Here is a 144179-nt window from a genome sequence, read left to right as displayed (position 1 = left end):
AATTTGTATTTCTTTTCCAAGGCTTTAGTCATCGTCACATCGCCACTCATATCAAAAATTTTTGTGAGGTCCCTACCTTCGTAGGGAATCCGAGAGATCCTATGAATGAGCTCCGTCGTGATGGGGACGGGTTTGTCTATCCATAAGTACCCATCGTGTACCAGGCAGAGTAGTTGCCTGATGACCAATATTGTAATAGGGGGTCGATGAAAATGTGGAATTGATAGGAGGCAGAGTAGCCCAGCCTCTTCTACCTTTCGCAATGATTCCTGCAGCTCTAGGGTCGTAATAGCTCCCTCTGTGCTTCACTCCATTAGTTTGCTAGTTACTAAATGTGGAAAATTCTCAGTATCTACAATTTACCAGTCTTCAAATTTCATAGTAGGGATGCAGCCAGTCACTATGCCTTCGAGTGGAACCCCTTTAAGGAGAGACGGGGTGATGAGTATGTTGTCAATGATATCCAAATCTGTAGGTACCTTGGCCTTCCCTTTCCTTGGATGAACATACTGGGGTCACTTTACTAGCTAGATATCTTCTTCTATTTCTTCCTCTGGTTCTATTTCTTCAACATAGGTTGGAGGATCCTCTTCGTCTTCATCACTCTCAATAGTAATGGTTTTGAATTTTTCCTACATTGACAATTTGATGAATCGCGTATTTCCCAGAGACATCAGGACCGGTCCTGCTACCTGGGGGTTCTTCTTGGTCCGCGGCGTCCTGTGTGACTTAGGGATTTCAGTTGTAACTTCTGTGGTTGTGGATATCGACCTGAGTAGGGACTCCTGTATTGCCTTCGGTAGGTATTTAAACCATGGGCTTCCTTTTATGACTGCCTCATTCATCCTGTGCCGCTCTATTTGAACTTGGAACAACATACTATGCAAGGGGCCAAAGGGTGTGTGGTAACTAGCCACCTGTGCTTTATATACCCTTTCGACTTCAAATTCGACCATGCTCCTCGTTTGTGGCTTATTAATGTGATTTTAGCAGCAAGTCCATTCAGCCTTGTGTCTTAATGGCCTGCCACCTGCTCCTTGGTGTCTTAAATGGGACATCTTATCATGAATAGTAATTGCAACAGTCACCTTCCATCCTTCCCACGCGACAGCACAATCCCTGGTTCGTGGACACTTTCTATGCTTTTTACTGGCCTTGCACGCCATGACTGAATCGTGTAACCTTCCTACAGATTTTTCTATAGTCCTGCGCCCTCTTTCAACTATGTAGGGCACTGAGACTGGGCCTTCTACAGATATTTAGGTGGTTGTACCCCTCGAGAAAGCCTTCCTCTTCCCTACTAGCCCGGGTTGCGGGCACCCTTCATGTACTTTTGAATCAGGTAGCGCATCGTGGTCTATGCTCCCTTGTTCAGTAGGGTGCAGTCGCAACCATGATAGCAGGGTCATGGCATGGTCAAGTATCGTAGGAGGGCCAACTAGGTCTGGTCCCCTCATTCGCACATTTTCTCGGCCCGTTTGTGTTACTCCTATTTTTATTTTGTCAATTTCTTCATCGAGACTCATGCTTTTCCTCCTTAGCCTTGCCCCCACTTCTTCTAGTTTGTGAAGTCTCATGTTGCCGCGCCGAATGGCTTCCTGCAACTTTCGGATCCTTCCATCCAGGTCTTCTCATTCAGGTCAAACTACAGGGGCAGTGGTCAGGGAAATTCTCTTTACTTCCCTAGTTTCATCATGTTCGACCGTGGATAGAGTTCTCTTCACACACCCTGCTTTGTTCACGGTCTTATCGGCCCAGCGAACCCCTGTTATGTGTAGATTCAGTTGGGTTGATGGTTGTACAACATACATTCATGTCCTCCATTGTAGATGGGTGCCCAAACTGCTGCATCGTGGCTGCCCTGGCTGCGTTTGCCACAGAAGCCCTCCAATCCATACCCGCAACCACCTTCTACCTTCGCGCTTATTCCACCTCATCTTCCTATGTGCATGCCACATTGGTGTGATTGTCACGTGGAGTGCTTCTTTTGTCGCACCATGCCACTTCTGCTCTATGATTGAAGTTCCGCAGAGGCTGACAGAGTCCTCCTTATTTGTTGCGCCGTCATCTGCTAGCTGTTGTCATACCTCGGTTGTCACACGTCGTAATGATCTAATCATCATGTTACAATTGAGTGTTGTGACTTCATGCAATCGGTTCTGCCATCGTTCAATCTCCTCATCTGAATCTGATGTGTAGGAACTATCGCGCTCCCATGAGATTCTCCTATCCGCTGTGGGATTCACCCAATCCTGGTCTTGCACTGTTATCTAGTAGATGCAGTATAGTTCCTCGTCACACACCAGTTCAGTGTAGTGCACTCCTTCGGCTAGATCCAATGGAACTATAACACGGAGTGACTTTTTCTCGAATTTCATCTTTCATCTTTTTAAGTTGATGACCCCATTCATGTCCATGGCCCAATCTATTCCTAGCAACGCAGGGTATGGATTACTGTCATCAACAATTTCTATTACCTCAAAGTCTGTCTGTGTACTTATGCCTTCAATGTCCACTGTCACCCCTTGCAATCTTCCCATTGGTAAGATCTTTTGTTGGTTGGCCATTTGTAGTTGAATAGGAGACCACTGTAGTGTGGGCCTGCCCATGCATTCCCACATTTTCTTAGGCAACACATTCGCATCCGACCCCAAATCTAGGATGACCTGATCCATCTCATACTCACCGATTTGTGCCATCATTCGCATCTCTCACCCAGTGTGTGGAGCATGTTTTCCCAATTTCTGGACTATGTGCAGCTCCCCTGATCCTGCGCACCTAGTGATCAACTCTTGCAGTCCTTTAATTGCCTTATTGTCGCATAGCATCTTCATACATGTCTCTAAAAAGGTAGTAAGCATAGAGGTGTCCATTCCCGGCTCAATTGGATCCCTACTACCAGGAGTAGAGACTTCCGTGGAGCTCTTCTGAGCTTCCTTAGACATCCCCTTCACCTGTTCCATCTCAAAGTTAGGTTCCTTTGTAGGAGCATCGCGACCCTTCCCATCTTCTCTAGGTTGTTTCCTCACATCTCCCCCTATAGTTGCACCGCTCCTCAGTACCATGTTTACGCTGGGGTCCTCTTCGCGCAGTACAGACCTCATCATCTGGATATTTTGAGTTGGAGTAGGTTGTAGTACCCCATTTTCACACATTTGGGCAATCAGCGTCGAACAATCTACCATTTCATGGTCAAACTACTCACAGTATGGACACGATATTCTCGTTGGTTTAGTACAGTCACGAGCGTAGTGTCCCGGCCCTCCGCAATTATAGCGGATCAGTTGTCTGCACCCTCGTCCATGCCCCATTCCTTCTCTTCCTCGCCTGTGTCCTTCGAATCCACTGTGTGCCCCTGCGGCTGGGTTGAAACCCCATGCCTTAGTCTGCATTCGATAGGCTAGGGTCCTCTCCATCATTATCTCATAGCTTCAACATGTTCGCTCGTCGTGACCCATTGATCTACACGACTTGCAATACAGCGGCTACAGAGTCTGGGTATACTTCTGCAATAGGTGACAATTGTTTGTTACGTGCTTTCCTCCTACTTGACAAATCGCGCACCAGAGAGTGGGCACTGCACTTGGCCCTGCTTGTATCTCCAGCCTTAACGACGTCGGTCCCCCTCCTGCAAGATATTTCGCGAATATGAGGCAGTGGTCCTTGTCGTGACCTTGACTTTTGCATTTGATACACCCCACCTCTGTATGTGCCTTTGGTCGGGGCACCCTTTCTTGCTTCAAACTTTGCATTTCTAAGCATAAGTTTTGTAGTTGGGCATGGATTTGCTAAACTCCCAACCCCAGATCCTGTATTGGAGTTTCATGCAACCTCATTGTTGTTTCTAATGCTCCAGCTTTGGTTGAGATCTTTTACTGTGATAGTGTTATCCTCAGATGTGGTGTTAAAGATGCCACAAACCATGCGTAGTGTTGCGCATCTATTAGCATCATGTTAGCCTCGTGGATTGTACTCTTCAATCTCTAATCTAGATCCCACGGAGTTTCACCAGGTAGCATCGCGATCTCCTTGAACCCGATGATTGACTGCATTTCTGATTTTTGCCAGCTAAATTCTTTGTTCAATGCATCTGGGTGATCGCTCGAGTACTTTATATACCACGTCAATGCACAGTCCTGTAGCGCGCTAACCAGAGTAGCCTTTTTGATGTTATCATCCATTACGCCTTGGGCTTCCCATACATCTTTTACCACGAACTAGAACTGATCTAGTTCCTCATTTTCGACGATTCTAAATATAGGAAACTTGATCACACTAGCCATTCCAACCCTCGGTGGTGGTGGAGATGGGGTTGGTGAAGATGGGTTTGATGTAGGTGAAGTAGGTGATGGTGTGGACGATGGTGGTATCAGTGGAATGTGCTACTTTATCAATCAGACTATGCTTCTCAGAGGGAACCCTGCGAGCTCCTCCTCGCTTTCTCGTGAAAGTGAAATCAGAGGACTGTTTTCTAATCCTTTGGTCCCTCGATAGCCTCTTCCTCTCCTCGTTACCCCGAACATCAATGGATGTGCATAACCCAGTTTTCACATAACATCATATTAATCCAAGTATTCAACGATTTGATGTACTTACCCTGTGGTCCTTGGAGAAATTTCCTTTCTTCTTCGCTATAACTCATAGTTGTGCCTATCGTAAATTCGGTGATAAACCCTCCTATTATTCAATCCAACTAGTGATCTACTGCCCGTGTGATTTTATCTTCAGATGTTTCCAGCCTACGCACCAACTTTGTCATCCACATGATGGGCTGATCTAGTCTGCACCTTCCCTAACTATCAGCTAGCCTCGTGATCCACTCGTACAGTTCTGTTGAGAAGGATGCGAAGAAGATCTCCCGGATTTCTGTGTATATGTAGCGATCCAACCACCTTTCTTCATATATCTGTGGATTTCTATTTTCCTGTACCATGAACTCGTAAAGCTTCTGATCCAACCACTCTTCAAGTTCTTTTGTCATAGGGTTCCATTGTTCCGACATCAGACATCCCTTAGGCAGATCTCGGTCCCTGCAATGGAACCATTTGTTGGCTTCTTGGGGCCTGGCCTAGGTTTAGAAGTATTTTAGCTGAACAAATCCCACACTACCGACCCTTTCGGCAATAATCCGTGGAGCTCGGACTGAAGTCTCACCCGAGGTAGTATGGAAGGGTGTTGGATCCAGGTTTATGCACCCTTGGGTTGTCTTGATGTGGTCTGGAGGGGTCGCAAACCATTCTACGGCGTCGCACCACCCTGTACTACTACTGAACTTTCGCATAGATCTGTGTAGATGCACTTTCTTATTAATGAATTTATTATAGATATGATCTTCTTCTTAAAAACTTTAAGCAAACATTTAACAGGAAAACCCAATGCACGCAGTCATAACTCTTAAAGATATAAAATCATATAGCAGATGCAAAAACTAGAATACCATAGATCTGTGATATATCATAAACAACTTAACTTTATTAATATCTTCCGTCAATACAACCAGATTCGCCCTGCGCACTCATCTACAAGGGTCCATGCACACAGTTGTGGACTCTACGAGGCCTCTGTGCACATAGCTAGAAAGCCTCTATCTATCTACCAACACCCTTGACTCGGACTTACAGATGCAGAGAGAATATTGCCTTCATAAACCCATTACTTTCAATATCAAAACCCAAAAAGACTACCTTCTAACCATATTTCCTTGCTCTATTTATACATTTCCATGGTCCGTGGACCATGGGTAGGCTAACTCATTTTCTATTTTCTTACATTATTTTTGGGTGGACAGCCCTTTGACTTGACTCATTACAATTCGTGTCCCGTGCACCTCGCGGAGCCTTTACCATACTTTTAACCAAAATTGTGGGCTTTGAGCCGCAAAATTGTTACGCGGGGCCTTCGCTACCCAACATGAGAAATTCCCCCTTGTTTTATAGAATCAAAAGAAACAACAAGAACCTGAGTGGCATGATTCCCACTCTCTATGGGAAAAGTACTATTGACTAAAGGTGGAACTAGGTCAACCACTTCCTCAATCGATGGCTGGTTTGGAATAGACTCATGGGATTCACATTTAGAGAGAATAGGATTAACCAAATATGGGTTGGGATCAATCACATCATCATCTATTTGAGGATTGGGGGAAATATTTCGGTAACCAGCTGGAAGAAGCTTTTGAGAAGAAGTAAGGGTTTCCAATACTTTAGAGGCTTTATCCAAAAAATGGAAAAGGTGAATTGGATGATTCTATTCACACAAGTTACAGGTAAAATTAACTTTACCCTTTTTCTCATGGATCTTACTATCACTAGTTGATGGTTTATCACCTGCAAGATCTCCAAAGGCTGATGATGAGGGTTGATTCGAGCCTATGGACCACACTTCTAATACTAGAGGAATACCAGTACAATCTCTAATAAGGTGATAAACCTTACAAATAATGCAAGGGAAATTCACTTTATAAGGCTTGTTGGAAGGTTTCTCAACATTAGTTTCATTTATGGAAATAATTTTCAGGTTCCCCCCTACTTATTTTTCTTCTTCATCATCCTTTCGTTCTTCTAGTTAGCTTCCACGTTACTAGAATCAAGACTTTTCACTAGGTGAGGAGGAATAAAGGAATGAAGAAACAATAGGCGAAGATGGAAAAGGGTCAACTTTAGGATCAACTCGAGGTTGATGTTGTTCAGGTGGAGGGCTACTTGGTTGAGAAACAGTTTGGACATTCAGAACTAGGGAGGTCAAAAATAACCAAATTGGTAAACCAATGGTAAATCTAGGAAGGGACAACATTACCATATATGGAGCACCAATATTTCCAAAAGAAGAAAAATGCACCAAGATTCTTGTCAAAGATGTTTCCTTCACTGGTGGACTCAAGAATGGTTTCCATTAGTCTCAATCTAAGATATACTAAGGAGTTGTTCCATGGTGAGGATGTCGTTCCATAGTCAATTAATTGATTTAAGAAATAAAGACAACAATAAAAGAAAAAGGGGTAAATAAGCAAAAGGGTTTACGAAGTCACTATGAACTGGAATATCATTAAGGGATTTTTGAGGTCTAAAATTGGCCTCCTAAGGAAATTATAAAATAATAGTGGAAATAATAAAATAAGATTACATTACATCATCAAAATTTATAGGGAAAAAAAGAAAAAACTATCTTTTCAACTTGTATTTTGAACTTATCTCCCTATGGGTTTACTCAAATTATGAGTGGAAACACTCATTGGATGAAAAATTTGATTCCTCATCCAAGGAGTACCCATGTTGCATACTTTAGATGGACCCTGCTACATGAAAAATGAGAAATACATGAAAAACATGATTGCAATCACGTTTTTTCATGTATTTATGATTTTTCGTGTAATAGGGTCCATCGAAAGTATGCAACATGGGTACGCCTTGGACGAGGGAGTAAATTTTGCATCCAAATAGTACTCTCGCTCAAAATTTGACTAAAAACTTATTGAGATAAGTTGAAAATACGAGTTGAAAAAGTAGTTTTATTATTTTATTATTTTTTAATCTTTTTACTTTTTTACTCCAAAAATGGTGAATCATCCCCCATGGTTGACATCATCATTTTGAATGTTATTGGTTCTTATAAAGTTTATTTTGGTTGTACATTTTTTTTAGGAGACCCATTTTAGACCTAAAAATTCCCCTAATGATTGTTTCTAGTACGTACAGGAAATCTCCCTAAATGTGTGTTCGGAGTATCACAGTAAAAAAGGCGACCGACTTGGTTACCTATGGCATGATAGAAACCTATAGGTGACTTTCAAAACATACCCATAGGTACATTGAAATGCAGTCTATGGTAGTGTTGTCTAATGCATCTTGTACGATAGGAAGTATTTCAATATACTTTTCATACATGGAACATAATCCGATATACCCAAGGGTACGTGGAGAACGATATGATATACTTACATACGTGGAATACTAACTACCCCGAGAATGTAACGTTGACATAGAATGACAACTCCTACATTTAAATACGTCGAAACATGTCTCTAGCATAGATCTCTATGTGTGGCATTAATGTTACAAATTATCCTTATATTGATTCAGTGAATTTTAGAGTTTATCTTCAATTATGTTTTAGTTTCAAGGCTCACTATACGAGTTACCTAAATTCCCTATGATGAAACTAGTATGATAACAAGAACTCTTTCACTTTTCAATGAAGATCTATCTATGAGAGGGAAGAGACATATAATAATACAATAACCAATGATGTAACAAACAAATATTCCTAAATAGAACTTTCAATTAAACTACTCCAATTCAAATTCAAAACCATATATGATGCCAAGCCATGCAATGTAATCTATGCACAATTTCCTTTCCTGTTGTGAAAATGGGAATTCTAATTATGCAAATGTAACATATGCCAAGGAATTCTTCAAAACTAACACAAGATGATTCCAAATTAGTGAAATAACAATATAGCAAGACTACTTATGAACAACAATATCATCATTCACTAAAATTATGCAATGAAAGGACCAATCAAGTGTAAGTAAAGAAAATTTCACAAAAATTATGCAATCCAATGAAATCAAATGTGATATGGGATTTCATTAACATAGAACTCAAACTAATATTTGGTGAATATTCCAAAAATTAAAGGAGATGACACTCAAAGGTGATTAACACTCATACAAAAGGGAATGGATTTTTAGAGACATAGAAAAACTCATAGAATCAAGAAAATCTTACTGTACCAAAACAGAATGAGGAATAAGGAAACTAAATGCATTTTTTTCATGCTATAGGATCAGCTCAGGTGCAAAAAAAACACCAATGTACTTCAACGCAGTTTTAGAGAGGAGAGGTAATGCTGAGACACTTTGTCTCAGAACACAGAATGCGTCGGGGTAAGTTTGGTCAAAACACAACACAAGAAACCCAACCATGCTAAAAAATGTGTTTACCTGAGGTCAATTATTGTCTAAACAAGTCAATTAAGGTTGCTTTGAAAGATGAAATAGTACTAAGGCCAAGGAAACCACTAAGGTAAATATGGATCCCCAATGGAGTTGCGGATTTGTTGTATGGAAAATTCACTTCTGTGGACAAAAATGAACTCCCTAGATATAGTGGTATGATCTAGAACAATAGAGGGAAAAAATATCAATGTTTTCCTTAGAGAGATTATACTATGAAAAATAGACCTACCTAGAATCTGTAGCAAGTCCTCTTCTATTTTCTTGTAAGGTCCAATCCTAGCTCCACGTGCTATAAATGGAATTGAAATACATAAGCATCAATATGACACAAGTATAGGAAAACATAACACTTTTTGTATTAATAAATAAAGGAGAGACTTAAAACCATATATAGAAGTCGACTTTGTAGATGTCTAGCCAAAGGTCTTGTCCTTACTTTCCATAAATCAAACTCTCAAACTCAACCCTAATGTAAATGGATGATGATTCCTTAATCTCAAAGCAGTAGCATGAGGGAACTAGCAATATCCAAAATCCAACCTAATAATCTTCGAAAACCAACCCATACTCAATGGGAGGTAGTAAATTTATAAGGTAAACATGGTAGTTTAGGATTTACCAATCTAGGCTAGAGATCCATTTATGAGGGAGGATAAGATGTAAGGATAAGAGATAATACCACTAGAGTAGGATCAGATAGGAATTCAATATCTCTATCCATGGTAAATGGTTAAAACTACATTAGAAGCTTCTGGAAAGAGAAGATTTGAAAATATTTTTTAATTTTCCTAAAATCCTAGAATGAACTTACCTGTAGAATGGAGAAACCTGCGTTGATTAGCTTTGGTGCTCAAGTATGAAACTTTCACCCAATGCTAGTGGACAAGCATGTAGAGTGCATAGGGTCTAAAGTCATGGTTTTTAAGTAGATAAACCCAAAAACTCGGACTTTTTTGAGAATTGATGCTTAGGGATTTGCAGAGGGATTATGAAAATGTGTTCAAGGATGTTCATTGATTCAGTTTTCAAGCCTTTTGGGCCGATGTGACAAAATGACATATAACAGTGGTTTACCATATTTAATTAAGGTTGACCATGTTTGACTATGGAACATTCCCTATATTTGATCATGTTTAACAATGGTATTTTTGTTATGTTTTACTATGGTTGATCATGTTTCATGATTGACTTATGTTGAATTTCTACACTCCTCAATGGTGGCATCAAAATGTGATATCCATTAATGGTTATGTCAAACTACAATGTTCCTCTAGGTTATGGTGGATTTTTATGTTCCCCAATGATTTTGTTACGTTGTAGCATCCATCTTCATTATGTTAAGTAAAATTTATTTGTTCCTCTATGGTGATTTCATAATACAACATGCATTAAGGATCATGTTAGCCTGTGACATTCCTTAAAGGTTGAGTTCCAACGTACTATTCCTGAATCGTCATGATGCATCATGTTGTCCATCTTGGCTGTATTATATAAATTGCTATATTCCTCAATGGCTATGCTATATTACAACATCCATTTAGGTTTTTTTCATATTTTATGGTTTACCATGCTACTCAATGGTTATGTAGCATTATGACCTTTAGCTTGATTGACACGTGTGATGAGAAACAATATTGCAACAAGAATGTTGCAACCCCTGGGGCTACCAACTTTACTTCATCAACCCGGGGTTCATACAAACTTGGAGGTGATAGTGATGTATATACAGTAGATTCTAAAAGTTGAATTTCCATGTCATAATGTGTAAGCTAATCACAATCCATTAAAATTTAAAAGAGATACAGGTTTGACTTGGCACTGGAAAAAAATTTAATAACATAATTTACTTATATTAAGTGTGAATGGTGCCCAAGTGACCCAAAAATACATTAAATATTAAAAATAAAATTAATATCTTCAAATGGTTAAGAGCATGTGTTTCCTCTTAAGAGGTCATAGGTTCAAAACCAGAGGGGGGTAGAGTATGTATGCCTTCGTAGACTTAGCAGTCAAATCGTTGCATAGAGGTGGGTCCCTTGTTCCACAAACAAGGGGGTCTCATACACCAATTTGGTGTCTGGCTTGGCTGTGACCTTAAAAATGGATATTATTATTATTATTATTATTATTATTATTATTATTATTATTATTTATCAATAATAATTTTAATGTCGCGTAACTAATTTAAATCTTAGATTTACTTTTTACTTTTTAATTTAAAATTTATTAAATTTTGTGTAAACAAATTAATTTGAATATAAAATGTATATACTATTATTATGATAAAAATGCATTTATTTGGTTACTTTAAATTTAAATGAAATTTTAACTTAAAAATCACTTTTTGAATTTAAAATTTATTAAATCTTGTGTTAAGATATATATGTATATGTATATGTATATGTATATGTATATATATATATATATATATATATATATATATATATATATATATATATATATATATATATATATATATATATATATATATATATATATATCTATATATATATATCTATATATATATATATATATATATATATATATATATATATATATATATATAGTTATTTATTTTTTATGATGCGTAGCTAATTTAAATTTTAAATTAATCTAAAGATGAATTATATATATGGTTATTTTGGTAAACGTCATATTTATTTGGGTAATTTCAATAAAAGTAAATAATAAAAATGGCATATTAATAAATTGTCTGCATGGCATTATTTTATTAATTTCTTAAAATTTTCTTAGGTGACTATTTTTGAGTTGAAATTTCCTCTAATGATGCAATGGTCTACTCTTGTCATTTTTCAATTGGGCGATGGACCACTAGGGTTGTTCAAACCAAACTTCTATTGACTAGAAGGAGTCTGACTACCATCTAAAAAAGGGAAAATTATCCTTAATGCAAAAAGAGAATGTTACCAACTCTAGGAAATGAGAGTGCTAAATTGGAAGGTGATGTTAAACACACATGGGCAACAAGAATAATCTGAAGGATAAATCATGAGAGTACAATTTTTACTAACAAGAGATATACATTTATAGTACATTATGTGACCGTTGGGTTCCACATCCCAAGGTCTCTTATACTCGTTTTTTCCATTCGGCTTCCACACTAACCCATTGAGGATTAGGTGTCCAACATTCGCCCCCTTAATCCGAAGGGTTATGTATGAGTCCAAGAAGAGAGTTGTAATACAAAATGTGCAAAAATGCATGGCAACACTAGGCTGAATGTGCTCTATGAAATGTTGGTATAAAGGGCACCAACACTGGAACGCTTAGTGCAGTTCCCAGAACTCTTCCAAAACTGGCAAGAAGCTGAAGTCTTCTGCTAGAGGAAGTGCTCCATTGTTTTGAAGAGGGAAACTTTCAACCAATAAAGGGAGGTCTCACCTTGCATAAAAGGGAGAACTTCAACCTGAAAAGGGAAGTCTCAACCTGTGATTATTTAAGGATGACCAACAACTCTGGAATGCTTAATGAAATTCCTGGAACTCTTCCAAAATTGGCAAGAAGCTGGACTCTTCTGCTAGAGGAAGTGTCCTCAATTTTGTTCCTGGAATTCTTCCGAAACTAGCAAGAAGCTGAAGTCTTCTACTAGAGGAAGTGTCGTAGATTACCAACTGAAGGCATGTTCACGGGCATCTTTGTTTCTGGCTACAACTCTGAAACTGGTGTGGCAAGTTGTAGCTCAGGCTCGCTTGATGTGACTTTGAAGCTTGTAGATGACCATCATTTCTCCCCCTGTTAGATACAAGGTGAGATAATGGAGAAAACTCAACTGCAAGATTGTTCAATACTCTAGAACAAGTTCTAACATGCGTTTGGAATATCTTCTTGGCTGTTGATGCCCATTGCCAATAAGCGATCCATCCAAGATGAATCTTTGTTCTTGTAGGATGTTTGTTTCTGAAGCATCTGTGTAAAGAATGGGTGGTTTTATGACAGTGCTTACATGGATGAAGATCAAAACAGTGATCTTTCAAATGGCCAACTCGATCATAGTGTTGGCATTTCACAATCTGTTGTTGTTGCTGTGGAAGAGGGGCAGAATCTGGAACAGCTGGGTGTGAACTGTCATGAATGAATCCAGCACTTTGAAACTGAATGGGCTTGGCATAGTCTGGAATATGAAAGGACAAGTCCTTTTCATATCTAATACCAGTTCTATGCTTGTTGTGGACAAGCTGTTCCCAAGGTCTGATGATGGGCTTGGGAAGTGCAGACTGAGTTTCTGCATCTGCATGTAGAACTGCTGCTTTATTGGGTACTAAATCTGAACCAGCTGTAACATTATTGACTTGCTTCTGATAGGTTGCAGTCTCACTGTTCTGAACAGAAACATGTTCAGAATGACTCCTCTGTTTTAATTCTTCTTGCTGTAGCTGAGTTTCGAGCTGCAAAAAATCAATTTTCTCTTGTGCATTTTGTAGACAGACCTGAATGTCTGTGAGAGAAACTTTGCTGACTTTTAATGTATCATGATTAGTAGACAATATCAAAGTTTTGAGGAACTCTAATACTTCACTGATTCTGGCCATTTTTTCTTCAATGTCAGATTTACACCTTAAAAAACTGATCACAACTACTACTCAATGCAAAAAAGTAATACCCACTCACAGTACACAGCAATATCCTTTATAAATGTGCAGCAAATGAATCAAGGAAGCAAGGCAAAGAAGTGTTGTATTGATAAAGGAACCTGGAACAATCGTGAGTTTGCATAGTAATAAGGATAAGTTTGTTCCTGGAAATTCGTCCTCAACACACAACAAGCAACTATGACTGATCTGCAAATGTCTCTGAAACCAACTTTTCCTCTTTGGATAAGCTACAACCAACTCAACCTCTTGAAATAGGCTCCTCTTTGTCTAGAGTTGGCACCACTAACAAGTGCTACTCGACCCCTTTGAAATGATAAGTCTACTATTAATTCTGGAACATATGATCAGTGGCTCCTTGGCCTACTGTGAAATTCCTCTTGGAAAAGTTCCAAAATAGATTTGAGTTTTTCTAAGTTTGATGGGATTTTTTAGTGAGGATTTTAGTTAAACACTTTGATGACAGACAATTGTAAGTATATTTATTGAGTTTTACTCCAAATTGAGATGCACAGTGAGAGTATAATGCCTCCAGAAACCTCTCAATCAGCAATATAATATATTCAATGATTTCACCATTAAATTAAATCACCACTGAGCACATTACATCAGTCACTGGGAGTAATTTACTCACTGGAAACAACACAAAAGATACTAGCCATGCATCTCTACTGATTTCTGAACTTACAAATAAGAGTTTATAATACAAAATAAGAACCTGGAACCTGCTGCAGCCCTCTAATCATATCATCACTGTCCCCAAAGAAATGTAGTGGATATCTAGTATGTAAGCAGTAAGATATTCTTCAGTAATTTTAGCAAGTTCCCCACGTGACTTTCATCCATACAAGTTCCCAACTATAATATTTATTAACCAGTTACAACCTCTAAAGGAGCACTAAATACACGCATAACAGCTAGGAAAACTCATGAGATTCAGGGTAATATGCAGGGATTTGTCATAGTTATCTTCTGTGCTGACTTGTTCCATTGAAGCAGAAACATTCCCTCCGTACCCACAATCAGTAGGACAAGGAATGTGGTCCATATATCACTGATATCGACTTCCTTGTAGACAAATATTATGCCCAACAAGCAGAAAACGACCCACAGCCTCTATAAGGTCATTGTGGTTGAGCCTTGCAAGCCCAGAACTCGACCATTGAAAGTGTACATGCCCAACATCAAATCTAGAAATGACTGTGGTAGTTTAATGTCTTCAGCAGCAGACGCCCACGAGCAGAATCATGGCAAGAATTGCACCGGATCAGGATTACTTTGTCTTCTAAAAATGTAAAGAATCTTGAAAAAGTTTGTGCTGATCTTGTGCGTGGTGCAAAAGATAAACGTCTGAAGGTTAAGGGACCTGTCAAAATGCCAAAAAATTTCCTTAATCATACAACTTGAAATTCTCCTTGTGTATAACATATCAACACCTGGGATCATTTTGAATTACGTGTCCACAAAAGAATCACCGATCGTTTTGAATTACATGTTCACTGCTACTTCAGGTATCAAATTATCAAGTGGTAATTACAGGAATTGTCGCAAGATCTGTGAGAGCCAGCTATAAGAGAAGGAATGGTTTCTATGTCGAGTAGTTTTGAGGTAGGGAACTGCATAGTGAGACCAACGGATGGAGTTCAACTCAATCTATTGCTAAAGATTCAACTACCCATATGTCACAATCCCTTGCACAGGCATGACCGCAAGGAGCAATATATTCAACGCTCCAGTAATGCATTCAACAATGTATTCGAACTATGATAGCATGGAACAAGAGTTCCACCAAGAATTCAATAATTCTGTAATGATTCTAAGAAGAGGTCGAGATAAAAATATACCAAACAATGCCATTGGTGGAATTCCCCTCAACGCAAGAATTTAGGTAAGGATCCGATGTCTTCAATACATAACCGCCACAACGTGGACCTGTATAAGCAACCTCTTACAAAACTGCCACAACGTGGATCTGTTTGCAGGTGATTCGATACCATCTGGTAGGTGCATTGATAAATATGATGATTATGGTGCTAGCCAAAATGCAGGTTTGCAGAACAGACAGAAATGCGGAATTGGTTGAGAGAATGTTAAGCAGAGTAACGCCAACTCTTACAGGTGAGACTAGTAGAGAAATGTTTAATTTCACAAAATTCAATATAGAGTAACACATAATGAATCAATGTCTAAGTGCGAGATTTTGGCAAATTTCAAGAAGAGAAGCGGATGAATATCATTAAGCAGACTGGAGAAAGATTTGGCCGCTTTTTCTACTGATTTCTAGAGGGTGAATCAGAGAAATCACAACTAGAAAATAGCTAACAGGATTAGCTCTGAGTTAAATGTAACGCATAGGCTCGGGAGAAGGCAGATGGGTCAAGTTTCAAACATGACAACAAAGAGAATTTCAACATGTGAAGAGAGGCAGGGACACCATCAACGTATCAATAGAGCCTTAGCATTTGAATTGTGCATATGACAGACCTGGTGATGCAGGATGATAGAAAACGCTTGAATTTACAGACCCGAGATGCCAATTTTTACTATTTATGGATTATGGGAAAAGGTACAGGACTGACATGCACAGAACTGGCAGGCCTACACACAGTAAAACGCTTTAAAACGGTTTATAAGGTGGCAATTCTGCTCAATTTTGATTAGGAGAAAACAGAACTGACATATATATAGAGACCACAAAACAAGTGGCTCAAATTGGACAAGGACCAGCAATCGCCTGCTCTGATACCATGTTAAACACACATGGAAATCAAGAATAATCTGAAGGATAAATCATGAGAGTACAATTTTTATTAATAAGAGATATACATTTATAGTACATTATGTGACCATTGGGTTCCACATCCCAAGGTCTCTTGGACTCATTTTTTCCATTTGGCTTCCACACTAACCCATTAAGGATTATGTTATGAAACCAGCTCAAGAAAAGATAGAAAAGATAGATCAACGCCCTAGAATTCAGCCTCTTCGAGGGGGCAACCTCCTTTACATTACATAAATGAACAATTATTGGATGATACAAATGACAAAACCTCCTTTCTATATATAGGAGTCTAAGGAGTCACAATATAATCCAGCCGACCTAACAATAATAATATAAAGCCACAAAAATAACAATAGAGGGATTCTATGGGCACAGAAATAACAATATGGGGGTAATAGGGGCACAACAATATAAATAAGGGGTATAACTACAATAGTAATGGGGTAATCACTAGTATTATAGGGACCCAACATGCCCCTCTCCTTCAAAAAAGTGTTGTCCTCAACGCTTGAGTAGTTCTGGATACTTCTGCATAAAATTCTCATCCTCCCATGTGGAATCTTCAGCGGATAAGTTCTTCCACTTGATAAGATACTCTGAAATTGATCGATTTCGTAGCTGTCGAGTTCTTTTTTCTGTGACTGCTTCCGGTTCCAATATAATTTTTCCTTCCTCGTCAAGTTCTGGCAATATTGTTTGAATTGGGAGCTTGTCGCCTATAACCTTCTTTAAACATGAAACATGGAAAACTGGGTGCAATCGAGAAGCTGCAGGAAGCTCCAATTTGTATGCCATAGTACCAATCTTTTGCAACACCTTGTACGGACCATAATACTTTGGTGATAATTTATTATCCTTCTTAGCTTGCTTTAGGGACATTTGCTTATATGGTTGTAGCCGTAGGAATACCCAATCACCTACATCAAAACTTCTTTCACTGCGATGTTGATCTGCCTGTTGTTTCATTCTATTTTGTGCCAACACGAGGTTATCCTTTAAGAGTTGGAGGACTTGTTGTTGATGTTTGATGTGATGTTCCACTGCCTGAACCTTAGAATTTTCTCTTAAATATGATGTGATGGATGGTGGTTGATACCCATAAAGTGCCATAAATGGGGTCATTTTTGTTGCTGTATGGAAGGAAGTGTTATACCACCATTCAGCCAGAGGCAACCATTTGACCCATTGTGTCTGTTTATCAGATACAAAGCAACGAAGATATCCTTCCAAACATTTGTTTACTATCTCAGTTTGCCCATCAGATTGAGGATGATAAGATGAGCTATGAGCTAACTGAGTACCAAGACAAGAAAATAATTCTGTCCAAAAATTTCCAGTGAAAATGGGATCTCTGTCACTTACAATAATCTTTGGGTTTCCATGTAGCTTTTGAACTGTTTCCATAAATGCAGTAGAAACTGTACTGGCTTTAAATGGATGTGATAATGCACAAAAGTGTGCATACTTGGTAAGTCTGTCAACTACCACCATGATGACACTCTTTCCCTCAGACTTGGGTAAACCTGTGATAAAATCCATTGAAACCTCCTCCCAACGTTGGCTTGGAATGGATAAAGGTTGTAATAGACCCGGTGTCTTAATTGTTTCAACTTTATTTTGTTGGCAAACCAAACATTCCGCCACAAACTTTTGAATATCTGATTTAAGGCCATCCCAAAAAAATTCCTTCTTAACCCTGTGGTAAGTTTTTAAAAATCCTGAGTGCCCTCCTAAGGGAGAAGTGTGCAATTCCATAAGAATCTTTTGTTTTAGCTGGGAATTCTTACAGAGGTATAAGCGATCTTTGTACCATAACGAATCATTTTTCCAGCTAAATGTATCAGAAGTACTGGAATCTTGTTGTAGCTTTCGAATAAGTGCCCACACTTCTTTGTCATTCTTCCATTCCTCCCTTGCTTCGTTTATCCAATCTGGTTGGATAATAGAAATGGCACACAACAATGCTTCCACATCCTCATCCTTTCTTGAGAGTGCATCTGCCACCACATTTTGCTTCCCTTTTTTGTAGATGATTTCAAAGTCATAACCCAACATCTTTGTGACCCACTTTTGTTGCTCTTCAGAGGATAATCTTTGTTCTAAAAAGTATTTAAGGCTATCATGATCTGTTTTTACCTTGAAGTGTCTTCCCATTAGGTAGGGTCGCCATTTCTTAAGTGCATGGAGTATTGCCAACATTTCCTTCTCATAAATAGCTTTGCTTAAAAACTTTCCCTTGATTGGACGACTTTCAAAAGCAATGGGTCTTTCATCTTGCATTAGAACAGCACCAATTCCATTTCCTGAAGCATCACATTCCACAATAAAGGTTTTTGTGAAGTTTGGTGTAGCTAAGACCGGTGCTTGGCACATTGCCTCTTTAAGATGTTCAAAGGCCTTTGTTGCTTCCAGAGTCCATGAAAATGAATCTTTCTTCAATAATGTTGTTAGAGGTGCTGCTATTCTCCCATAATTCTTAACAAACTTGCGATAATACCCTGTCAACCCAAGAAATCCTCGCAGATGCTTTATGGATGTGGGGATTTTCCATTCCTTAATGGCTTTAATTTTGCTAGGGTCTACCTTAACTCCTTCATGAGATACAATATGACCCAAATATTCCACCTCCTGGACTCCAAAGAAACATTTGGATCTTTTTGCATATAATTGTTTCTCCTCCAATAGTTGTAGCACCCTGTCAACATGTTCAACATGATCCTTCCAAGACTTGCTGTAGATTAGTATATCATCAAAAAATACTAACACAAATTTTCTAAGGAATGGTTTGAAAATTGAATTCATCAAACCTTGAAATGTTGAAGGTGCATTGGTAAGGCCAAAAGGCATGACCAAAAATTCATAATGACCCTCATGAGTTCTAAATGTTGTTTTCTGAATGTCTTCAATCTTCATTCTGATTTGATGATATCCCGAACGAAGATCCAACTTGGTGAAGTAAATTGATCCATGCAATTCATCCAGTAATTCATCAATGACAGGAATGGGGAACTTATCTTTAATAGTGAGCTTGTTGAGCTCCCTATAATCCGGACACATGCGCCATGATCCATCCTTCTTGTGCACCAATACTACTGGAGCTGAGAAAGAACTTTGACTTGGTTGAATTATACCAGCCTCTAGCATTTCTGCAACCATACGTTCAATTTCACTTTTTTGGACATAGGGATATCTGTACGGCCTGATGTTTGGAGGAACACTTCCTGGAATCAGATGAATAGCATGATCATGATCACGCATAGGTGGGAGACCTTTGGGAGTCTCAAATACCTTGGAATGATTGTCCAGGACTTTTTGGAGATCTGGAGAAATAGATGATTCCAATGTGGAAACATCTAGCGAACATAATTGTGCAATTACACCTCTTTGCTCCTTTTTTAGAAGCTTTGTCATGCCATTAGAGCTGATTATCTTTCCTGGTTTCCCTGCAATACCCCTTAATTCAACTTCCTTTCCTTCCGTAGAAAATTTGATGAAAAGTTCTTGAAAATTAAAAGCTATTGTACCCAAGGATTGTAGCCATTGGACTCCTAGTACAACATCAGCACCTCCCATTGGAATGGAAAGCATTGGGCTAGTCAATACATATTCTCCCATGGATAGCTTGATATTATGGCACTTTCCAGAGAAATTTATTGTTCCTCCATTTGCAATCATCACTTGACACTCTGGTGCTGGATATAGGAAGCAATTCAATTCTTTTGCTACCCTACAATGAATAAAATTGTGGGTGCTTCCTGAATCAATCAACACTATTACCTTTTTCTTCTTGATTTGTCCTTCTATCTTGATGGTTTGAGGAGTGGTAATTCCCGCCAATGCATTACAAGATATGGTCGGATTTATTTGTTCTTCATCTAGGCTTTGTTCCTGGAGTATATCCTCTTCTTTTGACCTTTCTTGCTCCTTTTCTTCTTCCTCTTCACAATCTATGTAGAATAATTTCTTCTCAGCACACTTATGACCTTTTGTGTATTTGCTATCACAACTGTAACAAAGCCCTTTTGCTCTTTTTTCTTCCAATTGTTGTGGTGTCAACCTTGTAGGTTGTGGAAGACTAGGGGCAACAACACTTCCGTCTTTATAGTTGTGAGTGGTATGCTTCCTAGTTGCCATAATTTTGCTTTCCATTTTTCTTGCTAACCTGAATGCCTTCTCTAATGAATCAGGTTCCCAAAGGCGAACATCATGTTGGATATTATCCTTTAAAGACCCTATGAACACATCAATCCTATGCTCCTCTGGAATATCTTTTACCCTTATGTTCAATTTTTGGAACTCCTCAATGTGCTCCATTATTGAACCCTTTTGTTTGAGACTTATCAATTGGCTAAAAAAAGTGTTGCTTTTTGTATCCTCATAATGTGCTATCAATTCTTCCGTAAAAATTGCCCAAGTGATACATTGTTTATGAGAACAAAGCCATTGATACCATACAAACTGATTTGGTTCCAAATATACAGTTGCCATACGTACCTTTTGTGTGTTTTGCACATTATTGAGATCGAAGAATTGCTCCATCTGTAATATCCATGTGGTGGGATCCTTGCCATCAAACTTCCACATATCGATTTTTGGAATATGGTGATTCTTCGATCCAACATTAGCGTCTATGGAATCATGATTAACATTTCTTTTGTTCTCATCATGAGTTTCCTTTACTACCTTTTCACCATTAGTAAGTATTTCTTGTAGAAAATTTGTCAAATCTGTCTTCAAATCTGCCATGCCTGTCTTCAAATTTGTGTTCAAATCTATCTTCAAATTGTCCATCTTAGCTCCCATGCCATTCATCTTAGCTTCCACGCCATTTATCTTAGCTTCTGTTAACTTTTGTGAGCGTGACATTTGTTGCACTTGTTCTTGTAATTTTGATATATCATGTAGAATTTCTTCCTCTTCTTCATGAGTCATGCTAGAGCTTTCAGGTTCCTTACTAGGTGTTTGAATTTTCTTTCCTCGGGGCATCAGTTACCGATAATAATGCTCTACTATGCCCTTTGAATTCCTTCAAAATAAATTTTCAAACCAAGCTTAAGCAAAAATTTAAAAAATCTACACACCTTTTTTCACTTTGTAGGAGCTTGATATTGCCTCTGATGTATCTCTGTACTTTCCAATCATCTAGTTCTAAATTTGTGACCTGTAGTAGCTCTCTGTGTCCTCTTTTTAATGCCACCAGTCTGATCCAAATTGGATTCTCCAAGAAAGAGTTATGCACAATCTCCCAAGATGACCTGATTATAGACCTTTCCAGAAGAGCGAACTTGTATGAAGTGCCACGTGTACAATTTTCGATCTTTGGTTCTGAAAAAGATATACAAGAAACTAAAGTCCGTCCTCTTTCTGTACCTTCTTACGAAATTTCAATCTGATTCCCAGAGAGAAAGTTATGACGATTTTCCCCAGGTCACCTTTTTTGAATGTAATTCAGGAGTCTGCAAAAAGACCAACTTCCTCAGATCATATCTCCGCAAATATCGCGCGAAAAGCTCTGAAATTCAGACCCAAGGTTCAACACGATTTCTTCTCAAATGGGTTTTTTTTGCGACTTCTGAAACGTCACAAAAAAAAGTTATAGTGAAAATGCCACGATGACCTGTTTGGAGCAGCGAAACCCTAGAATCCAAAGCTCTGATACCAAATGTTATGAAACCAGCTCATGAAAAGATAGAAAAGATAGATCAACGCCTTAGAATTCAGCCTCTTCGAGGGGGCAACCTCCTTTACATTACATAAATGAACAATTATTGGATGATACAAATGACAAAACCTCCTTTCTATATATAGGAGTCTAAGGAGTCACAATATAATCCAGCCGACCTAACAATAATAATATAAAGCCACAAAAATAACAATAGAGGGATTCTATGGGCACAGAAATAACAATATGGGGGTAATAGGGGCACAACAATATAAATAAGGGGTATAACTACAATAGTAATGGGGTAATCACTAGTATTATATGGACCCAACAGATTAGGTGTCCAACAAGTGCTATAAAGTGACATGAAACCATCTAGCTAACATCTACACATTTTTCTTTCAAAAGAAACCTAACTTAACCTTGTTTATAAAATTTAGTGACTTGAACTAACTAAGTGTGGAATTTGATCTAAGAACTATTATCACTGTTGCATGCATGTGCTAACTTGGAAATTGTAGAAAAAACCTTTTTGATGTTTAGTTTTATGAATGCAAATGCTAATTTCCAACTTGTTCTTTGGCAGGGGATACAAGTATGGAGGAAAAGGTTTGGAATAGTTTCAAGTGTATGGAATCTAAGTGGAGACCTAACCTAAGCTCAACTGACCATTTATGCTCATTTCAAGTTGAAAACAAGCTGCTACAGGGTTTCTTGTAGTACTATAGGATGTCCTAGTTTTACTACAGAATGCCTTGTTTTACTATAGGAAATAATCCTAAAGCTTATAAGGAGGTGAGAAAGGTAGAATGAAGTCTGGGAAAGGTGTCCAATGGGGAAATAAGGCATAGAGGAGGTGGAACACTTCCCAAGGCTTGGTCAAATGCTTCAAGGTGGTTGGATTTGTTCAATGAAAGTGACCACTTTACTTACAAAACAAGAATTTAGATTAGGGTTTGGTGGACCTTGGCAGCATAGGTGGATAAGGTTTGGGTGGGATGAATGAGATGAGGTCTCCTTGTAGATTAGAATCTCCTGCAAAAACATACACTCTTTTCTTCATTTAAGCACAAATTCATTTACACATGGAAAATATGAGTTGAATGGAGGAAAACAGAGTTATTAATAGCTAATGGCTAAGTTTATGAATGGAAGTGCTTCTAAACCATGGTAAACTCAAGAGATGAAAATGAAATTATAGATACTTCCAAGAAATTTAGTGATAGTGATCTATTCAACAAGAAACCCTAGGCTATGCAATAATCAAACAAGAAATCTGTTTTTTGGGTTGTGTGAATGGAACCCTCAAATCATGATCCCATAAGGGAGATGTGGTGAAATCCACTATCACAAGACTTTCTGAAGTGTTTACTGTCACTATGATACCACTGAGCTATCTATCTAAAAATGGAAGCAAACTAATTAATCATCCAAATACTTTCATTTTAACAAAACCAAAATCACTTCAACAACAAACTATGAATTTAATCTAAGCGTACATGTACAAAAAGAGGAACCTTTGTTACTAGGGTTGGGCCCTAACCGAAGAGCTTCATACCTCTGAGTCAACTCAGTGCTAGATCGAGTGAATGATTCTCATTTTCATTAAAATAATAAAAAAACATAAGAGTTATCAGTCACAATGTCTAAGCTCGAAAATGCCTCTTGGCCACAAATAAAAAATTCGAATCCTAATGAGGCTCTAGGCCTTATTATTTATACAACTGAAGCTACCAATATCTTCCTTAAATTTAGGGAGGCTTGGCTCCCAACTTGAGATCAACTTGTCTTCAACTATCACTGGCTTGGTTGTCAATGACCTCAGTGGATTGTCTGCTTGTAACTCCGAGTTGATGAGATTTGGTGGAGGAATCTTTGAGTGAGTGAGGAGTTAAGGAAGGAGATACAATCTCCTAAAATCCCTCTTGCTTGTCTACTTCGAGTTCCTACACTTTAATTAGCCAAAATTGCTCCAAATATTGCAATTAATGAACATTAGGGCGCAAGACATAACATCTCATCTTTACCCTTCTCACTAAGAAAATCATAACAAAATAGGCAAATAAGTGTGAGAAAATTTGATTTTAATAAGATGGAGAGTGGCATTAAGGTCCATATAATTTACCCATTGATGAGCCTCATCAACAGGTCAAACTAATGTGTTCCTCAATGCTTTTATCACAATGTGATGTTCCTCAAGGGTTGGGTAAAATTGTGATGTTTCTCAATGGTTATTAAATATAATGGTGGCTATCATGGCTGACCTATATCAACCATGGTTGTCTTTCATTGGTCATGGTTCACTATGGACATGGCTAACTATGGTTGATTATAGTTGAATTTTGTAACACTACCACATTTACTAAGGGTTTTGTTGGATTACAACATTGAGTTATGTTTGTCACATTGTGATGGTTAGGTATGTTCATCACAATGTGATGTTAATTTATGTTTGTCAAACTCTAATGTTTTTCAAGCATTATTTTGGATTGTGACATCAAGGGATATATTAAATTGTGACATTTTATTTAGGGTTTTATGGAATTGTGATATTTATCAAGGGATTATGGTTGAATTTAATTGTTTCATATAGTGATGTTAATCATGGTTTTCTTATGTTGGACATGTTTATCTATGGTTGATTATAATTGAATTTCATCACATTGAAAAATTTGACAAGGCTCTTGTTAGATTGTGACATTGGGTTAAATTTGTCAAATTTCAATTTCTTTAATATGTTCATCACATAGCAACATTAAATTATGCTCATCACATTGCAAGGTTCATCAAGCATTATATGGAATTGCATCACAATGTGACATTCATGCAGGGTTTTCTTATATTGTGATGTAAAGGGATATTTTAAGTTGTAATGTTCATCAAAGGTTAGGTTGGATTGCGATGCTGGTTTACAAATTATGATTGAATTTTATCACATTGCTACATCGATGGTTATGTTACCTTGAAACATTCTTCAAGGGTTATATTTTAGTGGGGGAACTCACTTTCTATTAATGGCCCCAAAGGTAGTAATGGGGCCAATGTGCACTCATAGGAACATATGCATGTTCCTAATGCATAGGCATTACTAGGTATCCAAACTTATAAAGTTGTGAATCATCAACCATGACACCAACTAGGACACGATGTAGCATGACATTGGAATGTGCACACATTCTTAGTTTGTCCTATTTTTTATATGCCAAGGGCCCATTTTTCCTCATTTTGGACCATGTGGTGTGTTTTTTGAATATCATGGAGCCAAATATTTCCTCATTGGTTTACATCGAGTGATAAGTCAATGGACTTGATCTCCTTCAAATTCTATGTAAGAATTCCAATGTATTCTTGGATTTTTTTTGAAAAAAATATTCTTAAAGTTGAAAAATAAAGAAATGATGCTCTAAACATAATCACCTTATTGAATTATAGGAGACTTGGTTATCATGGAACATAATGAGAACCTTAACCCACCATAACCAAACTTTGACTTAGAACAACCAAACTCCAACCCAAAATAGAGAAATCCCAATGTCAAAATTGATGCATATTTGACTACTTTGAGGGCACTTATACATGAGCTCCTAAAGTGTGTGTGTGTGTGTGTATTTTTTATTTATATAGCTAATTATATGTTGTTTGTAGTTGTTATTCCATGATCGTACTCCCAGCTCGATAGATGCATCAATGCCCATTTATACCACTACTGAAACAATGGAAGTTTCTTGTTCATTTGTTGTGCCACACACTTAGGTATGGTGAGCTAAAACAACCCCTCCTTGCAAATTTTTCATATGTTTTAAGTACATATTATATATGGTTTTAGTTCAGGTATAATTTTGTTGTTCCTTTGATGTTTCTACAAATTGCAATGACATGACGTGAGGAGCGATGCCCACCTAGGACAGACATATCATTCCATTCCTAAATATCATGTGTCAACTCAAATTTTGTTTTCATTCTCATTTTTTTATCTTATTTGGTTAGGTAATTAAATTATTATAAATTTTATGCAAGTTAGGTCATTTTCCATTGGTCCATTATCTCACTAACAATATCATTCACTGTCATCCAATATTTCTCCCCTCATTTATCCCTCACTATAACAATATTTACATACTTTTTGGGATCCAAATTACCTCCATTAGGGAACTTCCATCATTGATACAAACCATGGGGTTTTTCTCCATCCCATCTATGAATAAAGGTTGCATCCATAGACCATCTAGAGTCCACCTATTTTTAGTACCATTATTTCATCCCAATGGTTTCTCGACATAATAACTATGGATTCCCATAAACATCATCTTATGATGGAAATTCAATGGATATAATCATAGATGTTTCCTTAAACAAGGTGTTCCCTTGACTGCTCAACTTACTAGTGAATTTCTATCATTTCTTAAGACATTCATGCTGAGATCATTTGTCGTTGAATTTTTCATGTGTCATAAATGGAATTGATTTTTTGATTTTTTCTTTTAAATTCCATGTTTTGACTCTTATAACTATTGCAAGGTGGTATAGTAGATAGGTTGGAAACATGAAGGAGGGAAACACCCTCATGAATATTTGTACCATCTATGGTGATTTTTCTTGGCTTGAATTATAAAATAGTAGTTTTTAAGTGTCATAATTCATTGTGGAAAAAATATTATGAGACTTTTGTTTATTTTTGTATCCCCCATAGATGAAGCATGCCTAAAAAGAAAAAAAATTGATGTCTTTCTTCTAGTAAGAGGAGAGAGATCCGCTTCCAAAATGCAAATGATAGTCATAATATGCCATACTTTAATGTTTCAACATGAGGTGTCGTTTTAATATTGGACACATTGTGCCCTTTTCTTAAAAATGTACATTTGTGACATTTTTCAAGATATGTGTGACTATGTGTGTGTGTGTGTGTGTGTGTGTTCCATGGCGCATGTTATATGAATTGAAGTGTCTATTTATTTACTATTGAATTGCTAGATTCCTAGTTTGAACTTGCATGTATGTTTTTTCCCTAAGGAAAAATCATAATTTCCATTAAACTAAATATGAAAATTATGTATAGTAGATGCATCAACATGCATATCTATTTATGAAGAACCAGATGTGGATCTGATATCTATCATTATATGAAAAAAATATAATTTTTCTGCCATATGATGTCACATAGAGTCATATTGTCTAGATTAAAACCAAAAACTATACAAAAAAGATAGTTTGTCATAATAATCATGTTCAGATTCCCTGTATCCACATATGACCATAAAAAGATAATTGTGTACTATTGTGTTGCTTGTACTAGATAATCCGCAAAATGATGATGGTAGTACTAATAGTAAGTTGTCCTGTTGTGCTCGTGAATCATCCATGTGCCTAGAATCTGTTGCACCCCTTCCTTGGATAACTGATCAGAAATGGCGTTCTTGTCCCTATAAATGTGTGAACATATGATATCATCAAATTTATTTCTAAGCAGATGCACCTCCTCTAGTATATATTATAGGGTGTGTGTGTGTGACTAAACTTTCTAAGCCTTATTCTATGTTTAGGTTTATGAAGTTGACATTAACGAGGGATAAGCTCTAACGCCTCCTTCCTTCTCCTATTTGTCACCATTGCAGATCCTTCAATCTATACCAAGTTTTTCTTAAAAAGGGATGTTAGGATATCTATACCCTTAGGATTTAGGTAAGTTCAACTTGGTATAATGTCTATTAAGTGAAAATATGTTCCTTAGTGTGTTTCTTTAGTATACTAGTTTCACTGTAATCCAGTAGTCACAACATGATCTAGACATAGAGTGATCTAATAGCTCATATTCCCCTCGATACAAATGACTATTGATATCTGGTTTCACACTTGATTAGTCCATGATCTCTATTGATATGGAATGAAGGGTCATGATTGATGATTTATAGTGAGAACTATTTTTTGTAATATATTTTCTTTTGTGTTGATAAAATTACCTCAAGTGGTCACGTTGGATAGGGTCATGGATTGTTTCCCTCTCAAACGTTTTTACCACATAAAAGTATTGGAATTGTGATATTTAATCTAGTTATGTAAGTGGTTATTGAAGTTCTTCATCTAGTATGGAATACCTTATTTATCCAAACACCAAGGCTTAACACTCTCCTAAAGTGCTCATTATCATTTTATTTCGCTCATGCCAGGAATCCTCCCACATAATGTACACATTTATCACCACCCATTTTCTCAAAAAATGAAATCAAAAGGTGATCCCGATCTTGGGGGGAGGCCCCCAAGATCTAAAAATTTCAAATGTTTGAAGAAAAGAGGAGAACAAAAAATAAACAAAACCACCAAGAACTTTTTATTAAAATAGAGAATAAACTGTGAAAGCTACATTGTGGTGGACAATTTGTCTTTTAATAAAATGTGACTTATTGCTTATAGTTTTCTTTAGTTATAACACAACAAGTAACTTCCATGGGTGGGTAGATACCATGGGCGATTGAATACCATGGGTGGATGCCACTTACAATAACATGGGTAGATTCCATCAGTAGATAAATACCATGGGTCGATGAATATCATGGGTGGATGCCACTTTCTATTCGAATCATTCCTCCCTCCTTAAGAAGCAATGGTCCCCATTGCGTGAAGTTCCCTCTTGAGAAGCCTTTGTTGAATATGAAGAGCCACTAAAGAGAATGGTTTTGTGTGGTTAACCCATAACCATGATGAACGAAGATCTGATAATAGAGATACCATGTAATGCTTGTGACCAACTGTGATACTAACATTGTGCGGCCGAGAAAATGGACTTCGATGAAGTGTTAGTTTTTGGATGACCCATAACCATGACAAAAAAAGATCTAAGAATAGAGGTACCCCATAATTCTTCTGACCAACTGTGATACTAACAGTGTGCGGCCTAGTAAATGGACTTCGATGACAAGGTTTTTATGCAGTTGACCCATAACCGTGATGTTGAATGTTGATGAAATAGAATGTGCCTACATAGCCTAAAGTGGGAGGGAACATCTCCAAATGAACCCAAGTCAGATGCTTCTATGCTAAAACTGAGGAATGTGAAGGAGGTCTCTACTAAAGCAGGCTAGGAGGGCAAGTCTCCAAAGGGAACCCACTCTGAATGCTACTCCAGATCTATAAAAACTTATGGATTCTGGGTGGGGTACAGAACCAGGACATACCAGAGATGTACCTAAAATATAAATGTGTTGCATACTTGTAACAAAAGTGGCCATGGGTGTTGTATATTCTCCTATCCAATGAGATGGTGTAAAGGCTTTTGTACATTATAGGCCTCTTGCTACAACTTTGTCGATAACTCCTGCTACAGGTATTGAAATCAAATTCCATCAAAGACCCATTTGAGGTATTGAAGATATATTTCCATTTATATAATACAAAATAAATTTAATGACCTGTGGGGTGAGAAAATGATTCCAGAAACTCATTGGATGTGTGGTCACGCAATGTTCCAGAAATGTGTAACTTTAATTGCTCATATCTTTCAAACTGGAAAATGAAATAAAATTCCATAAAAAACCCATTTGAGATAACGGAATTTCAAATTAGCTATTTTTCACCTTCTAAAATTCTCTGTGGAGGTCTTATAACTTGCATGAATTTTTCTGAAGATAGCTGCAAAACTTTGAAACTAAAATAAGCTTCAAAGTGTCATTCCCATGGAGCCATAGCCTGAGTTTGGTACCACTGGTCCTTGGGGAGAGGCCCCCAAGATCTAAAAAATTTAAATTTCGAAAGAAAAGAGGAGAACACTCAATAAAAAAAACCACCAAGAAACCATTTATTAAAATAAAGAATAAAATGTAAAAGCTACATTGTGGTGGACAATTTTTCCTTTAACAAAATGAGACTTGTTACTTATAGTCTTTTTTAGTTATAATACCACAAGTAAATTCCATGGGTGTGTAGATACCATGGGTGATTGAATACCATTGGTGGATGCCACTTACAATACCATGGGTAGATTCCATGAGTGGATAAATACCATGGGTGGATGCCACTTTCTATTCGGATCAAAAGGATAGTTTGGCAGTTTCTATTTATTGGTGTCATCTAACCTAATGCCATTTCATATACATCTGTAGTTGTCATTTTCCTCAAAATATAATTCACTTAGTGCATGTGTCCTCAATTTAAATATCTAAAAAAAGGAATAGTTAAGGATAAGTTCCCCATTCCCAACATTGATGACCTCTTGGATAAGTTGAAAGGCACTCAATTATTTGCCAAACTAGATCTCCCTTCTTGCTATCACCAAATTCATGTCAACATGGTATATATCCCCAAAAATAATTTTCACACTAATGAAAGCCATCACAAGTTTAGTGATGTGGATTAGCATTTGCAATGCACCTTCCACCTTCCAGAATCTCATGAAAAGCATCTTTCAACCTTTTCTTCATTATTTTTTCCTTGAATTTTTTTATGACATATTCTTCTACATTAAAACTTGGAACCCCCATGTCACCCATGTGGATTAGGTGTTACAAATACTTGTTAATAATCAACTTTTTCCTAAGAGGTCCAAATGTTCCTTTGGTGTCATTCAAGTGGAATATTTGGGTCATATTCCTAGTCATGATGTTGTACATGTGGACCTCAAGAAAATAGAAGCAATGGATTGATCACATCCCAAAACTCTTTAGAGTTTAAAAAGTTTTCTTTGTCTCATTGGTACCTACAAAATTTTTGTCAAGGATTGTGCTAAAATTATAGCTCTTGTAAAAAGAACTATTTTATTTGCAATGAAGCCACAGATCAAGCTTTATAGGATTTGAAGAATGATGTGTAGAATCCCAACACTAGCTCTGTTAGAATTCACCAAGACCTTTTTTTTTAAATGTGGTGCCTCCAATAAAGGCATCAATATATACTCATGTAAGAGGGAAGACCATTGGCCTTTACCAACAAACAACTTTATGAGTGTTGCCTAAGAAAATACGCTTATGAAAAAAATTGATGAATGTATTATATGTTGTGGATATCTAATGTTCATACCTACTTAGGCAAAGTTTCCAAATTAAAAAATATCATCGCATTCTCAAATAATTCTTGGAATATATAATTTCATCCCATAAGCAATATAAATAGGACACTAAAATGATAGGATATGGTTATGAGATAACTATAAAAAGGGAAAGGAGGGTGTAGTAACATATGCTCTCTTTTGAATGTACGAAGAGGAAGGGTCCCTCTTTTAACTCTTCTTCATCAAAGAAAATTGGTTGAATGTTGTCTATAAAAAATGGTTCCTAAATCTTAAGATTGCCTACCTGCTCCAACAAATTCAAAGGGAACTTCATTCATATCAAGGCTTCACTTGGCACAATGAAGAGCTTTCCTGTAATGGGAATCTATATTTCAAGAAGTAGTTCACCTTTAAATCAACAGTGTTCTATGGAATCAATGCCTCTCCAACAATAGGTCATGTTGGCTTTCATAAAAGACACGAAAGTATCAAATGTTCGTTTTTTTGGAAAGGCATGATGAAGGAAATCCACACATTTGTGGGAGAATGTGACCTTTGCTGATGGCACAAGGTGCCAACTACAACCTTTACCCATGGGGGATTCACTGAGGGGAGAAATACCATACCACGTGCATTCATATTAGGGGGTATATACTAAGGGGAAAATGACATAATATATTGAGCATATAAAGCGGGGTAGTATAAAAAATGGAGCTCAAAGTTAATGAAAAAGTATAAACATGTATAAAAAATGTTAATGAAAAATGGATACCTACAATATCTAATGAAAGTAGGGGATTTCTAAATTTTGAAGGTGTATTGGGTTCGTATTGGTAGGTGGTTAAATAATGTGATGTTAAAGGTCTTTTCTGATATGTTGTCTAATTAAGGCTATCGTTTAGTATGCCTCTAACACACATGATATGATAGAGGTTCATTAAGTGAAGCCCTCGTGCCTTTACCCATTCCATTATTTTTATGGACTAACATTTATATGTACTACATTGTGGTTTACACGATTTTGGTAATCAATTTATCACCATGATTGTAGTTGATTAACTTTCCAAAGATGCTCATTTTTGTGCTCTAGAAAGCCCCTTTAAAGCCTCCATCGCTCAAGTCTTCAAGGATGATATCTTTAAACTCCATGGTATGCCATAATATATTGTGATAGACCATGGCCCCACTTTCATTAGTAATTTCCAGAAAGAATTATTTCGATTTTGGAGCACTCAATTTCATCTTAACACAACCTATTACCCCAATACTAATGGTCATATTAATGATATCAACATGTGCTAAGAAGCACATTTGAGGTTCTTTATTTTGGAATGAAAATTCCAATGGGTTCAATGGATACCCTTAAAAGAATTTTGTTTGAATACAACTTATCATGTTCCCACCCAATGATTCATTTTGAGGCTATTTATGGCCAAATTCCCCATTTGTACTATCCTACTTACCCAAAGTCTCTAAGGTGTTGGAAGTTGTCAAAACTCTTAGGGCTCGGGCCTACATTCTCCACACTCTCAAATATAATATGGCAATTGAACAAGCTAATCAACATTATTTTAAGCACCATTTTGAAGAAGGAGATTAATTTTTCGTACATATATATACTTATAAGCATGCCTCCCTTAAAGAAAACTACCACAAGAAGTTGTATCTAAGGCTTTATAGCCCCTATAAGGTTCTCAAACATATTGGACTAGTGGCTTACAAATTAGAACTATTAACCCACTCTAAAATTCATTAATCTTTATGTCTCGCTTAAAGAAAATAATTGAATCTAATTATTATATTCAAAATAACCTTCCATAATTAAATAAAAAAGCTCCATGCCTCCCACGTAAAAAAAAATAGTTAGAACTAAATGTTATATTCAAATTAACCTTCCATAACTAAACACAAAAAGCTCTATTTATTTGCAGCTCAAAAAAATCATTAACAAAAATAATATTTGATATTTTTCAAAACATTATTTTAAATTAATAATATTAAATTCTAAAAATGAAATTGTGAGATTTTACAATTTCATTTTATAGTATAAAAATAAACCTAATAAATATGATACTGTGAGTGAAACTTTAGATTTTATTTTAAATATTATTAATAAAAAAATTGATAGTTTTATTATGGAGGTGAATACTTTACCCTTCATTTTCAAAATTCAACGTTCTCATTGCAATATAATGAGAAACTTAATGACAAAATTAAAACCTTTCCATTATTATGTAAAGCTGGTGGTAGAAAATTGGTTGAAATATTTAATAACAATAAAAAGTGCTTTCATTGCAATATTGTGAAACGTTATGCCGAAAAAAAACCTTCCATTATTACATAAAAATGGTGCTAAAAAATCATTGAAATAATAATGATTAAAAAACTATAATCATGAGAAAACTTTTATCAAAATTAATATCTTTATACAATTGGGAATGCAATTGGAAATGTAATTGGAAAATTTCACTGTAGGTGTCCAGAAACAGAGGAGTATGCCAGAACCACCTATGCACGCATATGTGTGGAAATGGACTTCAGCGTCGGATTCCCAGCTGAAATACACCTAACAAGTAAAGACTATGTGTGGAACCAGAAACTCGATTATGAAAGTGTCCTCTTCAGATGTCGATCCTACTTTGAGACAAGCCACCTAGCCAAAAATTGTCCAAAAGCCTCCCAGAAAAATTCTGCTAGAAAAAATCACCACAGATCTACATGGTGGGAAGGAGCACAAAAGGAACACTACACTGTCATCAAAGAAGAATACTCTCGAGAAAACTCTGAATCACAAGAAATCGGGCAAGAAAGAAACAACTCTCAAGACAAGCAGGGGGAAAGCCCCACCCAACAACAAAAGAGTGAACTCGACAACCCCTCAAGTTATGAGGGTTCGAATACCGCACAAAATAACTCTCCATTTAACAACAAAGCAGATCTCCTAGACCAAACTTCTTCTCCGACTATCTTCAAAAGGACGAACACAATAGATCGCGAAGCTAAGACACCAATGTCCCAAGAATCAGAAGAGATGAAGGAGATACAAGATAAAGAAAGTTGGAAGACTGTAGAGAAAAAAAAAAAGCTACAGCACCAATCTCGCCAAGAAAGACGAGGAACCAGACAATTAGAAAGTAAGAAAGAAAATTATGGGTCCGATAGACCAATTTGGTCTCAGTGGACGGTAACCACCATCATCATCATCATCATCACAAATCGTTGAAATAATAATAATAATAAAAAACTCATCAAAATTTATATTAAAAACTATAATCAATGTTTATTAATACCTTTATACAAATCGTTGAAATAATAATGATAAAAAAACCTATAATCAAAGTTTATACTAAAAACTATAATCAAAGTTTATACTAAAAACTATAATCAATGTTTATACATTAATATAGAGAACTTTTATCAAAATTAATACCTTTATTTTTATTGGTGTTGGAAAATTGGTTAAAATATTATTAATAAAAAATTATAATTTTATGATAAGGATGGAAAATTTGGACCATTCACTTTTAAAAAATCAATGCTTTTATCGCAACATAGTGAAACTTTATTATTTGTGCCTTTACCTTTGAAGATCAATGTTTTTATCATAGCATAGTAAAAACTTTACACGAAAATTAATGTATTTATCATAGTTCGGTGGAAACGTTCCATCAACATTTTGTAAAAGTCCGAGTCCCGTACTTTATAATTTTTAACAGTCAATGTGGGTGAAATTTATAAAACTCACCCTAGTGATGCCCACCGGTGTAAGACTATGTATGGGTTATGCATTTAATTAAAGCGATTTATATGAGTGTACTTTAATGTTTGATGTTTTGTTATTTTTGGGGTTTCTTTATTATTATTTTTTTGTTTGGGTTGAAATTTGGTTAGAAAGGGTTGGAATTATAATTTTTGGTGGTTGAATTTATATAATTTTAATATTTAAAAGGTTTTTCCTGGGTTTGAATTATTTTTTATTCAAAAATATAATTTAAATAATACAAAATTGTGATCTCATAAAGAATTATATGATTTTTGGTAAAAATGTCAAAAAAATAAATGTTTACACTCTATCATATATATGTCTATCTATATTTTATCATGTTTTATAATATATGAATGTCATGGAAGGACTCAATGAAAAATTGATTGTTATCACATGTAGTTGATTTCACATTGTATTACTAAACATGTGAATAACTGACTTCCATGAGAAGGAAGGCTTGCAACTACAACAAAAAATAGAGAGGAAGAAAATATCTACATGTTAAATGATAACCATATTGATCCAGGTTGAATATAGGAATTTCTATTTATTTGAACATCGATTAGCTTAACAAAAACTAAAGAGGAAGAAAAAATATACATGATTCATGATAATCCACATTGAATTCTAGATTTATAGACAATAGAGGTGTATCTCTATCAATTTGAAACATCGATTTAAGAAAAAGTAATGTACTTACCTATAATGACCATCACAAACCTCTTGGACACGTAAAAAAGAACTCTTCTATTCACCTCACCAAAATGGCATCGTTGATCACCATATTAGTACTCATATTTTCTCCATATATAAAGCCTAGACCTAGTTGAGAGTAAACAAACAACAAAATAGCTAGCATAGTATAAACCCATTCCCTAAGGGTGATAATATGGTTGAATATGAAAAGAGATGTTGCGGCACCATCATTAGAAGAAGTAGGCATAGTCTTGACCCACTTGGTGAAGTAGTCAATGACCACAAATATGTAGTTGTGTCATTAGTCAAGAAGGATTACACATCATAGAGTCTATTACCCCACTTTGTAAAGGAACAAATGGTAATCATAGGGTGTAGCAGAGCAGGATGAGCATGTATTTTCCAAATAAATACTTGGAAAGAGTGACACGTTGGATTGTATTAATGTAATAATTAAAGATGGATGGCCAAAGGAACCATGAACGTAAAATTTTCTAGATTGTGTCTATTTCATAAAGTTGGTTGCTACATGCTCTAGCATAATGATAATTTAAAACCCTCTCATCCTCTTCATGGACTAAACATCAACAAAATACTAAGTTTACAACATGATGATATAGAGTAGTACCAACAAATAGATAAATCTCGGTTTGATGGTGAATACACCATCAATCATCTTTGGATAATGAAGAAATAAACCATTGGGATTGAAGATATTTTAGGATATCTCCATACTAGGGATCATAAGAGTCAATGAGGAATAGACACTTCTCTAGCAAGGACTTGTTAACCACAATTTATTTAATGCCTCTAGGAAGTTAAAACATCAACTCCACAAAAGCCAAAAACTTATTTGATTTCAAAGTAGTAAACTCCAAATCAAACTCATGTAAGATGACTATCCATTTCAAATATGTGGCCCTAGGACTCTAATAGGTCAAAATTTGTTTCACTAGGTTGGAGTATGTTAAAACAATGGTTTTTCAAAGAACAATATAATGTTTTAGATGGTGGACATCGTGAACAACTACTAAGGCTAACTTCTCAAAATGTAAATAAAAAAATTTGGCACCAACAAGACCCTTACTAAACGAATAAATCACATGTTTGATCTATGAATTATCCTATTGGACAAGAAACATACAATGGTGAACTTAGGTGTGGTAAGGTAAAGCAAAAAGTATTTATTATAGTCTAGAGGACTTAGCAATGGGGTTGACATCAAGGATTTATTTAGAGCTCCAAATTTTCTTTGTGATTGGTCATCTCATTTAAAAGGTGCACCCTTCTACAAATGGAACATGAATCCTTTTGCAATTGTATTCACATAATTTGCTATGAGTCATCACATAATGTTTTCCTTCCATTGCAAACTTTGAAATTCCCCCATGGTACATGGGGGAGGCAACTGAACCATCCCCTCACCCTTAAAAGGATCAACCATGATCCCAAACTTAGACATAATGAAACCAAACAATCTCTTCGATATCGCACAAAGGATGCATTTATATGGATTCAAATGAATGTCATAATATTGACATCTAATGAATATTTAATGAGGATGAAATGGATGATCAACACAAGTCTATGACTAAGTGGTGAAAGCATAGAAACATGCTTTAACAATGTATTTGATGTCATTAAAAGCATGTGACATGGAAAGATGCAATATCGATCCCACTTTGCAAGACCATACAACATCGTATGATATGGAAAGATGCCCCAAGGATAGATAAATGAAATTTTGTGATAGTTTTTTTTTAATATGAATTTATGATTATAACTAGAGAAACCATCCATGAAAGAAAACAATTCATTGTCTATTGTTTGATTGATGATCTAATCAATGAATGGGATATGATCATTATCCTTTTGACAAACTTTATTAATATCCATGTAATCAATATAGACATGAATCATGTATCAGGTTTCTTAGCAACTAGGATAAGATTAGAAGCCTATTCCATTAAAGGAAAAGATAAATGAAACTAGCATGAAGCAATTTTTCAATCCTACGTTGATGGTAGATAGCTTCTTCAAATTAATCAAATGTAGCTTAGCAACACCATATGTTTTGATTTTATGCTCAATAATCCAGGAAATAGTTTTGTGCATCTCCTCTCATAAGACCACATGAAAACATTGTGGAACTCTTTGAAAGGAGTAGTATAAAGTTCAATTTCATCAAGAGAAAAATACGCACCATTCAATATATTTTTTTTCAAAACTTAGCTTTACTAAGATATCGATGGATTTGTCTTTGAAATTAACCAAAATCCCTTCCACATACACATCATGTATTAGGAAAGAGTATTAGTACCACTCAATATTGCTAGGTGAAACAACGCTTTGCATTCCAACATCTAACTTCTCCAATTCAAGAAGGAAAAAATGTTTTATGATGCCAATTTTCCCACAATGTTTCAAAATTAACCATGGCTTCAAGGATAGTCTCATTAGTAGGAATATTATCATCTAAGAAATCATGTGAAGTTGGAGGATTGATGGCCTAGACGGGTGAAGTGAACTAATAATATTCCATATAATGATGGAGATTTTGACCATCTTATAAAAGTGCCAAATTGATACCTTAAAATGAAATATCAACTACACTTAACAACATCGTTAACCCTAATGAATCAATATGTGACATATGATACATTAACCAAGGTCCATAAATTATAATGAAATTTTAGAAAATATTGAATTCTAAAGTATAAAATATACAATGAAAATAAATGTTGAGGACAAATCTTGTGATTCAATCATTATATGATGAAGCCATATAGATAGAAGATGAGCTAATAGAATAAAATATTGGAGGGAGGGTGAATATGCCCATGAAATATGAATATTTAAACATCACAATATTGATAATGTCAAAAGCACCTTTTGAATCACCAACAAATGGAATATTCATTTTAGCATTGGTTTTATAATTAAGAAAACAGTATTCAAGTTGATCTATGGTTACCACTTCAACTTGATGAGGATAGTAAAGAACTCTAAAGACCAATAACACATTTGTTGTCATCACATGAAACCAACTACACCATAAAAAAGTATTATAGTTGAAAGGAGTGTTAACTATTTCAACCTAAATTGAAATATTATTTCCAACTAACTCTATAGGATAAATGGAAATGATTACATATGGCTTAAAATCATGACCATCAAATGTTTCAACATGGTTGATCTGGATTCTCTCAGATGTTGGAATTAACCAAGTGTTGACGGTGCTGGACCCACCAACATTTAGGGGACCACCCAGGTGTATGAAGTCCCAACTAGACCTGACACCATTTGGTGTGGGAGTCCCATCCGGTATGATGGCTTGGTTTATATTGTCTTAAGGATTTTCCAAACTCTTTCTTGTCAACACAGGAGAGTGATTTGCTTTTCCTTCGAGAAGTGAGGTTCATGTGCCTGGTGAATGATAGTGTACTTGTGTCAATTCTTCTTTCACTGTAAGGGGAGAGGGTGAGAGTGAGTCCCAAGTTGGTTGGGATGAAGTCCCAAATCGGCTAGGAACACACAACACAACAGGACATGCATAGCTTCCGGAGGAGTAGTCCACATGGATGTAGCAGTCACAACACACAAGGTAAGATAACACGTACAACACTCAACGGATGAGTCTGAACGAGTGCAACGGTTATTACAACAAGCTTTATGTGAAAGGTATGTCTGATGTCCGGGGAGATAGCCACCATGGACGAGACATCGTTAACATCATATAAAACACATTTCCATTAACATATTATGTATTATAACAAGTGAAATAGTTCAAGTGTTCAACATAGGTTAAAGAAACATTCATTACAAGTGTTCAAGATTAGTCTTACAATAGTTACAATACATGTGTGAAAATGTGTTGGCCTGTTAACAGGATTCTGAATTAAGCAAAAGTTCCAAGACACATCGTTACACCATACATTACTAACCTTGAGTGTGGGATGTTGGAGCCACTACTTACTCCTCAAAGAAAAGATTACAGACTCTCTTGGCTATGTGGGAGGAGTTGAGGTGAAAAGTCCTTTCATGTACAAATGAGGGGGTATTTATAGCCAAGGGTGAAACTAACCCTTGTGGCTATTCGACTACCCTCATGATTGTTTGACTTCCATGACTTTTCGACTTTTCATGACTCTTAATACATCAAGTGGATCTCTTGGACTTCCACGTTACATTACATTGATTGACAACATATCCCATAGTAGAGATGTGAGCAACATGACTCATGACATGATTCGTTGTGATAGTGATGGTACATTCATGTTACTGCTAGAGTGCATGTCGAGCTACAGTGTTGCTAGGTGATGGATGCCTTCATGGTGTAGCACCACTTCACGTCCACATGGAAAAGTGTGTGGAGTCTTTGATGGTCTTTGGTTCACTTGATGATGCTTTGGAACGTTTCCTTGCTTGCATGTTGGAAGACTTGATAGGCTCATCTATTCGTGAAAGGTGCATGTTCATTCGTTCGTCCATCCGTGAGCACATCTTGCATGCTTACTCATCCATCCGTTTGCAAACACATCTTTGCATGATCATCCATTCACGAGCACATCTCTTCATATGCATCGTTCGTCCATTCGTTGGTGAACTTGTCCTTTTGCATGTGCTCCCTTCATTCATCCCTTTCGTTGTGGCACCATGTTTGTTAGTGTACCTGTGGATGCAATCACTCATGATGAGACGACATCAAATCCAAAAACTTCCTAGTCTACCATGACATATGATCATTTTAGATGCAAGGGACTGGGAGAGGAAGCCAGGTTTCAAAGCAGGATGATGGCTCCTGGCACTGCTAATGAAAAATGTGCAATATTCACTAAGTGATGAAGATGGGCAATCCAAGTCAACAATGACCGTCCACAAGGTCTCACTCAACAAGAAGGAAAAATTGCACAATTTTCAGGAGGGACTGTCTAGGCTGTAGAAAGTCAAGGTAGGAAGAATCTGTGTAGTTTCCGGAATGAGTGGGCGACAGGGGCTGGAAGCCAAAATTTGTGCAATTTTCTCGAGGAACAGGCCGGTATGCAAGGAGGATCAGCAATCAGAAATTACGTAGTTTATGGGAAGAACTAGATAGGAGCTTGGCAGTCAAAACTGTGCAATTCCCAGAGGGAACTAGAAGTTGGCTGCTGGGTCACTAGCAATAGAAACTGTGCAATTCCCAAGGGGAAAGGCAGTTAGCTACCAGGAGATTGACAGCAGAAATTGTGCAACTCCTCAAGGGAATTAGCATTCTGCTGTTAGTAGCTGCTAGCGAGGAAAACTGCACTGAGGCTGACATGCTAGCCTTCTGATCATCTCTGTGCAGTTTTTGAGCTGAGCAGACTATTGTCCAGTAGAAGGCCTGCTCATGAAAACTACGCAATTTTCTGGATGAGCATCCAGTCAACTATCAGGAGGACTGACTGGGAAAACTTTGCAATTTTCTAAGGGAGACATGGATGGGCACTTGGTGTCTATCCAGCCCATTTGCACAATTTCCTGAGTCAGCAGAGCGGGAAGGTCAATAACCTCTGTGCAATTTTTTAGGGGAGTCAGTCCCAGGGTGGTTGTCGAGTCTGACTGTCCAGGTGGTCATCATGAAAGTTGATTGGAATGCTTGCGATCAGTGCAGCTTGGAAAGACTTGCTAGGTGATTCTATGTTGTTTTGGGTGATAGTCAATCAAGTCGATGGCGAGGTGATGGTATGGCTGTCAAAGGGGAGTCTGGTTGTTAGAACTTCAGCAAAATGACTAAGTGTGTGAATGATCGAAAGATGCATAGGTGATCATGCAAACACACACTCACATGACTCGACGACGAAATGAATCAAAACATCCAGACACACATGTTCAACATGACTGACCAACGGTGCAAGAGACAAGAAGGACACTCGTGATTTATCATTGAACAACTGTGAAGACGCTTGTGCGACAGTGAACACAACAAGCACACATGAAGTGAAGACTTTGAGCATAACTAGAACATGGTCGCAAGCATGACTTAGACACCAACATGAAGAAACTTGGGCGAAATGAACAAGCAAGGTGGATGCAAAGACTCCCAACGGCTCATGGAGTGAACCTGAGGGTGTGCAGTCATCAAGCCAAACTCCCAAGGGAGGCTCTGAAATTAGGTGCAGGCCAAAATTTTGGAGGGTGGTTGTAGCCTCTACAACGCCAAGATCTTTTATTTTTGTGATGTTAGCAAAATTGCATGTGAAAGAGTATGAAAAACCACATGTGCATACTTTAAAGAAGAGGAAACATAAATGCAACCATCAAATCAAATAACACACACAACTTGATAATGGAGTTCACCCAGTGTGAGTTACGTCTCTAGGCACGGTGTCAAGAGTGGGGAGGCCACTTCATTAATTGTTGCAAGATGATGGTGAGTACATGGTGTATTATTTACCATTACAAGGGTAAACTCCCTCAACTAGAGTGGCATGTCTCTCCACAAGATTTTTTCCTATAGGAACTCTCACTCATATGGGCCTTCCTTTAGCATGACAATATATCAAATTCTCACATGAAGTGGCATATAAGTATCCTCCAAAAAAATGGTAAACAAGGATCTTAGCTTCAAAATCATCATCTTAGTAAATCAAAAGAAAGACATGGGATCACTGCATTATATACCTTCACTTCTGGGGATGGCCTGAAAATGCACAACTCTAATGAAGAAATGGACTACACCATTGAATTCATGCCATGAAATCATCTTGAATGACTATAAATTTGACCCCTTTCTAACACCATCAATTTTGGGAAAACGTGAATCTTAAAGATTCCCCTAAGATTCATTTCTAGAGATGAACAAAAAATATGTTGTTGGGATGACAAATCTGACTTCACCACTTTGCTCCTTGTGAAAAACTAAGTAAAATGAGTATAAGTCAACCTAGTTCTAAAACTGTCAAATTTCGGCCCTTAAGGAATCTTATAGATTCCTCAAGATTCCACAAAGATTCCTCTCTATAGGTTGACTAATGATCTGCTACTCAAATGACAAATCTGATCTCACCACTATGCTCCTTGCCAAAAACTGAGTAAAATGAGTATAAAGTTGGCCTGGTTCTAAAACTGTCAAAATTCAGCCATTAGGGAATCTTTTAGATTCCAAAAAGATTACTAAAATATTCCTATCTGTAGGTTGACTGAAATTTTGTAGCTCAAATCAAAAAACTAATCACACCATTAGACACCTCACGAAATTATGGTTCCTTTGAGTATAAAGTTGGCATGATTCTGCCACTGTGAACATTTAGTCCCTAGGGAATCTTCAAGATTCTCCAAAGAATCTACACAAAGGGTATTCTCCAAAATATTACCTAGGAATATTCCTCAAATCCACCTTGATTTTCATGCCTAAGGAAGACCCCTTTGGGTTGCCACACGCTCGTTCATCCCTTCTGCAGATCCACACCTCCTCCTAGTCGAATGCATGGTAGTGGTTTAAATAATTGTGGTGGGGCAGTGTTAACAAGATGTTTGGTTGGCATAGTGGTTAGCATTGATATATTAAGTCACTAATGGTTTCGCGGTTCTATGGTCAAATCCCATGAATGCCCAAACTTGATTATATTGCATATGTATTAGTTTTGGTAATAATAATTATTTAACAACATACATTGACCATGCACGCGTTAAATTCCAAAACTATATACAAACAAAAAAAACCCAAAACAATACGTATGAATTCACAAGAATTTCTAGGAAACTTGGCATATTTGGAGGTTCCACATGGCACCATGTGATTGGGCCAGTGGCATGCTTCCAGTTGTCCATAACTGCCCAATCACCATGGCATGTCATGTGCACAACCAATGATTTGTTAGTGCCATGTCAGCAATGGGTCCTGCTATTGCTGACTGTGCCTATTGACTGAGCTTCCATGTGTCAGAATACCATTGGTCCACATCAACGATATGACATTTTCAGCAGTACCATGTGTCCTATAGGTTGACTTTGACTTTTTTTTGTTTGTTTGGTACAATCTTCAAACTGTAATAACTTTCTCATACATACTCAGCTTGAGGTGTCGTTCATGTTGTTGGAATCAGAATGATGGGCTATACATTTTGTTCTAGGTTTTGATAAAATCTGAAAACTTTGAATTTTGGGTCTTCCCTAAGCCTCTTTTATTTCTAAGAATCTTGTTGGGTTGTGTTATATTCTTTCCACGACTAGCTCGCCAAGTTAACAGGAAGGTTAGAGGGGTGGCGAAACCCTCCCTTCATTGTGTAGTGGGGGGGTCACAGGGGGTTTGAGGGGGGGGGGAATTTTTTTGGGACCCTATATTAGGTGGGAGACCTAACTATGGTTTTGTGCATGGTTTTCACACATGGTTTTGGGTGCAATGATTTTTGGTCCATGGTATTGGATGCTTTGGCATGTATATATATGTATTGCAACATTGAAAGGAATATAATGAAAAAATCAATTTGGTAGTCTCAGTTTTGGGATCCAGGGGAAATCTTTGTGTATATGTGCTCTCGCATTGTTTATTTTCTGTGTTTTAGAATTCGTATGCAGGTAATTTTTATACGGTGTTAAAACCTACATTTGGTATCAGAGGTGTTTTGGCTTCAAGGGGATGCCTTTGTTGCTGAGGGGTTTCGCTCGGGCCTGTGGTAGACCCTCTTCAATGGGAGATCCGCGGGATCGATTTTGGTGGTGAAAGAAGATGGCGAGCAGTGGAAAGATAGAGATCGAGAAATTTAATGGTAAGAGTTTTGAGTTATGGAAACTCAAGATGGAGGATCTATTGGTGGATAAAGATCAGTGGATCGTGGTAGATCCAGGTACTAAACCAATGGGAATGTCCGATGAAGAATGGAAGAAGTTGGATCGGAAGGCAAAGAGCACAATACGATTGTGTGTCTCAGATTCAGTATTGCTGAATGTATCAGGGGAAGCTACAACGAAGGATTTGTGGGACAATTTAGGGACTTTCTACCAATCTAAGTCTCTGGTGAATAAATTGTTCCTACGAAAAAACATGTATAACCTGAGGATGAAATATGGAGACTCGGTGAAAGAGCATCTGAATGAATTTAATACTGTGGTAAGTTAGTTATTGTTTGTTGATATTAAAATTTCAGATGAAGATAAGTGCATTAGATTGTTGTGTTCTCTACCAGATTCGTGGGATAGTCTAGCTATTGCAATAGGTTGCAATGCAACTGCCTTGCAGTTTGATGAAATAGTCTCATCCTTGCTCACGGAGGAGATGAGATGGAAAAATATGGAGTGCCAGAATGGTGATGCCTTGTCTATACGAGGATGGTCCTAGAACAGAAATAAAAATAAGTCATTGAGTGGGAGATCTAAATCTAGATGGAGACCTAAATCTCCAGGAAAACCTGTAAAGGTGGTATGTTAGAAATGCGGAAAGGAAGGGCACTACAAAAGGGACTGTAAATCTAAAGCTCCTGACGAAGGAAAGGGATCTGATGGTGCTCCTTCTGCAGAGGTGAAAACCACCTCAGATGAAGGTGGGGATGTGTACTTGGTTTCTTCAAGTACACATGTAGATCATGAGGCATGGTTGATTGACTGAGGTTCATCCTTTCACTTCACTCCCCATAGAGAGTGGTTCTGCGAGTATGATAAATATGATGGTGGTGATGTCTTCTTAGGGGATGATAGGAAGGCTAGAATCATTGGTCATGGAAAAGTAAAGCTGAAGTTGCAAGGTGGAAGGATTAGAACACTTTTGGGTGTTCTGCATATTCCTGCATTGGCCAAAAATCTGATTTCTGTAAGCAAGCTGGATGATTTAAGTGTAAATACAGTGTTCGAGAAAGATACTTGCAAGATGGTTTAGGGAGCACTGGTATTGATGCAGGGAGTTCAGATTGGAACTCTGTACAAGCTACAAGGTAGCACTGTTGTTGATGGGTGCAACAAGTTTATGGTTCCTGAAAGTGGAACAGAAAATCTAGTGGTCTCTGGAGAGAAGACCATGATGTGGCATCAAAGTCTTGGACATATTGGAGAGAAGGGCCTTCGAATACTTCATGGTAAAGGTATGGTAGAAGGTATGAGTAATAGCTCTCTCGATTTTGATTTCTGTGAAAATTGTGTATATGGGAAGCAGAATGGGGTGAGTTTCCCTTCTGGTGGTAAGAGGGCGTAACAGATATTAGAGCTTGTGCACAGTGATGTGTTTGGACCTGTGAAGGTTCCATCACTAGATAAGTCTGTGTACTATGTATCATTTATAAATGACTTCTCAAGGAATACATGGATATATTTCCTCAAGAAGAAATATGAAGTCTTTGACAAATTTAAAGAATTTAAGGATTTGGTGGAAAACCAGACAGAGAAGAAGATAAAGGTGCCGAGGACAGATAATGATGGAGAGTTTTGTAGTAAGGAATTTGAATAATTATGTAAGAAGTGTGGTATATCATGGCAGAAGTCTACTCCATATACACCTGAGCAAAATGGAGTTGTAGAATGAATGAACAAGACATTGACGGAAAGGGCAAGAAGCATGCTCAGTGGTGTCAGGTTAAGACAGGAATTCTGGGCAGAGGCTGTGGAGACAGCATGTTACCTAGTCAACAGATCACCTTCATTAGCGTTGGAGGATAAGACTCCATAAGAGTTATGGACTAGTAAGAAACCCTCCCTTTCACATCTGAGGGTATTTTCATGTGATGCATATGTACATGTTCCAAAGGAGAAAAGAACCAAGTTGGATAGTAAATTTGAAAAGTGCATCTTTATTGGGTATAAGGATGGTTTAAAGGGTTATAAGCTTTGGAACCCAGTCACAAGGAAGGTTGTGTATAGCCAAGATGTGGTGTTTAGAGAGGTGAAATATGCTATTAAACATGAAGTCCCATTAAAGGAACCTGAGAAGATAGAATTTGAGCCAAAGGAGGAAGCATCAGACTCTACAGTAGAAGAGGAATCCGAAGACGAAGAGCCACAAACTCTGGTTTTGAGAAGATTAGTTCGAGAAAGAAGGTAGCTAGAAATGTATAGTCCATCTGCTTTCTGTTCAATTTTTTCTTTATCTATTACTGATGATGATCCCAAAACTGTGAAGGAATCAGTAGATTTAAAGGATGGCAAACTCTGGAAAGAGGCCATGGTTGATCAAATGGCATCTTTGTACAACAATGAGGCTTGGGATCTGGTGGAGTTGTCGGCTGGAAGGAAACCCATTGGCAGAAAATGGGTGTTCAAGAATAAGACAAATGTAGAAGGAAAGGTGGAGAAATACAAAGCTCTGTTGGTAGCAAAAGGTTATTCCCAAGTGTCAGGAATTGATTTTGGTGATATTTTTTCTCCTGTTACTAAGGTAGCTTCTGTTAGATTACTTTTATTTGTTGTTACTTATTTTGATTTTGAGGTAGAATAGATAGATGTGAAGACAACATTTCTTCACAAGGATCTGGAAGAAGAGATCTACATGAAGCAACCTAAAGGCTTTATGGTGAAGGGTAAGAAAGAACTGTTGTGCAAGTTAAAAAAGTCTCTTTATGGGTTAAAATAGTCACCAAGGATGTGGTATCAGAAATTTGATACATTTATATGGGGACTTGGCTTCACCAGAAGCAAAGAAGATCACTATGTGAATTTTAAATTAATTGGTGACCGTGTTATTTATCTGGTCTTGTATGTGGATGATATGTTTCTAGTTATAAATGACAAAGAAATTATCCAGGATTTGAAGACCCAATTATTCTCTCACTTCAACATGAAAGATCTTGGTGTTGCAAACTATATTTTAGGCATGGAAATTAAAAGAGATCGGGTAAAGAGGAAGCTCTGGTTAAATCACAAGAAGTATGTCGAGACAATACCGCAGAGGTTTAATATGCAAGGTAGTAAACCGGTGAAGGTTCCGATTCCTGTAGGTGTGAATTTATCTACTGAACAATGTCCCAAGACACAAGAAGAGGAAGAGGACATGTCCCATGTTCCATATGCAAGTGTAGTCGGTAGCCTGATGTATGCAATGGTCTGTACTAGACCAGACATTGCACATGCAGTGGGAGTATTGAGCAGGTTTATGTCAAAACTAGGGAAGGAGCACTGGACAACAGTGAAGTAGGTTTTCAGGTATTTGTGTGGCACTAGTGATTATGATTTCTGCTACCAAGGAAGACCAGGATTGGATAGAGTGTTGGATATTCATGGCTTTGTTGATGTAGACTGGGCTAGAGATCTAGATCAGAGAAGATCTACAAGTGGGTATGTGTTTAACCTATTTGGAGGTGCAGTCAGTTGGATGAGTAAGAAACAATCTGTAGCGGCACTATCAACTACAAAGGCAAAATACATGGCAGCCACTCATGCAAGCAAGGAAGCAGTTTGGTTGCAGAGATTGTGTTCAAGTATGGGGTTAGTTCAGGGAGCTATAAGGATAGACTGTGACAGCCAAAGTGAAATTTTCTTGGCAAAGAACCCTGCTTATCATTCAAAGACAAAGCACATTGATGTTCAGTATCACTTTGTGAGGGATATGATAGAAGACAAAAAGGTGTTGCTAGTAAAGGTGGACACTTTGAAGAATACTATAGATGCATTGACAAAATCTGTGAGCTCTGAGAAGGTCTCCTGGTGTATAGAAACAATGGGTATTGCAGGGTTGGATAAATGACCAATCTCTCTTGTGGCCCCCTGTGGAAAGAAAACAACAAGTGGGAGAATGTTGGTTTGTGTTATATTCTTTCCACGACTAGCTCCCCTAGTTAACCGGGGGGTTAGAAGGGGGCAAAGCCCCCCCTTCATTGCGGCGATTGCATAGTGGGGGGATCACAGGGGGTTTGAGGGGGGCGGATAGCCCCGCTCTATAGGGTATGGGGCAGCACCCCAACTAATTTTTTTTGAGACCCTATATCAGGTGGGCAGACCTACCTATGGTTTTGTGCATGGTTTTCACACATGGTTTTGGGTGTGATGGTTTTTGGTCCATGGTATTGGATGCTTTGGCATGTATATATATATATTGTAACATTGAAAAGAACATAATCAAAAAATCAATCTGGTAGTCCCGATTTTGAGATCTAGGGGAAAATCTTTGTGTATATGTGTTTTATGTGTTATGCTCTCGCATTGTTTATTTTCTGTGTTTTAGAATTTGTATGCAGGTAATTTATGTACGGGGTTAAAACCTACACGTCTCTAGAGTCACCTAGATCATTCCTACCCACTTAGGATATTTTGGTAGTCCAAAAGCATGAACACAATATACAATCGATTGTATTCACCTGTCTACACAAGAAGTTCACTGACAAATTACACTTCCTTCTCCTTCACCTTTGTTCTTCAGAGCCATAAGTGATGAACCAACACCTACATCCTATGCAAACATGTGGTACAATCTCTGCAAAATATATGTTCTACCATAAGACCAAACATGACCCAAGCATCCCCATACTTGCCAAGAGACTATGACACACACTCTTTAGACAAGTTTACGTCATAATAGAAACCAATACCCTAGCTGTCAACAAAAGCGCCCAAAACATCATCATGTTGCTTCCATAGTGATGGAAAACACATCAACACTTTACAATCATTTCGCAACATATGGTTTATAATGATATGGCCATGAAAAGCTACTATATGTAATAAGACCAACTCTCACTCAAAAAACTGAATGGGTCATCTCCCTGTGGCAAATTCGCTTGTTGAACATCTCCACTAGTGGGTTCCTTCATAGGTGTTGTATGGGCATGGAGTATCTCACATGTGGCTTTTTGATGTCCACCTCTATTGCAATGATTGCAAAAAGTCTTATTCCTCCAAACTTGATCAACCTTCTTCCTTCCCTAATGTGGAGATGGTCTTTCTCATCTTGTCCTCTTTCTTGCTGCCATCCTCTTCCATCACTCGGAAACCGCATGACTATACAACCCACAAAAACTACATGGATTTTTATGCCACAAATTTTTTTCATCTTTAACAATGCGCTTGTAATCAAAATGAACATTAGCATAATGAGTCTTTTTATACCTTTCTTGGTTGTTTATGTTGTGATCTTGGCGTTGAGAGCTTGCCTTATCTCTTCCTTTGCAATGTGCATTGTCATGAGAGGATTATGATGTGTTCCCATCAACCTCTTCCCTCGATGGTTTCCATAATGCCTTGGAAGCTTCTGTTACCTTCAAGCACTCTCCTTCAGTGTATCCCAATCCTGCAAATCGAGGTCTTTGTACAACCTCCAATGGTTGAGACATTCCTTGGCCATTAATACCAAGTGCTCCTCCTTTATATCCCATCTTGGTAAGGAGTCTCATAGCAATTCTTGAAATGGGTGCCTCAAGGTTTCCAATAGAAATAGTGTCATGTAAAAATGGAACTGAAGAACTATCAACATTTTTTATCTTGGTTGTTTATTCTGAAGCTCGTGATGATGGCTTCGCTAAGCCTTCATTGCACTTCAACTTTTCCAAGGCCTCTTCTGTGGTTCGTAACTAAAGCTGTAATATCTTCTTCTCCTCTTTTGCTTCTTGTATAAGTCTCTTTAATTCAACATCTATTCTTGCAGGTTCTCGTTGATCTCTTCATTCAAATGATGAGAAAAATATTAAGAAGAATAATATTGACTCGAAAATGGAGATGGAACATCATCCTCTTGTCTCTCCTTCTCTTGTTCCTCTATTTCCATTTTCTCCTCATAACCTGCATACATTATATCTACCATGTGTGCCATCTCGAGGAGGTCCTCGTAGAGATCTTTGTGATCCTCCATTTTCCTTCGTGTTGCATGTTCAATATTTGGTTATCATTCACACTCACAATTCACATCAGTGAGAATATTTCTCTGATACCAAACTTGATCGAGATTCTCTAAGCAACCATAATTAATCAAGATATTTTACTTTTATGATGTTAGCAGAATTGCATGTGGAAGAGTATGAAGAACCACATGTGCATGCATTAAAGAAGAGGAAACATAAAGGCAACCATCAAATCAAAGAACACACACAATTTGATAACAGAGTTCAACCAGTGTGGGTTACGTCTCTGGGCCCGATGTCAAGAGTGGGGAGGTCAGTTCATTAATTGCTGCAAGATGATGGTGAGTAAATGGTGTATTCTTTGTCATTACAAGGGTAAACTCCCTCAACTAGAGTGGCATGTCTCTCCACGAGACTCTTTCCTATAGGAACTCTCACTCATATGGGTGTTCCTTTAGCATGACAAGATATCAAATTCTCCCACAAGTGGCATTCAAGTATCCTCCAACAAAATGGCAAACAAGGATCTCAACATCAAAATCATCATCTTAGCAAATCAAAAGAAAGACATGACATCACTGCATCATATACCTCCACTTTCGAGGATGGCCTGAAAATGCACAACTCAGATGAAGAAATGGACAACACCGTTGAATTTGTGGCATGAAATCATTTCGAATAACTGCAAACTCGACCCTTCTCTGCAGGGAAAATTTTAAGAACCCCCCCTAAATTTATAAATATAATAAATGGGCGAATCTCCATGGTATATAGGAAAAATGGAAGGCGATTTTATCAATAATATAATATGTATATATAATTTTTTGGCGAATCTCTCACCAGGCATGGCGAATATTTTACTCAATTATAAAATCTTGTAAAATCTTGGGGAGTCTTTCACTAAATAATAAAACTTTGTAAAGTCCTAGTGAATCTTAGCATAGGCTACATGCTGGTTTAATTCCCCCATTTGAATAGGCTACATTCCAGGTGAATACCATGGGTCAATACCATGTGCCATTTTGGTGAATACCATGGGTCAATACCATGTGCCATTTTTTTTTTATTAATTCTAATATTAGGGTTAATAATGGTTTTTTGCATGGTATTAATAACAATCTAGTCCATGGTATTTGTCCCATAGTATTTTGGCCATAGGTTTCACCTAAATATAACCCATTTTTTGAGTGTTCCTAAATATAAGGTGACTTATGGAGTAAATATAAAAAAATGTTTTATTTGTTTACCATACCTCGTTTATTTATATTTTTATTAATTTACCATACCTCTTTTACAAGTATGGTATTTGGCCCATAGGATTCACTTAAATAAAACCTCTTTCTTGAGCCTTCATAAATAGAACGAGGGTTATGGACTAAATATAAAAAGAGGTTTTATTTATTTACGATACGTCTAGTTTATTTATATTTTTATTTATTTACCATACCTTTTGAGTAAGTATAAAAAGACGTTTTATTTATTTACCATACCTCCACTTTACTTATATTTTTATTTGTTTACACCCTTACATGTATATAAAGTGACTTATGGAGTAAATATAAAAAACGCTTTATTTATTTACCATACCTCCACTTTACTTATATTTTTATTTGTTTACACCCTTACATGTATATAAGGTGACTTATGGAGTAAATATAAAAATTGTTTTATTTATTTACCATACCTCTCATTTATTTATATTTTTATTAATTTACCATACCTCTTTTATAAATATGGTAGTTGGCCCATAGGATTCACTTAAATAAAACCTGTTCTTGAAAATGGGCGAATGGATTCACTTAAATAAAACCTATTCTTGAAAATGGGCGAATGGAAGGTTGTAAGTCCTAATTTCAAGGGCTAAATTCACCTTTTTTACCCTCTCCCTTAAAATAAGGTGGGCTATTTGAGGTGATTTGTAAAAATGTACTATGATACAAAATATTCGCCCACTAAAAATTTAAAATCCCTTAATTTCGCCAAAGGGCGAACATTCACCCCTAAAATTATCCTTGCTTCTCTGACACCATCAATTCTGGGCCCCCCAGGAATCTCAAAGATTCCCCAAACATTCCTTTCTAAAGATGGGAAAAAATTTGTTGCTTTGATGATTAATATGACTTCAACACTATGCTGCTTGCGAAAAATAGAGTAAAATGAGTATAAAATTGACCGGGTTTTGAAACTGCCAAAATTCGGCCCTTAGGGAATCTTTTAGATTCTTCAAGATTACATAAATATTAATATCTGTAGGTTGACTGAAGATTTGCTACTCAAATGATGAATTTGATGAGACCATTGCAATTCTTGCAGAAAACTAAGTAAAATGAGTATAAAGTCGGTCTGGTTCAGAAATTGTCAAATTCTACCCTTAGAGAATCTTTTAGATTCCTCAAGATTCCACAAAGATTCCTCTCTGTAGGGTGAATGAAATTATGCCACTTACATCAGAACATTGATCACGCCATAAGACTTTTGGTGAAATTTTGGTTAGTTTGAGTATAAAGTTGGCATGATTTTGTCACTAAAAATTTAGTCCTTATGGAATCTTCAAGATTCTTCAAAGAATATGAAAAAAGAATATTATCCAAAATATTCCCTAGAAATATTCCTAAAATCTACCTTGATTTTCATGCCTAGGGCAGACCTCTCTGGGTTGTCACACCTCGGTTTATCCCCTCTACAGATCCACACTTCCTCTTGGTTGAATGTGTGGTAGTGATTTAAATAGTTGTGGTGTGGCGAAGTTAACAAGATGTATGGTTGGCATAGTGGTTAGTGTTGATATATTAAATCACTAATGATTTGGAATTTCTATGGTCAAATCCCATGAACTCCCAAACTTGGTTATATTACGTATGTATGAGTTTTGGTAATAATAATTATTTAACAACATACATTGACCATGCATGTGTTAAATTCCAAAACTATATACGAACAAGAAAACCAAAACAATATGTATGAATTCATAGAGGTTTCGCTTTGCAATTATTTCTAGGAAGCTTTGCCTATTTGGAGGTGCCACATGGCACCATGTGATTGGGCCATGTGGCATGCTCCCATTAGTCCATAAATGCCCAATCAACATGCCATGTCATGTGCACAATCAATGATTTGTCAGTGCCATGTCAGCAATGGGTCCTGCCATTGCTGACTATACCTGTTGACTGAGATGCCACATGTCAGAATCCCATTGGTCCACATCAGCCATATGACATTATCAACAGTGCCACGTGTCCTATAGGTTGACTTTAACTTTTTTGTTGTTTGGCACAATCTTCAAACTATAATAACTTTCTCATACAGACTCAGATTGAGGTGTCATTCACGTTGTTGGAATCAGGATGAGGAGCTCTATGTTTTGGTCTGGCTTTTTAGGAAATCTAAAAACTTTGGATTTTGAGTCTTCCAAGAGCCCTCTTTGATTTCTGAGCATCTTTAGAGCCACCTAGATCAATGGGAGATGATGGAACAAGCTATAGAGAATATAAAACTCTCCATGAAGTAATGTAAGTAGAGACTCTATTGTCAATAACACATCCAAAGATGTTTTTCACATGCAAAGGTACTTGAACTTGGAAATAAATCTAGTGGGGAAGCCTAGACCTAGAATAGCCAATGTAAAACATAATTAGATGAGTATCTAACGGTTCAAATCCACCCATTGTGATCAATGATATTTTCTATTGCATGGGGTATAATTGAAGGACCTCAAGGGTAGATATAGCATGTGATGCTTGAGGCAGATTCTCAACAATACTATAATTGTTAAGTGGCTCATACATTTGGGTTGTTCATAGAACTTCATAAGATACCTTTGGGGAGTCAAAGAACTATATCATTAGATGAATTCTCTAACCTTAGCAAGTCACCTAGCTAGGATGAAGATGAATCCTTATTGGTATGAGCACTCTTAGAATTTTGATAGTTATAATCTGCCCTCTTCATATGAAAATTCTATTTACGCATGTAAAAGTTATCATTCTTTGTGTTGTCCCTATGTGGGGGGTTTCCTTATGTGCCTCCTTGTAGAGGTGTAGGGTTCATCACAATGATTTGCTACTACTATGGGGGAAAAGACTTGTTAGGATGGTGGGTTGTTTCAAGGCTTTGCACTAGGTTAAGTATCAATTAACCTCATCCATATGAGGCTCTTATGAGTATGATGGTCTCCATTGCAATCCTATACAAAAATTCCATTTTTTATTCTCATTAATACTTCTCGTGTGAGCTTTAGGATCAAGATTGTTCCTTGCTTGATAGAAAGTTTTTATTTTTTATTATTTTTCTTACCTTCAAGTCAATGATCGTTCATTAAATTTGTTGATTGGACCAAGTGAACATCAAAGGTTTGGGTAGGACCTAGATGATTTATGATGTTGGTGTAGTCATAGGAATATTATGAGATATAGTTATCTACGACATCTAAACCACTAATTATCTATTGGAAGCATGGGAAATAGAACCAATCACACCAATGGCATATGGTATTAGGGTAGGTTTAGGAGGATCTATTAATAGTTGAGGAGTATGAGGTATCATCTCATACAAAACGCCAAATTGAAAGTAAACAAAATCTAGGTGTTTAACGTGTAATATAACTTGCTCTTTGGTTAGGGTTGCTCGCACCATGACATCCTTGCTGATATTGAAGAATAAGGGATTGACAAACCAATCCACTAGAAATCTATATGAGTATTCAGCTTTTGGTGATCCTATACTATCATATCTATTAATGGATATGATCAGATATATAAGTGGTCGTAATCTAATGCAAGGAGATCAAGGGTTTTGTTCTAATTTCATTATGGAAAAAATGTTGAAAATAGGTCAAGGAGGCCATTGGGAATCATGGAATGAAGAGCATGGAAACTCAATGTACCACTTAATGGCACTCTTGGTTAAGACATGTTGGAAAATACATAATCTAACATCATCATCAACTAAGTAATTGAATAAACATCATAGGCGGAATGTCATGGCATGGGTAGAAAGATATTCTCTGGGGCACTTATCAAACTTGGAAATATATTATGGAAATTTAGTAAGTATAATTGACCATGATGGGTAAACATTGAATGAGTCTATATGTCAATCAAGATAAATCTAGTAATGTCAAGATAACCAAGAATAGTAATATAGTATTGGAAAATGTATTATGGTGGATAAATTATGAGCCTTTTGGCTTGATATAAGTCACATATTTCCCAAACCCTCCACCCATTATTTCCACTTAAAATAGAATTAGAAATGCTTGTGGGACAAACCCCATGAGAAAAATTTCAACCAAAAGGAAATCTTGCATGAGAAATTTCCAAGCTACCTATGGGTATAATAGATATAGGGAGGAGCCTACTACTAATGTGGAAGCTAAGGTTCCTCACCTCACAAAAAAGGAATATAAATGTAGGAAACTATGTGGACATAATGGGCATCCTAAAGATAGGCATACTTAAGGGAGGAATATGTGTATAGATTTGTTGAGTTTCCCAAATAAGAAAACTTGATGTCTCAGGTGTATATGTGGAGATGATTACCCCACTAACTAGTGGTATAGAGGTAACAATGATGACTCCACTTGACCTTTGCACAATAATCGCCGAAAGTGCAAGTGCCCTTATGAATATGGACACCCTCCAAGGGAAATGAAAATGATTTTATGCACCTTTTTTAGGTTCCACAAGCACTTCCCATTACAGTGACCTATGCAATATAGTAGGAAAGGAACTAAGTCTATCACTTCACAATTGGCAAGTAAGGGGGGGTAGTCATAGTCAAGTCTATGCATTTGGGCAAGGAATTTAGGGCAAAGTCCTTAACCTGAAGCTATGGAGAAAAGTGGTGTCACCCCAAGGATTTGTCACTCCAAAACTCTTATACACATGATAGCCCACAAAACGAGTAAAGAAGAGATATTCTCTCCACTTGCTTAACTTGACCATGGTGTTTGATACATGTGTTAGGTGTTTTCTCTGTGCAAGTGTTCCTTGCTACTAATGGAATTAGGGGAATTTTGAGATCTAAATTAAGGGTCCTAAAGAAAATAATAAAATAAGAATTATAAATTTAAACAAAAAAGAAAGGAAGGTACCTTTTTTTCCAGTATTTTTGGCTTATCTCCTTATATGTTTACTCAAATGTCAAGTGAAAATACTCATTGGATGAGGAATTAAATTCCACATCTAATGATTACCCACTTTGCATACTTATGAGTAGACCCACATCGAAAAAAATTGAAAATTCATGAAAAAAAAACCCATTGAACACATTTTTTCACATATTTTCAATTTTTTCAATGTGGTCTACTCAAAAGTATGCATAGTGGGTACTCATTGGATGTGGAATTTAATTCCGCGTCCAACGCGTCTCTACACTTGACATTTGAGTAAACCTATAATGAGATAATTCAAAAATACAATTAAAAAAAGTAGTTTCCTTCCTTTCCCTCCAAAATATTTACCCTTGGGGATGACATCATCATCTTGAATCCTATTGATTCTTTTAAAGTTAATTTTGTTGGTATATTTTTTTTTAGGCACATATCTCACCTCAAAATTTCCCTAATGATTTATCATTCTTATATCAAATTCCTAGTTAGTTATGTGGTCTTGGAGAATTTGCTCTCCAACCCTACATCAAGGCCCTAAAAACAAGACTCTATATGTTTGCTATAAAGAAAATATTCAATTTCTTTCTAGATTATGTTGCTTTAATTATTTATTTGTTACTCAAGGGTACAAAATGGACCCTAGTAATATTTTTGTTTGTTTCACTTTGTTCAACTTATCAAAATGAATAAGATAAGAAATACATTATGAAAATTCCATTTTTCTTTCAAGGAACAATAGGAATCTAGAAGAGATTAAGAGGTTCTTTTCTCCTAAATTTTCAAAAATGAAATGAACTCACCAAAATAAAACTACGAAATAAAATTTTCAATAATGTCTAAAACAAACCAAATACCACACTCAACTTCACTAAAAATAAAAGATTCCTAAAATGGTATTAAAAATGCAATGTGTTTATTTTTAACCCATTTTCTTTTCAAATGAAGTAAAATGAAAAACATTAAGATGCACAAGCGAGTTAAAAATAGAAACTTAGTTGTTATAAGAAATGCAAACTCAATCAAATAGGCATAAGTTGAGAAAACTCTAAAATAATCACCTATATGATATAATGACACCTATTTGTGCAACAAGTAGCAAAATAGTGATGGATGCAAGTTTCTATTAAACAAAAAGCGACTATGGTCTATGGCCATTTCTTTGAAAAGGAAAAGGCACTGCCAACCATAAATTGCTCTAAGAATAATAATGAGCATAGGGATAAACAACCAAAAAATAAAACACGACCACCCTAGACATCAATCAAGTAAGTTGACATACATCTAAGATTAAATTTCACACATTTTGAGGTTTAAAATAACTTCCTAATACGATGATCTACAAATTTCTATTGATATTCCATTGGAATAGTTTGTCACAACAACATTTGCTAAAATGACAAAATTTTTTAATGTGAATATTAATTCACTTTAGATCTTAGATTCTTTATTTATTATTTTTATGCTTAAAAATAAATTAGCTAAAATGCAAGAAACATAGAATAGACGAGTTAAACACACCATCCATAATGGCACAAAATTTGTCTTGAAAAATCATTACAAGAGAAAACCCAACTATGAGGTGAGGTTTCTCTACTCTCTTTTCTCTAGTATGGAAAATGTTTATGTACAAATAAATGTGTACTCTCTATGGAGTTACCTAAAACTTGTGGCCTTTAAGGCTAATAAGGGATCTTACCTCATTTATTTTTCTCTCTAACTTCCATTCCTAATTACATTGCTCAACTATGGAACGAATACTTTAACATAGAATGGAATCCTTACTCCTACTCGACGAATAATTAACATAGTATGACAAGAGTAAGGTTCTATTCCCTCAACCCTCAACTAAAGTTATGAGTTTGAACCTTCTAGATTCATCTTCAATGTCCACACATGAATAGCTCCCTATGCATGAGTAACAAGGGCTAATGTGCCATCCATTCATACCATGTTGGTTAACACAAGAGGACAACTTATAGGAGGCATACCATTTGCATAGAAACTTTGATTGATGTGATTCTTGAACTATTGGGAAGGCATCTAAGTCTAGAATAGTGCCAAATTTTCTAGTGTAAGCGAGAGTTTTTTAAACCCAAAAAACTTTCTTTAATGCCTCAAAATGGATCTCTAAGGTTTTAGACACCAATTCTCTAAAGAGGGACCCACCATTAAAAATGAACCTGCAAGTTGATTCCTCCAAATTTTCCTCTTTGAAAGCGTTGAGATAGATAAAAAATAATATAATGATCTAATTCAGATAAAATGTAAAGAAGGAAATACCCCTAAGATTTAAGAAAAAAATCTAAGTTCTTTCCCTAGTAGAGTCACCAATTTTGTTATAAGGAAAACTACTTAAGTGTTAAGCAACCAACCCTCATTGAGTGGGTGAGGGTGAAAGGCAAATAAAGAAATATATAATATATCCTACTCTCTTCACAATGACATATTAAAAATAATGAGAAGGAAAGACAGAAAATCATGATTTTGGATAGTTCTCCAATGTACCAATTAGTTCTTCTTAATCTCACTCTAGCTCTAATGCTTCACTAAATAACTTGCACAATCAACCAACAAAATACACCTTCTTCATTCCTCATTAAATAAATAAAATAACTTGCATAAAAAATCTTAATCTAGTTTCCCAAGTAAAATAGAATAACATAAAATCTCATTAAGTGTGCTAAAAGATCAATAAATCAAGGAGTTTTTGGTGGAGGGTTGGGGAAGAGAGTTTTTGGTGGAGGGTTGGGGAAGCTGGGGGGTAAGGGAAAGAATATAGATCTATATTGATTTAAAGTTACAACAAAAATGGTGCCTTGAGATTCATTGTAGTCCTCTCAGCGCCAAGATCCAAAATCCTCCTCCTCAGCCACAAGTCTATCTCTGTCAAGGAGCATCATCTGAAAACTGTATCATGGTGAGATAGTCAATTAAATGGTTGAATGGAAACTCACCTAAGCTTGGATCATACTATGAATTTCCCAACTCTCAACAATGGTAAAATCACAACCAAGAATTATGACTACAAATCTTCAACAAAAGGAAGGTGGTCATGAACTCTCTTCCCCTAGCTTTGGTCATCTTATGTTACTTATAAATTATTGAGGAGAGAATAAAGGGTTGTGTTGTTTGCAATGCATGTTATGTGCATATAAGCCATGGAGTTATCCACATCCTTTTGGCTTTTCCAATCCATAATTCATCTTTCCTCATAAAAAAAAATTTTGACACTAATAAATAGCTATAGCTTTTATATAATAAACATGTGTTCAACCTTATATGATCTATGAAAATCCATTTGAAATCACTCATTTCCTACGAAAAAATGTGAAATTTACCTTGGCTAAGTATGGACTTTAGCTCATTACACTTGTCTTGGTATATGATGCCAAATAAATTCATAACATGCAATTTTGGAAGACTGGGAATATGTATTACAATTAAATTCAAAATATTAAAATTTTTTGCACATAAATGAAGACATCATAAACATCAAAATAATTTTTGTAATTTTAATTAAAACAAAAGTTCATGAAATAAACATCAATGCACTTTTCAAAATGCAGTGATTATGAACACGTGTAATCCAAAAAAAATCAAAATCCAAAGTTGAATGTTTAGGGTTAAAACACGTTGTGTAATCCAAAAAAATCAAAATCCAAAGTTGAATGTTTAGGGTTAAAACACGTTGTGTAATCCAAAAAAATTAAAATCCAAAGTTGAATGTTTAGGGTTAAAATGTATGCTCTGTAATCTTAGTAAGGCTTCTCAATTTGCTGCTTGAAAATCTTACCATAATAATGTGTGAAAATGAAGTATACAAAAAGCATATATTTCATTAATAAAATATGTGCTTCATTAATATTTTTTATATAAAGTAAAACACTTTTGATATTAAATTTGTTTTTTAAAACTATACCAATGCAAACTTCTTAAAATGGTTAGTAATGTAGAATTTTCTATTTTTTATTTATAATTAGGTTTTATTAAAAAATAATATTTTTTTGCATTATTATATTGTACAACTTAATAACAATTTTCATTCATACCAAATACTATTCAAATTTTTCGAAATAGCACTTTTTAATTTTTAAGATATTTTTTTATAAATATTATTCAATTTTATTTAAAAAATAATAATTTTTAAAAATATACATATACAATCAGAGAATTTAAGAAAAATAAAATTTAATATAGTTTTTGATGGAATGATAATAATAAATATCAAATCTCACTTAAAATAATAATAATAATACATTCTATCAAAAGAGAAGTAAAAGCTTTATAAAAGCAAATGAATACTTTTGTCATAACATAATGAATACTTACACTTTATACCACAGTAATATACAAAAATCAATTATTTTATCATAACACAATGAAATTTTTATATAAAAATCAATTATTTTATCATAACACGATGAAAACTTTATATCACATTAATACATTTCATTATAGTCGGTGGAAAGTCTGCACCTTGAGGAAAGTAAGTTCTGCCCTATCATAGCATAGTAAAATCCGATAGTCTGCGCCTTGAGGAAAGTAAGTTCTGCACTATCATAGCATAGTAAAATCTTCACACCAGAATTACTGAATTTGTCATTATTCGGATACTTCGGTGGACACATTGCACCCACATTCTGAAAAGCCTGACTTCTGTACTTATACTTTTTAGGTGTCCATATTTCTTAGTTTTTTAATTTTTAAAAATTAGCATTAAAGATTAAATCATTATTGCTATTTAACACTATGGATGAAAACAATAAATCTCACCCCACCACCATAATGGTAAACTGCACTTTGAATAAATGGTAGCCAGCAAATTTAAACTTTTACTCGGTGTATGGGTGATGCTGACCAGTGTAAGTGTGAATGGGTTCACCCCACCACCATAATGGTAAACTGCACTTTGAATAAATGGTAGCCAGCAAATTTAAACTTTTACTCGGTGTATGGGTGATGCTGACCAGTGTAAGTGTGAATGGGTTTTGTAGTACAGGTAACGCGGTTTATATCCTATTACATGTTACTTTCACAATGTATTACAAATGGTTGATAATTATGGTTTTCAAAATTAGGGTTGATTACTTTATAATATTATATATTCACATGGTTATGAGTTATGAGTTATGGTTGTCGCTCACAGAAAACCAGGCTTTCAGTTCCAATCCATTAAAAGACCTGAAGAGGAATGATATCATATATATTCACATGGCTGTGAGTTATGAGTTATGGTTGTTACTCACAGAAAGCCAGGCTCGCAATTCCAATAAAACAAACTTTGCAATAAAACAAACTGAAGAAGATCAGAAGAAGAAGAAAATCTACATGATAAATGATAATCCACATACATTAATTCACAGCTATTGCAATTCCAATAAAACAAACTGAAGGCCAGAAGAAAAAATTGCATGATAAATGATAATCCACATACAGTAGTAATTCACCGGTAATAATCCACATTGATTCACAGGTAACAGAGGAGACTATCTATCTGAACATCAATCTGCTTAACAAAAACCAAATAGGAAGAAAAGATCTACATGATAAGTGATAATCCACATTGATTCACAGGAAATAGAGGAATCTCTATTCATCTGAACATCAATATTCTAAGCAGCCGTAATGTACATACCCATAACGACCATCAGCAATCTCCTGCACACAAACATCACTCTTCTATTCACCTCATCACCAGAATGACATAACCGATCATCACATTCATACTCACATTCTGCCCATCTAGAAAACACAGGTCCAGCTCCATACAGAGACTGAGCAACCAAGCAAAATAGCTAGCTTAGTATAAACCCATCCCCTAATTATAACTATAAACAGCTTTTCTGATTATAATATCTAATAATAATAATATACTTGATATCATTCACTTGTCCAAAGCATTGGGACCAAAGCAAGCAGACAACACTGGGCTCCATATCCACTGTACAAGAAATCTCCTCCTCAAGCCATTCAGGTTGTAGCTGGCACCTGCCTTGTCCTGAAGAACTTGTCCAGTGTAGGATCCTCCTCCACCACTCCCATATATCCCTTCACAGAGATCAGCAATTTCAGTTGGAGCAGAAGGATCTTGCCCAGCATACCATGCATTTACAAGAGGATTGGATGCAAGCTCTGCGAGTTCATGGGCAATAACACTGATCATGCCGTCCACACCAACGTTATTATTAGGGGACTTGAAGGGTTGCATACCAGTCATGTATGAAGGGATTGAGAAAGGGTATGCACAGACATCTGGACACTGTGTTCCAGAGTGCCCTACCCAGGCATAGGGAAGGGTATACCCTACAATGGAAGGGAAGGTAAAATAATGAAACCCACAAACTGCCCTACAAAAATCCTGGACTGCTACATCACTGGAAGTGAGCAAGAGATAGAGACCAGTCTTGGGATCAATGGGCAAGGGATGACGAAGGGCTGTTACTGCACTCTTAATCACGGCCTGGATTGAGAGGCGAGTGAGGGATTTGCCATGAGAGTAATAGTGATCATTCACTTCAGATCCCACCACAATATTCTGACTGATGTTGGACCCAGTCTGGTCAGTGTAAAGCTGTACAGTCCTCCACCATTCTGCAACAGAGGGGCTGTTGCTGCTCCTGATGCTTCTATTGCTGTCTGAGAGGGCATAAAGGAAAGCCTTTATGATCCTCTTGTCAATGGAAGACCAGTTGCCATACCAGATTGTGTGAATGGTGATATTCTCTGTGAGCACAGGACCATTGTGGTATCTCATATGAACAAATTCTGAAGAGCCTTCATATCTCTTTGAGCTCCCAAATTCATTTCCCACGGATACATCTGCCGCTTTTGTTGTGTTGAAGTTGGAAGGCCATGGCCTCCAGGCTTCAACAGCTGTAAAAGCCAGAATACAGATTAAAAATATAGAACCCACATGGAATGAAGCAGCAGAAACCCCAACTTTCTCCATTATAAAAAAACAATACAATAACTATTTTCTCAGCACTGGACTGCTGAAAACTAGTTGAGAACCACACACAACAGCAGGAATATTAATTTGCAGACTTCAAAAAAAGTCTGGCAGACAGCTAGATTGCTGAGCACAGAAAGCAGTGTCTGCATATCAGAAGGAGAGGGCAGTGGATTTATATATATTTGTGTGTCAGTATGTCTGACGGCAAGTAGACTTTGCTCAACAGCGCGCCACACAGTGTTTTGAGTATATTTTAGTGGTGGCCAGGTGGATTCCTACGGACGATTTAACCTGTTAATAATTAGGAGGATATTTTCCATATATTTTACAAATCACAAGTCCGACTCGAAATTACTTGCGGATCCGTCCCTAAATGTATGCTTTAGGGTTTTGTTAGGGTTTGAATTTCGTTTTAGGGTTTTATATTGTTGTGGTTTGAATTTCGTTTTGGTTTAATTTAATATATAACATTATCTTAGTTTCATTTTAATACGGTGCCTCGAAGTTTTAGGTTAAAGTTTTTAAAGTAAAAAAGGTTAAATATCTACAAATTTTAAAAAATTATATGTTAAAACATTATAAAAGTAAAAATAGTTTTAAATACCCAAACATTTACATTTTTTTAATTGGGAATTAAACTAAGTTTACATGGATGAGGTTTGTTTTGTACATTATTTATAATTATTATAATACTTTTACATTTACATCGAATTTATATATTTAATTTGTAATGATTATAAACAGAAAGCAAGGAGAATCTCTATCTTATTAAAATTAAAATTAAAATAATTTTATTTGAATTTATTTAATAAAATTATATATATATATGTATATATATCTATATATATATATTAAATATTAAGTGAAATTTGTATGAATAAGTTTTATTTTAATTTGGGTTTATTTTAAGTGATTTGGAGGAATGATTATAATTTTCAAGACTAAGTTCAAATGAAGAATTTAGTTATTGAATATAAATAGTTGTTGAATCACATAAATATGTATATCTTTTATATTGAATATATAGATAATTTTTATTGGAAAAAATAAATTCAATATTTAAATATTTTTTAATAAATAATAAATTATAATTTTTCAAATATTAATAAATTGATAAGAAAAATAAATGATTTTTTTCTATTTTTTATTTATAATTCAATTTCTGAAAATATTAAAATGATTTTTTTTACACCTTTATCTACTTTATGATTTAATAAATTAAGAAATTGAACAATACTATAAATTGTTTAAAATAAAAATATCAAATTGATATAAATTGATGAAGATTAACTTCTCCCATATTTAATCCCCATAAGTGATATCATGAGTATCAGTGATAATCACTAGTTTTGTTGTAATGGCTTCCGGGGTTGTTGAGTTTAAGTAGTGTTTGGAAAAAAAATAAAAGGGTATCTTTTCTTTCAACTTAGGGATGGCATAAGGATGCTCATTTTTTGTAAATCTAATGGGAAATAAAGGAAAAACATTTTTTAAATAAATATAATATTAAAAATATTATTACTTCAATGTTCAAGGAGAATTGTAGCTCGACAAAGAGTTATAAGGGAAAAGGAAATTAAAACATTACCAGAAAATTAACCCAAATCTCAAAAATCAAAAGCATGTGCTAGTGTTGACTCTTGTAAGGCAAAAAAATAATATTACTAAAATAAAAACAAATTATCATGAACTTCATGGTGGAAATTGAGGTTTGTCAAACCCAAAACACTTCCGTTAAAGTTATGGCCTTTTTTTACAGTAACAAAGATTAAATATAAAATGCTATATCTCTTAAATTACCCATTATATGCTCAAATTTTAAAATATTAATGGCAATACTGATTTTTTTAACTATATAAAATTATAGTAATTTTATAATAGTTCTCTTAATACTTTTTAAACATGAAATATAATTTTAAAAAATTTCAAATAATAACTTTATTAAAATGAAATCCATTATTTTTATTTCATCATTATTAATATATAATACAAATGTTATTTTTAATATTTATATAAATATACTTAAAATATATTTATATTAACATACAAATTATAGAAAATATCAAGTATAGAAAATATCAAGTAAAGAGGTAATTTTTATTAGTTAACCATCCATTTATCATATTTTGTTTTCAAACAAATCATAACATTTTAATATTTAAATTAACAACTTTTCTTTTTATTAAGCAATAAACACAAACTGTAAGTTGGTAACTCGGATTTAGTTGAAAATTAAATTCATAATTCCTCATAGTATTGAGCAAACTTTAAATATTGAATAAGCAAACTGTACGTAGTAACTCAGAGAAATTGATGTACCGCGTGCAATGAATTTCATTTCATTTTAATGTACAAAGGGAACAGAATTTTATTTCATTACTTAAATTAATTATTTTTCAACCAATGTGCATATTAATTCACCTCAGCATAATTTTGAATTTACAAGCCAGCCTTTGTTAGAATTACCATCGTCCCAGTTTGACCACTAGTCTTCACATTTTCAAACTTAGCTGGTCCTGAATTGTGATTGAAAGCGAAAATTGCAAATCTTCTCTAAAAAGTTTGAGTATCCAACGACCACAGCTTCAGAAAGAGGGTAAGTAATTCTCAAAATTATGGATTACATCAATTGGTTTCTGATTTCACTTTATAGCATGTCCACCAAGATTTCAGTACCCTACATTTATTTGCGGAGTCAAGTAATGCTTGTATTTATGTATACATTAATTAATTTCTGATTTCACTTTATAGTATCCCCACCAAATCTTCAGTACTCTGCATCTATTTCCAATTTAAACTGACGATGGTTCATGGGCCACTTGTTTCAATTTGCTTGGGTTGTTAGGGATTGAAAGGGGCTCCAAAGCATTTTAGCCTGGTTATAGAAAGCCTAACATTTTTAATCAAGATGTGTATAATAACTTAATTTAAGTAATGCGTATATGAAAAGATATATATGTTTTAATAAGTGTGGATATGTTTGTACTAAAAGGTTGTTGCAGTTTTGTTAGTTAATTTGTATAATAAATTAAGATCATTAGAAATTTTTATTTTGATGTTTTGGGATTATTAAAAAAATTCTAATTTATCTATTAAACAAATAATAAGTTAGCTAGTTTTTAATAGGGAATTTTTTTGAAAAGATATTTTTAATATAAATATTTGATAAAAAAACACAAAACAAAATATTTAAAAATTAATATTGGATAAAGATATATCTTTTTTTCAATATGGTGTGAAAATCTTGACTTTTATCTATCATTTCTATATAATCATGTGATTAATGGATAATTTAATTTTTTATTTTCTCTACCATGATCTAATAAACAATTTGACATTTAAGGCACTAAAATTGAGACTTTTACTTTATTCACAACCATTTGATGAAAGGAAACACATTCAAGTTGGAAAAGTGTATTCCACTTTTTCTATTATTTGTAATAAATTTTTCAAGTCTTCTTCAAATTATGTCGATATTAGTTGTTTCATATTAATTGGAATCTTAAAAAAAGATACCCATTTTCAATTTGGAGATCTTTATATAACATGAGCAAATTCTTCCTTCCAACTCTCATAGACGTGACTAGAAACTAACTATTATAATCAATAACACGGTCATTTTCCAATTTCCCCTCAAAAAATGACATACAGGAAAATGTCATAAAAAACATGAAAAGAAAAGTAAGTTCCACATAAATTCAAGAGACTAACCATTAGATTTTCCAAACAAAAAATGTAAAGCTTCTTAAAAATCTTCAAAAGAATTTCACCAAAGTTTGAGCCATCAAATTTTCCCTAACAAGTCCAACAATTCACTAAAGTGAGGTCCATTCCAAATTATTGGCTAATGGTTTTGCTGGAGCTCCAAGATAAAAAGGAAAAAAAAACTTTCAAGTCAAAATAGCTAGAAACCAAATAATACACCAAAATGCAACAAACTACAAAACCTCACCTATAAGCATTTCAGAATAGTCTTCCAAAACCACTATCCCAATTTAGAATGACCCAAATAGTAAATCAATTCTCAATTTATGAGCTATCACTTCTCAATTTATGAGCTAGTTTCAACCATAAACCCCAAGTATGTGAACTAATTGCCCCTAGATTTCCATGATTTGATAGTCATTTCTTCTTTGCTTTCATGCCATGCTTTTTCATATCTATTAATTAAAGAGTTAAGAAATGATTCACCTATTCATTGGACATCCTTAAAACATGAAAACATGGTAATATTCTTAAGAAATGATTCACCTATTCATTGGACATCCTTAGAACATGAAAACATGGTAATATGCTAAAAAATTCAAACTGGTTAACTTTTTTATTATTATTATTATTATAATTTTTACCAATTTGTCATTATTTAAAAAGAAAAACTATGTACCAATTTAATAATTATATCCAAATTCCCAATTAAAATTTGAATGATGTAGCTCATAATTCCTCTTACATAATAATAAACAAAAAAACAACTTCCACTCTTAGCAAAAAATTGATACTTAAACTTAAACATTTGATGTTCCATATATATTAAAGTCAAAATTTATTTTCTAATTTTCAATTTAAGACAATCTTATACACATACCATTCCTAAATATGATAAAATAGAAATATATAATCACTGTTAATCCTAATTTTAAAATAAAAATAAGAAATCAGAAAATTAATTTTAAAATAAAAAGAGTAATTTTTAAGTGCTACTTTTTGGTGTTTCTGGCAGATTTCTAACTAGAATCTAACAATTTTTTTTCTTTTGGTTAGATCTTGGTTTGTGTTATTTAAATTGATTTTTTGACTGCATATATGGATTCAACACCTCCAAGTATAAACTACCACCCATCAAATTTACGATTTCAATGAATCCCTGCCTAATTCTAAACAAATTAAATAAAATAATAAAAAATAACTTTCTAAAAAATAACAGTTAAATTTACTCAAAAAAAAATAAAAATATATATATATATATATAATGTTCATATTTTATAAAAAAATAAAAATAAAATAAAAACAATTTTATATACTTATCATGTTTAAATTAAAAAAAATACAAATAACTTTTGTAATATGAATCATTTTGATCAATTCTTCTGTATTCATCACAATATTTTTCGGACTTTAAAAACACATTATGATATATTTAGAAGTAAATAACCATTATTAAAAATAATCTTAAAATAAAAATAAAAAGTCACCCCCGAAAAAAATAAAAAATCACCGCCAACAAAAATATATATAAGCATATAAATTTTATAATGGATAATTTAATTGAATTAAAAATTACTTGACTTGTCCCCATAAAGGTATATGTATGGTATAATAACATCACAGACTAAAAGGAATGTGAGTAGGTGATAACATTTACAAAAATATATATATCGAGTGTCTTTTAAAAAAACAGCTAGATTGTAATTGTATATCATTTAAACAAGAATATGGCCTATGGCATATATTTATGAGAATATGGCACATATATATTTAAAAAATTACCCACAACAACTATAAAAAACATTTGAGAAAAAGCTTGACATTAAAATGTAATATAATACTGAGTCGACATTCTTTAATTTAAGAGCACCTTTGTCCACCCTCCATGTGAGCAAAATTACCAAGGTCAGCGGGACATCCAAGGAAAAGGGTAGCCATCATAGCTGTTCAGCCATGAATATTTCATGGTCCCTGGTTTAAAGTAATTGATGTGAAATTATAGCATCAATATTAGATTCCAATGATCAACCCATGGAACTTTGCCACTAGACAATATTGCAAAGATGCTATATTAATTAACTAATTCAATTAGTGGACAAACATGGCATCCCATAACTGGAGCACTCAAAGACCCTTGTCTAAAACAATTTTCTCTGCACTTATGGCATTATCTCAAATCCCAATGATCTACTACTCACCAATAATACAACAATGTTATTAATTAAAAATTTAAGTTCCTGCAGAGATACAGGATCCCGTAACTCAAGCATGTGTCATGGAAAGATGATTCCTACTTATTATCCAGTACTCTCACTAGTTTAAGTTATGGCTACTAGGATCTGAATTTCAAAGTTATTGCATGCTGGGGTCCATATCAGATATGGACGTTGAAATTGTAGCAGAAAGCAAAACAAATTTGAAACAGGAAGGCATTGGTTGTTTTCATGAGGTGGACAACATAACATTATGTTACAGCTGGATTGAACAGTGTTGCCAGCAGGCTGCCACCAGAGGCAACTGGGCACACAACATGCATTTTTCAAGAACCGGATGTTAATAATAATGGAGTCCAAATGGTAGTTGAAATTAAACTTATTCTTTACAGTACTGTCAACAGTTGTGGAGGGATGCAGACAGGGCACGCCTTTGAAAGATTGATTGTGGGTTGCAAAGGTTGTCCTCATTTGTGCATCCAACTGGAGCGAATTGACTGCCAAGCGTAGAATGGTGTTAAACAGCGGTACTATTCTGTATATTGTCTTTTTCGCACAACAGACATGGAAATTTTTCTAAAAGGAGTTGATGGCCATTGAATTGAATATACGTCCAAAAATATTTGTTTTTGTAAGTCAAATCAATGCATAGTGAGAATAATAATGCGTGTTTTCTAAGGTCTTGTCATTTCAAAATAACTGGATTAGCAAGTTGACAAGTTTTAGTATATTTGTTCAGGTTCACAGATTTGTTTTGATTCTTTTATTTGTTTCCAAAAACTTTTGGCGGTAAATCTACGTATAAATATGGTGTTCTGTAGGATTTTTACTGGAAAGAACGTGGATTAATTTGTTTATTGATGGGTTACATTTCAAAAATACTTTTTTTTTTTCAAATATCTTGTTAGATTAGTTATAGTAATTATTTCAAAAAATAAAATAATAATGTGATATTTTTTTTAAGTATCTTGCTAGATATGTTACAGCAATCTAGGAGTGATTTAATCCAACAATCGCAATTTAAATTTTTTTTGAGCGTTAGCGAGTCAAATAGGATTATGCACCGAGACTGATAGGTATACTATTGTCTGGTCAATTTTGTTTCAATCCGGAAGATTTTTATGAAAGTACGAGGCTGAGATATGGAATTTGTATAATATAAATGGAGCATGAATTGTTTTTGGGTAAACTGTGAATTTGTTTATAATGTATTTAAAAAAAAAATTATGATGTCTCCATTTTTTATATAAAATATGTATAATTTGAATGGTTGAGAAATATTGAATTTATTTATATCTCAAAAACATATTCTAAATAACAAAACTCACTATTTGTCTAATAAATTTATTACTGGATTTTACTTTAAATCACTATTTGTCTCAATCACAACTATATGGGATTTAAATCTTAAGGAGGAAAATAACAACTTTTATCCTTAATTGTCCCATTCACATTGTGCAGCAATGAATTTCTGTACATTGTTCTATAATCCAGGTTTTGATAAGTATTCTTGTTAGTTAATGATTTATTCAAACATCACTCAATAGTAAGATGGGAAATAAGGAGGTTGGGTAGAGTTCATTTAGTAAGTTTGTGAAAATGTAAAGTAAATATGATTACAAAGTTCCATGTTCAAATCCCCAATTGTTTAGTCTTGGCAGTGTGCTAAGAGGTGTTTTGGTTCACCTAGGGGTTATAGTAGTAGTTGTAAGAGGTGTTTCGGTTCACTTAAAAGTTATAGTGGTAGTTGTAGAAATAGATCCCTTAGATGCCCTTACCCATCGAGTTTACATAATTATTAATAAACTTATCACACATCTCAATCAAAATAACTAAACAATTCACTTAGATTTAAATCTAAAAATGAAAAATATACACATTGTTCTATTCACATTGATGATGATGATGGTGGTTAACTTCCACTAGACTAAACTTTGGTCTATCTCACCTAAAGAAACGAATTATTTAGTTTGATTTAAGATTTTATTCCTATGCTCAAAAAGCTTGGAGAGAAGCCTCCCTAGCTCAGTGTAATTTTGACAACGTAAAAGGCTAGGAAGGTCAGTATTGCAACAAAGAATTTGAAACTCAGATTTAATGTGGTTGTACTCGGGGCACTCTAAGAGGAAGTGATTTTCATCTTCGATGTTCGTATTCTCACAAAGATGGCAGAACCTTTCCATCCATTGAGCCGCATTAAATCACACATCTCAATCAGAATAACTAAACAACTAACTGAAATTTAAATCTAAAAATGGAAAATATGCATATTGTTTTTTTTACATTGTACAATATTGAATTTATGTACGTTGTTCTATAATCTAGGTTTTGATGAGAATTCTTGCGAGTTAGATTTAAATCTATGGGAGGAAAATAACAACATGTATCGTTAATCCTCCAATTCACATTGTGCAACAATGAACTTAGGTACATCGTTCTATTCACATTGTGCAGTATTGAATTTGTATACATTGTTTTATAATCTAGGTTTTGATGAGAATTCTTGCGTGAGTTAATGAACTTATGTACATTGTTCTATACACATTTGTTAATGAACTTATGTACATTGTTCTATTCACATTGAATGTGTATACATTGTTCTATAGCCTACCTAGGCTTTGATGAGAATTCTGGAACTTATGTACATTGTTCTATTCACATTGAATGTGTATACATTGTTCTATAGCCTACCTAGGCTTTGATGAGAATTCTTGCGTGAGTTAATGAACTTATGTACATTGTTCTATTCACATTGTGCAGTATTGAATTTATATACATTGTTCTATAATCTAGGTTTTGATGAAAATTGTTCTATGCACATTGTGCAGTATTGAATGTATATACATTGTTCTATAATCTAGGTTTTGATGAGAATTCGTGTGAGTTAATGATTTATTCAAACATGGTCATGATCCAATAGTAAGTTAATGATTTATTCAAACACCATCCAGGAGTAGGTAATGATTTACTCAAATAGTTAGATGTGAAAACAGGGATTTTAATAATTTATTCAAACACCATCCAATAGTAAGTTAATGATTTATTCAAACACCATCCAGGAGTAAGTAATGATTTACTCAAATAGTTAGAAGTGAAAACAGGGATTTTAATATGAACAAGTCTCAATTATTTTCACTTGGATTGATTTGAGAGGAGAATTACTGTTGACAAAGCTGCCTTACGGCCCTGGCCCGAACACGTCCATGTCCAAACGAGTACGTGCATGGAAGAGCTCAGGCGCATAATAAGTAGAATTATGGCTGCCTGCCTGTGTGAATTATTAGCTTCATAGAGAATGAAAAAGCAGCGGAAAAGATGGCGCAGGAATCTTTTATATAGTGAGCTTAAAAAAAAGGGTTGCAAGGACTGGAACAGTGCATATATTCAGGGAAAAATGCATCACGGCATGATGAATATGGCCTCTATTTTATTCTGTTAAAATCCACAAAATGTTTATGTTCTTTTCTTTAAAGATGCTGGAGGCCGTATATTCTCATCTGCAAATTATGAGGTTGAGCACTGCGATTGGACTGCTTGTCAAATCTGTGTTTTTTTATTTGGTTTGTTGTAACGCATGCATTCGCTTTGTTTCCGCTGTCAAGGGCACCGCATTCATCGTAGGAGAATGAGAATCTCATGCCCTTTCCATCTTCCAATGAAGAAAAAGCACTCCTTATCTCAATTATTAGAAAACAATAAAACAGGCATATCTTTAACCAAACCTTTATAATTTTTAAATCTTGAATAATGACACCATTATAATAATTAATAATAAGATTATAATTTTCAATTTTTTTCATAAAGATAAATACCATTAATGATAATGGAATCAGCTTGAACGCCCCTTGTTTTCAAGGTGGAAACAGTCCCTGTTATCTGGGTCATAAGAAAAATCTTCCAATCTCTTCAAACGGTTTCATTTGGTTAGACAATGGAAAAAAGTAAATTTACCATTTTTTCAAAATTTTCAATACCTGTACTGGGTCACTCGTACATAGGTAAATGGATATATTTATAAGTTAAATGGTGTCATATTCACTCATATAGTTCAGTGCACAGTTCAAAAGTCTCGAGTTCGAGTACATTTTTCAATTTAGAAAATTATTATTATTTTTTATTTTACTAAAATCTTTATGATAAATGAAAGCTATCAATATCGTTTTTAATTGTATACAATATCAAAACTACCTTTATTATTATTTTTTTTTTCACATTACATTATTTATTCACTATTTAATTTCACATTACATTATTTATTCACTATTTTAGTTTTAAATAGTATAAAATTTCAAAACTATTATAATTATATTTAGTTTTTAATAAAATTTATGTTTAGTATTTATATTATATAAATATTAGTTATAAATTTATTTATAATTTTGAATTCAATATTATTTAGAGTTTATTTATAAGGTCTTGAATAGGTGGTGATTGAGTATTTTGTTAAGAAATTATTTGAAATGAAGTCACAAGTTCAATTTCTTGCTCAGGTTCCCTACTAAAATTTGAGTAATATATCATACATGTGTTGAAAATATATCCGGCCAAATTTACAAAAAAATATTGTTTTTTAAAATTTAATTATAACAATTATTCAAAAAATTATTTTTCCTTTATTTCAATTATTTTTTTGAAATTTTTGTACACTATATTATCAATATTTTTCTTTGTGTTTTTGCTTTGTTTACTTTGTATTTCATTACTGACATTGCAGTAAAATATAAATTGAAAATTAAATATTTTTAACTTTTCTCCTTCCCACATACCAATTGTTTTGGTATAATATACATTTAATTTAATACTTTCTCTTTCTTTTCTAACTTTTCTTTCCTAAAATGATTTTTAATAATAACTATATTGAATATCTTTATATATATATATATATATAAAAGAAAGACTTTATAAGCTCAAAGAAACCTACTTCCATCCTAAGTGGAAAAAAAATAATTAAAATACAATGTAGAACATTACAATCCATAACCACCTTTTAAATTTTTTCCTTACAATCGAGGTCAATCTACACTATTGAGGAAGTCAACAAAATTGAGTATAACATAAGTTATTGATCCCAATAATTTCTCTTTGTGAATAGGTTTCATGAGCGTGTCAATCTTTCAAGTCATTTCACTTGGCATTCATTAAAAGGTGATAAGAATGGCATCTAGGTAATATTTTATAACAAAAAAACCCTCCACTTAGATGCTTATCATGGCATGATATTTTCTAAAAGGTAGCTTTCAGCCTTTTGCATCATGAGATTTGAATGCGTAGTCAGTTATGGAATTGTGTCATAAATTAAAATAATCGTTTTCCCTAATCAATTTTAACAATGTTTGGGATAAACGTTGTTGAGGGAAACTGATAAATATTTATTTTGTCACTTGGTAATGTGATCAAGCCGGTGATATGAAGATGTTTGTACAATGATTTGGTCTCTCTTTCTTAAATTATTTTTCATAAGTCATTATAATGGTCCCTTTTAATTTTCCTTTTAGTTTAAATAAAACTTTTAGTCTGGCATTCATGATGAGAAATAATGATTTTTCCATTATAATTAAGGTTTAAAAAAAAAATGAGTTTGGGATTCATGATGAGTAATAATGAACTTTCAGTTTTTTATGATGATGTTTATTTGTTTGTTTATTTATAAAGAATAGTCATAGAAATATTCTATATATATAAAATCAAAATTTAATTTCATGTTTTTTAATAGCAATTATATATATGGCTGGGTTATGTCTTCTTTAAGATAGATTATAAATAAATGGTTGGGTTGTGGTTTAATAATAGATTAGTAAGAATTTATTAAAATTAGTCTAAATTTTATTTTTGGTGCATTTGTGTGTGGATTTTTAGTTGAGTGAAAAGTAGGTGATTGTTGTTGATTTTTTTTTTTTAAGCATTGGCTATTTATAAGTTGCTTAGTTTGAATATTCTAGTAAGATTAGAGAACTTTGCAGTAGTAGGTGATACTCAGTTTACTACCCATACAACTTCCATGCAAGTAAGAATATCAAAATATATTTTTCGATATAATTGATGTTACACATGATACACAATAAAATGAAACATAAGTAAGGAGAATGAACTCATTAAAAGTGCCCATACACAACTTAACCATGTTGTGAAGATGATCAAAATATATTTAGAGAACTTTGAAGAAGTAGGTGAAAGTGGGTCTAGTGACACATACAACTTCCATGCAAGTGAGAATATCAATATATATTTTCTGATTTAATTGATGATACACATGATAAGCAATAAAATGAAACATAAGTAAGAAGGAAAATGAACTCATTAAAAGCGTCGATACACAACTTAACCATATTGTGAACATGTTCGAAAATGAATGTACATAGTTATTATATGACCTTATTGATGCTCTAGAATTGGGAATATTAAATTTTGCGACATACAGATGCCAATTTGGGTTGGACCATAAAAATCACATTAATGTCCCATAATGGTAAATCCTTGATTTGACGTCAAAGAAATTGAATTTTGTGAGCGTCGAATGTATGGAAACACATAAGTTTGTATTATTCTCACTACATTATACATACCGATATCTTTCAATGATAATTTTCTTTTGTCAAATAAAGTATTGTAAAATTTATGACTTGAAAACTATAAGCATTCATTTATTCCTTACATCCCAAGTGGAAATCATGCCAGCACACCATAATTCACATATATAGAGCTTTTAATTTATAGGAATGCACTAGATACTTCTACAAGTAACATGAAAATTTAAAAAGGATTCTAAAACATAAACCTATTACTAATTGAAGACACTACAAAACCTAGCCAAAGGAGAAAAATGTGTTTACTTACTTTGGTCACACTTATTGCTCCATATCATGAGTAGTCAACATTTAGGAGATATTAACAAAAGGATAAAGAGAAGTATATGTAAAGGACTATAGAAGATCATGGTGCCTCATATATTCATAATAAGCTCAAATAGCACTATAATCTATATTTGTGGTCTCCATAATATAAGAAGACAAAATGTAAAATCCTTCATTTCTTGCTAATTCTCTTGTATATACTTTCCAAGGAATTTTTTTATGTTCCAATTTGAGTATATTTTCTATTATATATTTTCCTTCATATTACACTGGTCAAAGAATATGGTTATATATTTAGCTTTTAGGTAAAATCACTAAAAATACAAAAAAATTGTCACATAGTCAGGTATATACTATCTAAAATGGTATTAAAATCCAAAATAGTTTACAAATTAGAAGAAGAAAAATTTATGTCATCTTGAACTACTCTTTATTTCTAGGTTTTTCTCTTGCTTTGGAGAATGAGGGGTTCATTAATCATGTAATATTATACCACATGAAGTCATATTGGGGGGTTTTAAATTCAACAACAATAAAGAAATATATTTCCCTGTATATAGATGTCAATGAATATTTTTAATATAATAATATCATATAGATAATACGAGGTTTAGAATTAGGTATTGTTGTGGCATTTGGGGCTGGTGGGTGCACAATTGTTGTGAATAATATATTAGGAAGGCCAATGAAAATAATTTAGATTGGACTTGTTAGTAATCTGTAAAATCCACAATGATATGTTCATTCTCCTTGGATGTGCTTATTCCTTTTTTCTTTCAATTAAAAAATGCCCCTGTATGACACATGATAGTCCCATATCCACAATAATTTATATGGTTTCTCATGCATTACAATGTTTGGCATATCCACACTGTTTCCTTAATCAATTTGTGATATGCCTTCTCCCATCAATGTAGGATCCAACACAATTAAGAATTTTATAATACATGAAAAGACTAAATGGTGAAAAAACATTGTAGTGAAGTCCTTATTGGAAGAAATAAATAAATTCCCATACAAATACACAACTATACCTTCTAGAAACTATTTTTCCCCATCCACTAATATGTGTGATGTAGGCATTGATAACTAAATCCTTAAAAATCCAACCTCTCTACTACTAGTTTATTTTATTGGTTGCTTCTTTTAGAAATAGAATATGAGGCATGATTTAGGTATCTTGGATGTATTTAACCTCATCGTTAGAATCTCCATTAATATCCAGAGATTTTTTTATTTTAATTAAAATAAGGAAGGAAAAAATGGAAAAAGAATGTATTCCACTATTTTTCATAATCCTTATTGAGGGTTTATAAGGCTTATATCATGTCACTATACTAGGGGTAGAAATAAAAAGGGGAATTAAAATGTTACTAAAAAAAGGACATGTCTAGGATATCTAGTGAGAATAAATGTTTTTAATTAGAAAGATGTACTAAGAAATGAGTTCAAAAAAATCTTATTAGGAGGTATTATTTAATATCTAGTGAATTATAGCTATTTTTTAGTATCCCATGAATGCATGTGCCATGTCATAATATAATTGGCCAAACCCCCCATACTTTGAAGGTATATAAAATATATTATAGCAAGGATTGACAAATGACCCTTGCCAACCACACAAGAGTCTAGGTGAAAATGTGAAAATTCCTAATTAGAATTCCCTCTCGTAAGGTGAACCCTTCTTTTTGTGACACCAACTATTGTAATTTTGGGCTTATGAGTCGAAATGAAAGATAACTAATATGTAGTGTGTAAAATCATTATGAAATACAACTAATTAAATCATAGCTAATAGTAGTAAGGGACAATAGTAAAATTGATAATAGGGAGAATAGTCCACCATGATTATCATAAGTTAGCCTCAATCCAAAACTTTAAATTCCCTTCTAACGTGAAACAATATAATTAATAAGAACAATTCCTTTCCATAAACCCAATAAGTTTGAAATAAAACAATATTATGCATATGGAAAAAGAGGGAATAATCCATTGTTGATGTATATGAATAACCAAAATACCTAAGCAACAAAGAATAGTCTGCAAGGTATTGAGAAGCTCCATGTTTCATATAAGTTGTTAGCAAGCATAAAGTAAGTGGGAATAAACATTATAATAAGTGAATAGTCCATAAGTTATAATTCCATGCCTACAAAAACCAAAGGAACTAGTAGAGGAGAGAATAATTTATAAGTAAGTATATCTCTACAATAGTATAAACACACTAACTAAAAAAATTCTCTTTGTTAACATATGAAAATAGATTATGATTCCAACAAAGTTAACTACTTGTTCAAAGGGTATGTTTCTAGTTGTATGTTTATTTGTGGGCCTTGGCCTTCTGGCTATTGTGACTCATTAGAGTCTACTCTAGGTGACCTTTAAACTCCTAGATAATTGTTGAGCTTCTCGTTTTTAACCTATTACAATACTTTTCTTATGAATGTGCTTTTGACATGCAAACTAGAGATGTGAATAATAGTTTGAAAATATCAAGAAATTATACTATTGTTCACATTAGTGAGTCCCCTTAGAAACCTTTCTTGACTTGTGATAACAAACATGCACACTTTTTTATCATTCCTCACTTTCACCTTTGGTTAGAAATAGTGTTGTCCCTACACTTTCTATTTGTTTAGTACAGATATCTATCATTATTTTTTATCTATTCATATTTAATTTCAATTCCTCCATGCATTGTGTGTTTTCTTGAAGAATGACAAGTCTTCCTTTGTTCTTAATAATACACTTTTCACTTCTCCTTGTTGAATTTGGTTTGACTTGCATTGCTACCTCTTGCATTTGAGGATTCACATTGTCACTTCAATCACATGTTTGTTTGTTTTCATTGGCATTCGTTAATTCTCTTTCTCCAGCAATTTTCCCTGATAGCATTAATCATTTTTCAAATGAATCATATAACAAATTATACTTTAATGAGAAATAAAATTTAATAGAATAAGGCTGATGTAAAGGGAAATGATAAATAGGAGAAGCATGGGATTGTTTTCTATCCTATGAATGTTTTTATAGCCTTAAAAACCACCCTTATGAGTCTTGGAGGATCCACTAATATAAGAAACTAAGACACTACACCATTTCCACTTGTCAGCATATTTTTTAGCATGATCACACCTGTCCTTTAAAGTGGAGTGAAACTGATCGCAAACTACACCACTTGTAGTACACAATAGTTGCAAGCTACACTACTATTAGACCAGAACCACCCTCTCAACCTTCATAATTGATAATCCCAAAGAGAATTGATGCAATATTCAATACATGATTCATACACATCACTATTAAATTGACCTATCAACTCCAAATTTTCCTAGTTCACTAAAGCCTTCAAGCACATCTAATAATCCCAAAACTAACTCTCTTCCATATATATAATGAAGGTCATACCAATGGAAAGAGGAGGAAGAACTAGAGTAAGATATTTCTATTTAAATTCAGAGAGAGGCTTAAGGAAAGACCAGGTAAAGGAGTTAGAGAATACCTATTCTTGGATTGAGGTAATTTTATGTATTGTATTTCTTGTATTATTATTATAATGGATTTGTGAGGTTCCCCCTTCTTTAGTTATTGTTCATTTCATGCACAACATCTCATGATTTTGATCTTCAACTATTTACATGTATGCTTATATACATCTAATTCTATCAAGTAGGATGGTGTTCTTTGCTACTAACAATATATCATTTGTAAATGTTTGGAAAGTGTTTATTGGTGTACTTTGTGTGGGAAACAAGACGTAGGAGCTAGAGCTTGGATCTCTGGAGTTGTGTCATCAAAGGATATGATAAGACACCTAATGATAAATGGGTGCACCCCTACTTTCTCTTTCCATGCATACTTTGATGGATTTTTTGCTTCAAGTTCATTTTTTTATTATATAGTGTTTTGTAACACCCCTACTCGACCCCTAGAATGTAAATAACATGTACATGTGGAACTAGGTTGGCTAGTCGGAACATAGAAAGTAAGATAGTGAGCCAAGGATATCTTTTGAGGGTCATGGTACCCATGTGCATGTGTGTATACGTGTTATGGGGATGGTATTCCTAGGTGCACACATTTTATAATTTTGAGGCTAGAAGGCTTAGTATGTAATTATGTAACACAAACATATTATAGAATATAACAGTGAAAATACAAAATGAGTATGGGGGTTGAGACTCCATGGAAGAGTAAGAAGAGGCACATAAGATTTAATAAAAATAAAAATTGCCCATGCATATAACCAAGGCCCTGAAGTGGCTTGAGGAAGTTCCAAGTGGCATAAAATAGTCATGCAAATAAAAAATGCATGATGGAACTATGAAGGGGGATTATTTTTATGGAGGATTCCTACATTGTGAAGGATTTTTTTGTTCATTGATTTAGTAGAAGACCATGGAAGCATCGTGATAGTGATGGAATTAAAGCTTTTAAGAGTAGTTGGAAGACCCATGAGGGCAATGGAACTCCCGGAAGCCGTAGGACTATTGGTTGGAGGTTGCTAGATTAATTATGGCCCCCTTCCCTCATCCAAGCTTGAAACCACCACTAACAGGTATGTGATACTGGTGGTTTTAGGCCAAGGTAGTATAATGGGTGTGTGATGGGTAGATGATTCAGCAGGAAAGGTAGGCAATCATGGTGGAGCCACACAGGCTGATGGAATAGGTGGGACTGGCATGGCAACTTGTGTGGGAAACTAATGTGGCACTCCACGTCAACATGACATCATCATATATGATGTGTGTTGGGCCTTTGACCTCAACATTAGCAAACGATGTTAAAGCAAGGTGAGGAACCTTGATGTTGAGGCACTGAGATGATGTGTACCTGAGGCTGCACCTTCAGCACAATAAAGGAAACTGCAGGTGTCAAATATCAGACATTGGAATTTGTAAAGGTCATTAGAGTGAAAAAAAAGGCTTAATGTTGAGGCATTGAGACAATGTGGCTTGGGGAGGACTCCAACAGATCTTAGGCCTTTGAATCTCAAGTGTTTTCTATGCATAAGTAAAGCTGAGAGAAGCTCATTGCTGAGGCACAAGGATGACTTCGTATAGGGAGGACCCTATAGGATATTAAGCCTTCATATCTTGTGCATTTTCAATTGAGAATAAAGGAAGATTAAGGAGCTTGATGTCGAGATGTCAAGATTTTGGTCAATAATGTCACCAATGAAAGGACTCAAAGGAGACTTTGTTTTTAAATTTATGCCAAGAAGAGAAAAAGGCCTTATTGGGAATTAAATGGAAGGACACATGTATGCCAGGTGTCAATGAAGGTGACACAAGGAAGTTCAAGCCTAATGAGAATTGGGAAACCCCCGCAAAAAAAATATAGTTAGTTAGTTAACTTTCTCAGAAGAAACATAAAAGGCACACAAGGGGGATTTTGTATGTTGAAGGATAGTTATAAGAGAATTGAATTAGACTAGGGGGTTTCTATGAAGGAATTATTGACTAGAACAGTGAAATTGAAGGAAAGAGCACATAATGACTTTAACATAGCATAAATTAGAAATTAGAGCTCATATTTTAGTGATAAATAGTCAACATAAAGCTATAAAGGAGGAGAATATGCCTACCAACCCATAATTTTAGAATAAGGTAGGAAATCTCTTGATAATTTAAAAATATAGTATTAGGTGGCCTACAAAGAATAACCAACATGACAACCAAGAGTATGAAGGATAAGAAGTCCTACATCCATGAATACGAGGTCAGAGCCATGAATTTAAGCATGGGTAATGTTAGAAAAAAGTCGAATGGGTATGGAGAAGATAGGGTAGAGGTTAGAGACTTGATCAAAACTGTAAGTCGCTTCAAAATGGAAGTGCTTAGCTACAAATTTAATAATGAGAAGATGATAATAGAACAAAAACAAACAAATACCTATATTTTATGGAGCTTAAAAAAATTACAGAGGAGAATTGACTAGGGGTCTAATTCTCAATAGGAAGGGGAACATGATTCATGAATTCGAGGGGGAATTTATGGAGGTTGAAGGAATTCCAAGAGTGTTGATGGGCATCATCATTATGTAGCAAGAAGACCACTTAGCAAGCCCTTGATTCCTCTAGTTGAGAAATTAGTTTGAGAAGGTCACTAGTAAAGAAGTCAAGAATGAAACCAAACCTATATAATTTACAAGGGAAAATAAAAAAAACTCAAGTCACCTTCCTTTAATGGTGAGCATAAAGAAGAACAGGCTAAAGCTTAGCTATTGGAAATAAGAAGGTACCTTTAGCTACATGACTACTCATCCAATTTAGAGGAAAAAATTTCCATATATCACTTAAAGGGAAAAGAAAATTTATGGTTGGAGTAGTTCAAGGAAGTAAAATAGCTTGAAGATTTCAGGGAAGAATTTTAAAATGTACTTCCAAAGGAAGTACCTATCTGAACATTATTATGAGAGAAAAATGTAGGAACTCTTCGAAATCAAGTTGGAGAACATGACAATGGAATAATATGGTTGAAATTTCACTCAGTTACTAAGATATGTGGATTTTATCCTAGATGAAAAGATAAATATTTAGAGATACGTGAATGGATTACCACCATTCTATAGTGATAGGATTGAATTTGCTGAACCAAATACCTTGGATGAAGCTATGAGGAAGGAAGAGTATCTATATAAGTAGGTAAAATATAAGCCAACTATAAAAAAGAACTTGGGATGACAAGAAAACAAACAAATTGGATCAAGGAAAGAAGGGGTTCAAACCTCCATTCTTCAATAAAAATTATCAAGGAAATAAATAAAATCAATCAGTCATCCTATAGTGAACCAAAGGGGGTTTATTTCTTGAATAAGAGACAAAAATTTTAACCCATTAGTTGGTGGGGTTTTGGAGGAGAAGATTGGTACATGAATTTCCCACACAAAGAAGGAAAAATGAAGATTGTACACAACATTCAAAGAGTTGATACAATAGAGGGTGTGGGTAGAAGCATGCCCATGATCTATGCAACATTGGAAAATGGATAAGCCAAGCATTGGGCAGATGTGGTTGAAGTAAGAAGGTAAGTTAAATAATCATCCCATTTGTTGGCTTGTATGGGCCTGACCTAGGTTCGGAAGAGTTATTAGACAAACAAATCCCGCAGCTACTGGCCCTTTTGGCAATAGCCCGCGAAGCGCAGACTGAGGTCTCACCCGAGGTAGCAGGGGAGGGTGTTGGAACCAGGTTTTCGCACCCTTGGGATGTCTAGATATGGTCTGGATGTTTTGTGCACCGTTCTATAGCCTCGCGTTGCTTTTCTTCCACGCCGATTCAAGACAGGGTTATTCCTCACTACTAATTAAGGAGTTTTATAGATCAGATCTACTTGTGAGGGTCTCTAAGAAAACCTTTAATCAAGATAACTAGTGCGTGCATTTAACAGAGATACGGAACATAAACATACACATTAAGATTCAATGGAAATACCAATCATAAATTAACCAGATCTGTAATAGCTCAGATTGACACAATGTTTCAAAATCAACTTATCTTTATTTCCACTTTCTCACCGATACATCTAGATCTACCCTGCGCACTCAACTGCAGGGGTCCATGCACACAATTGTAGACTCTACCAGGCCTCTGTACGCACAGCTGCAGAGCCTCTATCTACCACCCACTACCCTCGACTCACTTACAGACGCTCCAAAAATTCTTAGCTCATAAACCCATTACAATTCAGATCATTCATACTCCAAAAACTAGCTACCCTTAACCATAGAGCCTCACTCTATTTATACCTTTCCATGGTCTGCGAACCATGGGCGGGCCGACTCAACTTGAATTTATTTACATTATTCTTGGGCGGACCACCCTTTGACTTGACTTATTACAAATCATGCTCCGCGCATGCCACAGAGTCTTTACGCTATCTCTACCCAAAATTACGGGCTTTGTGCCCCATGACTGTTACGTGCGGCTTCTGCTACCCAATAGTCCCCCAACACAATCATCGTGACTCATCCCGAGTCACTCAGCTGGTGCAGTAATCTTTGCACGGAGATCAATCAACAACTTCTGCACGTCGCATGTTCCTTCAACAAATTCTGCTGCGAACTGCTGTACTTGTTCCAAGCGAACTGCTGATGCATCCGTATCACTTGCAGTTGCTTGCTCGGTATCACATATTGCCTACATATGTGCTAAATTGGGTTCAATAGCTTTAGAAACACCAAACACTTCATCGAGCCAGGGCTAGATGCGTTCTTTAAGCACTGCCTCCTGTTGCTGTACCGCGTCAACTTGGGCCTCCTTCATTTTGGCCAACCGCTGTGTGATAGCGACCATCTATGCAGCCCCTCGAGTTGTGTCATAGACCTGCTACAACTTGTGTGCCTCAGTTTCCACCCGCTGTATGGTTGGGTCCTCCTGGAGGGAGGTAAGCATAATGTTAAAATTGACAACAGGGCAAAACTTCATGTGGGTCATCTTATTCATGGCTGATAATATTTTTATTAGATTCCTCTCGTTGAGAGGTGTAGGATTGATATAAAGATCATCCAATTTCGATAAGTATTCATGGAGATATGAATTTATTTTGATTATGGAATTATTATCAAGCCGACCTACAACTCATGTAGGCTCAGAAGCCCAACAGTCGCATCTATTCACCCACCAACGTTGTGTATAAATATAAGAGGACTTTTCCTCATTTAGACTCACTCATCTTATCACATCTCTCTCTCTCTACTGCGCAGATATGAGTCTCTTCTCTACTGCGCTGAAATGGGTCTCTCTCTGTCACACATGTGAAGCCGGAAGTTGTTGAAACTGAAGCTGCAACTGCAGAAGCAAAGATTGACTTGCGTGGACTAGAAGATCTCCTCTTTGGAACTGCGCTGTAGGTTCATCTGAACCTCCTTTGAAAGCCGCAACTTTTGGTGGTGGAATGAAGTCAATCCGACGAACGGTTTGCAAGATATCGACTGCCCTAGTTTGAAGCCGGAAACTGCTGAAACTGAAGCTCCAACTGCAGAAGTAAAGATTGAATTGCGTGGCCTAGAAGATATCCTCATCTGAACTGCGCTATAGGTTCATCTAAACCTCCTCTAGAAGCTAAAACTTTTGGTGGTGGAATGAAGTCAATCCGACTGTCGATTTGTGAGATATGGTCTGCCCTAGTTTGATAATGAAGCCGCTAATGCTGATGCTACTGATCTAGGGTTTGCTACTGCTAATATGAATAAGATTTATTGTACTATTTCTCTCTGCTGAATTATTGAAGATAAAAGAAGATTTGTCTAGAAATCTTCGGCAAAATCACATAATCAACCTTTTGTCGACGCGTTTCGAACCAACCAGTGTGGTTCATCGTCAGGACAAGTTGAACCACACTGGCTCAACTTGTCCTGACGATGAACCACACTGGTTGGTTCGAAACGCGTCGACAAAAGGTTGATTATGTGATTTTGCTGAAGATTTCTAGACAATGTTATGGATCACAGAAGTCTAAATTCCTTAAAAGAAGATTTGATCAAAGGGTTTCCCCACACATTGTGGGGTTTGTCCCTGGCTAGCAGCCACATCTTGTGTCTCTTGTCTTGGCTTGTTTTCTGTCGATCGTTTTGTTAGCGCTTGAAATTTCACCTCAGGCTGAGAAAGGTAAACTTCAAGGCAACATCAAACCACTTAGCCTCGTAGCTAGCCCTACGGGGCAGGAGAGGGCTCTCTCCTGCCCCATAGGTCTAGCTACGAGGCTAAGTGGTTTGATGTTGCCTTGAAGTTTACCTTTCTCAGCCTGAGGTGAAATTTCAAGCGCTAACATATTGGCGACCATACTGGGGAGAACAAATTGTTTGTTGATTGATGTGTTTGTTTCATAAGTCTTAGACGGAGCCTGAAGTTATGCCAGGTAGCCTTCGAAACGCTTTTGCTTTGCATTAGCGGAAGTAGATAAACGCTGCTTCAGTCAATCTCCGTGAGCTTGTGAATACAGCCACCTCGATTGTATTTCACCCCAGTATATTTGCAAACTCTAAACTTTTGGATGATTGGTTAAGAGTTTTCACAGGCTGATTGGCTATTTGTTCCTTGATATCCAAACTGGCTTCAGATTCTGGTCATATATTCAAATCTCATTCATGTCTAGCTGTTTTTGAGTATCTTGAAGACATTGATTTTGACGAGAGTTTTGAGTTGTCCTTGTTCAAAACCAAATCTGAAAGTGCACTTGATTCTCTAGTTCCCAACCCTGATTTTGCAGCTGCCCTTGAAATTGAGAGACACAATAAATTGGTTGACAATTTCATCCTAAGATCTCTTCAGTCAGATATTCACGCTACAAATCTTGCTGAGTTTGTTGAAACTATATCTGTTCATATCAGATCCACTATCACAGCGCATGAGCAGTCCAATCCTCCTTTTATTTCTGTTTCTCCTATAATCACTTATCCGGAATCTACAGTTGGTTCGCCCTCTACATCCCATACCACTTCCCCTCCTCATACTACTCATACTACAGCTACACTTACTCCACCTGCTATTCCTAGACCCAATCTACCTAAAGCAATGGCCGCCTGATTTGCTCCTCTTGCTCTTCCCCAAAATCTGCATGATATGCCAGCCGATTATCAGAGTAAAATTCCCATGTTTGATGGCACTCCACAAAGTATCTTTGCTCAGCAACATATAGACAAAATGACGACTTTCTTTGATCTATATGAGATAGATGAAGAGGATGTAACTATGCGTTTGTTTGTACAAACATTTGATGGCGAAGTAAGAAAGTGGTTCAGAGGTTTGACAGCCCGGAGCATTGCTACCTTAGAGGCACTTCAAAGGCAGTTTTTAGATCGATGGGAAATCAGAAAGGATCCACTTCAGATTAATGCCGAATACAACAACCTCAAGCGTAATCATGGTGAGTCTGTTAAAGATTACATAATTAGATTTAATACAGTTTACAATGCTATTCCCGATGATTTGAGACCGTCAAGAAAATCAACACTTCTCAAATTCCCGGATGGTTTCGATCCGGAGATGGCTTATTCATTGCGAGATAGAGATCCGCCTACGTTGGAGGATATGCAGAAAATTGTTGTTAGTGTTGAAGCGAATTTGAATGATAAAAGAGCGAGGATGAAGGCGGAAAAGCGAGTCACAATCAAAGAAGAAGCTTCTACATCAGATCAGCTCCTCCGTAAGGTTGAAAAGATTGAAAGGGCACTTGAACATACTCATCTCAGCAAGCCAGAACCTCAGATCCGTAATCCTAATTTCCGAGGTCCATAGCAGCCGCAATATAGAATCAAACAGCGTGAAACAAGAGCACAAGAGGCAGCAGTTCAGCAGCAAATTAAACCTCCTTTTCAGCAGAATTTTGTTAGCCAAGAATCCGAGGATGAAGGTGATACGGTGGGAGAGGAAAATCACTTTTTCACTCCTGATGATCTGCCTACCTATATTACAGAAGAAGAAGAATTTGTGAGAAATTCAGTCATACATCATGATGAGAACTATATCTTATCAAATGAGGCAGTACTTGAGGAAGAATCGGAGGAATACCAAAGAGGATATCTCAATGCTTTGTCCGCTCAGCAGAGGCAATTAAGAAACCGAGCTGTTCCCATAAATCCCATTCAGAAAAGGAGAGATGCTTCAGCAAAACATGATTCAGCTTCCCCACAGACAAAAGGAAAAGACATAAGCGATCCTTCAGCAGGTCAATCATCATCAGCAAGCAAGTTAGATCAGCCAGCAAGTACACCGAGAGATAAAGTGGAAAAAAGAGAAGTTCCGGTCAAAGAAGGTGAGAAGGTTTCAGCTTTCAGTTTGGAGAATGAAATTTCAAAGTTGAAAGTGTCCATTCCTTTGACGGAAATCATGAAGAACAACACTTACCGAGGCCAAATCTCCAAGATGCTGAATTTTGATCCAATGCTAGACACGGTGAATGTAGAAGATGATCAGCCGGAATTGATTTTTGGGCCTGCTTTAAATGGTGAGTCTCCCGAAAGTGATGTTCCTCCATTCTATATCAGTTTGCAATTGCATGAGTATGTTTTACATAATGCCATGTTTGACTCGGGAGCTTCGCATAATTTAATGCCGAAAGCAATTATGGAAAAGCTGGGACTAGACATCACAAGGAAATATCATGATTTGTATTCGTTTGATTCCAACCGGGTAAAATGTATTGGTTTGATCAAGGACTTGGTAGTGAGCCTAGATCAAATCCCAGCAGAGAATGTTTTGATGGATGTGGTGGTGGCGGATATTCCTCCGCGATTTGGAATGTTGCTTTCAAGATCTTGGGGAGCCAAGCTCAAAGGTACACTTCAGCTTGATTTTTCTTATGCTACAATCCCGGTCTTTGGTCAGATGAGGAAGTTATATAGGGAGCAAAAGATGAAATACATGATCACTAGTAAGGAAAAGATAGTTAATCATCCTGTAAATTATGTACATACAGATTTGGAATCGTTTGTTTTGTTTGCTGATAATTTTAATGAGATAGATAGTCAGTTGGTTCAAGCAGAAGATATACCAGACATTACAGAAAATTTTAGAGAAATTTTGAGAAAAGAAAGTGAAGAAAGGTCCGCTATCATGGAGCCAACAGCTGAAATGAAAGGGCAGCAAACGGAAAATGCAGAGACATCACAATTTCAGCATTTAGAAGACGATAAGGATGGTCTTTGGACCATGGATTTTGATGGCGCTGTGGGCAGCGATGGTGCTGGTATAGGTGTGTGGATTCGAAGTCCATTTTCTGTCCGAAACAAAGTCCCAAGCAAGGTATGAGTATGCTCTTACAAATTGGCATTTGATTGTTCAAACAATGAGGCAGAATATGAGGCTCTCATTGCTGGCCTGAAAATACTTCAGAAATTGAAGGCAAAGAAGATAGCAGTATATGGCGACTCCGAGCTGGTTATAAAGCAAGTGAAAGGTGAGTTTCAGGCCAAGCATCCTCGTATGCGAGCATATCGAAATGTTGTCCTAGATATCTTGAAGCTGTTTTCTGAACATACTTTGACATGTGTGCCCTGTATCCAAAATGGTGTTGTGGATGCATTGGCTAAGGCAGCAAGTAATCTAAAAATCCCCATGAATTCCAGCAATAAGTTTGAGATTTATGTGAAGCACCGTCCTACAGTTCCAGACAATCAAAGATGTTGGCAAGTTTTCCAAGATGATGAAGAAATCAAGGATTTTCTGCAAGTTGAAGGTGAGTTCAAAGACATCTCCATAGACACAGAACCTGAGGAAGTAAATCAAATGGATGTATTGCAGCTTAAAGACGATTTCATTCCTAAAGGATTAATTCCTTTGGAAGAGCTGTTCGATCAAGATGATGTGGCCCGCAAACCAACCTTGAGACCAACGGAAGAAGGTGTCGAAGAAGTGAATCTTGGAACAGCCGAAAATCCGAAGATGGTGAAACTATCGAAAGCATTGTCGCCAAAGGTAAAGAAAGAGTATATCATATTGTTGTCTTCATTTTCTAATGTTTTTGCATGGGATTATTCAGACACAAGTATCATTCAGCATACCATTCCCATAAATCCAAATCAAAATCCTTTCCGACAAAAGTTGAGAAGAATTAATCCTAAGTTGCTGCCATTGATCGAGAAGGAGGTTAACAAGTTGTACAAGTCTGGAATTATAGTGCCAATCAGATTTTCCGATTGGATTTCCAACTTGGTGCCCGTGAGAAAGAAGACCGGTGAGATCCGCTTGTGTATAGACTTTAGAAATCTGAATAAGGTGTCGCTAAAGGACAATTATCCGCTACCCAAGATGGATCATATATTGCAGCGGGTAGTTGGGGCATCAAGGATGTCGCTACTTGATGGTTATTCTGGGTACAATCAGATTTTGGTGCATGAAGATGACCGCGACAAGACTGCATTCACTACTCCATGGGGAACATTTCATTATGCCAAGATGCCATTTGGATTGAAAAATGCAGGTGCCACCTTTCAGCGGACGATGGACATGGCCTTTGTTAATGAGAAGGATGTCTTTTTGGTCGTTTATCTTGATGATTTAACTGTGTTTTCTAAATCTGATGAAGAACATTTGTATCATTTAACAATGGTGTTTCAAAAGTGCAGAAAATATGGTATCTCATTGAATCCAAAGAAGAGTCTTTTCGCCATGAGTGAAGGCAAGTTGTTGGGCCACATCATTTCCAAAGATGGCATTCGTATAGATCCTGCACGTGTGGAAGCTATTCAGCAATTAGAGCAGCCACGAAACAAGAAAGAGATTCAGTCCTTTAATGGCAAGTTGAATTTTCTACGCCGCTTTATTTCGAATCTTGCCGAACACCTTAGAGAAATCACTAACATGCTTAAAAAGGACAGCCAGCTCAAGTGGACTGAAGAGGCGGTAAAGTCTTTCAATTTGGTAAAGTTAATTTTATCTTCAGCCCCAACTCTAATCAGCCCGGATTATACACAAGATTTTATTTCATTTTCATTTGCTTCTGAGCATACATTGGCAGCTGTGCTGATGCAAAAGAGAGATGGAGTTGAGAAGCCCATTGCTTTTTTCAGTCGTATTATAAGGGATGGAGCGCTGAAGTATAATATCATTGAAAAACAAGCATTGGCGCTGGTAAAAGCCTTGAAATATTTCCATGTGTACATACTGAATTCCCAAATTTTGGCATATGTTCCTAACGTGGCTGTTAAAGATGTTTTGGTACAAGCGGAACCGGAAGGAAAGCGGGGTAAGTGGATTGCTGCACTATTGGAGTATGATGTGGAAATTAAGCCTACCAAGTTGATCAAGGGCCAAGGTCTCGCTAAATTGATGGTTGAAACAAATCTCCATGTCCTAGACATTAATTTGATTGCTGCTTTGTCTGACGAAGATGAAGAAAATTCAGCGCTACAGGTATCTAACATCTTTATTTCTTCTCCTTGGTATGCTGATATTGTATATGTGCTTCAAAATTTGTCTTCACCTCCTGGGATGCCTTGAAACAAAGCTAGGACATTGAAGTTAAAGGCTGCTAAATTTTGCATCATCAAATCTGCACTATATTGGAAAGACCCCGGTGGCATATTGCTGAATTGTTTGGTCGAGGAGGAAGCTAAGAGAGCTGTAGAGGATTTTCACAAAGGTGACTGTGGTGGCCACTTGTTTTGGAAGACCACGGCAAACAAGATCCTAAGGGCAGGTTTTTATTGGCCTTCATTATTTTCAGATGTATATAAAGCAGTCAAGAGTTGTCATGAATGTCAAATTTTTCAAGGAAAGCAGAAATTACAGCCCTTGCCTCTCAAACCCATTGAAATCAGTGCACCATTCCAGCAGTGGGGCTTAGACTTCATCGGCGAAATTCATCCAGCATCCTCCGGACAGCATCGATGGATATTAACAACCACCGATTACTTCACGAAATGAATTGAAGCCATTCCCACCCGGCACGCCACGGACTTGGTAATTATTTCTTTCCTTGAAAATAACATATTGTCACGTTTCGGCTGTCCACATAAGTTGATTACAGATAATGCAGCAGCGTTTAAATCAAAGAGGATGGTTGATTTTTGCTACAAATATAACATCTACTTGGGGCATTCAATCGCCTATCATCCGCAAGGAAATGGGCTGGCTGAATCTTCGAATAAATCTTAGGTAAACATCATAAAGAAATTGCTGGAAAACAATAAGAAGAGCTGGCACAAAAAGTTAGTAAATGCATTATGGGCTGATCATGTAAGTCAGAAAAAGTCACTTGGTATGTCACCTTTTGAACTAGTTTACGGGACAGATGCAGTGTTTCCTACTTCACTTAGTATTTCGGTGGCAAAGTTGCTTCAATAAACTAGTGGCGAGGAGGATCCAATGCAAAGGCGGATTAGTCAAATGATTCATTTACAGCAGACACGGGAGGAGGTTCTTCAAAATACTCTTAAGTTGCAAGAGCGCATAAATAAAATCTATGACAGAAAAGCAAAGCCGGATGATTTCCAGATAGATGATGTTGTTTTGAGGTGGGATGCCCGAAATGAAGACAAAGGGAAACATGGAAAGTTCGATAACTTATGGAAAGGTCCTTATAAAATTGTAGCATACCGTGGTCCAAATGCCTTTCTTCTCAAAGAAATGAATGGTGATGATTGTCTTGGAGGGTCAGTCAATGGCCGGCTGCTTAAAAGGTACCATGTCTGAGCATTTTCTGCTCTAGCCATTATCATTGTAATTACCATTTTACTTTTATTTCACTGCAAGTGTGAACTGATCTTTCATCTTTAGTCTGGGGCCCATGGTGAAGGCAATAATTCTGAAGATGGAGATTAGTTGGTGTGAGTTTTTCATGTTATTTTTATCAGTCCATTTTCTGTCCAAAAGTTGAGTTAGTTTGGGTCAAAGTCAGTCCAATTTTCAGTCAGTTGTTAAAATCAATAAAGTTGTCCCGGTTTGGGTCACATGTGTAAATAATGACTCCATTGCCCAATGGTTGAAAACACTGGTCTGCTCTCCCAGAGGTCTAAGGTTCTTGGCACCTCCAAGGAGCTACCATCCCCATTGGAGCCAATGTTAGAGTCGGTCTAGTAGCCCTCCATCAGCGATCAAAACTCTTTGCATTTCATTAGCAGGTGTCTCATCAGTGTCATCTTATTGCATTCCATTAGGCATGCCATAACCCTGATGGAGGAGCTTGTGTCTTTATGTTCCCCTCTTGGCACTGCTGGTTCAAGTTGTTTCAGTCAATAAAAAGTCAATAAAATTCTTTATAGGGTCATTGGTTTTGTTTTGTAGTCAAGGTCCTAGGTCTAGGGTTTAGGTCCAATTTGTCTTTGAGGTCATGTCTTTAAGGTCAATAAATGCCCAGCAGGCCAGAGGGATGTCTATCAAAGCATCACTTCAGAGGATTTCATATTGTACAGCTATTTTTTCTACCTTGAGTTCAAAAACCCTGTTTTTGAAGGCAAGGTTTTCTCATGTTTTGTAAAAATTTGTAAAAATTCAAACTCTCCAGAAATTGGCATGCAGCCCTGGTCTCCTTTGCCAAGACTCTTCAGAAGCTACCTCTGCAAAAATTTTCGAGAAAAAGCATCATTTCAACCAATTTCAAGACAAAAAGGAAACCATAAATCAACAACATTTAAATTTTGAAAAGTGTCATTTTATAAACATTAGAAAGTGGGTTTGAGGGGAAATTAATTCAAATAAAGTTTATAAAAGCCCTCCCTCCCTTGATTTTATCATTATTTGCCTCCAAGACTCCAAAGCAAGAGAAAAAGGCGATTTAGTGAGAAAACCATGCAAGTTGGTGGACAGAGCCCGCGCACTACGCATCAGGACCTGCGCGCTACGCGTTGGGCAGGCGCTATGCATCGGGGCGATCAGCACAGTGGGAAAAAGGCATGGGTGCTACGCGTTGGGCGCGCGCTACGCGTCAGGACCCGCGCGCTACGCGTTGGGGTTTACACAAGAAAAAATTACCTTCAAAGCTTCAAACGACCCCAAATTTCTTCAAGATTGCAGGTAGGCCTCTGATCATCAAAGTATTTTTCTTGATAAAGAAAAATGAGCATGGGAAATGTGTTTTAATGCCATCAAGTTGAAATGAGAAGTTCATGTATATTTGCTTAAAAAATGTCAAAGTGCAAGTAGAGATAGGGTTTTGTTTTGCTGCTCTCAAGGTCATCCCTTTCACTCCCATTTTTTCCCCCACATCCCAACCATCTCCCTTATCATTTTTACCTAATCTCCCTACCAAAAAATATCAAAGGCCCAAAACCCTACCCATATCCCTAAAATCCAATAATATAACCTTAAACCCTACTTCCCATAAAACCTTTGCAAATTATAATGGTATGATGTTGTATATGTCATGATTCCTTCCCTTAATTCCCTTTTTCATGTATTTTCCCTAATTCCCCTTAAAAGTCTCCCTTCCCTAACATCTCCCTTGTGTTATTTTTCCCCTTGAAGCAGCATTTAAAACAGTGAAAACAGCAGGTCATTTGAGCAGAAGCAGCAGTACATTTCAACCACTTTGCTCTTGAAACCATGTCAGAAACCGAAACCGACTATGAGCAAAGTGATGACCGTGAGTCAACACCAGAGGTTGAGGTATAGAGGAGACCTCACAGGGGTGGTAAGGGTGGTCACCATGTGAGAGAGGAGCCCACCTCTTTGACCTATTTACAGGCTTGTCCACTTGTAGTCACATGTTTCTGCCACCTGTCATGTTATGAATTTTGCGAGAGGATTTCTCAAATTCAGCAACATAGGGAATTGGTCCGCTTGTTTGTTTTGCATTTGCATGACGGGAATGTGAATCTGGCAGGGGTGGATTTTATATTGTCACCTGAGATGGTTGCTCAAGCAACAGGGATACCCAATGTTGGAGAAGAGTGGAACAAGCGCAAACTATTGGACAGATTTCAGTATGAGCCCTACATTAAACCTGCATACATGAGGTATATGACTGGTGTATTTCCTTTCAGATTTCTGAGGGATGAGTATGCTCCCTTGATGAGGCTCATCATTCGCTATTTCACCTGTGAGGGCAGATTTTCACGTTTGTATTCGTACCATATCCGCTTGTTGATGCATTTCACACGGGTACGAATGATGAACATACCATTTTTCATGTGCTGGAATATTGAGAAGATGGTGCCCTTGGTGCAGAGAAAGAGCCCAGCAAAGCAACACCGGAGCATCTTTCATTATGGTTTGATTAAGCTTGTGGTCATGCATCAGTTGGCTCAGCAGGGTATCCCATGGGAGGATTTTATCTCTCGAGATTTTTTCACAGCGCCAGCATCACCACCCCCTGAGGTTGTTCATGAGGAGGGAGGACCTTCACAGCAACATGATATCCCCGAGACCAGACATGTCAACTCTCCTCCATTGGTCACATATCAGAAAGGCCACAGGGCCTTATTTGCATCAGCTAGGCGAGTATTTTCTCCACACCCGGTGGAAGGGGTCTCGCCTTCTTCATCAGCACCGCGAGTGTTATCTCCACATCAGGTGGAAGGGGCCTCGTTTCCGACAACAGCACAGGTATCAGAGAGAGGCAAGCAGCCCAAAATTGATGAGGGGCCATCAGGTGATCCAGGCATAGATGTTGTTGACCTCGATATCAGTTCTCCTAGCCTAGAGCCAAAGGAGATCATCCAGCACCTAAGGGCTGAAAATGACTCGTTGCAGCAAAGGTTGGAAATGGCAAATTGGACAATCACCTACTTAGAGCAGCGCAACAAGCAATTGGAAGATGAGCACACTCTTGATGAGTTGCGGAGGATCCATGAAGACCGCAACTTGGCGCGCAAGAGACCCGGTGATTTGGTACCCGTTGAGCGAGAGGCTATGCTTCTCCAGGTCAATGCTCATTTGGAGAGGTTGCTGGCCAAGGCCAATAAAGATAAGGACCTGCTCCGGAACATGAAGAACCACTATTGGGCCCGAATGCACGTATGTAAGGCGAAAATGAAGGTGCTCCAAGGGCGGTTGGCCAAAACATTAAAACGAAGAAAAAGGCCCGATCCCCTCCACATCTTGGCTGAAGCTTCCTTGAAGGAGCATGATGCTAAATGACTCAATTCCAGCACAAATTTCAAAAAAATTTGAGCATTTTTGGTCACTTGTGAATTTTTGGGCAAAAAACAGGTTTTCTTCACCAACGCGTAGCGCACCGCGCGCGACCCTTTCGATGGGCAACTCCATTTTAGGAAAACTCAGCATTTTTTGATTTTTGATGCAAAGATACACCTGCTTAGTAATTACCAAGAGATTTCATCAAGTTTTGAGCCTCCAGAAGGTCAAAAAACAAGCAAAAAATGACTTTCTGCCACCTTTTTGACACCCAGGAAGCAGTCTTGGGAGATTGCAATTTTGGAGGGGCAAATGACCACTGAATTCAGAAATTCCACTTGGGTTGGAAAGTAGACATCCAGAACTTTCCAACAAGCCCACTTTTTCTTCATTTGGACACCGGAAAGTTCCTCAAAAGCAGCTCGAAAGGCGCGCTACGTGTTTAGAATCAGGGCGCTACGCGTTGGGCAATTTTCACAGAAATGCACCTACAGCTCAGCAAAACGCAGTTTTGACTGGATTTGACTTTTTGGAGTGAATTTTGATCCTCCTTGTTGTAAATGATGTAAATTTATGATATTTTGACACTTATTTATCTCTTCTAGAAGATTCATTCATGTGATAGGCAAAAATTTAATGAATGAATTGGTTTCCTAGCTTATAGAGGCAAGTTGTTTTGATTGCCTAGTTTTTAGTGCTCAGTTTAGAATTGGTTGAAACAGCTCTTAGGATAGTGAGATCGACCCCTAGAGGCAAGGAAAGATGTTAGATTGCCTATATTGTGTACTTTCTTGGTCATTTTCATGGTTGGACTCTTGAGGGAGAAAGCTCTATTGTATTACTCATTGTATCTCTGCAATTTTGGCAAAGGAAGAAAGACCAGGGTTTTGCAGTCCTTTTTGGGATTCCTGTGGTTACATGTATTGATGGTGTGTTTCTCTTTGTACTTGTAAGTTTGTTATGTGATTCATCTTCTTAATTTTCCTTCTGCAAATTAGGCAAATGAAGTGTTAAAGTAGAATTCATGATTGCCATGCTCTGCTTTTAAGTTTGCTTAATATTTATGTTTTCATCTGTCTAAAGAGAACTCTTGAAGGTTTCTTGCTCTCTTTAGCTCCTCACCGGTCATTCCTATCCATTCACTTAATTCAAAGGCATCAATACAGTCTCCTACCTTGCCCCAAAGAACCCCCTGCAAAAACTGTGTCCAATCCCTGCACCGAAAATTGCCTTTCCCCGATTTTCCACCGAAATCCTAAAAATCTCAAATCAAACCTTTTATCAGTTTACGAGCCTAAAATCAGTGTTTCATCATTGGTTATCTCACCTGTTGAAGACCTCTATCGAGATAGACTGGAGAGAGCCCTCTCCTGCCCCGTAGGGCTAGCTACGAGGCTAAGTGGTTTGATGTTGCCTTGAAGTTTACCTTTCTCAGCCTGAGGTGAAATTTCAAGCGCTAACACGTTTAATATTCTATCTGCACTTTACTTTATGTACATGTGATTGCTAATCGATGGAATATAATAAGAAAAAGAAGTAAACTGTTATAAGCATAGAACATACCATAACTTAACATGGTATCAGAGCTGAGGTGAAGACAAAGACCAAGCAAGAGCAAGAGCAATCATTGAAGAGAAGATTGGCAAGGCTATCCTAAAAGAACTATGGGGTCCTCAACACTCTTTCCTGCCGAAGACAAGCTCCGTGAGAAAGCTGACTATCACGGATGGAAGATGTCTATCGATCTAACCCTTGAAGATCAAGGAGTGCTGGACCATGTAAGAGGCAATATTGCTGAGCCTTCATCAAATGCATCTGCTGCTGCCTTGAACAAATGGAAAAATGGAGAAGTCAAAACAAAGAAGATCATCTGGGACTCTATCGACAAGCGCTTGGTGGCCTACATCTCTGATCTAGACACCTCCAAGGAAATCTACGACAGACTGGTGAGTTTATTTAAAGTTAATGATGCAAATCAAGTTTTGTTTCTTAGAAATAAGTTGAGGGAAATCAAGAAGGGTAAAGATGAAAGTATGCAAGCATACTTCTTAAGAATCACCGAGATCAAGAACGATCTCCTATCTATTGGGGAAACTATTACTGACAGAGAAATGGCACTCACAACTCTTGAAGGATTACCATCTGAATGGTATGTGTTTAGGACTACTCTTCTGAACTATAATGTAATTCCTGGTTTCGAGGAATTAATGGCTAGATGCATTCAAGAAGAAACAAGGGAAGAAGTGTAAGAAATGCCCATGCCTAAAGGTCCTCCTGCTGCCTTTTCTTTTCATGCAAAGAAAAGAAATAATTCCGGGACTAAATCAAAAGGAAAGGCTAGACCTAAGGCTAGAAGAAAATGACGATGTTACATTTGCGATAAAGCAAGTCACTATGCAAGGGAGTGCCCTGATAGAAAGGACTCACTCTAGGATGATGATCAAAATCCCTCTAATGGCAATCAAAGGAATGACAAATTCAACAGCAAAGGTAAGAGGAGAGCTGGGAATCAAGGAAGAGGACAAGCATTCAAGAAGGCCAGAAATTCTAGGATGTATTAAATGCACCTGACCTCAAAAAGAACCTAGTGTCCATCTCAAGAACGGAAGACAAATGCTACAAGGTAACCTTCAGCGATGGCAAGGTATGTATATGGAAAAATAATGTTAAATATGCCTTTACTCTTGGGTTTAGTGTTGATTCATTATATCAAGTTGATGGAAGTCTGCTAGGTGTCATGTCTTATGACACATCTCTTCAGGCTGAACTTTGGCATCAGAGGTTTTCTCACCTTCATTACAAAGCTCTACTTGGTCTAAAACAAATGGTGACAGGGATGCCCGAATTCCAAGTAGAGAAAGAAGGTGTATGTCTGAGATGTGTCGAAGGAAAGCTCAAAAGGGGACCGTTCCCCTCAAGCCAAAGCAAGACCTCGGATGTATTACAGTTGGTTCACTCAGGCATATCTGAGGCTGACATTAAGAGGGAGACTACTACACCACATACTCTTGAGCAGAATGGTGTGGCAGGAAGGAAGAACCACACATGATGGAAGTTGTCCGAGCCATGCTACATGATCAAAGACTTCTAAAGTTTCTATGGGCTGAAACTACAATCACCGTCGTATATGTACAAAATTGATGCCCTCATCAAGCATTGGGTTCTTAGACTCCTGAAGAAAAATTCACTGGTAAGAAACCTGATGTTTCTCATTTTAAAATTTTTGGAAGCCCTGTATACTTTCATGTGCTGAAAGAGAAAAGGAATAAATTGGGAGCATCTAGAAAGAAGGGAATTTTCGTGGGCTATGGTGAAAATACTAAAGGCTATAGAATCTATGTAGCCAGTCAAAGGGAAGTCATAATTAGTCATGCTGTCACCTTTGACGAAGATATGGCTCTCAGCAAGGTGATCAATCTTCCGACTTTGAGGAGCTCTCAAGAAGCCGACACCAAGGAACCGAAAGAAAAGGATGATGAATCAATGCCTGATGTAGAAGAACCCATGGATCTAATTGATTCTCATCCACATGAGCCTTCCTCTTCTAGGAAGAGACCTTCATGGCTTAGGGGGATACTTGATGATGCTGAAGGACATGTTGCACCCTGAGGAACCTTCCATCAAAATAAGAATCTTAACAGGTATCAGGGATACCTGACCATCATGAGCATGATCATACAAAATGAGCCTTCGTCATTATCAGATGCCGTCAAGCATCAAGCATGGAAGGATGCTATGACCGAAGAATATGAGTCTATTATGGAGAATGATGTTTGGGAAGTAGTTCCTAGACCCCAGGACAAGACTGTTATTACTTCCAAATGGCTTTACAAGATAAAGCATGCAGCAGATGGAAGCACGTAAAAGTATAAGGCTCGTTTTGTTGCTCGAGGTTTCTCCCAAAAGGAAGGCATAGACTATGATGAGATATTTGCACCTGTTGCCAGATAATCGACCATCTGCTCGATCATAGCCCTTACCGCTTCACAAGGATGGAACCTACATCAGATGGATGTCAAGACTGCGTTCTTGCATGGCTCGATCAAAGAAGAGGTCTACGTGGAGCAACCCGAAGGATTTGAGATTTATGATCAAAAATCTCATGTATGCAGGTTGAAGAAAGCTCTCTATGGGCTGAAGCAAGCACCCCGAGCATGGTATGAGAGGATCGATAGCTACTTGATGAAGCTCGGATTCGCTAGGAGTGAAGCCGATCCTAACCTTTACTTTAAGGTTGAAGATGACAAGCCTCTCATACTGGTGTTGTATGTGGATGACCTCTTTCTAATAGGTGCAGACCCTCTGATTCACAAATGTAAGAGGGAGATGGCCTCTGAATTTGAAATGAAAGACCTAGGACTGATGCACTACTTCCTAGGACTTGAAGTATGGCAGAAGCCAAGGGAAATTTTCCTATCTCAAGGGAAATATGTGGTAAAGATATTGGAAAGATTTGGTATGATGGACTACAAGCCTGTGACTACCTCGAGGATCTTAACTTTTAGAAGTTATATGGTAGTGATGTCGGACCAGATTTGGGAAATGCCTCTGAGTTTCATAAACTCATTCGCATTGATGTTCTTGGTGAACCTCTGTCCGAACATATTTTTTGCAGTTAGCATTGTGAGCTCATATTTGGTTGAGCCTCACTGGATTGATGCCAGTTATCTTCTGAGATGTCTTCAGGACACAATCTCTCATGGATTAAGATACACTGCCGGAGATGTGAAACTACTTGGATATACTGATGTTGATTGGGCAGGCAGTTTGGTGGACCGTAAGAGCACTTCCGGGTGTTGTTTCACCTTGGGATCTGCTTCGATATCCTAGATGAGAAGGAAGCAGAAGTCGGTGGCTTTGAGCACCGCCGAAGCAGGACATATTGTTGCTAGCATAACCTCATGTGAGGTAGTCTGGTTGTGAAAGCTCTTCAGAGAGCTGTTTGAATTTTCATTGGATACCACTGTGATTCTCTATAACAACCAGAGGTGGGATTCGATTATTGAGGAATCCCGTATTCGTCGATTGCTCTAGCAGATAGACATCATCTTGGATATGGTAAGTTGATGAGAAAGGAGGTTCCATCGCATTAAGATGATGTACAGGTTGATACACCTTGTCAAAGCCCCAAGGAAAGATCTAATCTGTGATTTTCCCAAACGACTTGGAGTCGGTAAGAAACCATTGTACAAGGGTCCTGCATGTTGCATACATTGAGCTCTGGGAGCTTTGAGGGCTTACGGTTATTACTAGAGCAACATACGACCACAGGGTGACTCACCCTCCCCTGGTGGTGCACACTGGAACAAGATGATTCGCTCTCTTGTGGGACAAGATGATTCGCTCTCTTGTGGAACAGGATGATTCACTCTCCTGTGTAGTAGGATGATTAGTTCTCCTGTGAGGCCTGGATTGATGTGTTCTCCATGGCGATTGTAGTAGGATTGATGTGTTCTCCATGTCAATTGTAGCAGGATTGATGTGTTTTCCTGTGAGGACAAGATTGATTAGTTCTCCTGTCGAGGCATCCTACCCATGCAGTCTGAGACTCATGGGAAGTACCTCTTATCTGATCAATGAGCAGGGAAATGAAGTTAGGGACCATAGTAGTACCGATGGATGCATCGTTGTAACTACCGTACTCCCTACGCTAGGATGACCTCCATTGATCTGGGATCAATGATACTAGTCTGGGACCAGTGGTAGGAGTTGTACCATACTATGACGCTGACTTCGGGTCGGTTGAGACTGGTCTGGGATCAGTGGTACATACTCTGAGACTGACTTTGAGTCAGTGGAGGATGATATGGGTCTGGGACCATTGGAGTTGCACTCACTATGACGCTGACTTTGGGTTGGTTGAGACTAGTCTGGGACCAGTGGTACATACTATGAGACTGACTTTGAGTCAGTATGATACATCCTCGATCATTTCTTCTTCTTCATAATTCGGACAAAAGCAGAGCAGAACAGAACAATGCAAGAGCAGAGCAGAACAGAGCAAAACAGTACAGATCAGTGCAAGTAGAACAAGACAAAGCAGAACATGCAGAATAGAGTAGAGCAGGGCAAGGGTCAGGCTGTACAGGGCAGTGCATTTGATGGATGAATACTAACGACCGATAGACAGATTGCAGATGAAGTTCTCCATGGTTGAGAGGGAGTGTTAAAATTGGCAACCAGGGAAAAAATTCATGTGGGTCATCTTATTCATGGCTGATAAATTTTTTATTAGATTCCTCTCGTCGAGAGGTGTAGGATTGATATAAAGATCATCCAATTCCGATAAGTATTCATGGAGATATGAATTTATTTTGATTATGGAATTATTATCAAGCCGACCTACAACTCATGTAGGCTCAAAAGCCCAACAGTCGCATCTATTCACCCACCAACGTTGTGTATAAATATAAGAGGAATTTTCCTCATTTAGACTCACTCATCTCATCACATCTCTCTCTCTCTACTGCGCAGATACGAGTCTCTTCTCTACTGCGCTGAAATGGTTCTCTCTCTCTCACACATGTGAAGCCGGAAGCTGTTGAAACTGAAGTTGCAACTGCAGAAGTAAAGATTGACTTGCGTGGCCTAGAATATCTCCTCTTTGGAACTGTGTTGTAGGTTCATCTGAACCTCCTTTGAAAGCCACAACTTTTGGTGGTGGAATGAAGTCAATCCGACGAACGGTTTGCAAGATATCGACTGCCCTAGTTTGAAGCCAGAAACTACTGAAACTAAAGCTGCAACTGCAGAAGTAAAGATTGACTTGCGTGGCCTAGAAGATCTCCTCATCTGAACTATGCTGTAGGTTCATCTGAACCTCCTCCGGAAGCCAAAACTTTTGGTGGTGGAATGAAGTCAATCCGACTGTCGGTTTGTGAGATATGGTCTGCCCTAGTTTGATAATGAAGCCGCTAATGATGATGCTACTGATCTAGGGTTTGCTACTGCTGATATGAATCAGATTTATTGTACTATTTCTCTCTGCTGAATTATTGAAGATAAAATAAGATTTGATCAAAGCGTTTCCCCACACATTGTGGGGTTTGTCCCTGGCTAGCCGCCACATCTTGTGTCTCTTGTCTTGGCTTGTTTTCTGTCGATCGTTTAATGTTCTATCTGCACTTTACTTTATGTACATGTGATTGCTAATCGGTGGAATATAATAAGAAAAAGAAGTAAACTGTTATAAGCATAGAACATACCATAACTTAACACATAACGAGATTCTAATCTAGTAGTCCCGAGAATTCACGGACAACACTCCTCATCATTTCCAAGCCTGCTTGAATTTCACCATGGCGTCGTTCCCAATCTTCTAGAGGTTGTTGATCCTTGAGTTTGAGCTTTGCAATTTGTAAAGTAAGTTCCCTCTAGACTTTTATGGTCGCCTCTTGGGCCGTACGGACTCGTGCGGCCATGTGCTGAAGCTTGGTAACTGTTGGAAGGTCCTCGGGGATAGCTAACTCCAGTACCATGCTGCTCGCCTCCATCACCGCTTGTTCTACTGCATGATCGTGACTGACCAAGTCATCATGCTAGAGAATGACCTGTTCTAACTATGCCTTTTGCTCCGTCAAGGTGTGGAGGGCATGACCTTCCCTGGCGTGAAGCTCATTAGTTAGTCCCTCCTGCAGTTGGTAGACTATTTCCCTGGGCAGGGCGGCCATATTTAATCCCCAATTACGTTCGTCACCTGCGACTTCGGCTAGGAAAACACCTACTGGCAACGGTAAGGTGTTTGGTGTGGGCGCGCACACCATCTAATCAATTGTGGCTATGTCTTCTGCTAGATGTAGGTTGACCCTGCCTGGGGGTCACACTTGTACTACATGCAACTGTGCTCGGATCTCCTCCAACACAATTGTCTGCTCTGTGATTAGTTCGATCAATGCACTGGTGGGGACATTGCCTTCTGGCTGGCTAATATCAATGAATTCTCTGTCCAGAGCCTTCGCTGTTTTGGACTTTTTGCGTGCAGGTGGTGATTCCTTACCGCGTGGCCGTTTGACTTGGTCCGCGTGGTCCTGTGTCCCCATTTCATGTTCCAAGTCCATTTCATGATCTGTTGCGGTCTCTTATGTCGGCGGGTTCTTGGGAGCCTCCTGCTGCAAAGTGGCCTGCTGTTCCTGACGTGTCTTTTCTACCAGTTGAATGAGGCACTGCTGGTGTTCCTTCTTCTACTGTTGTGCTGCCATCTTGTCGAGAACAACCTTGTTTGGGGCGCGCCATTCTGGAGGCTAGGCTGCTAATATCGCGTAAATGGCTTCATCTGTGGCAATGAATGGTAATGTGACTTGTTAGTGTTAGTCTTTCTAGCCTTCCTCCAGTGATCAAACATGCTCTTACAAAGTGATTTTGAAGTGTCAAGGTCAAATTTTGTCATTTCAGTGAGTCTTCAAGCAAAATTTGGTCACTAGGCATTAGGTCTAGGGTTTGCTTTCACTCCTTCTAAAGTTGTCCAAATGTTGGTCCATGTCACCATTCAGCTAAGTTTATCATCATTCATAGGGTTTTCATTATCATGTCAATGTCTAATGAGTCAATTTACACCTTGTTCATTGCTTCAGTTACGCCTAGGCAAGGGTTCATTTCCCTCTCCTAGGGTTTTGAAGGCAATTTCTCTTGGACGATCAAATCATTAGCAAAACTTGTATCCAGATGTTCATACACCTTCCCCTATCCTTCATATACCTTATTAAATGCTTCCCATCACTGAGATTCCCCAAATTCCTTATTTTCGCACAAACCCTAGTTTCTAGTTACAACCTGGCAATTTTCTAGGTTGGGCATGTGGTTTGCCCTTTTGGACCCCTTGCCCTCGCTCAATCTCTGAGATTCTACTTTCTCCTACTTCCTAACATCCCTCCCCACTCTCAAAAATTTCCCCAAGAATTTAGAAGCCCCCTATCCCCTTCATTTCGCTTCATTTCCACGAAATTCCTTGTTTCACACATCGGGACAAGTTTCACTCAAAAGATGTTTTAGAGAAATAAAAGATGCATTTTGGGAAAATGAGAGAGGTTTTTGTCCAAAACATGCCAAATAAGAAAAACCTCCTTCACTGTTTGCACAGGTGTCATTTTTTGAGAGAAATGTCAAGAATATTGTTGCCTCAGGAGAATCAAAGACACCTCTGAAGTGACCTTGGGAAAATCAAGTTTTCTCCTAGCTTGGTTGGCCAAATGATTTGCTTGATGGGAAAAATGATAATGAGACACAAAGCTCTTTCCAATGAGCTATCATGAGCTCAATTTGGGGTTGAGGAAGGCATTCAAAGGTTGACTGTAACAGCACTCTTCCTTGAGGCAGCCTCATTTGGCACTTTTTGAGCAGTATTGGTATATTTGACTTTTGACAGGGAAAATGAACTCCAAATTGAAAAATTCTAGTTGGGTTAGAAATTATACTCAAATACCTTTCCAACGAGCTATCCTACACCCGATTCCGACACTGGGAAGGCCTCCAAAAGCCTCCTGAAAAAGCGTGCGACCTGTTGGGTGCGCGCGACCTGTCAGGGAGGTCTTACCAGTTGAGAAAATACACTGGCGCGACCTGTTGGGTGCGCGCGACCTGTTGGGAATTCATCTACAGGAAATTGTTTATAAACTGCAAATTGACCCCAAATCTCTTCAAGGTTGCAGGTAGATCAAAGTTTATTGCTTGCTAAAGCTTGCATGAGCATGAAAATGTGTTTTAATGCCATCAATTTGAAAGGAGAAGTTCATGTGTATTTTGTTTGAAAATGTCAAAGTGCAAGTAAAGCTAGGGTTTTGTTTTGCTGCTCTCAAGGTCATCCCTTTCGCTCCTATTTTTTCCCCACATCCCAACCATCTCCCTTGTCATTTTCACCTAATCTCCTTACCAAAATTATCAAAGTTCCTAAACCCTACCTCCTATGAAACCCCTACAAAATATGATTATGTGATGGTATATGTTTCATAATTGCTTCCCTAAATTCCCCTTTCATATGTGTTTTCCCTAAATCCCTTCAAAAGTCCCCCTCCCTACCATTTCCCTTGTGTTTTTGTCCCCTTGGAGCAGCATTTAAACAGTCAAAACAGCAGGGTATCCCATGGGAGGATTTTATCACTCGAGAGGCTATGCTTCTCCGGGTCAATGCTCATTTGGAGAGACTGCTGGCTAAGGCCAAAAAAGATAAGGACCTGCTCCGAAATATGAAAAACCACTATTGGGCCCGAATGCACGTATGCAAGGTGAAAATGAAGGTGATTCAAGGGCGTTTGGCCAAGGCACTAAAATGACGAAAAAGGCCCGATCCCCTCCACATCTTGGTTGAGGCTTCCTTGAAGGAGCATGATATTAAATGACCTCACTACAACACAAATTTCAAAAAAATTCTGAGCATTTTTGGTCACTTATGAATTTTTGGGCAAAAAACAGGTTTTTCTCCTTGATAGGTCGCGCGCCGCGCGCGACCTATTCGATGGGCAACTTCATTTTCGGAAAACTCAGCATTTCTGGATTTTTCATGCAAAGATACACCTGCCCAGCAATTACCAAGAGATTTCATCAAGTTTTGAGCCTCCAGAAGGTCAAAAAACATGCAAAAATTGACTTTCTGCCACCTTTTTGACAAACAGGGAGCAATCTTGGGAAATTGCAATTTTGGAGGGGAAAATTGCCACCAAATTCAGAAATTCTAGTTGAGTTGGAAAGTAGACATCTAGACCTTTCCAACAAGCCCACTTTTGCCTCATTGGGACACCTGGAAGTGCCTCAAATGGAGCTCCAAAGAAGCGCGACCTATCAGGATTAGGGCGCGACCTATCAGGCAATTTTCATAATTTTTCACCTACAGCTCCAGCTTTGGCCAGTTTTGACTTGGTATGGGATTTTTCACCCTCTTTGATGTAATTAATGTATTTTCATGTTGATATGACACTTATTTACCTATTCTAGAAGATTCATTCATGAAATAGCAAACATTTAATGAATGAATTGGTTTCCTAGCTTATAGAGGCAAGTTGTTTTGACTGCCTAGATTTTAGTGCTCAGTTTAGAATTGGTTGAAATAGCTCCTAGAAGGATGAGCTCGATCCCTAGAGGCAAGGAAAGGTGTTAGCTTGCCTATATTATGTATTTTCTTAGTCATTTTCAGAGGTTGGAGGGTTGGACTCTTGAGGGAGAAAGCTCTATTGTATTATTCATTGTATCTCTGCAATTTTGGCAAAGGAAGAAAGACCAAGGTTTTGCAGTCCTTTTTGGGATTCCTGTGGTTACATGTATTGATGGTGTGCTTCTCTTTGTACTTGTAAGTGTGTTATGTGAAATCATCCTCTTTCTTTTTCTTTTGAAATTAGGCAAATGAAGTGTTAAAGTAGAATTCATGATTTCCATGCTCTGCTTTTAAGTTTGCTTAATATCAATGTTTTCATCTGTTTAAGGAGAACTCAAGGTGATTACTTGCTCTCCTTAGCTCCTCACCGGTCATTCCTACCCATTCACTTAATTTAAAGGCATCAATACAGTCTCCTACCTTGCCCCAAAGAATCCCCTGCAAAAACTGTGTCCAATCCCCGCACCCAAAATTGCCCTTCCCCGATTTTCCACCAAAATCCAAAAAAAATCCCAAAACAAACTCTTTTATCAGTTTACTAGCCTAAAATCAGTGTTTCCTTATTGGTTATCTTGCCCGTTGAAGATCTTTACCGAGATAGATCGGAGAGAGCCCTCTCCTGCCCCGTAGGGCTAGCTACGAGGCTAAGTGGTTTGATGTTGCCTTGAAGTTTGCCTTTCTCAGCCTGAGGTGAAATTTCAAGCGCTAACATGACCCATGATCACTTTGGATCCTTTCGCGCCTGGATATACAAGTGATGCATGTCTACTTTGAACTCGGGTATGCTTTGGAAATTTTTGTAGATCGTGGGGGGCATCCACAGTCTTCGAGCAATCGGTGTCCATATATTCCCTTCCATGGAGGTCCAAAAAGCCAGGATTTTAGAAATCCTTGTTGCGTCCTTTGTAGCCTAGAGTGAAAGATATCGTACTACTTTGGGTAGGCTATCTTCAATGCTGGGAAACAGGTCCCTTGTGGCAGTTCTCCTATAGCTAGAAGGATTGATAAGAGAAACCATGCATAATGAAATGTCTTACCTTTGTCCTATGCTTCTTGACAATTGGTCAGAAATTCGTCGCATAAAAACTGTGCCCAATTGAACTGAACCCCTTTGGTGCACTTCCCTAAAAATGCAATGACCGGAGTGGCACCTCATCTGCGTAACACTTCCTCATGAGTTTGCTAGCTAGTAGCTGAGTGGCAACTCATACTGCACGGTCATTGATGCTTGCTATGACACACCCCTGCTTTCCCTTTTCCACATGGTATTTGGCCTTCATTGTTTCGGCAAGGCCTACCTTGCTACTTGCTCCTGTTATGTCTGTGGGGTCGTTCCCTTTTAGTGGCAGCTGTGTAATTTGGTGGATTAAGTCAGCAGTGATTGGAATCAGCTCTTCCAACCAGAGATACCCATCATGTATGAGACAGAGCAGCTACCGGATCACAAATATGGTGATGGTCACGTGGTGATAGTGAGGTAACGACCTTAGATTGAGTAAGCCCACCCTATCCACACCTAGTAACCACTGCCACGAAAATAATTTGTCTTCGGCCAGTTTAGGGAACTTTTCACTATCTGCAAGGTCCGAATCCTCAAACTTGATGCTCGGAATAGGCCCCAACGGCAACCCTTCGAACCTTATTTCATCCGGAAGAAGCAAGGTCTGAAGTGTAGTCTTTGCAGCGTCCAAGTCCTTTGGTATCTTGGTCATCCCATTCCACGAAGAGAGATATGAAGGTAGTGACGGGAGTTGGAATGCATCATCTTCAGCCTGTGTGTTGATCTGGTCAATCAGGGCCTGTAAATCGTCATCATCCGCAGTGAGTTTGGTGGTGATTTCTTTGCCCTTGTCGACTGTTGACCGTTTGTTGAATCTGGGTGATGCCTGAACTGTCCCTATCGTCTTCTTGTTCTTCCTGGGTTGCAGTGTGCATGGGGACTTTGGAACCTTGGGGACCTGAGTCATGTCCTCCGGCTCTTCCTGATTTAGTTGCAGTTCCTCCACGAATCGTGCTTGGGTTCTAGCCATGGTACTCATAGGGTGCCTGGTAGCTGAGTGCTCACTGTGCTTCACTGGTTCAAGGTGCCAATATTCTAGTGCCATCCACAGGTTATGAGATAAGTACGTAACTTTGAAAAAATCCCTTCCCTCTTTTTCCAGTTTATTAACAGCACCTGGACGACAAATCTTTGCGTATCTAGCTCGGAACTTTCAACTTAATGTCCCACCGACCACTCCTTCCTGATGTAACCCATATTTCTTGTCATGAATAGTGTTGCTAATGGTCATCTCTCGACTGTTCTATGTGGTAGCGCAGTCCTTTGGGTGCAGCTGTGAGCTTGTGGACTGAGTGACTTAGTAGAGAACCATTTTACCGTGCTAGCTTCCAGCAGACTTGTTTATAGTCCCACGCCTCCTTTCAACTACTTGGGGCGGTGAGACTGTAGTCTCTACTACTAGTCAAGTATTCGCACCTCCAGTATGATTTCTTAATTGCCCTGCTAGCCTGGGCTGTGAGCATTGCTCGAGAACCTTCGTAGCCGTTCTTTCATTATGCACCAGTGTGGGGGGTGTGTCCTTCCGTAAGTGCGGGCGCAGCCATGATAACAGGGTGACAACTCGTTCTTATTCAGTGGGATACCCGACTGGGCCAATTCTCCTTATGTGCAGAGTGGCTCAGCTTCAGTGAGTGTTGTAGTGTGTCATTCTGCTGAGCCCATCCCCTCGTAGTGCACTTTGGTTTCTTGGTTGTGCCCCTAGTTTGCTGACGTCGCGGGGCCTGCGGCTACCCTACTTTTTCTGAGCTTCCTTCTGTCTTCTATTACAGGCCAATCTAACCCATGGTATCTGCAACTTCCCCTTGGGGTGTTTTATCAGGGGCCCACTATGCATACTTTTCCCTGATTCTCTGCTGACCTTGTCATCGGCCACTGGCGAATTGGTTTGTGGTGGCTTTGGGCTACCAATTCTAAGCTGGTTGGGTGTCTGCACCACAAACACCTGCAACCTATGATGGATGCTTACCCTGTTTTTCTCTTCAATTTGTGTGCACGCCTACCTTCAACATCCGTGCCACTTCCTTTGCATCTTTGGGACTACACCCTTTCCTGAAGCAATGGTTGTGCGTAGTGCCTCCGTGGATACTTATGGCGGGTTGGGTTTCAACTTCATCGATTCATACTGATCGACTGGTTCTTTTTCTTTCACGGCAATGTCATTAGCTGGCTGCTCCTTTGCCCCTATTGTGACCATCCTGTTACAATTTAGTGTGGTTACTTCTTGCAGTCAGTTCTGCCATCGTTCAACTTCTTCGTCTGAGTCCGACGTGCAAGAACTTTCACAGTCCCATGAGAGTCTACCCTCCGTTGTTGGATTTACCCTATCTTGATCTTGGGCTATGATCTAGTAGATACAATCCAATTCACCATCACTGTCTTTATCGTGCACAGGTTCAGTGTAGCATGCCCCTTCATTTGGATCTAATGGAACCACTACGCGGAGAGATTTCTTTTCGAATATCATTTTTTATTTTTTGAGGTTGATGAATCCATTCATATCTATTGCCCAATCTATCCCTAACAAAGTTGAATAAGGGTTACTATCATCCACGATTTTTGTGACCTCAAAATTGGTTTGTGTGCTAGTGCCATCAATGTCCACTGTAACCCCTTGCAGTCTTCCCATAGGCAGGATCTTTTGTTGGTTAGCCATCCATAATTGGATCAAGGACCATTGCAAGGTAGGCCTGCCCATGCACTCCGAAGTTTGTTTTGGTAAGACATTCGCGTCGAACCCCAAATCCAAAACGACTTGGTCCATCTCATAATATCCAATCTAGACAGTCAGTCGCATTTCCTGCCCGGTGAGCAAAGCATGTTTTCCTAACTTTTGGATCATTCGAGGTTCGTTCTCTTCTACACATCTAGTTATCAATTCTTGTAGTCCTTTCACTGCTTTAGCATCCTTGAGTAACTTCATGCATGTCTCCAAGAGGGTGGTTATCAGAGAAGTATCCTGTTACGGTCCAAGTTGATCCTTGCTACCTGAAGTAGATGCTTCTACGAAATTCCTCTTAGCTTCCATAAAGGTTTCCCTCACTCGCTCCAAATCAAATTTCGGTTGTTTTGAGGCATCCTTACGGACCCACGTATCCTCCTTCAGCTTCTTCCCCCTATCTTCCCCTATAGCTGCACCACTTCTGAGCATCATATTTATGTTAGGGTCTTCTGTGTGTGGTTTGGCCTTCATCATTTGGACGTTCTAATTGGGGTTAGCCAGAAGCACCCCCTTTTCCCGCATCTAAGCAAGTAGCATGGGCAAATCAACTACTTCGTGATCAAAATGGTAACAATACAGGCAACAGGCTTTGGTCGGGTTCGTGCAGCCCCACGTGTAATGCCCTAGTTCTCCACAATTATAGTAGATTAATTGTCCTCGTCCTTGTCAAGGTCCCATTCCCCCACGGCTGCGTCTGTGTCCTTGGAATCCCCCTCGCACAAATGGTGCAGCAGGATCCTGCCCATGGGCCTCCATCTACATCCTATAAGCAGGTGTTCGATCCATCAACATCTTGTAACTATGACAATTTATTTCATCGTGGCCCACCGTCCTATAGAAGTTACAAAATAATTGTTGGGGGAGATTGTCTTAGGTTCTGCAATAGGTGACAATTTTCCATGGCATGCTTTGCTCCCACCTAATAGATTGTGCACTAGAGTGAAGGAACTGTGCTTGGCCTAGCTTGTACCTCTGGTCACAACGGTATTGGTCCCCCCGCTACCCCATAGTTCTTGAAGACCGGATAGTGGTTGTTATCGTGGCCCTAGCCCTTACATTTGATACACCACACCTCTTCCTGTACTTCTAGTCAAGGCGTCTGCCCTTATTAAAACTTTGCATTTCTAGACATAGGTTTTGTATTTGCACTTGGATTTGTTGTACTCCCAACCCTGGATCCTGTATTGGGGTTTTGTGCAACCTCATTGCTATCTCCAATGCTTCAGCTTGGGTTGAAATCTTTTGTTGTGACAGAGCTATCCTAAGATGTGATGTTAATGACATGACAAACCAAGCACAGTGCTACACATCCGACAGTTTCATGTTTGCCTCACGGATGGTGCTTTTCAACCTCTGATCCAGATCCCACGGAGTTTCACCAGGAAACATTGTGATTTCCTTAAACCCAATAATCAACTGTGCTTCTGACTTTGGTTGACCAAATTCCTTGTTTAGGGCCTCCTGGATTACTACTATTCCCTCATTTGGATGATCTCTTGAGTATTTCATGTACCAGGTCAACGCGTGGTCCTGTAGTGCGCTAACTAAGGTAGCCTTCTTGATGTTATTATTCGTGATGCCCTGAGCATCCCATACAGATCTTATCACAAACCAGAACTAGCTTGGTTCCTCATTTCCTACACCTTTAAATATCGGTAGCTGGACTGCGCTCGCCATCCCAACTTTTGGTGGTGGGGGGGGTGGGGTTTGTGTTAGTGTGGATAGGTTTGATGTAGGTGACATGGGTGGTGGTGTGGACGGAGGTGGTATTAGTGCGAAACGCTCCTTAATCAACTGGAATGCACTTCCTCGTGAGAACCTTATGAGATCTTCCTCACTCTCCCATGAGACAGAAATCAACAAACTATTCTCGACCCCTCGGTAACCCCTTCCGCTCCGCGTTACTCTAGACATCAATAGACACACATAATTTGTTTTTCACACAACAACATCTTAATCCAATTATTCAATGATTTGATATACTTACCCCATGGTCCTTGGAGAAATCACCTTTTCGCTTCACTATAACTCACGGTTGTATCTATCATGAACTCAGTGATAAATCCTCCTATTACCCAATCCAGCCAATGATCTACTACGCGTGCGATTTTATCTTCGGTAGCTTCTAGCTTGTGCACCAGTTCCAAGGTCCACACAATAGGCTAATCTAGTCTGCACCTTCCCATGCTGTCAGCTAGCCTCGCGATCCACTCATACAAATCTATCAGAAATGTCACGAAGAAGATCTTGTGGATATCTGTGTATATATAGCAGTCCAACCAATATTCCTTCAATATCTGCGGGTTTCTATTTTCTTGAACTGCGAACTTGTGGAGCTTCAGATCCCACCACTCTTCAAGCTCTTTCTTTGTAGGGTTCTAGTGATTCCATATCAGTCACCCCTTAGGCAGATCCAGTCCCAACAACGAAACCATTTGTTGGCTTATATTTGTCTAACCCAGGTTTGGAAGAGTTATTTAACCAAACAAATCCTGCAGCCACCGGCCCTTTCAGAAACATCTCGCAGAGCGCGGATTGAGGTCTAACCCGAGGTAGCAAGGGAGGGTGCTGGAAATAGGTTTCCACACCCTTGGGATGTCTAGATGTGGTATGGATGTTTTGCACACTATTCTGTAGCCTCGCGTTGCTTTGCTTGTGCGCCGATTTGAGACAGGGTTATTCCTCACTACTAATTAAGGAGTTTTATAGATCATATCTACTTGTGAGGGTCTCTAAGCAAACATTTAATCAGAATAACCAGTGTGCCCATTTAACAGAGATACAGAACATAAACATACACATTAAGATTCAATGGAAATACCAATCATAAATTAACCAGATCCACAATAGCTCAGATTGACACAGTGTTTCATCAACTTATCTTTATTGCCACTTTCTCACTGATACATCCAGATCTACCCTACGCACTCAGCTGCAGGGGTCCATGCACATAGTTGCGGACTCTACCAAGCCTCTACACACACAGCTGTAGAGCCTCTATCTACCACCCACTACCCTCGACTCGGACTTACAGATGCTCCAACACTTCTTAGCTCATAAACCCATTACAATTCAGATCATTCATGCTCCAAAAACTAGCTACCCTTAACCATAGAGCCTCACTCTATTTATACCTTTCCATGGTCTACGAACCATGGGCGAGCTGACTCAACTTGAATTTTTTTACATTATTCTTGGGCGGACCACCCTTTGACTTGACTTATTACAAATTGCGCTTTGCACATCCCGCAGAGTCTTTATGCTATCTCTACCCAAAATTACGGGCTTTGTGCCCCATGACCATTACGCAGGGCTTATGCTACCAAACACCATTGCTATTTTAATTGATTCTATAGCTAGCCATAGTTATCTTGATTCTAAGTTAGCTGAAAAGTTTAAATTGAAGAAAACGAAGCATAGTAGGACTTGGTTAGTTCAATTACCTATAGGAAATAAAAGAAGAATAATTGAATTGGTGAAGGATTGTCCAATCAATATGAATGGGTTAGAGACAAATGTAGTTTTGAACATAATATCCTTAGGATCATATGATTTCCTAATTGGCATGGATTTTCTGGAAAAAACATCATACACTACGAGAGTATTATAACAAGAAAACCATTTACCTAGAGGAAGAAGGGAAACAATGGGAAGTGTAAGGAATAACAAGGAAAATTTTTGTTAGAGAAATATTGGCTATGCAACTGAAGAAAAGTTTCAGAAAAGGGCGCCAAATTTATGTAGCCCACATGGAAGTGATGGCTAAGGATCAAGAACCAAGTCTAGGGGATCACCCAGTACTTAAGGAATTTGAAGATGTCTTTCTTGAAATTTCAGGGTTACCACCTATAATAGATATTGACTTCTCTATATACTTGATACCTTGAGTTGCACCAATTTCCAAAAGACCATACATGATGAGCACACCATAACTAAAATATTTACAAATGCATCTAGAAGAGTTTTCAAGGAAAGGGGACATATGTCAAAGTGTATCACTATGGGGTGCCCTAGTCTTATTTTTTATAATGATGGACGATACACTAAGACTGTGCATTGAATTTCATTCGTTAAACATGGTTACAGTGAAGAATAAATACCCATTTCCCAAAATATATGATTTATTTGACTAGCTTAAGCAAGCTAAAGTATTTTCTAAAATTGACTTAAATTCAAAGTATAACCACATAAGGATTAAGGAAGAGGACATCAATAAGACAATGTTTTGAACTTGATATGGGTGTTATGAGTTTGTAGTGGTACCATTCGGGCTATCTAATTCACCAAGTGTTTTCATGTGCCTCATGAATGATATCTTCCATAATTATCTAGATAATTGTTTTATTGTATTTTTGGATGATATCCTCATAGATTCCAAATCTGAGAAAGAGCATGAACAACATTTAAAGCTAGTACTATAGGTACTTAGAGAGAATCACTTATATTCCAAGCTAAGTGTGTGTTTATTTTGTCAAAGAAAGATTCATTGTTTAGGTCATATTATTTTAGAAGAGGGGATAGCAATAGACCCAAAAAATATCAAAGCAATTGAAGAGTGGCCAACACCTAATAATGTGATACAAGTTAAGGTATTTCATGGATTTAGTAGGCTATTATAAAAGATTTATCGAATATTTCTCCATGATAGCCCATCCTATTACCTCATGGGAAAGAGGTTTCAGTTAAGAACTGACAATAGTGGGTTAAAGAATTTATTGGGAAAACCAAATTTAAATGCTAGAGAAAATCAGATGACAATAATTTTTGGCTAATTATGACTTTGAAAATAAGAATATAAAGGAGAAGAAAAATAGAGTGGTTGATTCATTGAACAAGAGGGTGCATGCAATACATTCTACATCCACAAGAACATGCAAACCTAATTTAAAAACCAATATTTTAGAGGTTGGGAATTCATATCAAGATTATATGGAAATACAAAGAAGCCTACAATAAGGAAAAGTGTAGCCCAAATAAAAGGATTATGAAGAGAAATAAGATGGAGTCCTTTTGTATAAAGGCATGATCTATGTGTTGAATTCCTAGGGGATAAAAAAATAGTGTTGAGTGAGATGCATGGAGTTCCTTATCTTGGGCATCTAGGGTATCAAAAGACAACCACAACGGTCCAAAAACAATAATTTTAGCTAGGTATGAAGGAAAAAATGGATGATTATATAGCCATATGCTTGGAAATCTAAAAGATTAAAGCTAAGAATAGGAACCAAATGGGGGTTTCTACAACCAATACCCATTCCTCAGTGGAAATGGGAAATTATTTCCATGGATTTCATTAAAAGTCCACCCTTAACAATGAAAAAAGATGATTCAATCATGGTTTTGGTGGATAAAATCACAAAGGATGCCCAATTAATTCCAATGAAGTCACCACACAAGGTATCCAATCTTGCTAACATTTACATGAGATAAATTCCCAAGATTCATGGTATTCACAAGGAAATTATTTCATATAAAGATCCCAGTTTTACGTCTAATTTGGATAGGATTATTTAAGAGATTTGTGATTGATTTAAATTTTATTAAATCATAGCATCTAAGTTTAGATTTTTAAATAGAAAGAGTTAATGATGTTAATGAAGACATGTTGAGGATGCATGAGGTGGAAAAACCATTGAAATGGGAAGAATATGTACACTTGGTGGAGGTTTCTTATAATAATGGGTACCAAGCATCTTTGAATATGAACCCAATTGAAGCCTTGTATGGTATGAAATGCAACACCCAAGTGAGTTGGGAATGTCAAATTGATAAGGCCATTGTTGGTCCATATTTTCTCAAGGAAATGGAAGATCAAGTAGGAAAAATTAAACAAAGTTGGAAGGTCTCCCAGGACAAACAAAAAATTTAGGTGGATAAGAAAAAATCAAACATGGAATTTAGAATTGGTGACCATTTCTTCTTGATGCCGAAGAAAAGGAAAATATCATTGAAATTAGGCATCTGTGCAAAATTGGTAGCCCGATATTGTGAGAAGTTTGAAATCCTAGAGAGGATTGGCTCGATTTCATGTAGGATTTCATTGTTGGGTAATTTAATTATTGGTTAAATGACGTCATTAAATTGTCAACCAGGTTTTGTGAGCTTGTGAAGTGTATGTGCATTGTATATGCTAGGAAACTTATTTTTAATCAAAGAAAATAAATCTAAATACAAAATAGAAATATAACCTATTTATGGCTAGTTCTTAATAAGCATACACACATGTTTTGTGTAAAACGCCATTCAACTTCAACGTAAATAAACTTCAAATTAACTATGTTAATTCTCAAGAAGTTGAAAACCACTCTTAGTGAACATAAATTGAAATATATTCTATTTGAGCAGAAACTGAAATCTATTCTAATTGAACATGAAATGGAAATATATTCTATTGGAAAATGAAAAGAAGTCTAATCTAATTGACTTGAAAAAATTATTTACTCTAGAAAGATTTTGAAATGGTTTTATTATGATTCTTATCTAAAGGACATGAAAAGAAGCATATAACTAATTAAAGAACTAGATTGAAGAAAATAATAATATACTTGTGAAGAATAAGAAGTGGAATCAAAATTATGAAAAGAACAAGCTACTATACTATTTCTCACAACTCCGCAAGGGGACCTCCTAGTGAGCGTGAAAGGCTAGGAATTTAGATCACTAGATTTTTATTGTCAACATAGCTACAATTATGCCATGGAACAAAGTATTTGAATCACTGTAGTAATAGAGTATTCTTCTCTAGAGAATACTATTAATTCAAACTTAACACTAATTGTCGTTTGCTTCCAAATTGAAGAATTTTATCATGTCTTATGAATTAAAATCTCAAGAAACTAATGCCAAGAAGTAAGTTTTGGATTCAATATATAAGCTTTGAAATCAAAATATGAAATTAACTCTCATGATTCACTACTGAAAGAGTGAATAATTATAGGAATTGACACATCATCAACTTAGATTATAGACTCCAAATCTTACTAGCTTGATTCTTTCCATGCTCACTCGGTGATATGGTCAACTCCTTGACATTTTGCATGAGAATAATACTCCATAGACATTTTTGACTCTTAGTTTGTCCAACAAGATTCACACATCTCGTGAGCTTCTAGTTGCACCCAATAGTTGGATCTCCATGTGGCTAACATTTGGAAACTATTCATATGTCTTGTTGATCTCCTAACACATGTGAACATGTTCAACTTAGGATTTGGCTGGAGAAATGCTAGTTAGCTAGATAATGTGCATCTTTTGGTAGCTATAGCATAGTTTAAATCAATTTCACAAAGAAAACATAGACTATGAGCTGAGAGTGGATGATTACCTTTTTATTATAGCTTTGCATGACCTGGATGACCTATAATTCATGGATGCAGTGAAAATTTGTACAAAATGGATGAAAAAAGGAAAATGGTTTATCAAAAGGAGGATAATTCAAAGGTTCAAAATTCCCCCACACTAAACGTGTTACATCTCCTCATGTATAAAATTTCAAAACTTAGAGAGGTTCCCTTTCAAAGAACAGCCTCTGATGCATGGATCAAAACATCTAAGTTTGTTGGTGTTCCTTTTCTCTATACATTCAATGACCACCTTTGTTTTCTCATCAACAACTTTCCTTGTAATCACCTGATCATTTGTTTAAGAATCTTATTATTTTCTTTGATTTTCTAATTCTTCTTGTACCAAGAACACATTCTAAGTAGCATGGATTCATTTTGAGCTTTCATTACTTTATATTCATCTTTTGTGTGCCCATTCAATAGTTGTAGTTCATAAACTTCTTTCCTTAATGAATTGATAGTTTCTTGATCCTTATGAGAAGTAGTTTTTATTTCATGCTTAGATAGATCTGACATAGGATCCTTATTCAAAACATATTCATGAAATTCTAGTTCCAAGGAAAGATTTACCTTTTGTCGTGCCTTCTTTTCTAATATCCTAAATATTCACTCACTGTTGCTGAGCAAAGTCGATATTTGGGGTCTTCCTTACAAGAATCTAATCATATGGAGGTTTTGTGGCCATTTCTATTTAAATATTTTTGAATTCATCAAGATCTATAGTCTCTAGTGTCTCTTGATTTGTTTTCTTGCTTGAATTTTTAGTGATCCTCTCATTGCTTCTGAGTTGCGGCTTAGGTTCCATTATTCTTTGAATGTTTTTTCTTTTGTTGCCTTGTATTTGTTCTTTTCCTCTGTTTTCTTTTGGTGCCTTTGGTTTCTCTTCCATGTTGTTGGTTTCCTTTCTTTAAACATCTCCAAATTTACTATCTTTCTTTTTTACTTGCCTCGTAAATTTTCTAAGTGGAATATTGTCTTCTACCTCATTGTTTTGAATCTCCATCTTTGTTGGTTCATTTGATGTCAAATTCTTCGATTCCTTTGTTCTAGACTTAGGGTTAGGGTTTTGAAGAACCCTACGTTGAATTATTCTAATCTTCGTGACCTCCTCTTCTTCAAGTATTTCCACAAAATTATTTTTGATGAGGAAATTTTTCCAATTGTCACCAGTGGTTCTTAAATGCACCTCTACAAGGTTTTTTACTAATCCATGGTGATACAAGGTTCTATTAATATTCTTGGAATCCCTTTGTATGTTGAATGCCACTTTCTTGAGACTCCACATTATATAATATGGAAAAATCAACTCTTTATCCTTGATAAAATGCATCAAAACCCTAACATGATAAAAGAGTAATGTTCCATATATACCTTCGCATGTAAGAAATTTTTTAAAAACCAGTAACAAATTTCTCCATTTGGACTTAAGTGAAAACTTTGGAATTCCCTTTTTGAAAACTAAAACATCCATAATTGGGTTGTGAAGGAATTTTTTCCACTGCTTATCCTTGAAACATGGTTCTTAAACCAACTCTCTTGGAAGCTCTATCACCTATGTTACAAAATATTGTAATCTCCAGCCTTATTTCTCTAATTTCAACTTCTACACCATCAAAATCTCAAGTGAATGCCCTGGTCACCTTAATTTGATACCCATTGAATTTCTAAAAAGTCTTAAGCCACCCTACTTTTGTAACTCCTCTCGAACCTTTGGGTAGGAACTGAGAAAATTTACTCCATTTGGCTCATATTGAACAATTACACCCATCATCGTGATAGAGAAGTCTTATCTTGGAACTGCCTCTTTTTGATAGGGTTTTGATGGAGAAATGAGCAAAGAGATGGATGAACTTGGTAGTGTGGAATGGTTAAAATGAAATGGATGCTTTAATGTGGCGGTAGAATTGTAATAAAACTCTCCCTCTTGAACTCATGATTTATCATGATTTTATAGTTTTGATCTTATAGGACCGTTGTGATTTTCAAGATTCGGTTTATTCACATGCCATGAGGGAGATTTTTGATATGATTGAATGACATATGGAGTTTCAGAAAGGGGATATGGTTATAAAATACGAATAAGGTCATAAATATAGGTCATTATTTCAAAAAGTGTATTCAATAATATTTAATAAATCCATTAGCTCATAAATCTATAATTTCCTTTAATGAAAATTGATTCAACATTCTATAGTCACCTTATAATGCATATCTCTTGGTGTACTAATTTATCCTTTCCTCGCAAGTCCGTAATGCATTCTTGGAAGAAACTGGCTATAAAATGTGAAGTAACTACAAAATGTTGCAAATTCTGTAATATTATCTTCAACATTGTTGTTTATTTGAAACTTGCTGCTACTAGATGTCGATAATTCATGAGGATGTTGATGTTTAATGGAGTTTCTCATTTAAAAGAGAAACAAATTCTTGAAATAATTTATTTGAGCTTAAAATTTTATTCTATAAGGAAGTAAGGGGACAAAATAAAATAGGAAAAAGAGGGGCATGTGAAAATCCTAGCTGCCAAGGATCCCTTGGTTTTCAACCAAGATTTTCTGCAAAGAAATTCTAGCAATGTTGATATTCATGTCTATGCTTTAATTTTTATTTTTATACTTATTTTCTCCTCTCTCTCTCTCTCTCTCTCTGTCTCTCTCTCTCTCTGTCTGTCTCTCTCTTTTAAATTGAAAGAAAGAAATTACATTTCTTTTGGTAGTAGGGGAGAAAAATATCCTTTTTCTACCAGCTTCAGATTAGGATTCACTTGGAAATGTCTAACAAACTCTTCCTTTGTTAAAGGTTGATGATATAAATTTAATCTATGTCCATTAACAAGGAAGGTGACTCCTTGTTCATCAATAGTCTTGATTCTAACTGCCCCATTATCAAAAACAATTTCTATTTCATAGGGACCAACCCAGTGTGTTTGAAACTGTCCTTGAAAATATTTAAATTTAGAATCGAAGATAAGAGCCCAATCACATGGCTTGAAATTTTTGACTTTGATGAATTTATCATGCCAACTAGTCCTTTGTTTTTGAATTATACTTGTTCTTTATATGTCATCTTGTAAGATTTCATTTAGTTCAATCATTTGTTCCATTCTTTGCTTTTGTGCTTCAGAAAGATCAAGCCCCAACTTTGTTGTTGTCCTGAAGGTCTCCACTTGGAATTTAATAGGAAGCAAAACTTGTTTCCCATAGATAAGCTCATAAGGAGTATGCTTAGTAGTGTTTCTCCATGTGCTGTGGTATGCCAAAAGTGCTTCTAGAAGCCTTTATGCCCAGTCCTTTCTATGCAAATGTACAATATTTGTTAGATAGATTCAATTACTTTTTTGGTGGATTCCACTTTCCCATTGGTTGGTGGATGGTACGTAGTTGATTTGTGGTGTTTGATTTTATATTGCTCCATACTTTTCTACACCAATTTAGATGTAATTTGAGCACCTTGATCTATCACAATTTCCCTTTAGACACCAAATCAAGTGGAAATATCCTCAAAATGAAATGTAACTACAACATTTTCAGTAGAAAAAGTAAGAGACTTTGATTCTACCCATTTTGTAACATAATCTATACAAATAGGTGTGTATCTCTTTTATCTAGATGGAGATTGATGGCCCCACAAAATATAGAGCCAATTTCTTCAATAGGCTCTAGGATTCAGTCATTCCAAATCTTTCCAACAATTTTACAACGTATTTTCCTTGTTAAAGGAAAATCTCACTAGGATTTTGCCACACCTCAAGGGCGAAAAAGTAGTGCATGAGACCGAGGTCTTTCATCTCAAATTAAAAGGATAGATTTCTCTTAGATTAAATCATCAAAGGCTCACTACCTGTCAAGAATAGATAATCAACATATAAAACCAAAATCAATTGCATACCTTGGACTACCTTGAAGTAGGGGTTGGGATCCACATTGCTTCTTGTGAATCCCGACTTCACTAAATAATTGTCAATGCACTCATACCAATCTCAGGGAGCTTTCTTTCAACCATAAAATGCCTTCCTCAACTTGCAAACATGTGTTTTTCGATATTCCACCTCAAATCCTTGTGGCTGCTCAACATATACTTCTTCCTGTAACATGTCATGTAAGAATGAAGTCTTTACATTCATCTCATGAAGAGCACATCCCTAACTTGAATAAAGGGCAACTATAGAACATATGTTTGTATATCGAGCCATAGGAGAAAATATGTCATCATAATCTCCTCCCACTTTCTAAGAGAATCCTCGAGCTATGGACCTTGCTTTGTATTTCTCAATGCTACCATCTATTCCATGCTTTATCTTGACTAGCCATTTTGAATTTACAACATACTTCCCCTTTGGTCTAGGTACAACATCCCATAAATCATTTTCACAATCGATTGATATTCCTCAACCATAGTATCCTTCCAAATTTGTTCTTTTACATGTTATTCGAATGAGGATGGTTCGACTTGAATCATAGTGGTCATGGCCACAAAATATCCTTGATACCTCCATGCTTGCTTCCTTTATATGAATAATCTATGGATAGGGACATTTATTTCAAAATCCTATAAAGTATCACGGAGCCAAAGTGTTCTCTTTCTAGTAGATGACCACTTGGAGGCAGATCTAATGGATCCATAGGCTCCATGGGATCATCATCAATATTAGATTTAGGTATAGAAGGACCATCTAGAGTATCCTTGTCATCATTCTCGTCCTTGGGAGGAGGAGATAGAGGAAGATCTCTTACTTTTCCAAGAGATACATCTCCATCGAATGTTACGTCCCTACTAATTTCTACCTTCCTCTAACCAAGAATATAAATTCTATGCGCGTTAGAATTTTCATAATAACCCACAAACGTACCTTTCCTTCCTGTAGCTTAAAATTTGTTCCTTTTGTCCTTCGACACATGAAAATATACGCGGCATCCAAATACACGAAGATGGCTAATATCAAGCTTGATACCCATGAATATTTCTTCAAGAGTCTTGTTTTCTAATGCTTGATGAGCACCCTATTTTGAACATATACAACAGTAGATGTAGCTTCGACCTAAAGTAACTTTAGCACCTTTTGATCATGGAGCATAGCACGAGCAACTTCGAATATAGACCTATTCTTCCTTTCAGCTAGACCATTATGTTCAAGAGTATATGGCACAATTGTTTCCTTCTTGGTTTTGTCCTTCTTACAAAATGCTATGAATTCTTTTGACATGTATTCCCCTCTATTGTTGAACTCGAAGACTTTGATTCTCTTTCATGATTGATTTTAGATCAAGGCTTTGAATTCCATGATGTTTCAAAGGCTTCATCCTTGTGATTAAGATAGTATATCCATGTATTTCTTGAGAAGTCATTAGTAAAGGTGATGTAGTAGAGATGACCACCAATAGAATGTACAGGCATTAGACCACATATATCAGAATGAATGAGATGGACAATGTCATTTGTCTTATGTTGAAAATTGGCAACAAGAAATTGCTAAAAATAGAAGTGCTAAAAATAGCACTGCTAAAATAGCAGTTTGGGCATCAATGCTAGATTGTGCAACAGGGAATGAAAAATGGAAGTGCTAAAAATAGAAGTTCTATTTTTAGTAGTTCAAGTTGGATTCCTATTTTTAGACAATCCCTGGTCTAAAATAGGAAGTAAAATTCGAATTTGGTCTTACCAGTAGTTTGAATATTAGTTAATTAATTCTCCATGAGTTAATTAGTTAAGGAAAATCAAACTTGAAGTCTTTGTGAGAACATGCAATAATTTCTCCACTGATTGGGGAATGTGTCCTTGATTTGCTCCACTGATTGGGGAATGTGTCCTTGATTTGCTCCACTGATTGAGGAATTAAGGATGAGTTCTATATTGAGAGAATCAGTTGACTTAGTTTAACTTATTCAAGTTCAGTTATATTAATTTAACAATTTGTTAAATTAATTAGATACAGTTTGTTGATGCTTGCATGCATGTGACAGTTGTTATTTTCAGATAACTGAGTATTCTCTCATGGATAACTAATGCATGGCAGTTCAGACAGAGACCAAATTGAGATCAGAGAAGGGATAGTGTACTATCAGTTGGATGAATATTTTTCCTATAAAGGAAGCTCATCCATGATGAGGATTTATCTCCTTTAGGTTTGTGCAGTTATTTCAGAGGTCAATGTTGTGTGTGAGGTGAGAATTACATAGGTTGTAATTGGAGGACTCAGGAAAACTGTGCATAGAAATAGGAGGCTTGGAGGGTAGAGGAGAAGGTTTGTGAGAAGCCTTTGACTGTCTATGAGAAGCAGAGGGATTGTATTGAGAGCTAGATAGATTCCAAACTAAGGCTTTGTGTAATCCGGACATATTTCCACTTGTATGATAATACAAAGATGGGGTTTTAGGCAGGTGCTTTCCCCGGGTAAATTCTTCTGTGTTATGTGTGATTGATTTCTCCATATTAGTTATATGTGTTCTTATTAATGTTTCTCATGTTCGATTAAGCTTCCGCAAATTTTATGTTAGATGTAGATCTAGTATTATGCTTTAGTACATTGCATATATCAATTTGATCTATAGGTGAAATTTCTACATGATATCAGTGATCTAGCTGATTTGTAGAGAAAATTCTACATGGTATCGGAGCACAGGTGATCGAGAAGAGAAAAGTATACTGAGAGGACATTCAAAGTTTTTAGTTTTGGGCCGAGAGTTTGCAGAGTAGATCTGAAAATTTCTGTACAAAATTTTCAGAAATAAATAGCAGATTTGGATTCCTTGCGGAAAAATACCCAAAATCAAAAAAGAAAAATCGGTTGAATCGGAGTTCGGATGAGGGAGATATCACTGATTTAAAATCAACTCTTTTTCCAGAAAATTTTGTGACAGCGGGAAAGTGGAAATAGATTGGTGTGCTAGCCAAGAACCTATATGCACTTGAGGTACAAGATGCATGCAAAGCCTTGAGGAGTAAGGCAAAGGATAGAGACTTGGTCGTTGAGAGGGCGAGTATATTACCTCTCAACATGCAGCGCCAGAAGAAGTCTCAAACAATTGTGGAGGAGCCACTATTGGTGCAACAGCTTTAGGAGGTTGTGGAGCAGCCACAATAGGGGAAGTTGAGAGGAGATTGAGTAGAGGCATATACTCATGGAGAGATCTCCAATACGGGGAAACTTTGAGCCAGGTGGGCAGAGGGATCACATGCAGCCATACCTCCAGGTAGGAGGTGGGGCGATGTGGAGTGATCGTCCCATGGAGGAGGGGCAGGATCCTTGAGGTACCAAACCTCTTGGATGAGACCTTGCTACGGGAGCCTCGATGTGGAGTAGTAGGAACTGAATAATTGGGTAGAGACAGATGCTGATGGAGCGGCAGAGAGAGCTACAGTGCAAGGAATCCCAGGACAACGTAGGGCATGTAGGTTGTAGCAATGCGAGAGGCACAAGTGTGTTGCACAGTGCAGGGTAGCATAGAGAAGGGTGCAACGGTGCGAGATGGATGGAGATGTTGCAGTAGCGCAGAGGTCAGAGAGGGAGCACTTGTCAGCAGTAGGTAGAGCTTCAACATCAAAGTATGTTTCTAGCCCAACAGAGTGGTCAGTTCGTAGTTTTTTTTGTTCTGAGAGTTGCTAGAGCAACCACATTTGGTAGATGTGTTCCATGCAGAACATTCCAGAGGTACATGATTGGGTTTGAGAGGAAGCCTTTCTTATTGAGAGGGAGTGTTGAAAATTGGCAACAAGAAATTGCTAAAAATAGAAGTGCTAAAATAGCACTGCTAAAAATAGCAGTTTGGGCATCAGTGTTGGATTGGGCAACAAGGAATGAAAAATGGAAGTGCTAAAAATAGAAGTTCTATTTTTAGTAGTTCAAGTTGGATTCCTATTTTTAGACAGTCCTTGGTCTAAAATAGGAAGTAAAATTCGAATTTGGTCTTACCAGCAGTTTAAATATTAATTAATTAATTCTCCATGAGTTAATTAGTTAAGGAAAATCAAATTTGAAGTCTTTGTGAGAACATGCAATCATTTCTCCACTGATTGGGGAATGTGTCCTTGATTTGCTCCACTAATTGAGGAATTAAGGATGAGTTCTATATTGAGAGAATCAGTTGACTTAGTTTAACTTAGTCAAGTTTAGTTAGATTAATTTAACAAGTTGTTAAATTAATGAGATACAATTTGTTGATGCTTGCATGCATGTGACAACTTTTATTTTCCGGTAAATGAGTATTCTCTCATGGATAACTGATGCATGGCAGTTCAGGCAGAGATCTAGTTGAGATCAGAGAAGGGATAGTGTACTATCAGTTGGACGAATATTTTTCCTATAAAGAAAGCTCATCCATGATGAGGATTTATCTCCTTCAGGTTTGTGCAATTATTTCAGAGGTTAGTGTTGTGTGTGAGGTGAGAATCACACAGGTTGCAGCTAGAGGACCCAGGAAAATTGTGCATAGAAATAGGAGGCTTGGAGGGTATAGGAGAAGGTTTGTGAGAAGCCTTTAACTATCTATGAGCAGCAGAGGGATTGTACTGAGAGCTAGATAGCTTCTGAGCTAAGGCTTTGTGTAATTTGGACATATTTCCACTTGTATGATAATACAAAGATGGGGTTTTAGGCAGGTCCTTTCCCCGGGTAAATTCTTCTATGTTATGTGTGATTGATTTCTCCATATCAGTTATATGTGTTCTTATTGATGTTGCTCATGTTTGATTAAGCTTCCGCAAATTTTATGGTAGATGTAGATCTAGTATTATGCTTTAGTACATTGCATATATCAGTTTGATCTGCAAGTGAAATTTATACATGATATCAGTGAGCTAGCTGATTTGTAGAGAAAATTCTACATCTTGTTCGTACTATATGGAAATGGTCCCCTTGTTTTATTTCCACTTGCACAACTTGGACAATTCCCACATGATGAGATTGAACATCGGTAATACCTAAGACCAATTTCTTCAACTTCAAAAGTGCATCATAGTGTAGATGAGCCAACTCGTGGTTCCATAACTTGCTCAGATGATTGGTTTTATTAAAAAATGCTAGAAGATGTCTTCTAGTGACTATATAGAGTCCTTTAAATCTCAATCCCAATGTGAATTCATATCTCATATGTGAATCAACAATCCAAGTCAAAAATTTTCCTTTTATGAAGGTAACCCTCATCCCTTTATCTTCCAAGAAAATATAGATATCGGATTCTTCATTAATCCTAGTACATACATAACATCATGTAGCAGAACTGATTCCCTAGAATTAAAATGAAATTTGATGGACCCAAAGCCTTTTACGGGATGATTGGAGTTGTCTCCAAGAATGATCTTTAGCTTAGTCTCCCTTTCTACCAGATTAGAGAGGGATTCCTTGTCACCAGAGAAATGATTAGTGGCTCCACTATCAACCAACCAACTATGTCGCGAATCGAGTGGAGAAGAACTAGTAAGAGAAAAAATAAAATGTATTTAAATTTATTTACAACATTACTTTCATACCTAGGAGCCCTTGACTTCTTTTGAGGAGGATGATCTTCTTCACGGTCACTTGAGGAGTCCCTTCTTCTTCTTTCATATCTTCCATCATGATTATTTCTTTGATTGTATTTTGTTCTTTTGGTATTGTAGTTGCCTCTAGTGTTGTAGCATTTCCTCTTTCCTTTCTTAGGATAGTCTCATGCATAATTACCCTTCTTATGGCAATTGAAGCATTCAACATGAGATAATGATCTGTCATTCCTTCCTTTTTGTATTTTGAGAAGGAAGCTTCCTTGATGGACCTCCTTTTTCCTTCTTCCTTTTCTTATGAGTGATACATGCAATAAGCTCTCCCTCTTCATGTTTTTGAATACTTCCTCTTGTTATCATCCTTGATTCTTCTTGAGTGATATTCCCAACAATTTCATCAAATGAAAGAAGGACATTGTTGTTGTTGATTGTAGTAATGAATGTTTCCCAAATAGGAGGGAGACCTCTAAGAATCACAACTACTAGCTCCCTGTCAAGCACATTTTTGCCAACTCTCTGCAATTTATCTCTAATACGAGAGAGCCTCATAATCTAAGATTAGACAACTTATCCTTTGTGCATATTAGTTTACTTGAGTTGTTGATCTTTTAAGGTGATGATCTAATTCAAGTTGTTGATTTCATACATGCTGACTATATTATCATACATATCATTATACTTTCTTAAATTCCCAACATATGCAAGTAAATGATCATGTGAACGATTAGCTATAATTTTCTTTGCTTTGGACTCACCTTTCTTGTACCTATTATTGAGGGAGGCAGAAGAATTTTATGGAGGCTCGGGCATCCTTCCTTGAATGTATTCTAGCACATAATTGTTGTCAAATATGATCTCTAATCTAACTTTCCATGGAACAAAGTTTGATGCATCACCCAACTTTTCATGCTCCTTGAATTTAGAGGACAAAATCTTGTCCTTGACTACGAAATCTACTTTCTGAAAATGAGGGCTTCAATCCTTATCTTATTTTGGGCTTGTCCTTCACCTCAGCTCTGATACCATGTTAAATTTTCTCATTGTTTTATGCTGTATCAGTTACTTCAGCCCAAATTACTTCTTTATTAACAATGCATCCAATTCTTAGCAGTATAACCAATCATAAATGTAACTGAAGATAGAAAAATCTATGCAGTGACAAAGAAGACAATAGTATAACCATAAGAGACAATAGATTGGTCCAAGAGAAGGGGAAAACCCCACAAAGGGGAAACCCTTTCAATCTTCTTCTTTAATAAATCTTCATAAAAAGATTTCAGCAAAGAGTACAATGAGCCCAATACGTATGTTTGCAGCGGATACTAACGGACAAGATCTATAGATCTATATAACAGTAGAGAGAAACTCAGATTCACTCTATCACTAAAGCTAAATGAAGCCAAGATTGCAAGCCCTAGATCTAGACTAGGGACGCCCTCATAAAAAATTTATGCGTGCATCCGAAACACCCTGGACGCTCTCTCGTACATTGTGTGAGGGTGACTATGACTTCTCGGTCACTCTCAGGAAGAATTTGTGCATGTTTCTAGGTTAAAACACACCAAAAACCCTTGGAAACTTCCTTATAGTTGTTGTGCAGGTGCCTGAGGTATCCTAGATGCTCTCATGACCACTCTGAGGAAGCGTCCGGGGACCAATGTAGCCCAATCTAACTCTGAACCCCTGGATGCTGTCATAAGCCTATCTGCCAACATTTAGGCCTCTCTAGATGATTTCTTGTCCACTCTGTGCCAGTTTCTAGGGACCAGATTACCCTGTTCTGTATCAGTTTCCAGAACCTAGAAAACCGTAACTCACAGCGAACCTTACGCATATGATTTTATACCCTTGTCCGAACTCCTTCCATTGAACCTGTGCAAGCCAAGACAAAAGAGAAGAATAGAAAATGACTTAATGAAATGTGGTGAAATGAACTTGAGTTCACTTCTATTTATAGGCTTTCCTGAGGGTTTACTTGGGGTTAAGGTGACCCAAGTAGTTACCCATGTGGTTATGGCCGACCCATTCCATAATGAATGTATGTATAAAATAATTCAAAAAAATAACTTCTACTTAACCATATTGGGTGATATTTAGGTCAATTTTGGTCCTCTCAAAAAGAGAAATTTAATGCAAGCATCATCTTGGGCATCTGATCTGTTCAATGTGGAATTTGAGCCTAGTTGCAAAAGTCAACAAAATTTTCCAAATCTGAGCTAATATTCCTTTTGGTACCCATGCGAGAACTATCTAGTAAACTGTGATATTCATTAGAACTAATTTTATTAACACAAACCTATAATCCCTTGATAGCCACTTAAAACTCCAGTGGTTAATCCTCTTCTCAATTTTCACCAACAACCAATTTCATTCATCTTTTCTATAGTTCTTTGGCTTTAGATGGAAACCCAAGTATTTGAAACTGTCCATTGTAGGCTTTGCTGCAAATGGGAGGATTAAAGTTACCCTGTTTATCTCCGCCACCAAGTAGCCCTAACAAGCTATGGAATATTTATGCATATTGATGCTCATTACCATAGTTTTTAAGAATAGATAAAGTATGATTTTTAGCTACTAGATGTTTTCTCCAGCCCCATCACTGAACATTAAAATATCATCTACAAAAATGAGGCAGGTAATGAAAAAATTGGTAGCTACTTCTATCCCTTTTATCTACCCTCTTCTCTTTACAGCAATAATTAATTGGATTAGACCTTCAACAACCAATAATAATAACAATGGTGATAGAGGACATCCCTGCCTCAACCCTCTCTGACTATGAAAGAAAGGGGAGGCTACTTTGTTGATTAGTACCACAAAGCTTACATTTGAAATTCATTCCATAACCTTGTTTATGAAGCCAATATTGAATGCCATATGGGTTAAAAGGAGACGAAGATATATCTAGCTAATTTTGTTATAGGCCTTGGAGAGGTCTATCTTCACAACAACCCATTTTTTATTACGCTTTTTCATATTGTACATGGCTTCTTGAGTAACTCCGATGGCTTCATGAATCTGTCTACCATCCAAGAATCTGAATTGTTCTCTTGAGATGTTCCTAGAGAGTATAGGTTTTAGGTAAACAACTATGACTTTCGCTATGATTTTGTAAATGAAGTTACATAGTGAAATGGGCATGAATTCCTCAAAGTTCTTTGGATCATCAGTTTTGGGGATGAGTGCTAGGAAAATTGTATTAAAAGGCTCATGTATCGATCCTCTGACTCTCGATTCCTCCACCACCCCAGTTATTTCATCCCCTATATGCTCAGAAAAATGTTGGAAGAATTTTACTGTCCACCCATCTGGCCCTGGACTCTTACCTCTTTGCATTTTTTTAAGGATTCCTTTGACTTCTCCTTTTGTAATAGAATCCACTAGCATTTAATTTTCCTCATATTCTGCATATCCAGGAAAGAGTTGGGTAACCTGAATAATTTCTACTATAGTGGCTTCTTTTGGAGCTCTGAATAGAGTTTTGAAATGATCTCTTCCTAGGCCTGTTATCTCGTCAAAGGACTTAGCTATCCCCCTATCTGGCCTTTTCATTTCACAAATAATGTTACAGTTCTTCCTACCTTTTACATAGTTTTGAAATAATTTTGTATTTTTTTCCCCAGTAGAGAGCCATATTTTTCTACTTTTGAGTTTCCATTGCTCCCCAATTCCACTCAGTATCTTCCTTTTTGAGGTTTTTAGTTGTTTGATTATTTTTTTTTCTTCTATCTCACAACCATCCCCCTCCAGAATTTCCAGTGACTCTAGGGTTTCCTCTATGAGTTTAAGCTCAACTTCTTCCCTAAGCCATTTCTCCTTTGCCCATTTTATTGTTTCTTGCTTCATCTGTTTAAGTTTTCCCATGAAAATGTGGGGTAGTGACTGACCCTGATCAGTTGTCATAGGCCTCCATGAGCCTTTAACTAATGAATTATATGCATTCATGATTTAATTTAAATGGACTTCCTGGATTTTTTCAAGTCCCTTTCAGTTCTAGGATGATAGGAAAATGATCAGAGTCACCACTTGATCCAATCCATTGTCCGAAGAAAGTTAAGGTGTTGACCAAATCCTCCATCAGCAAGAAACAATCGAGTCTCTTGACTACTCGGGCATCTCCCATTCACCTGTTCCTCTAGGTAGGACATGCCTTAATCAATTTTACATCAGTAAGTTTCCCCATCATTTGTTTGTTTACAAAAATGTCTGTTAAGGGATCCACTTGAGCATGAGGCCCCCAAGTGCCAAACATGCCCAAGGAAATGTTCATATCCCCTCCCATCACCAAATTTTGGCCTTCATAAATGATTTAAGGAATAAAGAATTCCAAAAAGTGACCCTATCATGAGAGAGACCATAGAAATTCAGGATAGATAGATTCAACCCTAATTCATATGAGTAGATATCTACCCCTAAAACCTGGTAAGATCCCCAGGAATTTAGAATTTTTATGTTTCATTCTTTAAGCCCAACTGCAAGCCCCCCTAATCTTCCTTCTGCATCCATGGTCACAAAAGACCATCGAGGCATCATTTTATGTAGAGATGCCTTCACCACATCCCCATCCCCAAGGGTTTCTTGTAACATACTAAGATTAGGACAATAGTATTTGAATAACTTCATAATATCTAGCTTTTTATAGGTGCTAACAAAACCTATGCAATTGAAGGAAAGGACAATAATTTGGAAGCGACGTCAAGGGTCTATGTTGCTCTAACCACCCCTTTTAGATATAGTTCCTTCCCATCCGCTATGTCCAATTTGGCTTTCAGCTAGGATTTCGAGATATTGGTTTTCATGCCCCTATATATTTGGGGAAGAATAGGTTCTGAAGGGCTCCCCAACCCTCTAAAGGAGAGGAGAAGGAGATATTTATTGTCCCTAGGACACATATTATAATGGGATCCCACCAAAGACGAGGGTCTGGGCAACGAGCTAGGAAAACCTGATGAGGAGGGCACCACTAGACTAAGGATAGGGATTGAAGTGATGATTCTATCCAAGGTATTTGAAACTTCACAACTGGATATTACAGAGGATGACAACAGTATGGAAGGACTGGGCCTTGATGCTGCATCATAAAAAGAAAGCATTGACTTAGATAGAGAGGTAATGGAGGGAAAAGGAATTCCAACAGACTAAGGAGCAGATTCGATGTGGACCACTTTTTCTTCAACCTCTTGATGTCAGTCGGTTTCTAGCCTTACGTGAATCCCCTACTGGCACGTTTGAACTTCCTCGATCTCCATTTATTTCGGATTAGGACCCCTCTAGTCTCCATCAATCACTACATGTCCTATATCCTCCTCCTCCAAAACCACCTGCTCATCGGTCCTTGGTTCTCCCCTCTTACGCCTTAATCGACAAAAGTCAAAGGGGAAATCCCTCTCTAAACCATGTTTATGACAACAGTGGCATCAAAAAGGTATTTCTTCATAATCAATAATCTGAGAATGAGTATACCCCTAGAGCTGGAGATTTATTTTTTCGCTAATCCCTCTTTTGGGTTCAAGTTAACTAGTATTCAAGCCACAATTCTACTCTTTGTTTCCAAAAAGGTCATGTCTACTTCCAGGAATGCACCTAGTTCATTCTTGATGGCTGTAAAGACATCCTCTATCCATAAATATGGTGGCAGTGCCGGGAGCCACACCCATATTGGCATCTCCTCCAGTTTCTCCATTTTCACATCAAATAACGACATTTGTTTCTTCAAAAAGATGGGAGATATCTCAAAGCACCAATTTTTCTCAATCACCCATTTGAGCATCCCCCCTTTGTTGAACAAAACCATGAAGTAGCTCCTTTCTATGATAATCACTTCTACCCAAGCCTCCGATGCTCCTTTCCATTCCTTGGCAATCGATTCTAATATATATTGAGCTAAGTAGTGTCTACCTTTGTCTTTCCCCACTAAGATGATCTCTAAAGTTTCCATGGCCTTGTCTAGCTAAATATCAACTCCAAGTACCCGGCTATTGCATTCCGGATTTTTCCTTATCACTTTCCCTTTTTCTCTCTTTGCTCCTGTAGTTTTTCCATTTCTTCCATCTCGTGATACCGAGTTTTTCTGTTCTTCCCGCCCGTATTCCAGATCCTCAAAGATCCTATCTAACCTCTCGTCTACTGGCATAGACTGTAAAAGAATTCCCCTAAATCAAATTAAACCCCTTCCATTTCAGTCCCGCGATTTGTGCCCCACCCTTCCAATGCCAAAGGGTCGAGCCCGTGATCCTCCCCAAGCCGATGGCCATGTGGGTCTTGTGAACAATCACCACATCTTATTTCCCCTGATTTCCTTGGTGATTAATAAGAATCCACCAACTTCCACGCACCACCGATAACCTCAAGAAACTCACCTGATGGGTCTGCTGGAAATTCTGATGGGTTTAGAGACTCCTCCTCCCTTTCTTGAGGAGTTAAATTCCATGTCACTACTCTTTCAACCCTTTTAGTTGAGCCCCCTTCCTTAACCTCGTTCCCTGTAACCAGATGTGATTTTAGACCTTCATTTCCCCATAGACCACTGCTTTGAAGAAAGTCTTCGAGGCCGCCCGAGTAAAAAATGGGTTCAGTATAACCGAAAACAACTGAGGCCACCTAGTTCCCCGCTGAATCCCCAGCTTCTTGGACTGTCGGATTTGCTGAAAACTTCTTTACCTCCCAAAAACCATTGTTAGAGCACCAACCCTCCTCAGATGCACTATTTGGCTTCCCTGAAACCGTAAAACTAAAACCACCCCCTAGACTCCTTTCAAACATCATAAAACGCATCTTTCCAATTGGCGGCTGAGTAGGAGAACTAACCTTATCGAGGTTCTACTAAGTTGGATCCAACACTTATACAGATAGGATATCCTTCAGTTTGGGTTCCAAATCAACACGGTCTCTTGGGCTAACCATATCCACTTTCCGGTGGAGAAAGTATAGTTTTATCTCTTCTTGTTTCGAATTTTACATTTTCTAGTTCAGTTAAACCCTTTCCATTTCATTCATTCATTTTACATCAACTTCAGTAACATTTGTTCTTTCGAATTGATTCAAGGCCTTTATCTGGTAATTATCAGAATCCTGATTTTTAGTTTTTTAACTTTTTGATACCTTCCCTCAAGATTTCATACCTTCTTGCTTATCATATTCTTGGGTTTATGTTATCTCAGAACCATTTGAAGATACTTTCCGAGGTATTTCTCTGAGATCTATGAGGCCTATTTTACCTTCCTGCTCAAATCCCTTGATCTCATAATCTAGTAGAAGTCATATTGAGCAATTACCATATCCGAGTTTCGATATTATGTTTTTATCCAATATTGATTCCTGACTTCCATTTATCGAAACTCTTATTTAAAATATTTACAAGAAATATTTTTATTGGGACTTCTGATACCAAAGTGAAAATTGATTAAAAACGATGTAAAATTTGAAAAAAAAACTATAAACTCAAAACAGGAACTCTGGACAAAAAACCTCGTAAAAACATCAAAAGCAGTGCTAAAAATGAGAAGTGTTGATGCTGGAATAACACTTTTTTTTCTAGGGTAAATTTTCAGCATGTTTAAAAAATGGTTGTGAAAACCAATTTTTTGTGAAAAAAAAGTCCAAAAAACACCCTCAAAATGAAAAGTGTTGATGTTTGAATAAGACTTTTTTTTCAATCGTAAATTTTGTGTAAAAAATACCGTCAAAATGAAAAGTGTTGACTCTAGAATAACACATTCTTTTTTTCAAGGGTAAACTTTCAACATTTCGAAATAATGGTGTAAAAGATTTTATCATGGCCCCGAAAAACATTAAAATTTCAAAAGAATAATGGAAACATAAAATAAAATAAAAAATTAAAAAATTAAAACAATGAAAAAACACAAAACAATTTTTTTTTAAAAAATAACAAAACATAAATTAAAATATATACTACAAAAAAAAAAACCAAATATGTAAAAAAAGACAAAAATATCAAACATAAAAAAAAAATTAACAAAAAAAAAAATAAATCAGTAAAAAGAAAAATTAACCTATACAAGATAAAATTAAAAAACTAAAAAAAACCTTAAAAATTATAAACAAGTAATAAATAAGAAAAACATATTCAAAAAAAAATTATCTTGTAAACCATAAAACAATTTTGCAAAAGAAAAAAAAAACAAAAATATGGAAAAGAAAAGAAAAATTAAAATTAAGTATAAAATTAAGTAGGTAAAAATAGAAAAAAAAAAAAAAACATTAACAAAAAACAAAAACAAAAAATGAAAATTAAAAACAAACTAGAATTAAAAAAGAGAAATAGAAAATTAAAAGAAAGAAAAAAAAAAGCTACAAAAATATACTCAAATTAAAAAAGAAAATAAACCAAAAAACAATTAAAAAGTAAAAAATATATATGTATTTTCAAATTAAAAAAAAAAAAACAAAAACAAAAAACAAAAACAAAAAAATAGAAAACAAAAAACATTTACATTTAAAACAAATTTATTTTATTTTATTAAAAATATAAAAACATTTAAAATTTTTATTAAAAAAAAATACAAAAACAATTTTTTTTATTTAAACAAAATAAATAAACTATTAAACCTAATTTTTTAAATAAAATGTTAAACTTTTTTATTTAAAAAGAAAATAAATAAATTATTAAGTGTATTTAAAAACAAAAAAAAAATTAAAATTAAAAAATTTTAATTTTTTTTTAACATTTTTTTATCTTAAAAAAAAAAGAAAATTGACCCCGACTGTCTGTGCTGGCGCGGCATTGAGTAGAGCATCTGTATGCAGTCCCTCCGCATGCAGACCCTCTACCTAGGGCCACACCACCAAGGGTGGTTGGGCGGCAGAGAGGTTATTCGATGTAGACCCTTCGCCCAGGGCCGCGCCACTACAGGCGGCTGAGCGGCAACATGGGTCAAATTTTTTTATTTTTTAATTTTAAATAAAAAAATAATTGTTTAAAAAAAGTCTAAAATTTTTAAAATTTTATTTCTTTTTTGTTTTAATAAAAAATCTAGGGCTTAATAAAAAATAATTAAAAAAAATATCAAAAATACATATTTTTTTTGGTTTTAATTTGAAAATATCTATTTATTTTTAAAATTTTCAGATATATATATATATATATATATATATATATATATATATATATATATATATATATATATATATATATATATATATATATATATTTCTTTTTAATAATTTAAGTTTATTTTTGTTTTTTTAGTTTTTTTAAATGTTTTTAATATTAATTTTACTAGTTTTTTATTTTTTTTTTAATTTTATTTTCTATTTTTTTAATCTATTTTGTTTTTAAATTATTTTTTTTCTAGTTTTTGTTAATGTTCTTTTAAATTTTTACTTAATTATATATATATATATATATATATATATATATATATATATATATATATATATATATATATATATTTATTTTTTTTTCCAAATTCTTTTATGGTTTATGCGATATTTTTATCTTTTATTTTATTTTTATATATTTTTTATATATTTTTTTTAAGTAATCAATATTTAAAAAATAAAAATAAAACAATTGCAAAATTCGTTAAGTAATCATAATTTCAAAAAAATTGAACATAATCAATTTTAAAGTGTGAAAAATAAGTCCTCTAAAAAAAGTATGTTCCATCAACACGTTGCATCAACACATTTCAAAATCAACATGAAAATCACTAACATTTAAAAACAAATATTTATGTTTGATACATAAGAAAATTTAAAGTGTCAAACATATGCTCCGAAAAAAAAAATGTATTTTGCGTCACCACTTTTCAAAATCGGGTCACTTTTTTACTACCCATACGAAACGGGTAATCATATCGGTTATTTAAAGTGCCAAAAACTATGCTCTAAAAGATATATGTGTGTTCTACATCACCGCTTTTCAAAATCGGGTCACTTTTTTGCTATCTCTATGAAACGGGTAAAAATATCAGTTCCCGTTTCAAAGTTTACATTTTTTAAACCTCCGAAAAGAAATTCCGCAAACTTTATTTATCAGAATTCCATTTATTAGAGAATTGTTCCCATTTTGGAAGTCTTGTTTATCGAAGCTCTTACCTTTCACTTTGATTCTCTTAGAACCTCGAAACTTCAGAATATCGGGTTAAGTATCCTCGTAGGTCTCTGATCAATTCATTTTGATCTTTCACTATGCTCACATGAAGTCCTATTTTATTATCTTTGTATATATATGCTTACTTTCATGTTATCATGGTGGTCAAGAGCTTGGATGTATTTTAATTATAATTTCATCAAATCAAAGTATTCATTCCTCATGATGACTTTGTGACTTTGGGGATATACATTCTTCATGATGTGTGCACAGGGTCTCTTTTTACTCTTCTTAGCAATCTTCTTAGCTAATGAGAAATTTCATCACCTGTGGTTTATTAAATTTTTTGTCTTTGTCTCACTATCGGATGCCCATTTCATTATCTCAGTCATCTTTTAGCGTGCATATTCATTTGCTTTTCAAGGCACTCTTGAGCAACTACTATAGTAATGCAACAATTGGTAAGGAATTTGGAACAAGTAAAGGTAATGGATCATGGTTAAATGATGCTTGATTTATCTTATATTTGAGTTTGATATATCACTCTATATTTAGCATACAAAATTTCAAGACCTCTCCATCTACACATATGCATTACATTGTTTGGACTTGGTCTTGATTCTTGACAATTTATGAGAATCATGGAGTGAATATGAAATTTGAAATATTAAGAGAACAATTCTCGCTGCAATTCATAAAGAAGCATCACTTAGATTTAGTTTACTTCTAATTCCTTGAATTTGAGACATCATTTTCTAGTTTACTGCTTTCTTTAATTTAGATTTAATAAATGATGATTTGGAGTTAGTGAAATTTCAAAAAATTCAACCTCTTCATGCTTTTACTTCTAATTAAACGAAGAGGTTATTTTTATTGGAGAAAATGATACATATTAGGTAAAATTAAACAAAATTGTCCAATTGTAAGTTTCATATGCCCATTTTCATCCTTTTCACTTCTTTATATTTTGTTTTCAATGTTGTTTTTAGTTTTTGTTGATCTTAAACTTTGTTTTGTAGGACTTCAAGAGTTACTGCACACCTCTACTAGATCGAATTTGGAGCTCATTATCCTTGTTTTCTTTTGAGTTTTGGAGCAACAGTAATGATTGTTCATCAAATCAGCTAAATTGGAGAGTCCTTGAACTTTTTATTTGTTTCATTTTATTGTTTTTATTGGACAATTGTCAAGATGTTTTTATGTAAGTTTTTCTTTGAAATAAGAAAATTTGCAGTAAATAGAGACTTTTCATTTGGGCTAAATTTTACTTCATGACTGTTATTTCCCTTACAATTTGGAAGCTTAATTTCTTATAACTTTGCAAAATATAAATTTATTAAATCTCAACACAGAATGAACACACACATGCCTAACTTCTTTTACTCTTTTGTTGAGACATTTTATAGTTAATCATGTTGGGGTTGGTTCTTTAAATTTGGGATTTTTCTTTTAGCTTTTGCTTTCTTCATTTTTACATTTTTTGGAGTTTAGTGATTTCTTTCTCATTTTAGTTTGGAATTCTTTTCCTGTTTCTTTTAGTTTTGTCTTGATTTTGGTGACTCCAGCATGATTTATGTAGAAATTATTTTCCTTACCCAACAATGGTTGACATACATGGGAAATATTTACTCTGTCTATTTCAATGAATTTCATTTATCATTAAAGGTATATCTTTATGGAATCATAAAGCCCTCTTTATTTGATTTTTTTTTTTTTTTTTTTTTTTAAGAGGAACACACATCCTTTCTAAGTAATATAGTTCATATTTTCAAAGAAAGAGCTGATCTGAGTTTAACTCAATGGATCCTTCCCATCCCTCCACTTTATAAAAACCTATGAATGATAGTCGTGGGAAAATATTTGGAGTCAACATTATGGAAGTATTATATCATTTAACATAAGTCTCTATTACCATCCCACCTCTTTCACTCAAGGATATCATAAACTAAAAGTTTGCAAATGCACTTATCAAAAGGGTGATTAAACGAGGAAGCATGAGAAATAGAAGTAAACTTATCGGACCTATGAACGCTCACTAGCAACAAGACTATGATTGTATGCCATAAAAGACAACTTTGTCGAGGTACTATTCAAGCTCATTGACAGCGAAGCAATGTCAAAGACCGTTCATAACAATGGATATATGCTTTATCAAGAAACTACTATCTGTACCTTCTTCTATTTTTATATGAGGTAATCTTAAAATAAAATTCTCCCAAAATTTGGATTCATGATTCTAAACTCAGTCTGTTTTGAGTACTTATCTTTTCAAGATTATATTACTTAATTCATTAATGTGGGACCCATGTAAAATGTTTTATTGTTAGACAGTTTTATGGAATCCGATATTTTTAACCTTTGGGTAAATTAAAGTTCATCATCTTTTAACCAGAGATAACTGGTTCTTCCCTATGTGTCATGAGTGTTGAAGTGAAAACTCAACACCCATATTTTTAACTTATCTATTTTAAATAATGGGGATACTTTCATTATTTTTTTTGCGAAATCACTTTTTTAAAATTTTCTTTTTGCTAAGTGTCCTATAATTTTGTCATTTTTTTATTTTCATTGGATATCAATTTTTATTGCTTCATTGAGTTTAAATTTTCACTAGCTTTCCATTGGTACTTGTTTCATCTCATTTGGTTACACAGTTTGCAAATGGTGCTCATCCAAAGCTCGATAATTTTTACCACCTGGTTTTAAAAAAAGTACAAAATGTATATTATTTTCTTTTTTGTAAATAAATTAGTAATTGATTGTATATATTAATTCCTAGTTAATTTTTTACTAATTATTTCATTTTTCACTAATGGTCCTACAAAATTGTTGCAGCCAAATTGTAGAACAATTAAAATTATGTGTTTTCAGGATCTCGGTACTTTATTCCAATTCCCAATTTTAAAATATTTACGAAACCTGAAATCTCAAAATTGTAAAGTGGTTGTAGTTAATTTTGTCGGTTTTTTAATTACCAAGTGGATGTAGTTTATAATGGATGAGTGCCACTCCATATGGGCCCCACTTCACCTCACCTCATCCCTTACTATTTCGTAAAAGTCCCGATAAAAAAAAGTACTGATATAAATGTCCCGATAAAAAAAAATCCCGATAAAAAAAATCCTGATATAACATATTGGACCTCATTATTTTTCTTTTGTGTCAAGACTATCATTTTTTAAAATCTTTGATAAAGCTCGACCTTCGATACCCGATATTAATTCAACCTCCCATGCTATATAATAAAGCCCCTCATCTCTTGGTTCATTAGTGAACCAAAGTCTCAAAGGATTATTCATTGAAGCTAAAAAAAAGTCATTTTCACCCATTTTATGGGACCAACGGCCACTAATGTAATGCCATGTGTCCTTCTTGTTGATTTTTTAATATATTTTAAATTAATTTAATTTTTTAGTTTTGTAATTGTAATATTAATTTAATAATTTTAATTAACTAATTTGTAATTGATTTATTTTAATTTTAATTGTAATTAGATTGTATATTCAGTTTATAAAATAATTAATTAAAAATCAATAGGATTAGAATTATTATTTTTTATTAAAATTTCCAAATTTTGGCCTAGGCAGCAATTTTTCCAGAATTCTAGCAATTTTTACTCTTCAACTTTGGAAGCTCATAAATTGAGTTTTACTTGGCCAAATCAGGCCCAAGATAGCTTGCTAAATAGATAAAATCATGGTGAATGTTTTTGAAGTGGTTGTATGACCAGATTTAGTAATTAAATGAGTCTAAAATTTAGCTTCGAATTCGTAACCAAAACTATTTTTTCTGAGTTTAATGCTTGCATTTTTCATTAGCTCAAAGCCTCTGTTAATTGAAAATCCATTCGATTATGTTCTCTTTGACCAATAATATATTTACAATAATCAATGGAAAGATAATTTTATTTATTTAATTAATTAAATTTTAATTGGAGATGTTTGTTTTCTAGATTTGACATTTTTTTATTTTGATTTGCATTTTAATTTAATTTTGATTAGTTTTTGGTAGGAGAACACTAGAGGAGACGAGGAAGAGAAGAGTTGAATCAATGAAATTACTCTAGAAATAAAAGAAACAAGAATTTTGACCAATGAAAATTGTTGGAGAAAATTTGTTGTTCAACAACTGTCCTATTTGGAATTCATTTTTGTAATTATAAATAGTGGTTTGTAGAAGGGAAAAGAGTTTTCTCTCTTATGTAATTCTGTAATTCTTAAAGCACTATTGTAATAGGGGTTTCATGTTGTAGAGAGAGCGGATCAATATTATATCTAGGAATTATTGTGATTTGTCCCTTTTCATTCTGGACTTCGTATGGGAGGTAGAGCTTGCACTATAGCATCTCTTGCTTTTAGCAGGATATTTTATGATTTAGAGGAGATTGTAGGAGATCCGATTTAAACAAAAGATTAGGAGAATAGGTTCAAATAAATTTGTATTAGAAATATTATTATTTTTAATGTGAATTTCATTCTTGATGGAAGAATTATGATAATTGGATTTATATTGTGAATTACTATCAATACGAATATATGTGTTATGGGATTAGCTATCTAATCTATTTGTCTCATGAATCTGTTATCAATTTTACCTTTTTCTCTAATATATGAAAACACAATTTATGAGTAACTATTTACTCAGAAATCTTCCATCTAATTCTAATTTAATTTCCATTGGCATAATGTGAACTACTTCCTAATGTTATTGGTTCATCATTCATTGTTAATAGATCTCTAAAAAAAATGTTTGGTAATTATAATATTAGTTAATTGAACTATTTCATTAGCTACATATGCATCTTGAGACAGGCATGTTAAAATCCCAATTATGATAATATCTTTCTATCAGTTGGTTTAGATCTACATCTTCCTAATCAAGATAGGCATAAGATATTTTTCCTTTTTCTTGCATTATATAGTAAATGTGCATTTAGATTAAATCTTACGTTCCAGAAGTCCTCTTCTAAAAGAGAAAAAAACCATAGTTCTGGTTTGGTTGAGCCTTAACTTAGCTTACGGATATGATTCCTTTCTCGTGCACAACAAGAAGGCTAATCCGATTGCTCCTTCTTTTTTGGTGAGTTAAAGACATACCTTAAGCCAACAAAGATAGAGAGAAGGTAACTAGACCTAGTTTAACAATCAGAACCACCATTTCAAATGGAAAAGGAGCTACTTTAAGTTCCCGACCAGGTGGTCTCCCTTATAATGTTGAATGGTCATTCTGAGACCTCAACACATGGAAAATCATGTGTTCTACCTTAAAATTTTCTCTGGGAATCTATTTTATGAAGTTTTACAATGTTAATATATTTTGGTGTTTTCGTGTTTTGAAGTTTCGAGGTAGTAGACAATCTGGGCATCTAGAGATCTAAAGATGCACACAACATGCTTCATTACCAAAGTGTAGAATAAGAAAAAATTTCAGATATGGCTTTCAACATAGGTTCCATCGTGAAGAAATGTAGTCATTTAGGAGTTGAAGGGTGTAAGAAATTTGGTACATGGAGAATGGGTTGGATGTCATATCCCTAGATCCATAATTTCACACCATTCTCAAGGTAAGGTAGACCCCATCACCATTCATCTAGGCATATCAGTTCTAGTAGGAAATCCAATGATCTAGAGGTGCATGCAACATGCACTACTACAAAGTGCCCGCGTCCACATCTAGTCAAGTGTTGAAGACCTACATTGAGGTTCTACATAGGAAAGGTTATGGGATTGTAGACATCCAGGTATCCAAAAGTTAAGTAGTGCAAGTAGTTTTATGGTTGAAAGAGGGACCAAATTTTGGATTCACGAATTGAGGAATTAACACCTCTTAAGTGTAGGTCATCAGTTCTAGCCCATGGTCATTTGTGTAAGCTAGGTTACCAGCAAAGGCAATGATTCAAAATTTGGTCGTGATGAGCACCAAATTTCATTTAACAATAGAAACAATTAAATCCTAAATTAGGATAGGACATAACATGCATCTATAAATAGATTGAAGAAAAACCATGAGAAGTGAAGTTCCCAAGCATATCAAAGTGTCATAATTGCAGTAAAAAATAGAGCACAAAATATCGATTTGCATGAGGAGAAGAAGGTGGAACTCAATTGTAGAACTAGAAGAGAAACATAACTAAGACAAATGAGTAGAGAAGTGCTATGCAATATGATGCATGTGAAGATTGATAAATCTGGAGCGATTGTGAGTTTAAGTAATTTGTTATGTGTGGGTTATATTCTTTCCAAAAATAGCCCCACGTGCGAAGAAGGGGGGTTAGAGAGGGGGTGTCATCCCCTCCTTCATTGCGTCAGGTGCAATAGGGGGCGGTATCCCCCCTGCACAGGGTTTAGGGTAGCACCATGAGGAATTTTTTTGGACTCTATATTAGGTGGGTGGATCTACCTATGGTTTTGTGCATGTGTTTCACACATGGTTTTGGGCATCATGACTTTCTGCTCATGGTGTTTTCTAGATCCAGTCAAGGGAACTACAGTTATGTTCTAATCCAAGGTTATCCAAGGTTAATGGATTGGGGTTTGTGAATGCTTCAACATGTATATATATGTGTTGTACATTGAAAGGAATATAATGAAAAAAGCAATCTGGTTGTCCTGGTTTTGGGATCCAGGGGAAGTCTCTGTGTATTCATTTTATATTCTCTCCATTATTTATTTTCTATTTTTAGCATTTGTCTGCAGGTAATTTTTGTACAAGTTTAAAACCTACATCTGGTATGAGAGTTGTTTTGGCTTCAAGGGGGCACCTTTACTACTGAGAGGTTTTTCTTGGGCCTGTGGTAGACCCTGTTCAGTGGGAGATCTGTGAGATTGATTCTTGTGGTGAAAGAAGATGGCGAGCAGTGGAAAGATAGAGATCAATAAATTTAATGGTCAAAGTTTTAAGTTGTGGAAAATCGAGATGGAGGATCTATTGGTGGATAAAG

At 36.4% G+C, this 144179-nt stretch overlaps 1 pseudogene; it reads right to left on the bottom strand.

Annotated features, from left to right (window-relative positions):
• Positions 1-61763: 61763 nt before the first annotated feature.
• Positions 61764-63383, bottom strand: LOC149195069 (protein EXORDIUM-like 3 pseudogene; annotated as a pseudogene).
• Between the last annotated feature and the right edge of the window lie 80796 nt (positions 63384-144179).

This window comes from Pinus tabuliformis, chromosome 2_2, assembly GCF_031772625.1.
Source record: "Pinus tabuliformis cultivar Carrire ecotype Pingquan chromosome 2_2, CPIR1, whole genome shotgun sequence".
In the NCBI taxonomy this organism is placed as follows: domain Eukaryota; kingdom Viridiplantae; phylum Streptophyta; class Pinopsida; order Pinales; family Pinaceae; genus Pinus; species Pinus tabuliformis.
This window is presented reverse-complemented; position numbering and strand designations above follow the sequence as displayed.